The sequence below is a fragment of the Hevea brasiliensis genome, chromosome 16 (assembly GCF_030052815.1).
Source record: "Hevea brasiliensis isolate MT/VB/25A 57/8 chromosome 16, ASM3005281v1, whole genome shotgun sequence".
NCBI lineage: Eukaryota > Viridiplantae > Streptophyta > Magnoliopsida > Malpighiales > Euphorbiaceae > Hevea > Hevea brasiliensis.
The window spans coordinates 42092321-42236499 of NC_079508.1; the positions used below are offsets into that span (position 1 = coordinate 42092321).

Below are 144179 nucleotides of genomic sequence, written 5' to 3' on the forward strand. Positions count from 1 at the left end.
GACCCATATGTCATGTTATATGATAATTTTTATGGAAGGAAGCCGCTTTTTGATTAGCATATCTAAAGAGGTCAAGCTAAAGACCTTAAACAAGTGCTTCTTGGGAGGAAACCCAAGCGTATCCTTTCATAGTTTATTAATTTTCATTTTCATTTCATTTTAGTTTTTTACTCTCATTAAACTTAAAAGTGATATTTGTTTATCTTTTATAGGTCATTTATGAAGATTGGGCAAATTGAGATTTGTAGCAAAAAGGAATAATTGAAGGGCAGCAAGTATAAGATAGATTTTCCGCATTTTATTTTTGCCTGTGAATAGTAACACTCTTTAGCTTGTGTTAATTTGCTGATATTGAAAATCTACTTGATAGCACATGTTTGATTTTGTGTTTTGTGAAATTTTGTGAAATGCAACTTGAATGAGGATTAATTTTGATATTTAGAACTGATGTGAGCTTTATTGAAGTGCAAAAATTATGTTTATTATAGTTTATTTTTTAGTGTGTATATGGTTTTTATTGTTTGTTAGAATTTGTATGTTTTTGTTTAAATTACTGTTCATACTGTTCATATAGCTTTAGAAGTCAATTTTCATATCTTTTATGTAGATTTTGAGTGCTTAGCATATGCTTTAGATGCTGCTGATAACTTGAATATAAGCTTAGGAATAAGTTTATTTCATTGAGGTTGCAAGGGTAATCTACAAATTGTGCCTAATTTGAGCTGCTTATTTTTTAATTTTTACATGTCTATCGGATGTTGGATAAAATTTTGAGAGTTAATGGGTTAAATTCTTCAATTTTCTGGAGTTAGTATGTATTTGGTTATTGTTGAGGGTCAGGATAGCATTTTATAGCATTTGGATTTTTTTTGATAAGTGAAATCACAATTTTTTCTAAAACTTGTTGAAACTTGCTAATGATATTGCTTATCCTAAGTCATACCCTATGCAAATCCTGCTTAACCCTAAGCAAAATTGTGCAGACCCTAAGCCATTACACAGAATCTTCAGTTCAACAACTGTTGCATGCTTAACCTAAGCAGCTACCCTATGCAAGTCATGCTTAACCTTAAGCGATTTTGTGCTTACCCTAAGCATTACCCTAAGCCACCAGTTGTTTGCCCTAATCTTAAAATCTTAAGTTTTCACCCTCTACCCTGCATTTTCTCACCCGCATAACTAGAGCTAACTTCCACTCTGTCCACCATCTCTTTAAGCAGTTTCTAAGGAAGTTTAGGGAAGATTTCTCCTATTTAATGGTAAAAACCAAATAGTGGTCCACCCATAAACCCCGAAAATTCAATTTTTTTTTCAAATAAAAAATGGTAGAACCATCTTCACCTTGCTCACCCTCTACCAACCCTAACCCAAACCCACCTTTGCCTCACTCTTTACCACCACATACACCACCATTACCCCAAGACCAAACACCTTCCCTCATTCCACCAATAACTCTCACACCATAATAGGAAACACCTACTGTCGAAACCCCTGTTCCCATTTCTGCCATTGACATTCCCTTAGAAAATGCTACTGTCAAAGCCCCAGCACAAGAAGCCACAAAACCTGTGCCTGACCCTGTGCCAATTCAAGCACAACCCTAAACCAAAACTAGAATGGCTATGGGTGGGACCAAGAAAGATTCTATTGTGAAAAGGAAAGGGTCATCCCCTGTTCCTATGGACTTAGGGTCATCACCTAAGGTTTCCTCAGAGCCATTTAGTAAGAGAACAAGGTCAACTTCATCATTTTCATCACCAGCAGCTCCAGTCCCTATTTTTTAGTCACCATTAACATCTTCTCATCTCGCTAGTACTTCAGTTGCACCATCAGCATTTGTAGATCACATAGAGGAGGTAACTTCTCCATTACCTTGGGCTTTTAAGAATGTAGATATGAAAAATGCATATAAGAGTTTATTTTCCAAACCAATTTCAGTAACTAAGTATATGGATCAGCAAATTTTAAGAGAATTGGGTATACATGATGTTGTGTTTGCTTGTTTAGATGCTGTTAATTGGACCAAGTTTGCTAGGATTAAGGAACTAGTGTATAAAGACCTAACCTTGGAGTTTTTGAGTTCCTTAAGGCTAAATTTCAAACATGGTGTTCCTGAACATAAATATGTATTTTACTTTAGATGTACTGGTGTGGATAGAGAGCTAGACATGGGCTCTATGAGTGCAATCTTTGGTTTTAAAAATGATAGATACAAGCAGATTGAGTGGCAGGGTATTATCTACAATCTTGTGCAGTTTTGGAAAGAAATAGCCCCTTATAGAGGCTATTATAGGTAGAGGATAGCAAAGGCAACTAGGATTATGGATCCTGTGTTAAAATATCTTCATAGATTCATATCTTATATTGTCTTAGGCAGAGGGCACAACAATAGTATTGTGGGTGTTGGAGACTTATTTTTCTTATGGTACTTGAAGGAGAGAAAACCAGTTAGCATAGCTTACTTTTTAGCCACTCACTGGCACCAAACGGTTACTAGGCACACTACAGGCAATATAGTTTTTGGGGGATATATAACTGCCATAACAAATTCATTTAGCTTTGATGCCAACTTGTACAAGCTTGAACCTGTTTCTAGTGAATCATACTTAGATAGCACAATGCTGCTCCATATGGATTTGTGTGAGAAGAAAGGGCACACTTATGTGTTATTGCAGCAGCACAGTGAAGCTAGTGGTTCAGTAGCATCAGGCGTTTATGCACTAGCAGACCCTATGCAGGTACCTCAAGTAGCTATTGAACAGCAGCCTTCACCAGAAATTTTATCAATTTTAAAGTCATTTGAAACTAAAGTAGCTAGCTTAACTGCTCAACCCTCAGTTTTCCACTATTGAAACCACTGAGATCCTTACTGTTTTAAAGGGTTTAGAAACCAAGATTGATGTTTTGGGCAAGTAGCAAGTTAAGCATTAGAAATAGCAGGATAAAAGGCTTAAAAAGAGGTTTCTGTCTCTCAAAAAGCAGCAGAAGAAGCAAGAAAATCAAATGTTGGAGCTTTACAACAAGTTAGCTCAATCCTATAACAATCTATACTATTGGGGCCAATATATGTTCCAGTAGATGAAAGATCTCACAGAGAACCTTGAAACTGCCTCTGAAGCCTCAGATTACCAGGAAGCCCCTATTGAACCTAAAGCAGACCCTGATGCAGTAACCCTTATGCCACCTACAGACCCATCAGTAGCAGCAAAGCCTTGACAGTAGTAGTAGTAGCAGCAGTAGCAGTAGTTTCTTTAGTTTAACAGTAGTTTAGTTCTTAATTTAAGTTTTAATTTCTGTCTTAGGATTTGTTTCTGTAATCCATTTATTTAATTTTCAAACTTTGGTAATAGTTGCTTTTTGTTTTGTAATCGACTTTTATGATTGTGTTTGCATTTTAAACATTTCCTTTAGCTTATTTTATTGCATTTTATCTTTTGATATGCTTTTGCAGTTGTGAATATGGTCATTTTATTAATGCTTTCTGGTTTGCTTTTTGAGTTAATTGTTTAGTTATATTTCATTGCATTTTTAATTTTCTTACACATTAGTTTTGTACTTTATACTTTATTCAGTCTTAATTTTGTTGATATTGATGAGTTGCACGGTTTACTTTGAGCTGAATATGTTTAACATCATCAAGAGGTAACAGCTTACCCTTCTGCTATTTATGCTTATGGTGTGTTGCCAATGCTTATGCTTTTACTTACCCTAAGCAACAAGTTAAGTAACATCTTAAACAACTTCTTAAGTAGTGTAAATTCATGCATTTGTGATACTTTTTCACATTTTTCCTTCTAAAACTTCACTGTTAATATCTTTTTGAGCTTAATTTTGGAATCCTTGAGCTTATATTAATTTAATTCCCAATTGTATATATCTTATGAATTAATTAATTCACATAATTTTTCCTATCTTTGCATTCATTATAGACATTGAAGACAATATCTCATTTGAGTTTGGGAGTGAGGGCAAAATTTTTGCAAAATTTTTTTAAAATTTTTGAGCATTTTCATACACTTTATTGCATTTCATTCATTCATACATAGTTAATCCATACACTTATACTTATACCACACATATGTCTATACTTATACACATACACTTGCATATAATTTTCATATAGATTACACTTAGTTTTAATTTCATTTATGCATTCATTTTAGGATCGTGCATATCATAAAAATAAATTTTTACCTTATCCGCAGAGGATTGAGAATTACTTTAAAGAGCAGCTGAGCTTACTTTTAGAAGGGTTTAATGGATTGTAAGTTCTGGATAGGTGCAAGGTTATTAGATTGTTGCCTTAGTTTATATCTTCTTAGCCAAGGGCCACCCAATCAATTGCATTGAGTTTGAGTGCCTAGAGAAAACTCTAGGGTAAGAAGTAGCTAATTGATGTCTTACCAATCCTAGAACAATTTTTTCTGAACCTTTCAAGGTGAAATCATAGCATGCACTTGAGAAATAAATGATCTAGACATTCTTTGGATTTTAAACCCATGTTTTAGCCTTAGCCAACCTCACTTTAAAATTTCCCTTTAGAACCAATTTGAGCCTACATTTATCCCTTTTATTTCTTTGGAACCCATATTACTACCTAACCATAAACCCAAACACTTACCTACCCTTTATGAAAATAATTTTTTAAGTGATAGATACACTATAAAAAATAATAAAATAAAATAAAAGAAAAAAAAGAAAAAAATAAAAAAAAAGAAAAAAAAAGTGAGAAAAGAAAGAAATATAATAATTAGATGGGAGAAGTAACTAAAGTAAAAAGCTAGCAAATTCAATCATGGTATGTAAAGTAATTCACCACCTAAGTACACAAAGAATGGAGATGAATTAAAAGGGACAATTATAATTTAAAGTCAATGTTATTTATGTAGTCCCTCTAAAAGCTTCAAAGTTATATGCTAGCATTGGTAAATAGTTATAAAGTTCCTTCTTCCATTTGATTTTAAAAAAAAACGTGTATCTTGATCTTTTAATAATTAGATTGTTCTCATACTTTGTTTCCTTTATCCTTCTCTTGCTAGCTACATTATCACCCCCTTAGCCCCATTACAACCCTTGAAAGTTCTTTTGATCTTTTGATAGTGTTTTGCTACATTAGTGGAGATTAAAATAGGAGAATTGTTTGTGGGATTGGGATATCGTTCATCCATTCATTTATTTTCATCATTATTTGAGATACTTTAGTTTATGGATTGCTCTAGAGTCTATTTATGCATGATTATTCTGTGTAATTGATTGGTTTGGGCTTGATGATATGAATAATTGATCCAAGGCTAAGCAGTGATAACTTTGATAAGGATTGAATTCTTTGTACCTTGAAAGCGGGTATATGATTTGTTGGTGGCTAAAGGTAAGCTGGAGAGCTTGGATATATAGTTTTCATGAATTTAAGAGAAGGTACTCCAATTGCATTAATTATTTTTAATTTGCTTGAGGACAAGCAAACATTTGAGTTTAGGGGAATTTGTTGCACTCATTTCACATAGGCAATTTAGAGTAGTTTTGTATTCATTTTGCCCATATATTTTAGTATATTTTATGTTTTTAGCTTTGTTTTAACTTATTTATTAACTTTAGTTACTTTATATTTGATTTTTATAATTTTGTTATTTTTAATAGGTTTTGTGATAAATTAAAGGTCAATGAATGCATTAGGAGGTGATTTGAAGAAATTTGGAGCCCTTTAAGCATGGAGAAAATTTGAAGAAATCAAGCCTCAGAAAATTAAGTTGATCGAAATTTGCTTGAGGTCTTGCTTATAATATTGTTTAGGGTATGTTATACTGCTTGACCTAAAGCCTGGGGCAATTTGCAGGTTAAGCGCCGCTTAATTCCAACATATTTAGAGTTTTATTCTCCAAACCTGCCAAGATTTAGTTGGAGTCTTGCTTGAGATCCTGCTTAGGATAAGCGATAGTGCTTAAGGTGCAACTCAGGTCAAGCTGGAAGTTAAGCATGAGTAGAATAACTCATTTTAACACAAACCTGCTGAGATTTGCTGAGGGTCTGCTTAATCTTAAGTAGACAGGGCATACAGAGGCCAAAATTTACTGAAGATGTTGTTTAGCGTAAGTAATACCCTAAGCAAATTGCCCAAAATGTGGAAAACTCTATTGACCTGAACATGTTTACACCTCATTTTCTATCCACTCCTTGGCTCTTATCCATTTTTAGGGCAACTTTTGGGATGATATAAAAGCATTATTTTCTAGTTTTTGCCACAAGGAGGAACAAAGAGAAAAAGAGAAAAAGAAAAATAAAAAAAATAGAAGAGAGGAGGGCACCATCAATTCTGAAGAAAAAAAAACTGCTGCCGCCATTTCTAGAAGCTCCAGAACTTAGAGTTTTGGGTTCTTTTACAAGGGTTTTTCCATTTTTAATCCCTTAGCATGTTTTTCTTTGATTTTTCATTAATTTCTCTTGTAAACACCGACATGAGTGAGTAGACTCTTTGGATTTCAGAGTTGGGAAACATGTTTTAGATTAATTTGTAGATTTGAATTGGTTATTTCCATATTTTATATAAATATGAGTTTTGATTCTTTCCTTGTGTGCCTAATTTACTTGCTTAATGTTGGTACCTATTAGTTATTATGTTAATCTTTGATTGAAAGACTGAAAAGTGAAGATCATTGATAGATAACCAAGGATTAGAACTTAAAATCACCTATATTTAGAAATAAACTAGGGTTTTAAGAGAATTTGCTAATTGGTCATAACACTTAAAGAGTTTTAAGTTAATCAACTATCGTACGAAAGTGATGCATGCATTTTATATCATCATTTAGGTATAATTTTTGTACATAATTTACCCTTGTTTATAGCAATTACTGTAGATATTAGCATATATTTAGTTAATTTTGTCTTTTTATACTTCTTAGTTTAATTTTTGGGATTTGTTTGTTTTTTAAGTTAAATTTGGAGAATTTTGGTGTATTTTGATCAGAGCAGCCATTTGGAAGAAATTAGAGTTGAATTGTAAAATTTTGAAGTTGAGTTAAAGAAATAGAAAGTTACACAACCTGTGACACAGCTTGTGTCACAGGTTGTGCCGTTGTCAGATATGAAGTTTTTCTTGGGTAGAAAGTTACACAACTTGCAACATAAGGCGCAACACAACCGACTCAGCTTGTGACATTTTAATGAAAATTGCTGACGAGGCACTTTCGTCCCTCTGATTTAATACATCATTTTCTCCAAAATCTTTTGTCTTTTTAACCCATTCTAGGGCAGACCTTTGCACCATATATAAACACCTTTTTTTTTTTATCTCTTTCCATAAGGAGAAAAAGAAGGAGATTTTTGCAAGAGAGAGAGAGGAGGAGGAGCACGTGAGATCGGTTTTTGCAGCAGCAGAGGACGCCTTCTACAATACTCCAGCAGCAGATTCTTCATCATTTTACTGGGTTTTTCTTTCCCTTGGCTTAGATTTTCATTATTTCTTCAATTTTATACTTGGGTTTGTCTTGAAATCATGATTTGTGAGTAGATCCTTGAGATTCTAGAGATGGGTCTGTAAATATTGCTTTGTATTGTGATTTTTAAACTGATTTAGTCATTTAAATGAGATTTGCTGCATTTTGATTTACTGCTTGTGAGCTTGTTGCCTTGCTTGATGATGGGCCCTCATTAAGTTAAGTTTTAATCCTTAACAGATGGACTGAAAAGTGAATGTTTGGGATAGATAATCTTTCAATAAATTTAGTTTTCTTGGTGTTAGAGATAAGCTAAGAGGATTAAGGGGACTTTCAAAATCAATTAGAGCTTTAATTGGGTTTTTATCAGGTTTGAAATACCGTGAAAACATGTTTTGATTTGATGAATATCAATTTTGAAATGCTTGAAAAAGGTTTCAAAGAACTAAGAATTGATTTCTCTCAAAATTGCAATTCACATGTATTTGGCTAAATTGGGGATAAACCACATGCAAATAATATTGAAAACTCTATCTCTAGAATCACTTTAATTTTTATTGAAGTTAGATTTAATTCCTCCCAATTTGATAATAAGTAATTTTAATTCAAATTTTAGTCATCTAGTTTAATCAGTTTAATTGATTGTTTGATTTGGTTTAAATTCCTCAAATACCAATTTTAATTTTAAATTTCATTTTTCATATCTTTAAATTTTATCATTCTAATTAGCTTATTCCTTTAATTCTAATTTAAGCACAATTCCCTGTGGGAACGATATTTTTAAAACTATACTATTGTGACCCATGCACTTGTGGAAGCTATTTCACAACTAACATCAAGTTTTTGGCGCCGTTGCTGGGGAATTGTTTGTTTTTAAGTTGAATTTTAATTGTTTTAAGCTGATTAGAATTTTTATTTTCTTTTATTTTCACTGTTGTTGCTTGTGTTTTTTCAGGTACTTTTCTTGTTTATGAGATGATCGAAAAGCACAAGTGATACTCAATTATTGTTCAACCCTGAAATTGAGAAATTCTGTTGAGCCAACAAAAAGGAATCTAAGAGGAGAAAGGAAGCAGAAAAAGAAGAACAACAAAGGTTTGAGCAAGAGGAGAAAATTGAAAATATGGAGAATCAAAATAGAGCTATTGATGGAAACAATGGAGGAAATGAGAAAAATACGCAGAATGAAGTTGTTAACCAAAATGATCCTCAGAGAAGATCCATGTTCGATTATGCTTTTCCTAGATGTGCAAAAGTGAGAGATAATAGACCTATCATTGGAGCTAATTAATTTGAGTTAAAGACTGGTCTCATTCAAATGGTCCAGAATTCACAATTTGAAGGTAGTCCACTTGAGAATCCCCATTCTCATTTGAAGAAATTTTTGATGATATGTGGCACACAAAGACAGCCTGGAGTTTCAGATGAAGTGATTCGGCTCACCTTATTTCCATTCTCTTTTCGGGATTCAGCATTAGAGTGGTATGACTCACTTTCACAAGCTACTATAGCTACTTGGGAGCAGCAATCTCAAGCTTTTCTATCTCAGTTTTTCCCACTTGGGAAGACCACTCATTTGATGAATTTGATGGTAGCTTTCAAAGCAAGGGATGATGAAACTTTGTATGAATCTTGGATGAGATTTAAGGAGCTTGAAAGGCAATATCTTCATCATGAAATACCCAAATGGATGATTGTTCAGAATTTCTACACCAGAGTTACTCCAGCCATAAGAAATACAATTGATTCACAAGCAGGAGGAGATTTCATGAGAATGACAAGTGAAGAATGCTATGATCTATTAGAAAAAATTGCTCATAATACCCATTTGTGGGGAAATCCAAGAGAAATTGAGCCAAAGAAGGCTGGGATCCATGAACTTGACTCAGTTAGCTACATGAATGCAAGATTTGATCAATTGACTTAGCTTCTTAGTGATTTTTGCACAAAGGCAATAGCCTCAACTCCTATAACTATGCAACAAGTTGCCTATGTAGATGGAACCCAAAGTTGTGGAGTTGATTACTCTTCTTATGGTGATGATTACTTACAAGAACAAGCTACTTATGTAGGAAGTTATCAACAGATACCTATGGGAAATTCTTATTCTAATGTGAACAACTCAACATGGAGACCACAAGCAACTTTTGGTTAACAAGGTTAAAGCTCAAACTATGCTCATAACCAGCAATATATGCAGCAGAATAGGCCTCAGTTTCAGCCTTAATTTCAGCCCATAAGGTAGCCACACCCTGGATATCAAGCAAGAACACAACAACCCCTTCCACCTCATGAACCAAAGCCAACCTTGGAAACCATGATGGAGAAATTTTTTGCTAAACAAAGCAAGATGAATAGCAAATTAGAGGAAGAAATGCAACACATGAGACAAACCATGGATCAATTACAAGCCCACAACCGTATGTTAGAGACTCAATTGGCTCAACAAGCAAGCTCATCAAGACGTAAATCCTATGGCAAACTACCTAGCCAACCATAGAACCCTCATGAATAATGTAAGGTTGTGACCTTGAGAACTGGTAAGAAAGATGGTTAAGAGAGTGAAAACCAGAGAGAAGAAAAAGAGAGCACAAAAAAAGAAAAATTAGTTGAGAGCAAGAAAAATGAAAAAGAAGAAGAAAGCAAAAGTGAGCAAGATGAGGGAGAGAAACCATACATCCCACCTGAATCTTATAAGCCCACCCTTCCCTACCCTCAAAGATTCATCAAGCATAAACTAGACAAACAATTTGGCAAATTCCTTGAAGTGTTAAAGAAGTTGTATATCAATGTGCCATTCACTGTGGCACTATCCCAAATGCTAAGTTATGCCAAGTTTTTGAAGGAGATTCTTACCAACAAGAGAAGGCTAGAAGATTATGACACCATCAACTTGGGAGAGCAATGCAGTGCTATAATTCAGAAGAAGTTACCTCCCAAACTCAAAGATCCGGGTGTGTTTTCCCTTCATTGTCATATAGGTGATAACTGTGTGGCAAATGCCTTATGTGACCTTGGAGCTAGTGTCAGCCTAATGCCACTTTCAATATATGAGAAGTTGAATATGGGAGAGTTGAAGCCCACAAACATGTATCTTTCATTGGCTGACCGTTCAATTAAGTATCCAGAAGGCATTCTAGAAAATGTGCCTATCAAGGTTGGGAAATTCTACATTCCGGTGGACTTTGTCATTTTAGATATGGAAGAAGACATAAAAATTCCTATCTTGTTGGGAAGATCCTTTTTGGCAACAGCTAGTGCTTTAATTGATGTAAATGGTGAGAAATTGACACTTAGAGTGGGAGATAATCAAATGATATTCAACATCATTCCAGCCATGAAGAGAAAACATGAAGAAGTTGAGTCTTGTTTGCGGGTAGACATTATTGATGAGATTGTTCAAGAGCATTTCAGAAAAAGCTATCCACAAGACCCTCTTGAAAATTGCTTAGTCCATGGTGGGAGCATTGATGATGACAACCCACACATAGCTGCTTTTACACAACACTTAGAGAGCTCTCCACCACATCCTAAAGCTACAATTTTTCAGCTTGAAGAAGTACAGAAATTGGAGATTAAATCACCATCATTAAAGGTAGAGGATGCCCTAAAGGTAGATCTTAAACCTCTCCCTTCCAACCTCAGGTATGATTTTCTTGGACCCAATGAAACATATCCTATTATAATTAATGCATCTTTAACTGATATTGAGATTGACAAATTTTTGAAAGTTTTGAGAGAATATAGGAGAGTTTTGAGATTTACAATTGATGATATAAAGGGAATTAGCCCAACACTTTGTATGCATAAGATTTTCCTTGAGCCAAAACCACCACCACCACCACCACCTCCTCCAGCTGATGGCAAGCGCAAAGGAGTTGTTATTCTTAGCTAGACAGTTTTACTTGCAGCATTTATATTTCATGTTTTTATTTAGGTGTTTATTTAGTTCTTTTAGTTACTTGTTTAGTTAGCTTTATCCTCTCATAGCTTGTTAGCTTATTTAGTTAATATTTTGTTTGTGTTTTTATTTGAGATAGTTGCTTATTTAGTATTTTTAGTTATTTGCAAGTACATTTTTCTTGTTATTTTGACTCTTTAATGCTTTGCTTATTTTTAATATGCTCATTTGGAATTTTTCTTGTTGAATGGCTATATCTTGATTACATTCTTACTTCCATATTTTATTTTGTGCTTAATTGATTTCATGGGCCCTGTTTTTCTTTTTGCAAAGTATAGTAGCAGCTCAAAAAATTTCTTTAATTAAATTGGATGCATCTTTAATGAGGTAACAATTTGCCACTACTTATGCAATAGGGTAACATCTATCCACTTTCTTTTAAGTTCATTAGGCTTACTTATCTATTCTTTATGCACATATTTTTGAGTATCTGAATAAACCTTTAAGGAAGAAAATGGTTATTGTTGTCTCACCATTCCTCGAACAAACGTCTTAGATCTTTTAAACGAAAATTTTAACTTGCATTTGATAAGAATATGATTTAGGCATTCCTTCATATTTTAAACCTCATATTTAGCCTTAACCTACATTAATTTCATTTCAACCCTTGCAAACCCCCTTGAACCTTAATTCCCTAATTTCTTTGGAACCTAAATCATTTACCTAACCATAAAACCTAAACACTATCACCTATTTATGAGAATAATATTTTAGTAATTAAGTGCACATAAAAAAAAATTAGAGGATTGAAACATCTTGAAAAGTGCTAGAGTAATTGTGAAAAATTGATAAAAAAAGGGGGAATATTGGATGCACTTTGAGTTTCATGATTAATATTATTCTCATATTTTGTTTTCCTTATTCCCTTTCTTTGTTAACCACAATTTTACCTTATTTGACCCCATTACAACCCTTAAAAGACCTAATGATTCTTTAAAAAATACTTATTACATTAGTGGAGTTAGATCTTTTATGCTTATATATGGGTTTGGCAATACAATCCTCTATACATTACTCACCATCTATTTGAGACACATTGGCTATCTATTTCATTTAGGTTTTTTTAGGCACAATTGACTCTTGTAGCTGGTTGGTATTTGTTGCTTAGGTTGATTGGTTAATTCTTAGCTATTCTGTAATTGTTGAGAGTGATTGCTTCACTCTTTGTGCTTTGCTGGTGGGAATTTGCAATGTTGGTGGCTAGAAGTAAGTTGGTGGTTTGAATTAGTGATTTTTGTGTTTTCAAAGACTGATTCTATTTCCTTCCAAATGAGTTTTAATGAAATTTTGCTTGAGGACAAGTAAGAGTTTGAGTATGGGAGAATTTGATGCATGCATTTTATATCATCATTTAGGTATAATTTTTGCACATAATTTACCCTTGTTTATGGCAATTACTGTAGATGTTAGCATATATTTAGTTAATTTTGCCTTTTTACACTTCTTAGTTTAATTTTTAGGATTTGTTTGTTTTGTAGTTAAATTTGGAGAATTTTGGTGTATTTTGATCAGAGCAGCCATTTGGAAAAAATTAGAGTTGAATTGTAAAATTTTGAAGTTGAGTTAAAGAAACAGAAAGTTACACAATCTATGACACAGCTTGTGTCATAGGTTGTGTTGTTGTAAGATATGAAGTTTTTCTCGGGCAGAAAGTTACACAACTTGCAATACAAGGTGCAACACAAACGACTCAGCTTGTGACATTTTAATGAAAATTGCTGACGTGGCACTTTCGTCCCTTTGATTTAATACATCATTTTCTCTAGAATCTTCTGTATTTTTAACCCATTCTAGGGTAGACCTTTGCACCATATATAAACACCTTTTTTTTTTTTTATCTCTTTCCATAAGGAGAAAAAGAAGGAGATTTTTGCAAGAGAGAGAGAGAGAGGAGGAGGAGCACGTGAGATCGGTTTTTGCAGCAGCAGAGGACGCCTTCTGCAACACTCCAGCAGTAGATTCTTCATCATTTTACTGGGTTTTTCTTTCCCTTAGCTTAGATTTTCATTATTTCTTCATTTTTATACTTGGGTTTGTCTTGAAATCATGATTTGTGAGTAGATCCTTGAGATTCTAGAGATAGATCTGTAAATATTGCTTTGTATTGTGATTTTTGAACTGATTTAGTCATTTAAATGAGATTTGTTGTATTTTGATTTATTGCTTGTGAACTTGTTGCTTTCCTTGATGAATGGGCCCTCATTAAGTTAAGTTTTAATCCTTGACAGATGGACTGAAAAGTGAATGTTTGGGATAAATAATCTTGCAATAAATTTAATTTTCTTGGTGTTAGAGATAAGCTAAGAGGATTAAGAGGACTTTCAAAATCAATTAGAGCTTTAATTGGGTTTTTATCAGGTTTGCAATACCGTGAAAACTAGGTTTGATTTGATGAATACCAACTTTGAAATGCTTGAAAAAAGTTTCAAAGAACTAAGAATTAATTTCCCTCAAAATTGCAATTCTCATGTGTTTGTCTAAATTGGAGATAAATCACATGCAAATAATATTGAAAACTCTATCTCTAGAATCACTTTAATTTTTATTGAAGTTAGATTTAATTCCTCCCAATTTGATAATTAGTAATTTTAATTCAAATTTTAGTCATCTAGTTTAATCAGTTTAATTGATTGTTTGATTTGCCTTAAATTCCTCAAATATCAATTTTAATTTTAAATTTCATTTTTCATATCTTTAAATTTTAGCATTCTAATTAGCTTATTCATTTAATTCCAATTTAAGCACAATTCTCTGTGGAAACGATATTTTTAAAACTATACTACTGTGACCTGTGCACTTGCGGAAGCTATTTCACAACTAACATTAGAAAGCAGGTTTGGTTTTCTTAAAATATACTTTCATTTGCTTGAAAAAGATATCAAAAGAATCTAGGATCAATCACCTTCAAACTCTACTTTTCTTTAAAATTGGAAAGCCAAAACAAATTTCAATTAATTTATGCATCAACCCTTAACTCTGGAGTCATTTTACTATTAATTAGCATTTAATTTCAATTACCCATTACTAATTTAGTTTAATTGTATCAAGATTTAGAATTTATTCGCTCACTCTTTACTTATTTTGTTTAGATTTATTAATTTTGCCTTATTCATTTATATTTACATCTTACTTTCATTGATTATTAGCCCAAATAATCGCTTCATTTATAGTTCGGTACTCAAACGGTAAATCCTCGTTGGAACAATACTTGATTTATCAATTTATTACTTGATACAACTCGTATATTTGCGGACTCACTCATCACATACTATGGGTATTTTTGGTCTTTTAGACCTAATTTAAAAGCAGAAAAAATTGATTATAGATGGAATGTCTAATTTATTAAATCATACAGTTTTTGAAATAGCAAGTTGAAATTATATATTTTGCTTAACTTCAAGGACTTATTTGTGAAATACCCAACAAATGAAGATGTTCTATGTTTTTAATTTCCCAACGGCCACGCACAACTAACACAATCATTCAAATTGTCCGAGGTTGAAATTACGCACTGCAGCTTACGTTATATGGCTGCTAATTTGGCCTCCACTTCTGAATTTTATTTTACTTACATAATACGCTATTTCCTTTCCTTGGAGTGGCCGGCACCCTCCATTTTTTTTTATTATTATTTTTTTTTTAGAAATGACTTGGAATTTAGAAGACTGGAGAAGAAGAAGAAAGTTGTTATAATATTGTAAATTTCAAAATTTAGAAACTTGAATTCATGGTCTTTTCCCCTCTTAAGTCATAATCACCATTGATAGACTGAAGACCTTTCTCTTTCACACACCTACAATTTAATTCCTCACCAGCTTGCATGACTAAAGGCTATAAGTTGTTGAAAGTCTTGGATCCAACACGGTTTTGTTGAAGAAGAAAAATTCTAGAATTTTGATAAAATTTACGTACATATATAATTATGATGAATATATATATATTGAAAAATCAAAATAAGGGAGAATTTGTCAATGATAATTTTTGACTGAGTGATCACATTAATTAGTATAAAGCGTGAAAGATGGTTGATGAAGCGATCTTATTATTATAATATTATATACAAAAGTAGGTAGAAATCATTGTTGTTTATCATGTTGTAGATTTCAAAATAATTTTAAGTTAATTTTAAATCAATTATATCAAATTTTAATAAATATTTTTGATAAGAATATAAAATTTTCTCATAATTTTTTTTTTATTTTTTATTCTCATAATAGGTAAAATTTTCTCTTTTTATATTTTGATTTTTATTGTGTAAGCAAGCATTGCTTATTATTATTATTATTATTATTATTATTATTATTATTATTATTATTATTATTATTATTGAAAAAGAAAATAAATAATTAACCAAAATTTATTACTTGACAATATTATCCTTGAATTGAATGAGTCAAATTCCTTTCTTATTCTATTTTCTTTTCTTTCAAAAGTGTTTTTGCTTACTTACACAATGTTGGGAAGGGAGTTTTTTTTTTTTTTTAAAAAAAAGAACAAGGAATAGGTTTTTAAAATAATAGTTTTTTTTTTTTCTAAGAAACTAAGAAATATTACTGCAAATCAATAGATAAAGCATCCACAATAAACAAAGGAAAAATATAACCTAACTCCTAGAATCTGCCATAAATGGGTGTACATTGCAAGCAAATGGGCAACTATATATATTTTCAGATTGATGAACAAAATGGAAAAAAATATATGGAATTTCAGAAGCTAGACTAAGACAATATACAATAACAACATCATAGGATGAGGACCAAGAAGAACCTTGTTGCAAAGCAGAAATAACAGATAGAGAATGAGATTCAACTGTAATGTTACCCCCAACCACAAAATTTAATGTAGCTCAATGCCTTCCGCACCCACAGCCTTGGCAATCTTGGGAGAGAATACACTAGAAACTCTGAAGGAATGAGCTGCAATCATTCCTTTGGCCCTGCAAAGTCATGCCAATATCAGTGGAGTTTTACCATTGACATTTGTACCAATATTAACATTAAGCTTAAAAGATCTTACCGGAGGACAAGACCAACGAGAGACATCAGACTGCAGAATCCAAAAAAACAAATAATTCAAATCTTTTTCATATTTTGGCAATTTAATTCAAACGTTTAAATCTTGATATAATTATCTAGATTTTCAAAATTTGGGAAAATTTTATCTAAATTTTTTAAATTTGCAGAAGATTGTTGTAATTTTCTACAATTTTTCCAGCCCATTCTTTCATTTTCATTTTTTTTGGTTGATTCAACATTACTAGCACTGTCAACTATTTCCAAACTTTATTTTAATATTATGATGCATCAAAACACTTAACCATTGGATCAAATTCGGTAGTTTTAGTCACCCACTCTCTCTCTTTACTACTACTAAATTTTATCACTATTTGATACTCAGTGGTATTAAAATGAAATTATGAAAGAGTTGGTAATTGTGGTAATGTTGATTTTCAATAATAGCTATAGATAAGTTGAAAAATTAATTTTAAAATTCGATTAATCAAAATTAGATAAAATCTTAATAACTTTTAAAAATTTAGCTGATCATGCTATTTAAATATTTAGAAATTAAATCGCCAAAATGTTTGAATTATTTTTATAATTAGACCTTTGTAAATATTGCTTCTTGTTATTATTATTTTTTTAAATTGTTGCTTGTAGTTATTGTTATATGCTAAATGGGTTAGAGTGTATTTTTAAACATATTTTAATATATTTTATTTTATAAAAATAAATTATAAAAAGATCAAAAAATTATATATATTTTTAATAAATAAAATCTTTTACCTATTACTATATTTATTTTAATCATTATTTATTATTTATAAAGATTAAAACTAATTTCGGATAATTATCATTTTATTATTAATAAATTTTAATATGAGTATTTCAATTAAAATAAAAATAAAATTAAAATAACCACTAACTGATGAGAATTTTTTTTTTTTTCTAAATGGAAGTTTTTAAAAGTAATAACTATTGGGTGCTTAAACAATACTTTAATGGTAAATTTCGCCCGTCCTCTTTCAATTGTGATAATATGGTGTCTAAATTTCAATTTATGATATAAAACTCTTTCATATTAATTTAATGAACATAAAAACACATATTATTGTATTATATAATAAAAGTGAATTACGTAGGAACAGTAAAATGTACAGTAAATTTGCAATTGATTTGGTGGAATGCAATTACAAATTTGCCTAATGAAGTTGAATGTATATAATTGTACAAATTTATTTTTATCTTTTTATAAGGAGAAATATTATTAATATTTTTTATTTTTCTACATTTCAATCTTTAAAAAAAGAACTAAATATTAGTAAAAGAAAATTATTTTCATTTTTAATGCTTTTAATATGTGAAACGCATAATATCAATAGATTAAAAAGAAAAAAAAACTAAGAACGTGACCAAGGAAGTCTTCCATCGCATGTTATATTCTATCACATTTACACTATAAAAAAAAAAAATATTAGCAACCGACCGAATTGATTGTTAATCCATTAAAATCGGTTGCTAATCTATTAAAATCGGTTGCTAATTGATTTAGCTACCGATTTAGTTGGTTGCAATGAGTCTGGTTGCAAATAGCAATCAATAATCAAATCAGTTATAAATAGCAACCAACAACCAAATTGGTTGTTAAATTAATTAAATTTAAAAAATAAAACTTTTGGTAAAAAAACTATCTATTGCTAGTAGCAATTGAAATCAATTGCTAATAGCAATCAAAACATAATCAATTATAAAAAAATTAGTGTCTTTAATTTTATGATTTTGTAACTATTTTGTAAACCGATTGCTATTTGCATCTAATTTAGTAATAGAAAAGTTAGTTGCTAATTTTAAAAAAATTATAAAAAAATAAATTTCTAAATAAGAAATAAAAAATTTAAATAAATAAATTGTTAAAAATTAATAAAATAATAAATTATTAATAAAAATTAGTACTAAAATTGGTATAAAAATATTATAAAAAATTACTAATAATAACTATTATCTAAAATATTAACAAAAAAATTAAATATAAAAACATATTTATAAGACAAATTACTACAAAAAATTACCAATATATATATTATAATAAAAAAATTACTAAAAATTAATACTACAAATAATTTACTAATAAAAAATATATTTGTCCAAAAATTTTATTTTATGCCAAAGAAAAATAAATTAAAAGATGAGAAAGAAAAAGAAGATGAAGAAAATAGATGAGAAAGAAAAAGATTATGAAGAAAATAGATGATAAAGAAAAAGATGATAAAAAAAAATAGATAAGAAAGAAAAAGATAATGAAGACGAAAATGTATAACAAAGAAAAAGATGAAGAAGAAAATAGATAAGAAAAAAATGATGAAAAAAATAGATGAGAAGGAAAAAATAATTAAGAAAATATGTTAGAAAAGAAAAGATTATGAATAAAATAGATGAGAATGAAAAAGATGATGAATAAAATAGATGAGAATGAAAAAGATGATGAAGAAAATGAGATAAAAAAAAACAGAAAGAGAGAAAAAATGAGTAATGGGGAAAGAAAATGAGTAGTAGTTTATATAAGCGAATTAGCAAATGATTGTCGATTGTTAATTTCTTTTAAAAATTGGATGAGAATTTTTAAGGAGAAAATTTTACAACTGATTTGTAATTAGTTGTAAAATCGGTTACTAATAGCAACCGATTTCAATCGGTTATAAAAATCGATTGCTAACAATAACCGATTTGCGAGTCGATTGTAAATCAAAATAAAAAAAAATGAACAAGAATTTTTTGGGGGAAAAATCAGCTACAAAATCAATTGCTAATGGAAACTGATTTTAATCGGTTTCAAAAATCGATTGCTATTAGCAATCAATTTATAAATTTGTTACAAATGAAAAAAGAAAAAAAATTAGGAGTGAATTTTTGGAGGAAAAAAAATCATTTGCAAAATCGATTGCCATTAGCAATAGATTTTAGCAACCAATTTTAAAATCAGTTGCTAATTGTATATTTAAGATTTTTCTAATATTAATTAGCAATCGATTTAACAACTAATTATAAATCGATTGCTAATAGCAATTGATTTTAGCAACCAATTATATATCAGTTACTATTAGCAATTGATTTTATCAACTAATTATAAATTAGTGGCTAATAACAACTTATTTAGCAATTAATTCTCAAATCTGTTGTTAATTTTTTTTAAATTAATTATTTTATTAAAAAAAATTAAAATTACAAATCAGTTATAAAATTAATTGCTGATAGTAATTAATTTAAATCAATTATAATAATTTATTACAAAATTGATTGTTTTTTTTTTAGTGGAAAATAATTCGCATTTTAGCCTCTATTTATTTTGATGTATTACAAGGGAAGATAAATAGAAAAAAAAAAATTAAACAAAATATACTTTAAATGTTTTTAAGAGTAATGAAAGTGCTTCTTTTTTCTATATTAGTATAATGATAGTTACAAATGTAATTAAGTTATTAATTTTATTATTTTATCAGCGATGATAAATTTGACAATAACTTGATTTTTCTATTTCTATTACATATATTATCAAATATCAGTAATTATTGATAATTTTCTTTCAATTGAATATATATTTAGTAATTAAATTTTTCTTTAAAGTAAAAGAATAAAATAAATATTAAAATTTTGATTTTATTATAGAATTTAATTTTTTTTAAATATTTCTTATGTACAATGTATTTATATCAATTTTGAAATTAAAATTTAGATGGGTTCAATTGTTTGTTTGATTCAAATTCAATGATATGCATTTCATAATAACAATAGCTTTTTGAATATTAATTTTATTACTTGAATCCAATTTATAAATTGAACGTAGTTCTATGAAAATGGGTCAATGCATCTTAATATAGTGCTTAATAACTGATGTATTTTATAAAAGGGCTTAAATTAAAGATATTAGGGTATGTTTGATAGAGTGTAATGTAATATAATATAATCAATAATATAATGTAATCAAAATTATAATGTAATGTAATGTAATTGTCCTTTATTTAGTTACAAAATAAAAATATAAATAGTGAAATGTAATGATAATTTTTATTTTAATATTTAATTTATTTATAATGTTAATAATAAGTGGTAATAGTTGCAATGATTGGTAGTTGAGTGGTAGTAATGGCTAAGTGGTAGTGATGATAATGACAATGTTAGTTGGATGATGGTGATGGTGGTAAGGTGAGACAGTGGTGGTGATAGTAATGGCCAAGTAAATGTGACAATAGCTAAATAGTGATAATGATAGTCAAGTGATAGTGATAGCAATAATCGTAATAAAATGGTAATGATAATGGTGATAGTGGTTGTGGTGGTGACAGAGTAGGAATAGTGACAATAGTAGCAATGGTAGCCCGGTAACAGTGATGATAATAATATTGACAAAAAATTAAAAAATCAAAATAAGTTATGATAATTACATTTATTTTTATATGTAATGATTATTTTAAATTTAATTAATTAGTTATGTAATTGCCATCCTATTACGTTAATTTTTTTGATATTATCAAATAACATAATTAAATATGTAATATAATTACAGTTATATTATAATTTTAATTACGCCAAATTAAATATGGTGTTAATTCACTTTACATTAAATAGACAATAATCACTGTGCTTATAACAAATTACGATTTATAGATAACATAAAAGGAGAAAATAGTTTTAATTAAATTAACAAAATAAAAATTACCTTTATATAAAACGAAGTGTGGTTATTAAAAATCTATATTTTTTTATAAATAATTAATAAAAAATGATAAATGTATTAAAAATAAATGTATATTTTAAAAAATTTATATATAATATTTTTTATGAAAAAAAAATTCATATTAGTCATTAAAAAAAACTTTAATTGTGGCATTCATTACAAAAGTACATTAAATGTTATTTACCTACAAATAAAAGATAATTTTTATTAAAATGTCAATTATACTCATTCCTCACTTGCGTACGGCGAAGTGTTGATGATGCTTTGAGAAATAAAAGAAAAAGATTTCAGACCTGTTTGATATTATTATTATTAAAATTATTATTAAAAAAATTATTTTTTTAAATATATTAAGAGTATTAAAAAATAATTTTAAATTAAATTTGATAAGTTTTACTTATAAAAATATTAAAATAGTAAAACAGTTTTTTCCAAATAGCTTTTTTCAACGATATGTAAAATGATACTTTTATTCAAAAAAGTAGTTTGGACTCTCCAAATTCAATGCCAACAGGTACTTTATTTCTTTTTCACTCAACATTTAAGGATGTGTTTGATAAAAAAAAAATAAATATTATTTTTGTAAATTTTAAATTTTTAAAAGGAATTATTATTAACATAAATCTTAATGTTAACATTTAATCTTTGAAGAAGAGGATTATTATTAACTTAAATCCTAATCTTAACATTTAATCTTTGAAGAAAGTATATATATATTGAAAAGTTAATTTAGTCCCTTTAAATATCTACATAATATTAATAAAAAAATTAAAAATTCTAAAAAAAATAATTATTTTTGGTTAATTTCTTATCAAACACCCTTAAGAAACATTAACGTGAATTTATGTTTTTAGTTGATGAAGCAAAATCATTAAATATAAAAAATTATTAATTGAGTAATGTTAGGCGGATCACACTAATCTTGATCAAATGAGGGTATAACGGAAATTCTATAAATTGCAATTTTCAAGCCTTCATTAATACATTAAACATAGGTCAAAATTACAATTATGACCTTAATGAAAATAATTTGCATTCTGAATTTGAGCTCTATCCATAAGGCTGCTAATGAATCAATGCAAAAAACCAAAATTCAAATTTCATTTAAAATTAAAATTCAACCAAATCATATACATAAACCATCAAATTATTGTTAACTTCCAGACCCCTGCATTCTCTCTCTTCATCGAGTTAACTTTCGAACCGAGTTTAATAACATTGTCACACATATTATTGTTATTAATTATATAATATAAATTTAATTTTTATTGAATACCATTCAAGAGTATACCGATTGGATTGCTTAGACTCCAATTGATTATTAATTATATAATATAAAAATCATGCCTTCTACGCAATTTCTTTTAGGCATAAACATTTAAGAAAGAACAGTAAACGTTTACTAGAATCAAGTGAAAGTATTGGAAAAAGGAGGGTGGCACAGTAACGAATAAAAGAGTTTTTATTTGCTGCAATCATTCCCTGATTTAATTATAATTATTAATTATGATGAGATTAACCATAAAATTCATTACAATTAATAATTATAATAAAATTATTATTCATACATCAAAATTGTATAATTTTTTAAAATAATGACCACGTTGGTCTGCGTCCATTCACTACCCACACTCTCTGCTGTGCGTCTATAAGTTAAAACCCTCTTTCGCTTCCCCGTGTCTTGTCACCTCACTTCACACTTGGACACTCTCCTCCTTTTCTCCAACAACCATGACATTCTCGTCTTCTTAAAGCCATCCATCTGTTCAACAATACCATCGATTAATGGAGAAAAAATTCCTTGATTACACGTTGGTTCCACTGGGACTGGCTATAATGGTGGCATATCACATATGGCTTCTCTATCGAATCATCAACCACCCTTCTAAGACTGTTATAGGCGTCAATACTATCAACCGCCGCTTCTGGGTTCAGGCCATGATGGAAGACTCGGCCAAGAATGGAGTTCTTGCTGTGCAGACTCTACGAAACAATATAATGGCATCAACCCTTCTGGCATCCACGGCCATCATGCTCAGCTCTGTTATTGCAGTGCTCATGACCAGTGTCACCAAGGGTGATCGATCTGCTTGGAATTTTGAGTATGGGGATACAAGTGAGTTGGGATTGTCCGTCAAGTTCTTCTCTATATTGGTATGTTTCTTGGTGGCTTTCTTGCTGAACGTGCAATCCATTAGGTATTATAGCCATGCAAGCATCCTTATTAACGTACCCTTCAAGAATTTGTTAGCTGATCACAACCACCACCATCTCACGGCGGAGTATGTGGCTAGGTCTGTTAATAGGGGTAGCTATTTTTGGTCTTTAGGACTACGTGCCTTCTACTTATCTTTCCCTCTGTTTTTGTGGATCTTTGGGCCTATTCCTATGTTTTTGTGTTGTTTTGTCCTGGTTTTCATGCTTTATTTTCTGGATGTTACTTTTGAATGTAGCTGGGCTGTTTGTGATCGCCATGACGAGAAATTTAGGACCCAAAATAAAATTTGATTTTTCTCACTGGATATATGACTAGATACTAGGGAGAAAAAGTGTATTGGTGAGGTACTAACATTTAAATTAAAAATTATATTTTCTCTTTATTAATTTGATACTTATCAATAAAAATTTAATTCTATTTTCTATTACCCACGATCCTCTGTTTACCCATAACAGTCCTCTATTTACCCATAATCTTAATGATTAAATTTAATAAATTAATAAATTAATGCTTTAGTAATTCAAAATTTATTTATCCGAAGCTATATGAAAATAACATTATTGAAGGTCATAAGAGTGTTTGGATTGACTACTAATTTTTAACTTTTTAACTTAAAATTTATTTTTTAATTTGTAAGTTAATTTAAAAATAAGTAATTAATTATTTAGCAAAACTCTTTAAAATTAAGTTTCAATTAGTTTAAGTATTTAGTTAAAAAATATTTAAAAGTAATTTAATTTATCAAAATAACAAAAAGATTGTGGTTATTAAAATGAGGATAATATTAATACTTTAAAAGATTATTAGGATAATATATTATTTTATTTGGTCAAAATATAATTTTAAAATAAATAAATATGGTCAAAATATAATTTTAAAATAAATAAATATGTGATTAATAAGAATACTTTAGTTATAATTTATTATTTTAAGTAATTTTTTAATTTATAAATCAAATCAAATACTAATTTATTTATAATTTTTTTACTTATAAGTAGATTTAACTGATATATAAATTAAATTAAACACTATTAAATTAATATATGATATTGTATATATAATTTATCCTTAAATGCACCACATCTAACACTATTGAGGAACATCATAAAAATTAAAGTGCAATCTGTTGTCCCAAAATAGTCCAAGAGGGGGGTGAATTGGACTTTAACAATTTTTCGGCCCTTGCTTATAGCCTAATGAAAAATTGTGGCTTTGTTCAACTATGTGATTCTTCTATATAAAGAGAAAGTAATATGTGTTTCAACAATGTGTTTCTAAGTTGCAATTCAATTCTCAATCAATGTATATGGCAATCTCTAACAAAGCATTCATCAACTAATTTTCTCAAGTCACTCAATATGTCCACAAATTTATCAACTCAATCTATTTAACCAACATTCACTATCATGTATATGAGAAAAGAAATTTAAATTGCATAAAAGTAAAGAGGTAAAGGTTAGAGAAATCAAACACAAGGATTTTATAGTGGTTCGGCTTAACTAGCCTACATCCACTCTCTCAAAGAACCCTCTTTGAGTCTTTTCTCCACTATTTGCTCTTTTGAAGGCAAGAGACCAAAAGCCCTTTACAATTTCTCAACACCAAGCTTTTACACCAAGGTAGCTTGAAACCTCCACAAGTGCTATCACAAGCACTTACACTTCCAAGCTTCAATAGGTGCTTGTACAACCTCTCTTAAATGCAATTCAATATTTCAACACTCACTCTTACTCAATACAAATCAAACTATAAAGAAGAGATGAGTTGATTTGCCAATGGATGCTCAAAATCTTTAAAGCTCTTGAATGAAAGCAATAAATGAAAAATCAATGTTGGAGATCAAATGTAAGCTTTCATTAAATTGTAAATGAAGTAAAGAAGGTGTATTTATAGTCCTAAATTATTCTAGACCGTTTGAAACCCTTTTGGAACGTTATACACACTGCCCAAGACAAAATGGCCGTTATTTTGTCCTTTTGTGCGAAGTTGAGCAGCTCTGGACAGTTAGCAAACTAATAAAATTTTAGGAGCAGTCAGCAAACTGGTTAGCAAACTAATTTTTTTAGCAAACATATTAGCAAACCGAAAATTTTAGCAAACCAGTTAGGAAACTAAGTCAACAGCTGCATGTCTCAACTTGCAATGTAAAATGATTTAGACCTTTGAAAAATGTTTCAATGGTTGTGTTCAAGGTCATGATGAGAAAAAGTAATCAGAAAATAAATTTTCATTTTTGAGCTCCATATGACTAAATTCTCATCCATTCTTTTTCACAAAAAGGCCTAAGACTCTAACACTATACTTTTCATACCTTTTCTTTGAGTCTTGGCTTCCATAGTCTTTTTCTCATTTTGGATTTGTCTTGGAATGCCTTTGAGTATCTTTTCTTCTTAGATGCAACTTCAAAGGTTATTTATGCATAAGACAAAGAATCTACACATCACTTAAAGGTTAGGTTAGATAGATTCTCTTTGAGTTTTGTTATCATCAAAATCAATGCTCATTTTGAGCTACACGGGGTCAACAATCTCCCCCTTTTTGATGATGACAAAACTCAACTGAATCAGTCAGTCAAAAATAAAAGTGTGTGAGAATATGTGTGAGTATGTAAATCCAAGTATAGTATACCGAAAATGCTCCCCCTAAATACATGCACATAATTTCCAAGAAATTCATTTTCTGTACATAAGCTCCCCCTGAAATTATGCTATAAAGCATATTCACAATTCACAAGTATTAACACAAGTATAAACATATATCCACAAGTATCACCACACTTCTCAAGTATATCAACACATTTCCATATTTCCATGTTTCATCAACACAAGTATAAACACATATTCACATATCCATATCCATTCTCCCCCTTTTTGTCATCAATCAAAAAGGAAACAGGAGAAAATACCCAAAAAGAATCATGTTAGCCAAAGTGTAAATGCAGTAAGGTAGACAGTAGCAAACTAAAAACCAATATCAGCAAACAGACTAGTAAACTAAATATGCAATCAGTAAACTAAAAATCCAGATGAGATGCTATTTAAGTCGTTTACTCCTGCGAGTGGATTTTGTAGGCACCATTTTCTTCCTAGGCAGTTTAATAACAGGGGCCGGAGGTGGTTGGTCAGCAACTTGATCATCTGGCTCGGCCTCATCATCCTCAGAAGGTGGTTCAAGAGCAGCTGCCAAGGTCTGATAGGGATTGGACATGGTGGACTTGTACCTTTTCTTACCTTTCTTGGCTGCAGGGACAGCAGCTGCAGATAGCTGAGTTTGAGCACTGGCTTGGTGGTCTTTAAGGGAAGGTTCCTGGTGCTGTGTAGGAACAGCAGCAGGCTCAACTAGTGGAGCAGGAAGAGGTTCAACTAGTGGAGCAGCAGGCTCAATGGGTTCAGATTCTGGAACCTTTTCACCTTCCTTGGGTAACTCACTTTCAGCTTCTACAACCTTGGGATCATCAAGTGCAGTGGGTACAGCAGCTGTAGGATCAATCTCAGGTGCATCATGGTCAGGAACATGCTCATCATGGGCATCTACCACAGGTTGAAGTTCAGCTTCAGCAACTTGACCACTTTCAGGAGGCTCTTCAACCTTGCTGCTTTCTCCCTTATCAGTAGAAACCTGAGTGGCAGCCTCAACTTTAGTTGGAGCTGCAATTTCCTTGGTCTGCTGAAGGTCCATTATCAACTTCTTTAACTCCTCATTTTGAGTGAGTAGGTGACTCACTTTATAGTCAACAACATCTACAAATTTTCTGAGAATATCAAGAGATTGAGTCGTTGAGCTAAAATGTTCATTAACAGTAGCTCTTAGCCCTTGAATTTCAGTCAAAACTTCATTAGCAGAACCAGAATCAACTCTAGCAGAGGAGGAACCACCCTTTTCAAATCTGGTCTTTCTCCCATCAGTGTCTGAATGTATTTCTCTAAGCACTATCAAGTCAGCCCTAGAGCTTTCCTTAGTGACATTCACCTCTAGCTCTTTAAACACAGCAGTCAACAAGTGTGCATAAGGCAGTTTGCCAATTCCATAGGCTTTGCACATGTTTTTGAAAATTAAGTAGGCCAAATTCAACCTAACTTTACTCACAATGTGCCACATAATACACATGTCCAAGTGACTCAGATAGCCATAACTGCCAGATTTCGGACAGAACACATAGTTTACCATACTGTGAATAATTTTGATATGCTGGAGGGCTTTGGTACTGGTGGATTTCTCATTTTTGGCAGTGCTAGCAGGAAATACCTCATTCTCAAACTCAACCAGATTAAAACCTGCTACTCTAGCAACATCCTTATGTGTGGAAATTCTATTTCCATCATTGGGCAAATTTAGAGCCGTGGCTATCAATTCAACAGAGACACTATATGTATTTGCATTCAAAATGACTTCAAAACGATCCTCATCATCAACAGTGCGCAAGGTTCTATAAAATTCTTGTACAAGCCTAGGGTAATATTCATTTGCGCATTCACAGACACCCAACCAACCTTGAAATTCAAAAAGCTCTTTAAAGTGAAAGTTTACCTGATTAAAGTTCTCCCATTTGATGAATTTGCAATCCAACAGTGCTTTATCCACTGAACCCGAAAGCTTTGCGATACCCATTTTCTTTTGAGCATCCGTCCCTTGCTTCTGTACCGCCTTGCTCTTTTCTGGTGTGGATTTAGGTGTTTCGACACCTTTGGACGAGTGAGAAGACTCACTAACCGATTTAGATTTCGGCATATTTTGCTTACGTTTCATTTTCTTCCGTAATGCCGCGACAGGAGCATTATCGGATGCAGACGAGGAAGATGAAGCAGCTGCAATGGCAGGGGATTTTCGTTTGGTGCGAGCCATGGAAACCAAAATGAAATTGGGTAATGGTGGTTCGGTGAGGTAAGGGAGGAAGAGGAAAGGAAACTCGAGATTTTTTGGGTGAGTTAGGGTTTGTTTCGCCGGATAGAGGTATTGGGTATGGTTTGGGATGTGTCGGAAATCAAAAACAGAGGAGAGAGAGAGAAAATGTGAGGTTTCGTGTGGCAGAGGATTTAAGTCCTCTTGAGTCCCGCGCTTTTCAGTGTCACTGTACTTTCAACTGAACCAGTTTTTCCCTTTTCTTTCCCCCTCTTTTTTTTTTTATTTTATTTTGCATTTCAAACAAGTCTACCTATACCTATATACACAAAAAAAAATTCTACATGTCTGACACATTACTGAGAGTATGATATCAAATGTGGAAAGATAAATGCATTGGTGAACACGTAGAAAACTTCAAGAACAATCACCTTTTGGTTTGAAATTTGAACAGTGCTTAATATAGCAAACTAATTTTAGCCACGCAATATTAGTATACATCTTAGTAAACTAATTTCACGAGTACACAAACAGGTTAGCTAATATTCTTTAAAGATTTTTCAGCAAACTAATATCTCAGCAAATCAGTTACACTTTCAATAAAATGCAAATGACTTAGATTTCAAGCCAGTGATTCACACATACCAATTTCCCTTCTAATTCTACAAAAGGTTTCTTCATTAAGAGGCTTTGTAAAAATGTCAGCAAGTTGATTTTCAGAGGCAACAAACTCTATTTTGATATTTCCATTTTGAACATGATCTCTAATAAAATGATGTCTAATCTCAATATGTTTAGTTCTTGAATGTTGGACTGGATTTTTGACCAAGTTTATGGCACTTGTGTTGTCACACTTAATTGGAACAAGATTATATTTTAAACCAAAATCTTCCAATTGTTGTTTCATCCATAAAATTTGAGCAACACAACTACCAGCAGCTATATATTCTGCCTCAGCTGTAGATAAAGCTACTGAAGTTTGTTTCTTACTGTGCCAAGAAACTAGTGCATGACCAAGAAATTGACAAGTACCTGAGGTACTTTTTCTGTCCAGTCTACTTCCAGCAAAATCAGAGTCACTATAGCCAACAAGATTGAATGATTCGCACTTTGGATACCATAAACCAATTGATTGTGACCCTATGAGATATCTAAAAATTCTTTTAACTGCACTTAGATGAGATTCTTTTGGACATGATTGAAATCTTGCACACAAGCAAACACTAAAGTGTATATCTGGCCTAGATGCAGTAAGATACAAAAGAGAGCCAATCATACCTCTATAAAGCTTGGTATCTACTTCTTTACCTTTTTCATCACTGTCCATTTTAATTGTTGAACTCATAGGAGTGCCCATGCTCTTCAAATTTTCCATCTTAAATTTCTTTAGCATATCCTTGATGTACTTTGATTGATTTATGAAGATGCCATCTTTCATTTGTTTAATTTGAAGTCCAAGGAAGAATGTGAGCTCACCCATCATGCTCATTTCAAATTCATTCTGCATAATCTTAGAAAATTTCTTGCAAAGAGATTCGTTAGTAGCACCAAAAATTATATCATCAACATAAATTTGCACAATGAGCATATCATTATGATGCTTCTTAACAAAAAGTGTTGTATCCACTTTGCCTCTTTGAAAATCATTTTGTAAAAGAAATTTACTAAGCCTTTCATACCATGCTCTAGGAGCTTGCTTTAAACCATATAAGGCTTTAGTAAGTTTATAAACATGATTTGGATGCTCATGATTTTCAAAGCCTGGAGTTTGTGCAACATACACTTCCTCATCAATATAACCATTTAAAAATGCACTCTTGACATTCATTTGATAAAGCATAAAATCCTTGAAACATGCAAAGGCACACAACATCCTAATAGCTTCAATTCTAGCAACCGGAGCAAAGGTTTCATCAAAATCAATCCCTTCCTCTTGGTTGTAGCCTTGAGCCACTAGTCTAGCTTTGTTTCTAACAACATTGCCTTTTTCATCCATTTTGTTTCTAAAAACCCATTTAGTACCAATAATTGAATGATCTTTTGGTTTAGGCACTAAATTCCAAACTTTATTTCTCTCAAATTGATTTAGTTCTTCTTGCATAGCAAGAATCCAACTTTCATCATTTTGAGCATCTTCAAAACATTTAGGTTCAATTTGTGAAACAAAAGCAACATTACCAAAATATCTTCTCAATTGTGCTCTAGTCATCATCCTCTGAGATGGATCATCAATAATGTCTTCTTGAGGATGGTTTCTATGGAATCTCCAATCTTTAGGTAAATCTTCATGTTGGGGCTCATTTACTTGTAATTCTTCCAAATTTGGCATTTCTTCATTAATTTGATCTTCATTGGCATCATGGACATCTATTGTAGTTTCTTCTTGAGTTTCCTCATCTTTGTCATCAACTTGTTCCATTTCTTGACTTGATATTATATTTTCTTTTCCAAAAACCTGCTCATTATTATCATCACAAGCATTTTTCCTTCTAATAGAAGGGTTAGTCTCATCAACCAGAACATGAATAGTTTCCTCAATAACCAAAGTTCTTCTATTGAACACTCTATAGGCTTTACTCTTTGTTGAATACCCAAGAAAGATTCCTTCATCGGATTTAGCATCAAATTTCTTTAAGTTATCCTTCTTGTTATTTAAAACATAGCACTTACAACCAAATGCTTTGAAATATGAGATATTTGGTTTTCTTCCTTTCCAAAGCTCATAAGGGGTCTTTTTCAAAATTGGTCTAATCAAAACTCTATTCAACACATAACAAGATGTATTAACAGCTTCAGCCCAAAAGTACTTTGGCAAATTATTTTCACTCAACATAGTTCTAGTCATTTCTTGCAAAGTCCTATTTTTCCTTTCTACTACCCCATTTTGTTGTGGTGTTCTAGGAGCTGAAAAATTATGATTGATTCCATATTTATCACAATATTTCTCAAACAAATGATTTTCAAATTCAGTTCCATGGTCACTTCTTATAGATGAGATGCAAAAGCCTTTTTCATTTTGAACCATTTTACCAAAAGAGGTGAATTTTTCAAAAGTTTCATCTTTGTGAGCAAGGAAAAATGTCCATGTATATCTTGAATAGTCATCAACAATAACTAAAGCATATGACTTTCCACCAAGACTAGTAGGAGTTACGGGTCCGAATAAATCAAGATGAAGCAATTCTAATGGCCTAGTGGTAGACACAATATTCTTAGACTTAAAAGATGCTCTAGTATGCTTTCCTAGTGCACATGCTCTACATTGAAATTCATTTTCATACTTAATCTTAGGAAGACCATTAACAAGTTCTTTCTTAGACAGTTTTGAGAGTGTATGCATGCTTGCATGACCCAGTCTTCTATGCCATAAATAACTAGAGTTATCAAGAGATACTAGACATGTACCATGATTAGTTTCAAAATTATTCATGTCAAGCAAGTAAACATTATTTGATCTATTGGCAATGAACAATGTGTCATTATCTAAACTATTGATTGTACATAGAGACGAAGTAAACTTTACCTCAAAGCCTTTATCACACAGTTGGCTTACACTTAGCAAGTTGTATTTCAAACCTTCAACAAGCGATACATCTTCAATACAAGGTTTGGTGCCAATTGTGCCATTTCCAATTATTTTTCCTTTCCCTTTGTCTCCAAATTTTACATATCCTCCATCTTTCATTGCAATTTTTGAAAACTTGTCTTTTTCACCAGTCATGTGCTTTGAACAACCACTATCTATATACCATTTATCACTTTCCTTCATTCCTTTGCAACAAACCTGAAATTTAATCATTTAGCTTTAGGTACCCAAGCAACTTTGGGTCCTTGGGGGTTAGTGACCTTAGGTAAGGTTCCCTTTGGTACCCATACCTTCTTTATCTTAAGATGACCTTTCCTAAATGCACAAGAGCTAATCATATGACCTCTTTTATTGCAATAATAACATGTAACATTAGGCAAGGAAGATGTAGACGCTTTAATGAAATGATTCTTATATTTGTCATAGTTCATGAAACCATCAAAACCAATTCCATATTTTTCACTCGGAATTCTTTGGTTTCCAAGAAGTACATCTAGAGTTTCTTTTCCTTTTGTGAATTTTGCCAAATCATTTGTCAAAGACTCTACCTTAGTTTCAAGAGCTTTATTTTTCTCAATGAGCATCTCACATGTTTCTTTTGAGATTTTCAACTCTAAGTCTAATTCTTTAAACAAAGCAATTTGTCCTTTGTAAAATTCATTTTCTTTATACACATTGGACATGGCAATATTTTGTGATCTCAATGATTCAATCTCTAAATTCATTTTAGTGCACTTTCTCTTGTAATTTCTATACTCATCATATACTCTAGCAAATGCAAGTTCAAGTTCTTCTACATTAGGAGATTCATAAGAATTTACCTCATTGTCGCTTTCTTCATCTTTTTGTGAGCTCTCAACTTTCTCCTCACATGCCATCAAACAAAGAAGAGCAGCCTCTTTGTCACTTGATTCATCATTTGAAGACTCTTCACTGTTGCTCCATACTACTTTCATAGCTTTCTTGCTCCTATCTTCTTTTCCTTTCTTCTTTTTGAGCAATGGACATTTGGGCTTGATATGTCCAGGTTTGTGACACTCATAACATACAATTTCTTCTTTTGAATCTTTGAAGTACTTATCCTTGGGAGTATGCTTTTTCAAGAATTTCTTGTAATTGCTTCCTCCTTTCTTGAAAGCTCTTTTAAATTTTCTTGCAAGCACAGCCATTTCATCTTCATCATCACTTGAAACACTTGAGTTGTCACTTGAGTCAATTTTGAATGCAACTCCTTTCTTCTTATCTTCATCTTTGTTTGATTTGAGAGCAATGCTTTTCTTCTTCTTTTGCTCATTTTCAACTTCATCCTTCTTGTATACCATCTCATGTGCAATGAGAGAACCAATGAGTTCATCATAGGTGAACGTTTTGAAAACTTTGGTATCTTGGATAACTGTTGTTTTTGCTTCCCAAGACTTTGGAAGTGATCTAAGAATTTTCTTCACAAGTTCAGCTTCCTCAAATTTTTTACCAAGTGCTTTGAGAAGATTTACAAGATCAGTAAACCTTGTACTCATATCTACAATTGATTCTCCTGGCCTCATATCAAACAACTCATAATCTCGAATCAGAAGGTTTGCTCTGGACTCTTTAACAACATCAGTTCCTTCATAAGTCACTTCAAGCTTATCCCAAATTTGCTTAGCAGATTGACATCCTGAAACACGATTGTATTCATTAAGGTCAAGTGAGCAATGCAAAATATTAATAGCTTTAGCATTTATAGAGATTTTCTTCCAATCATTGTCATCATATTCATCTTCATGTTTTGGAACTTTTGTAGTTCCAGTACCATTCTTTTGAGGAACATGTGGACCATTTTTAATAATTCTCCATGCATCAATATCTACAGATTGTATGAAATTTCTCATTCTTACTTTCCAAAATGAATAATTAGTGCCATTGAAAAGCGGTGGTCTAGTGATTGAGTAGCCTTCAACTAAAGGTGCAGGTATACCGGCAGTATTACTAGATGAACTAGCCATTATGGATCACTCTAAGGTTGTAATACCCTAAGCAAGAGAGTCAAGCTCTGATACCAATTTGTTGTCCCAAAATAGTCCAAGAGGGGGGTGAATTGGACTTTAACAATTTTTCGGCCCTTGCTTATAGCCTAATGAAAAATTGTGGCTTTGTTCAACTATGTGATTCTTCTATATAAAGAGAAAGTAATATGTGTTTCAACAATGTGTTTCTAAGTTGCAATTCAATTCTCAATCAATGTATATGGCAATCTCTAACAAAGCATTCATCAACTAATTTTCTCAAGTCACTCAATATGTCCACAAATTTATCAACTCAATCTATTTAACCAACATTCACTATCATGTATATGAGAAAAGAAATTTAAATTGCATAAAAGTAAAGAGGTAAAGGTTAGAGAAATCAAACACAAGGATTTTATAGTGGTTCGGCTTAACTAGCCTACATCCACTCTCTCAAAGAACCCTCTTTGAGTCTTTTCTCCACTATTTGCTCTTTTGAAGGCAAGAGACCAAAAGCCCTTTACAATTTCTCAACACCAAGCTTTTACACCAAGGTAGCTTGAAACCTCCACAAGTGCTATCACAAGCACTTACACTTCCAAGCTTCAATAGGTGCTTGTACAACCTCTCTTAAATGCAATTCAATATTTCAACACTCACTCTTACTCAATACAAATCAAACTATAAAGAAGAGATGAGTTGATTTGCCAATGGAAGCTCAAAATCTTTAAAGCTCTTGAATGAAAGCAATAAATGAAAAATCAATGTTGGAGATCAAATGTAAGCTTTCATTAAATTGTAAATGAAGTAAAGAAGGTGTATTTATAGTCCCAAATTATTCTAGACCGTTTGAAACCCTTTTGGAACGTTATACACACTGCCCAAGACAAAATGGCCGTTATTTTGTCCTTTTGTGCGAAGTTGAGCAGCTCTGGACAGTTAGCAAACTAATAAAATTTTAGGAGCAGTCAGCAAACTGGTTAGCAAACTAATGTTTTTAGCAAACATATTAGCAAACCGAAAATTTTAGCAAACCAGTTAGGAAACTAAGTCAACAGCTGCATGTCTCAACTTGCAATGTAAAATGATTTAGACCTTTGAAAAATGTTTCAATGGTTGTGTTCAAGGTCATGATGAGAAAAAGTAATCAGAAAATAAATTTTCATTTTTGAGCTCCATATGACTAAATTCTCATCCATTCTTTTTCACAAAAAGGCCTAAGACTCTAACACTATACTTTTCATACCTTTTCTTTGAGTCTTGGCTTCCATAGTCTTTTTCTCATTTTGGATTTGTCTTGGAATGCCTTTGAGTATCTTTTCTTCTTAGATGCAACTTCAAAGGTTATTTATGCATAAGACAAAGAATCTACACATCACTTAAAGGTTAGGTTAGATAGATTCTCTTTGAGTTTTGTTATCATCAAAATCAATGCTCATTTTGAGCTACACGGGGTCAACACAATCCAACCGGGTTAGTTGACTCTGTAAGCTCTTCTTTCTTTAATTAGAATTTGATTATTGAAAGCACTTAAAGATTATTTATTTTAAGGCTTTATTTAGCAATAATTTTTAAGGTAGCTTTTAGTGTTTTGATCAGAGTTAAAATATCATTTTTTTTATTTATATTGTTTCGGTGATATAATGTTTATATTAGTTTTTGGAGGTGAGGAAGTGGTTCATTAAAAGCTATCCCTATTAGTTTTTCGAGGTTGAGGGAGTATTTTGATTATGATCAATAAGATTTTATCACTATTTTTACATTTAACCGTTAATCCAATAACTATTTTTTACCGAACATTTATACTTTAATAGTTATATAAACAGTTAACTACTAACAGTTAATATTTAACAGCAAACAGGTAGTAAACAGTTGACAGCTAGTAAACAGTTGATAGCTAGTAAAATATCTAACAGTTATTAGAAAAATTAATATTACTGAACAGGATGTAAATATATAAAATCAGATTAATGTGTAGTGTGCTAAAAAAAATTAATTTTAATAAATAAATTGATTAAAAAACACTCCTATAATTAAGTAAAATAAAAAATGCAATGGACATGATAATGTTGCTTTCTTTGTGCTGATAAGTAGTCAACTAACATAACGTTAGAATTTTGCCACACCAAGACAACGTGTTGGTTACATCCTTAAAACAAGTTGAACAAGACAAAACCCAATGGGTTTCAGGCGGCTTCTAGTGCGGAATATCTATAGTGACCTCGCTGTTTTCTACTTGTTCTTGATGACCATTGGCAGTTACATATGATTAGTCTAAAGCGTGGGGAAATCTGCATAATTGTCAATTTGTGGTGGCTGTGACAGTGCCTTCCACTTGCTCCCCAGTTTCTTCAATGTACAAGGAGCAAAGTCAAGACAAATCTCCGCATGGATGCACCCAAAAGCACTCTCCGCTTAATTAGACAACGGGCTGGATTTTTTTTTCCCCTTCTACATGTGATAATTGGCTAATTAAATATATCGATTGTATTAAAAAATAATATATTTTTTTCACATAAAAATAATTTTTTTTTATAATATTAATAGCAAGCCTGGTATAATTATAATAAATAATATATATGCATTGAATACATTTAATAATTTCTCGTGGTAGTGAGAAATGGCAATAATTAGATAATTACGGATGTTTGATCTAATCAAATTTTAATATGATAGATTTAAATATTATATAATCAAATTTGAAATGAATTAGAGTTTAAAGAATAATATTATTAAGAGATTTAAGTTTTATATATTGAGTATCTATTATTTAAATTATTTAAATAAATAATTATATTAATTATAAAATATATTTTTTTATCATAATAATATTTATAGACTTTATATATTATATTTTTAATAGATAAAAATCAATTATATAATTTTTATTTTAAAATTTTAAAAATAAATATTATTAATAAAAAATATTTTTATATAAATTATTAATTAAAATATATAAAATTAAATAGATTCAGATTTTTCGAATAATAATAATTAAATTTAAAATAAATTTAAATAATTAAAAATAAATTTTAATTAAATTTAAAATAAATTTAACTATTAAAAAGATTAAATGAGTTCAAATTTAATAAAGTGATTTTCATGAGTATCTTATTCTCTGTACGCCGCTGCGGCGGGGATGAGTGCGGTTCAAATAAATTCGGGCCTCGAGTCTTTAGATATGGCCTCCACAAACTTAACAGAAATTGGACTTCACTCCAAGAAACGAGCCTTCAGAAATTGTCTTCAAATGGGCTTTAATATTGGGCTGCAGCTCAGACTCCACTACCGTCAAAATATTTAAGTCATCTGACACTACGAGATAGTTTGTATATGAAATACAAAATTGATCGTATTTTAATAAAATTATTATAATATTATTAAAGAGTCTATATTTTTATTGTCTTGTGTGTATATATTCTTAATCAATTAGAAAAAAGAAAAAAAGCTCATTTCAGTCTTATATCGCTTATTCTTTTTATTTCAAAGCAATATTTAGAGATATTTGTAATATTAATTTTATTATAATTATTAATTATAATGAGTATTATATGAGTTATATAACAATCAGTGATTAAAATTTATTTATTATATATTCAATAATTGTATGCAATAATTTTTCTTTTCTACATGCATATGAAATTTATTTTATACATTTTTAAGCATAACTGGAGTTGTAAGCATGAAGTTTATTTTTTTAATGCACTTATAATATTTCATAAATTTTCAATTTATTTCACTTTTTATATTTCAACAGCTTCATGTCATAAATTCTAATAAAAGCAAGAGAATTATAATAATTTAATTTATTTTCTAAAAAGATATATAAATATTTTAATTATCAAATAATTAATATGAAGCTCAATTATTTTTATAATATTTTGGTTTCTTTGTAATGAAAATATGAATGTACAATAATTTATATAATTGATAATAATTTTTATAATTTTTTCTTTTATTTATAAATTTGTATACCTTTTTTATCTTTATAACTAAATCAAATTTATAAGAATTTTTATAATTGATAATATATATATATATATATATATATATATATTTCATTTATTCTATTATTTTTTAAGAAAATAAATAAAAAAAATACACAATAAAATTTATATAAAATGCACAATTTATAAAATAATTAAAAATCCAAAATCAGAAAAGTTGGGAAACTAAACCATGATTTTGCAACTATTTTGTAAATCGATTGCTATTTGTATCTAATTTAGTAATAGAAAAGTTAGTTGCTAATTTTAAAAAAATTATAAAAAAATAAATTTCCAAATAAGAAATAAAAAATTTAAATAAATAAATTTTTAAAAATTACTAAAATAATAAATTATTTATAAAAATTAGTACTAAAATTGATATAAAAATATTATAAAAAATTACTAATAATAACTATTATCTAAAATATTAACAAAAAAATTAAATATAAATGCACATTTATAAGACAAATTACTAAAAAAAATTACCAATATATATATTATAACAAAAAAATTACTAAAAATTAATACTACAAATAATTTACTAATAGAAAATATATTTGTATAAAAATTTTATTTTATGCCAAAGAAAAATAAATTAAAAGATGAGAAAGAAAAAGAAGATGAAGAAAATAGATGAGAAAGAAAAAGATTACGAAGAAAATAGATGATAAAAAAAAAGATGATAAAAAAAATAGATGAGAAAGAGAAAGATAATGAAGAAGAAAATGTGTAACAAAGAAAAAGATGAAGAAGAAAATAGATAAGAAAAAAATGATGAAAAAAATAGATGAGAAGGAAAAAATAATGAAGAAAATATGTTAGTATATAAAAGATTATGAAAAAAATAGATGAGAATAAAAAAGATGATGAATAAAATAGATGATAATGAAAAAGATGATGAAGAAAATGAGATAAAAAAAAACGGAAAGAGAGAAAAAATGAGTAATGGGGAAATAAAATGAGTAGTAATTTATATAAGTTAATTAGCAAATGATTATCAATTGCTAATTTCTTTTAAAAATTGGGTGAGAATTTTTCAGGAGAAAATTTTGCAACTGTAGACCCTTATTTTGTGATGAGTATGTGCATTGAGGCCGTGGGAAACCCGATGATGAAAAATTATATGACTGTAAGATGTAATTGGAGGCATAGAGCTGAATTATTAATTCCGTGGCATGATCTTGAAAAAAATAAAAATAATAATAAAATTTTGGGGAAATTAATTTAATTAAATTTAAATAAAATTTTATTTTGTTTAAATTTAATATGGGTAGTTCTTAAATGGATCTAATTAAGTTTAATTGGGCTCTATGGGCCTAAGAAAGCCTAGTTAGGAATTTTAAATGGGACCCATTTAATTATTTTCTAAAAATTAAAATAACAAAATATCTCTCTCCTCCTTGACCCCACTCTCTTCCTCACTCCCTATTGGTGCCTTCCATTTTTTCCTGTCTTCCTATTGGTTGAAACACCTCACCCATATCCCAGTCTTATTCGACTTCTCAATCGCAGATTGTTTAAGTCATCTAAACTTTATCACCCTAAGACTCCAAATCCTACCACACCTCTTCCTCATTCCCTATTGGTGCCTTCCATTTTTTCCTGTCTTCCTATTGGTTGAAACACCTCACCCATATCCCAGTCTTATTCGAACTCTGCAATTGTAGTTGTTTAAGTCATCTAAACTTTATCATCCTAAGACTCCAAACCCTATCACACCTCTCTCCCAAAACCCTATAAATACCCTACTAGAGAAGAGAAGAGGGATGATGGGAGGAAAGAGGAAGAGAAAATTCAGAGCTATAGGAAATTTAGAGATATTCAAGACTCTTTGAGTTCTTCCTTATTTTTTCTTTTCTTTAAGAAGATTTTCATACAAGATTTCTGGAAGGTCAGTTTTTATTATTTTTTTTTTCAAGATCTATGCCACACAATATTTTAATTCTATGCTCTTTGTCTTCAATTTATTTTATATGTTCATATAGATCATGTAATCATGTTTAATTTGAGGGGATACACAACTCTGCACATGTTTAGTTTCTGTCTCTCGTATTTTTATTATTTTTCTTTATTTTCTGAATCTGTAAAAAATTTGTAAAAATTATATTCATATTCTACACGAAATTCCATTAATTTTAGGCTCAAGAATCACTAAAAAAGCTTTAATATTTTGTAAGTTATGGCTGTTTGAAGTTAGGGTTCCTGTAAAATCTAATTTGCAGGATATCCGAATTGTGGAACCCATATCTCCCTTGTTCCTTAATATTTTTGTGCAAATCTAGTGTCTAAAATTAACTTCAGAATCTTATGAATCTTTTCCAATTGGTTTTGCATTCATATCTTTTGTGGTTAATGAGTTATGAATTTTACAAAAAAGTAGTACGATTCTGTCACTTAGAAGAGTTACGATTTATGTAGAACATTCGGCTAGGGTTTTGTTTGATTTATAAATTTTACTTTATTGTATGATATGTAGGCTGTCTTCTGTAATTTTTTTATGATTTTTAGGCATGTTTAACTATTTTTAAAAAATCGAATTTCTTGCTACTGTTAATCTACCAGAATTTGAAAATTGTATATTTATGCATGTTCTTGTATTTTCTTAGGTTTTAATTGATATTTGATCTATTTTCTGTATTCTTTTAATTCAATAAGTGTTATAAAGTGTTTGGATCATGTTAGAAGACTTAGACCATTAGGTAGTTGTAACTAATTAGGAATCTTAACCCTTTAGGAGACTAGAGTTAGAATCCAATGTAAATTGTTATTAATATTTTCTTTATTTCTTTTATTTTCTTTAGTTTCTTTATTTTTTTTATTACAAACAAAATTTGTAAGTAGCCCTAAGGTAAGTACCAAAGAGGGCATTTGCGCGGAGCTTATATGGAGCTAAACGGGAGTAAGCCAGGGATATCATTGCCATACTAGAAGAGAAGACCCTTTTTTAAGGGTAACTTGCCCCAATGGCAACTGCATTTACCAACAGGTAAGTAACTCTAAACTTATCGAATAACCATTGGCATGAAATTGTAGTAATAATAGAACTTTTATTTGGTAAATTAAAATTAACTTTGTTTTTAATTTAACTGACTTTTGTATGTAATTAATTTAAATAAATACTTTGTAAATTAAAATTAATCTTGTTTGTAAATTAAACTAACATTGGCATGTAAATAAATTTAATTAAATACTTGGTAATTGTAAAATAAATTTGCATGTTAGAAATCTTTATTAGGTTGTGATTGTTTGGGCCTTATGTGATATTAGAATAAATTACACATGTACATAATTAACGTAGTTCAATTATCCTTAGGGTAATTTGGTGAAAATTAATTAATTAGGTTAAATAGAAACATAGGGTTATTTGAAATTGAATTTGTTTGTAAATTAAATTCCCAATAATAAATTAATTTTAGTCATCTGGTAAATATCATTTAAATAATTAGCAACCCCATAGATAGGAATTACTTGTGCATGAAAATTGTGTGTAAACAACAACCCTTTTTGTGAATTACTTGCGTGTGTAGGATTAGAATTGCATTTTTTAGGATAAAGTTTAATAAAGGAATAATAAACAAGACTTCTAGAAACATTAGTAGAGGACTGGCACTCGAATTAACGAGGTTAGACTAGGCGTAAAGGGTGCCTAACACCTTCCCCTTACGTACCCACTATCCCGAACCTAGACATTGGGCTATGGTAATGACGGTTGTGGAAACTTTGCAAGGAGTAAGTTGCCATCCATGACCCTCGAAAGAAACACTGAATATGTCCCGGTTATTACCCGGGTGGCGACTCCTGTCTATCTATGCCTTCGTGGCATAAATCCTTAGTACCGTGGTAGTGTTATGGGAAGACGGTACTTACCAGTGGTTTGATTCTATTAGGATTGTATGAAGTGCATGTCTAGGAAATGCTGTCTAAGGAGGTGGTACTTAAGTGAGACCATTGTGACTCCACCATCTTTCCTGGGCATTACCTGGTGCATTTTATATAATTCTAATGGATGATATTTCGCCTCACGCCCCCCCCCCCCTCCTCCTACAGCAACCGATTTGTAATTAGTTGCAAAATCGGTTATTAATAGCAACCGATTTCAATCGGTTGTAAAAATCGATTGCTAACAATAAGCGATTTGCAAGTCGGTTGTAAATCAAAATAAAAAAAAATAGACAGGAATTTTTTGGAGGAAAAATCAGTTATAAAATCAATTGCCAATAGAAACTGATTTTAATCTGCTTCAAAAATCGATTGCTATTAGCAATTAATTTATAAATTGGTTGCAAATAAATAAAGAAAAAAAAAATAGGCGAGAATTTTTAGAGGAAAAAAATCATTTGCAAAATTGATTGCTATTAGTAATAGATTTTAGCAACCAATTTTAAAATCAGTTGCTAATCGTATATTTAAGATTTTTCTAATATTAATTAGCAATCGATTTAACAACTAATTATAAATTGATTGCTAATAATAATCGATTTTAGCAATCAATTATATATTATTTACTATTAGCAATTGATTTTATCAATTAATTATAAATCAGTAGCTAATAACAACTGATTTAGCAATTAATTCTCAAATCTCTGTTGCTAATTTTTTTAAATTAATTATTTTATTAAAAAAAATTAAAATTACAATTTAATTATAAAATTAATTGCTGATAGTAATTAATTTAAATCAATTATAATAATTTATTGCAAAATTGACTGTTTTTTTTAGTGGAAAATAATACGCATTTTAGCCTCTTTTTATTTTGATGTAATACATTACAAGGGAAGATAAATAGAAAAAAAAAAAAAACAAAATATGCTTTAAATGTTTTTAAGAGTAATGAAAGTGCTTCTTTTTTCTATATTAGTATAATGATAGTTACAAATGTAATTAAGTTATTAATTTTATTATTTTATTAGCGATGATAAAATTGACAATAACTTGATTTTTCTATTTCTATTACATATATTATCAAATATCAATAATTATTGATAATTTTCTTTCAATTGAATATATATTTAATAATTAAATTTTTCTTTAAAGTAAAAGAATAAAATAAATATTAAAATTTTGATTTTATTATAGAATTTATTTATTTTTAAATAGTTCTTATATACAATGTATTTATATCAATTTTGAAATTAAAATTTAGATGGCTTCAATTGTTTGTTTGATTCAAATTCAATGATATGCATTTCATAATAACAATAGCTTTTTGAATATTAATTTTATTATTTGAATCGATTTTATAAATTTAACGTAGTTCTATGAAAATGGGTCAATGCATCTTAACAGAGTGCTTAATAACTGATGTATTTTATAAAAGGGCTTAAATTAAAGATATTAGGATATGTTTGATAGAGTGTAATGTAATATAATATAATCAATAATATAATATAATCAAAATTATAATGTAATGTAATGTAATTATCCTCTATTTAGTTACAAAATAAAAATATAAATAGTGAAATGTAATGATAATTTTTATTTTAATGTCTAATTTATTTATAATGTTAATAATAAGCAGTAATACTTACAATGATTGATAGTTGAATGGTAGTAGCTAAGTGTTAGTGATGATAATAACAACGTTAGTCGGATGATAGTGTTGGTGGCAAGGTGAGATAGTAGTGGTGGTAGTAATGGCCAAGTGATCAAGGTGACAATAGCTAAATAGTGATAACAGTAGTCAAATGATGGTGATAGCGATAATTATAATAAGATGGTAATGGCAATGGTGATAATGGTAGTGGTGGTGGTAACAGAATAGGAGTAGTGGTTATAGTAGTAATGGTAGCTGAGTGTGGTGATAATAATGTTGACAAAAAATAAAAAAATCAAAATAAGTTATTATGATTATATTCATTTTTATATAAAAATAATTAGTTTAAATTTAATTAATTACGTAATGTAATTATTATTCCGTATCATTAATTTTTTTTATTATTAATTAATATAATTAAATATATAATATAATTACAGTTACATTATAATTTTAATTACTCCATATTAAATATGGCCTTAATTCACTTTACATTAAATAGACAATAATCACTATGCTTAGAACAAATTACGATTTATAGATGATATAAAAGGAGAAAATAGTTTTAATTAAATTAACAAAATAAAAATTACCTTTGTATAAAACGAAGTGTGGTTATTAAAAATCTATATTTTTTTATAAATAATTAATAAAAAATGATAAATGTATTAAAAATAAATGTATATTTTAAAAAATTTATACATAATATTTTTTTATGAAAAAAAAAATTCATATTAGTCATTAAAAAAAACTTTAATTGTGGCATTCATTACAAAAGTACATTAAATGTTATTTACCTACAAATAAAAGATAATTTTTATTAAAATGTCAACTGTACTCAATACAAGAAAAAGATTATGCTTTGAGAAATAAAAGAAAAAGATTTCAGGACTGTTTAGTATTATTATTAAAATTATTGTTGAGAAAATTAAATTTTTAAATATATTAAATAGAGAGTATTAAAAAATAATTTTAAATTAAATTTGATAAGTTTTAGTTATAAAAAATATTTAAATAGTAAAATAGCTTTTTTTAAATAGTTTTTTTAACAACATATAAAATGACACTTTTATTTAAAAAAGTAGTTTGGACCCTCCAAACTCAATACCAAATAGATACTTTATTTTTTTTTTCACTCAATGTTTAAGGATGTGTTTGATAAAAAATAAAAAAAAAATTAAATATTATTTTTGTAAATATTAATTTTTTAAAAAGAATTATTATTAACCTAAATCTTAATGTTAACATTTAATCTTTGAAGAAGGGGATTATTATTAACTTAAATCCTAATGTTAACATTTGATCTTTGAAGAAAGTATATATATATTGAAAAGTTAATTTAGTCTCTTTAAATATCTACATAATATTAATAAAAAAATTAAAAATTTTAAAAATAATAATTATTTTTTGTTAATTTCTTATCAAAAACATTAACGTGAATTTATGTTTTTAGTTGATGAAGCAAAATCATTAAATATAAAAAATTATTAATTGAGTAATGTTAGGCGGATCACACTAATCTTGATCAAATGAAGGTATAACGGAAATTCTATAAATTGCAATTTTCCAGCTTTCATTAATACATTTAACATAGGTCAAAATTACAATTATGACCTTAATGAAAATAATTTGCATTCTGAATTTAAGCTCTATCCATAAGGCTGCTAATGAATCAATGCAAAAAATCAAAATTCAAATTTCATTTAAAATTAAAATTCAACCAAATCAAATACATAAATCATCAAATTATTGTTAACTTCCATACCCCTGCACTCTGTTTCTTCATCGAGTTAACTTTCAAACCGAGTTTAATAACATTGTCGCACATATTATTGTTATTAATTATATGATATAAATTTAATTTTTATTGAATACCATTCAAGAGTATACCGATTGTATTGCTTAGACTCCAATTGATTATTAATTATATAATATAAAAATCATGCCTTCTACGCAATTTCTTTTAGGCATAAACATTTAAGAAAGAACAGTAAACGTTTACTAGAATCAAGTGAAAGTATTGGAAAAAGGAGGGTGGCACAGTAACGAATAAAAGAGCTTTTATTTGCTGCAATCATTCCCTGATTTTATTATAATTATTGGTTATGCTGAGATTCACGTCAAATTCATCACAATCAATTTTTTTTAAATAATGACCACGTTGGTCTGCGTCCATTCACTACCCACACTCTCTGCTGTGCGTCTATAAGTTAAAACCCTCTTTCGCTTCCCCGTGTCTTGTCACCTCACTTTACATTTGGACACTCTCCTCCTTTTCTCCAACAACCATGACATTCTCGTCTTCTTAAAGCCATCCATCTGTTCAACAATACCATCGATTAATGGAGAAAAAATTCCTTGATTACACGTTGGTTCCATTGGGACTGGCTATAATGGTGGCATATCACATATGGCTTCTCTATCGAATCATCAACCACCCTTCTAAGACTTTTATAGGCGTCAATACTATCAACCGCCGCTTCTGGGTTCAGGCCATGATGGAAGACTCGGCCAAGAATGGAGTTCTCGCTGTGCAGACTCTACTAAACAATATAATGGCATCAACCCTTCTGGCATCCACAGGCATCATGCTCAGCTCCGTTATTGCAGTGCTCATGACCAGTGTCACCAAGGGTGATCGATCTGCTTGGAATTTTGAGTATGGGGATACAAGTGAGTTGGGATTGTCCATCAAGTTCTTCTCTATATTGGTATGTTTCTTGGTGGCTTTCTTGCTGAACGTGCAATCCATTAGGTATTATAGCCATGCAAGCATCCTTATTAACGTACCCTTCAAGAATTTGTTAGCTGATCACAACCACCACCATCTCACGGCGGAGTATGTGGCTAGGTCTGTTAATAGGGGTAGCTATTTTTGGTCTTTAGGACTACGTGCCTTCTACTTCTCTTTCCCTCTGTTTTTGTGGATCTTTGGGCCTATTCCTATGTTTTTGTGTTGTTTTGTCCTGGTTTTCATGCTTTATTTTCTGGATGTTACTTTTGAATGTAGCTGGGCTGTTTGTGATCGCCATGACGAGAAATTTAGGACCCAAAATCAAATTTGATTTTTCTCACTGGATATATGACTAGTTACTAGGGAGAAAAAGTGCATTGGTGAGGTACTAACATTTAAATTAAAAATTATATTTTCTGTTTATTAATTTGATACTTATCAATAAAAATTTAATTCTATTTTCTATTACCCACGATCCTCTATTTATTCGTAACAGTCCTCTATTTACCCATAATCTTAATAATTAAATTGAACAAATTAACAAATTTCCACTTTAGTAATTCAAAATTTCTTTATCCGAAGCTATATGAAAATAATATTATTGAAGGTCATAAGAGTGTTTGGATTGACTACTAATTTTTAACTTTTTAACTTAAAATGTATTTTTTAATTTGTAAATTAATTTAAAAATAAGTAATTAATTATCTGGCAAAACTATTTAAAATTAAGTTTCAATTAGTTTAAGTATTTGGTTAAAAAAATACTTAAAAGTAATTTAATCTATCAAAATAACAAAAAGATTGTGGTTATTAAAATGAGGATAATATTAATATTTTAAAAGATTATTAGAATAATATATTATTTTACTTGATCAAAATATAATTTTAAAATAAATAGATAAGTGATTAATAAGAGTACTTTAGTTATAATTTTTTATTATTTTAAGTAATTTTTTAATTTATAAATCAAATCACATACTAATTTATTTATAATTTTTTTACTTATAAGTAGATTTAACTTATATATAAATTAAATTAAATACTATTAAATTAATATATGATATTGTATATATAATTTACCCTTAAATGTACCACATCTAACACTATTGAGGAACATCATAAAAATTAAAGTGCAATCCAACCGGGTTAGTTGACTCTGTAAGCTCTTCTTTTTTTAATTAGAATTTGATTATTGAAAGCACTTAAAGATTATTTATCTTAAGGCTTTATTTAGCAATAATTTTTAAGGTAGCTTTTAGTGTTTTGATCAGAGTTAAAATATTACTTCTTTTATTTATGTTGTTCGGTGATATAGTGTTTATATTAGCTTTTGGAGGTAAGTGAATGGTTCATGAAAAACTATCCCTACTAACTTTTCGAGGTTGATGAAGTATTTTGATTATGATCAATAAGATTTTATCACTATTTTTATATTTAATAACTAATCCAATAACTATTTTTTACCGAACATTTCTACTTTAACAGCTATATAAAGCGATTAACTCATCGTGATTAATATCTAACAAAGCGATTAATAAACGATTGACTAGTAAAATATCTAACAGTTATTAAAATAACTAATATTACTGAACAGAATGTAAATATATAAAAATTAAATTAATGTGTAGTGCGCTAAAAAAAATTAATTTTAATAAATAAATTAATTCAAAAACAATCCTATAATTAAGTAAAATAAAAAATGCAATGGACATGATAATGTTGCTTTCTTTGTGCTGATATGTAGTCAACTAACATAACGTTAGAATTTTGCCACACCAAGACAACGTGTTGGTTACATCCTTAAAACATGTTGAACAAGACAAAACCCAATGGGTTTCAGGCGGCTTCTAGTGGGGAATAATGGGTTTCAGGCGGCTTCTAGTGGGGAATATCTATAGTGACCTCGCTGTTTTCTACTTGTTTTTCATGACCATTGGCAGTTACATATGATTAATAGTCTAAAGCGTGGGGAAATCTGCACAATTGTCAATTTGTGGAGGCTGTGACAGTGCCTTCCACTTGCTCCCCAGTTTCTTCAATGTACAAGGAGCAAAGTCAAGACAAATCTCCACATGGATGCACCCAAAAGCAATCTCCGCTTAATTAGACAACGGGCAGGATTTTTTTTTTCCCTTTTACATGTGATAATCGGCTAATTAAATATATTGATTGTATTAAAAAATAATATATTTTTTAAAAATAATATATTTTTTAATATAAAAGTAAATATATTTTTTTTTATAAGATAAAGAGTAAGTCTCATATAATTACAAGAGATGATATATGTGCACTGAATATATTTAATAATTTTTTGTGATAATGAGAGATGACAATAATTAGATAATTATGGATGTTTGACCTAATTAAATTTTAATATGATGGATTTAAATAGTATATAATCAGATTTGAAATGAATACGAGTTTAAAGAATAATATCATTGATAGGTTTAAGTTTTATATATTGAGTATCTATTATTTAAATTATTTAAATAAATAATTATATTAATTATAAAATATACTTTTTTATCATAATAATATTTATAGACTTTATATATTATATTTTTAATAGATAAAAATCAATTATATAATTTTTATTTTAAAATTTTAAAATTAAAATTAAAATAAAAATTATTAATAAGAAATATTTTTATATAAATTATTAATTAAAATATATAAAATTAGATGAATTCAGATTTTTTGAATAATAATAATTAAATTTAAGATAAATTTAAATAATTAAAAATAAATTTTAATTAAATTTAAAATAAATTTAAATATTAAAAAGATTAAATGAGTTCAAGTGGAATAAAGTGATTTCCACCGGTATCTTATTATTTGTACGCCACTACGGCGGCGATGAGTGCGGTTCAAATAAATTCAGGCCTCGAGTCTTTAGATATGGCCTCCACAAACTTAACAGAAATTGGACTTCACTCGGAGAAACGAGCCTTCAGAAATTGTCTTCAAATGGGCTTTAATATTGGGCTGTGGCTCAGACTCCACTACCATCAAAATATTCAAGTCATCTGACACTACGAGATAGTGTGTATATAAAATATAAGATTTATTGTATTTTAATAAAATTATTATAATAATATTAAAGAGTATATATTTTTATTATCCTATGTGTATATATTCTTAATCAATTAGAAAAAAGGAAAAATCTCATTTTAGTCTTATATCGTTTTTTCTTTTTGTTTTAAAGCAATATTTAGAGATATTTGTAATATTAATTTCATTATAATTAATTATATGAGTTATATAACAATTAAAATTTATTTATTATATATTCAATAATTGTATGCAATAATTTTTCTTTTCTACATGCATATGAAATTTATTTTATACATGTTTAAAGCATAACTGGAGTTGTAAGCATAAAGTTTATTTTTTTAATGCACTTGTAATTTTTCATAATTTTTCAATTTATTTCACTTTTTATATTTCAACAGCTTCATGTCATAAATTCTAATAAAAGCAAGAGAATTATAATAATTTAATTTATTTTCTAAAAAGATATATAAATATTTTAATTATCAAATAATTAATATGAAGCTCAATTATTTTTATAATATTTTCGTTTCTTTGTAAACGAAAATATGAATGTACAATAATTTATATAATTGATAATAATTTTTATAATTTTTTCTTTTATTTGTAAATTTGTATACCTTTTTTATCTTTATAACTAAATCAAATTTATAAGAATTTTTATAATTGATAATATATATATATATATATATATATATATATATATATATATATATATTTCATTTATTCTATTATTTTTTAAGAAAATAAATAAAAAATACACAATAAAATTTATATAAAATGCACAATTTATAAAATAATTAAAAATCCAAAATCAGAAAAGTTGGGAAACTAAACCATGATTTTGTAACTATTTTGTAAATCGATTGCTATTTGTATCTACTTTAGTAATAGAAAAGTTAGTTGCTAATTTTAAAAAAATTATAAAAAAATAAATTTCCAAATAAGAAATAAAAAATTTAAATAAATAAATTTTTAAAAATTACTAAAATAATAAATTATTTATAAAAATTAGTACTAAAATTGATATAAAAATATTATAAAAATTACTAATAATAACTATTATCTAAAATATTAACAAAAATTAAATATAAATACATATTTATAAGACAAATTACTAAAAAAAATTACCAATATATATATTATAACAAAAAAATTACTAAAAATTAATACTACAAATAATTTACTAATAGAAAATATATTTGTACAAAAATTTTATTTTATGCCAAAGAAAAATAAATTAAAAGATGAGAAAGAAAAAGAAGATGAAGAAAATATATGAGAAAGAAAAAGATTACGAAGAAAATAGATGATAAAAAAAAAGATGATAAAAAAAATAGATGAGAAAGAGAAAGATAATGAAGAAGAAAATGTGTAACAAAGAAAAAGATGAAGAAGAAAATAGATAAAAAAAAAATGATGAAAAAAATAGATGAGAAGGAAAAAATAATGAAGAAAATATGTTAGTATATAAAAGATTATGAATAAAATAGATGAGAATAAAAAAGATGATGAATAAAATAGATGAGAATGAAAAAGATGATGAAGAAAATGAGATAAAAAAATGGAAAGAGAGAAAAAATGAGTAATGGGGAAATAAAATGAGTAGTAATTTATATAAGTGAATTAGCAAATGATTGTCAATCGCTAATTTCTTTTAAAAATTGGGTGAAAATTTTTCAGGAGAAAATTTTACAACCGATTTGTAATTAGTTGCAAAATCGGTTACTAATAGCAACCAATTTCAATCGGTTGTAAAAATCGATTGCTAACAATAAGCGATTTACAAGTCAGTTGTAAATCAAAATAAAAAAAAATGGACAGGAATTTTTTGGAGGAAAAATCAGTTATAAAATCAATTGCCAATAGAAACTGATTTTAATCTGCTTCAAAAACCAATTGCTATTAGCAATTAATTTATAAATTGATTACAAATAAATAAAAAAAAATTAAGCGAGAATTTTTAGAGGAAAAAAATCATTTGCAAAATGGATTGCTATTAGTAATAGATTTTAGCAACCAATTTTAAAATCAGTTGCTAATCGTATATTTAAGATTTTTCTAATATTAATTAGCAATCGATTTAACAACTAATTATAAATTGATTGTTAATAATAATCGATTTTAGCAATCAATTATATATTATTTACTATTAGCAATTGATTTTATCAATTAATTATAAATCAGTAGCTAATAACAACTGATTTAGCAATTAATTCTCAAATCTGTTGCTAATTTTTTTAAATTAATTATTTTATTAAAAAAAATTAAAAGTACAATTTAATTATAAAATTAATTGCTGATGGTAATTAATTTAAATCAATTCTAATAATTTATTGCAAAATTGACTGTTTTTTTTAGTGGAAAATAATACGCATTTTAGCCTCTTTTTATTTTGATGTAATACATTACAAGGGAAGATAAATAGAAAAAAAAAAAAAACAAAATATGCTTTAAATGTTTTTAAGAGTAATGAAAGTGCTTCTTTTTTCTATATTAGTATAATGATAGTTACAAATGTAATTAAGTTATTAATTTTATTATTTTATTAGCGATGATAAAATTGACAATAACTTGATTTTTCTATTTCTATTACATATATTATCAAATATCAATAATTATTGATAATTTTCTTTCAATTGAATATATATTTAATAATTAAATTTTTCTTTAAAGTAAAAGAATAAAATAAATATTAAAATTTTGATTTTATTATAGAATTTATTTTTTTTTAATATTTCTTATATACAATGTATTTATATCAATTTTGAAGTTAAAATTTAGATGGGTTCAATTGTTTGTTTGATTCAAATTCAATGATATGCAATTCATAATAACAATAGCTTTTTGAATATTAATTTTATTACTTGACTCGATTTTATAAATTGAACGTAGTTCTAAGAAAATGGGTCAATGCATCTTAATATAGTGCTTAATAACTGATGTATCTTATAAAAGAGCTTAAATTAAAGATATTAGGGTATGTTTGATAGAGTGCAATGTAATATAATATAATCAATAGTATAATGTAATCAAAATTATAATGTAATGTAATATAATTGTCTTCTATTTAGTTGTAAAATAAAAATATAAATAGTGAAATGTAATGATAATTTTTATTTTAATATTTAATTTATTTATAATATTAATAATAAGTGGTAATAGTTGTAATGATTGGTAATTGAGTGGTAGTAATGGCTAAGTGGTAGTGATGATAACGACAACGTTAGTTGGATGATGGTGATGGTGGTAAGCTGAGACAGTGATGATGATAGTAATAGCCAAGTAAATGTTACAATAGCTAAATAGTGATAATGATAGTTAAGTGATAGTGGTAGCAATAATGATAATGGTGATAGTGGTGGTGGTGGTAGTGACAGAGTAAGGATAGTGACTATAGTAGCAATGGTAGCCGGGTAACAGTGGTGATAATAATATTGACAAAAAATTAAAAAATTAAAATAAGTTATTATAATTACATTTATTTTTATATGTAATGATTATTTTAAATTTAATTAATTACGTTATGTAATTACCATTCTATTACATTAAATTTTTTTGTATTATCAAATAACATAATTAAATATGTAATATAATTACAGTTACATTATAATTTTAATTATGCCATATTAAATATGGTGTTAATTCACTTTACATTAAATAGACAATAATCACTGTGCTTATAACAAATTACGATTTATAGATAATATAAAAGGAGAAAATAGTTTTAATTAAATTAACAAAATAAAAATTACCTTTATATAAAACGAAGTGTGGTTATTAAAAATCTATATTTTTTTATAAATAATTAATAAAAAATGATAAATGTATTAAAAATAAATGTATATTTTAAAAAATTTATATATAATATTTTTTTATGAAAAAAAATCATATTAGTCATTAAAAAAAACTTTAATTGTGGCATTCATTACAAAACCACATTAAATGTTATTTACCTACAAATAAAAGATAATTTTTATTAAAATGTCAACTATTCTCATTCATCATGATGAATAGACTTGCGTATGGCCAAATGTTGATGATGCTTTGAGAAATAAAAGAAAAAGATTTCAGGCCTGTTTAGTATTATTATTAAAATAATTATGAAAAAAATTATTGTTTTAAATATATTAATAAGAGAGTATTAAAAAATAATTTTAAATTAAATTTAATAAATTTTAGTTATAAAAATATTAAAATAATAAAATAATTTTTTTCAAAAAATTTTTTTTAACAATATCTAAAATGATACTTTTATTTAAAAAAGTAGTTTGACCTCTTCAAACTCAATATCAAATAGACACTTTATTTCTTTTTCACTCAACGTTTAAGGATGTGTTTGATAAAAAATAAAAAAAAAATAAATATTATTTTTATAAATATTAATTTTTTAAAAAGAAATATTATTAACATAAATCTTAATGTTAACATTTAATATTTGAAGAAGAGGATTATTATTAACTTAAATCCTAATGTTAACATTTAATCTTTGAAGAAAGTATATATATATTGAAAAGTTAATTTAATCTCTTTAAATATCTACATAATTTTAATAAAAAAATTAAAAATTCTAAAAATAATAATTATTTTTTGTTAATTTCTTATCAAACACCCTTAAGAACATTAACGTGAATTTATGTTTTTAGTTGATGAAGCAAAATCATTAAATATAAAAAATTATTAATTGAGTAATGTTAGGCGGATCACACTAATCTTGATCAAATGAAGGTATAACGGAAATTCTATAAATTGCAATTTTCAAGCCTTCATTAATACATTAAACATAGGTGAAATTACAATTATGACCTTAATGAAAATAATTTGCATTCTGAATTTGAGCTCTATCCATAAGGCTGCTATTGAATCAATGCAAAAAACCAAAATTCAAATTTCATTTAAAATTAAAATTCAACCAAATCATATACATAAACCTTCAAATTATTGTTAACTTCCAGACCCCTGTACTCTGTTTTTTCATCGAGTTAACTTTCGAATCGAGTTTAATAACATTGTCGCATATATTATTGTTATTAATTATATAATATAAATTTAATTTTTATTGAATACCATTTAAGAGTATACCGATTGGATTGCAATTAATTATTAATTATATAATATAAAAATCATACCTTCTACGCAATTTCTTTTAGGCATAAACATTTAAGAAAGAACAGTAAACGTTTACTAGAATCAAGTGAAAGTATTGGAAAAAGGAGGGTGGCACAGTAACGAATAAAAGAGTTTTTATTTGCTGCAATCAATAGTTGTAATAAAATTATTATTCATACATTAACTTTATTGTATAATTTTTTTAAATAATGACCACGATTGGTCTGCGTCCATTCACTACCCACACTCTCTGCTGTGCGTCTATAAGTTAAAGCCCTCTTTCGCTTCCCCGAGTCTTGTCACCTCACTTTACACTTGGACACTCTCCTCCTTTTCTCCAACAACCATAACATTCTCGTCTTTCTTAAAGCCATCCATCTGTTCAACAATACCATCGATTAATGGAGAAAAAATTCCTTGATTACACGTTGGTTCCATTGGGACTGGCTATAATGGTGGCATATCACATATGGCTTCTCTATCGAATCATCAACCACCCTTCTAAGACTGTTATAGGCGTCAATACTATCAACCGCCGCTTCTGGGTTCAGGCCATGATGGAAGACTCGGCCAAGAATGGAGTTCTTTCTGTGCAGACTCTACGAAACAATATAATGGCATCAACCCTTCTGGCATCCACGGCCATCATGCTCAGCTCCGTTATTGCAGTGCTCATGACCAGTGTCACCAAGGGTGATCGATCTGCTTGGAATTTTGAGTATGGGGATACAAGTGAGTTGGGATTGTCCATCAAGTTCTTCTCTATATTGATATGTTTCTTGGTGGCTTTCTTGCTGAACGTGCAATCCATTAGGTATTATAGCCATGCAAGCATCCTTGTTAACGTACCCTTCAAGAATTTGTTAGCTGATCACAACCACCACCATCTCACGGCGGAGTATGTGGCTAGGTCTGTTAATAGGGGTAGCTATTTTTGGTCTTTAGGACCACGTGCCTTCTACTTCTCTTTCCCTCTGTTTTTGTGGATCTTTGGGCCTATTCCTATGTTTTTGTGTTGTTTTGTCCTGGTTTTCATGCTTTATTTTCTGGATGTTACTTTTGAATGTAGCTGGGCTGTTTGTGATCGCCATGACGAGAAATTTAGGACCCAAAATCAAATTTGATTTTTCTCATCGGATATATGACTATATACTAGGGAGAAAAAGTGCATTGGTGAGGTACTAACATTTAAATTAAAAATTATATTTTCTTTTTATTAATTTCATGCTTAGCCGACCCCAAATTTTTTTTGGATAAAAACTTAGTTAAGTTGAGTTTAATTTCATACTTATTAATAAAAATTTAATTCTTTTTTCTATTACCCACGGTCCTCTATTTACCCATAACAGTCTTCTATTTACCCATAATCTTAATGATTAAATTGAATAAATTAATAAATGAACGCTTTAGTAATTCAAAATTTATTTATCCGAAACCATATGAAAATAATACTATTGAAGGTCATAAAAAGTATTTGGATTGACTATTAATTTTTAACTTTTTAACTTAAAATGTATTTTTTAATTTGTAAGTTAATTTAAAAATAAGTAATTAATTATCTAGCAAAACTATTTAAAATTAAGTTTCAATTAGTTTAAGTATTTGGTTAAAAAGTGTTTAAAAGTAATTTAATTTATCAAAATAACAAAAAGATTGTGGTTATTAAAATGAGGATAATATTAATATTTTAAAAGATTATTAGGATAATATATTATTTTACTTGGTCAAAATATAATTTTAAAATAAATAGATAAGTGATTAATAAGAGTACTTTAGTTATAATTTCTGATTATTTTAAGTAATTTTTTAATTTATAAATCAAATCAAACACTAATCTATTTATAATTTTTTTACTTATAAGTAGATTTAACTGATATATAAATTAAATTAAATACTATTAAATTAATATATGATATTATATATATAATTTACCCTTAAATGCACCACATCTAACACTATTGAGGAACATCATAAAAATTAAAGTGCAATCCAACCGGGTTAGTTGACTCTGTAAGCTCTTCTTTTTTTAATTAGAATTTGATTATTGAAAGCACTTAAAGATTATTTATCTTAAGGCTTTATTTACCAATAATTTTTAAGGTAGCTTTTAGTGTTTTGATCAGAGTTAAAATATTATTTCTTTTATTTATATTGTTTCGGTGATATAATGTTTATATTAGCTTTTGGAGGTGAGGAAGTGGTTCATTAAAAGCTATCCTTACTAACTTTTCGAGGTTGAGAGAGTATTTTGATTAGAATCAATAAGATTTTATCACTATTTTTACATTTAACAGCTAATCTAATAATTATTTTTTATCGAACATTTCTACTTTAACAGCTATATAAACAGTTAACTATTAACAGTTAATATCTAACAGCAAACAGTTAGTAAATAATTCATAGCTAGTAAAACATCTAACAGTTATTAGAATAATTAATATTACTGAACATGATATAAATATATAAAAATCAGATTAATGTGGAGTGCGCAAAAAAATTAATTTTAATAAATAAATTGATTCAAAAACACTCCTATAATTAAGTAAAATAAAAAATGCAATGGACATGATAATGTTGCTTTCTTTGGGCTGATATGTAGTCAACTAACATAACGTTAGAATTTTGCCACACCAAGACAACATGTTGGCCACATCCTTAAAACATGTTGAACAAGACAAAACCCAATGGGTTTCAGGCGGCTTCTAGTGGGGAATATCTATAGTGACCTCGTTGTTTTCTACTTGTTCTTGATGACCATTGGCAGTCATGGTCTAAAGCGTGGGGAAATCTGCATAATTGTCAATTTGTGGAGGCTGTGACAGTGCCTTCCACTTGCTCCCCAGTTTCTTCAATGCACAAGGAGCAAAGTCAAGACAAATCTCCACATGGATGCACCCAAAAGCAATCTCCGCTTAATTAGACAACGGGCTGCATTTTTTTTCCCTTTTACATGTGATAATTGGCTAATTAAATATATTGATTCTATTAAAAAATAATATATTTTTTTAACATAAGAGTAATTTTTTTTATAATATAAAATATAAGTATATATATATACTGAATATATTTAATAATTTTTCATGATAGTGAGAGATAGCAATAATTAGATAATTATAGATGTTTGATCAAATCAAATTTTAATATTATGTATTTAAAAAGTACATAATCAGATTTGAAATGAATTTAAATTTAAAGAATAATATCATTGACAAGTTTAAGTTTTATATATTGAACATCTATTACTTAAATCATTTATATAAATAATTATATTAATTATAAAATATACTTTTTTTATCATAATAATATTTATATACTTTATATATTATATTTTTAATAGATAAAAATCAATTGTATAATTTTTATTTTAAAATTTTAAAATAAAAATTATTAATAAGAAATATTTTTATGTAAATTATTAATTAAAATATATAAAATTAAATGAATTCAGATTTTTCGAATAGTAATAATTAAATTTAAGATAAATTTAAATAATTAAAAATAAATTTTAAGTAAATTTAAAATAAATTTAAATATTAAAATATTAAATAAATACAAATTAAATAAAGTGATTTTTACGAGTACCTTATTTAGGGGAGAGCAGTTTTCGGTTTAAACCGAAAAATCGAACCGAACTGATTAATTCGGTTCAATCGGTTTGGTTTTAAAATTTAATCGGTTCGGTTCGGTTTATAATTTTGATAATTTTGGGTTAATCGATTCGGTTCGGTTATTTTCATAAAAAATCAAAAAAACCGAACCGAACCGAAATTATTAATATATACAGGAAATAAAAAAAATCAAACCAAATTGAATCGAACCGAACCGAAATCAAAGAAAACCGAACCGAACCTTAAGATTTTTAAGTTTTGATTTCTAATTTTTTTTGTTTTATGTTTTTATTATTTAGATTTAATGTTAAAAATATGAAATTTTATAAATTTCAGTTTGATCGGTTTAAAACCGAACTAATATTTATCGGTTCGATTCGATTTGATTTTCTCTTATCAATCAGTTCGGTTCGGTTTTTAAAATTTTTAATTTTTAATTTTCGATTTTATCGGTTCGGTTCGGTTCGAAACCGAACCGACCGTTTGCACAGCCCTAATGATTATGATAATAAGGTCCTTATTATCTGTATACCACTACGGCGGGGATGATTGCGGTTCAAATAAATTCAGGCCTCGAGTCTTTAGATATGGCCTCCACAAACTTAACAGAAATTGGACTTCACTCCAAGAAACGAGCCTTCAGAAATTGTCTTCAAATGGGCTTTAATATTGGGCTGCAGCTCAGACTCCACTACCATCAAAATATTCAAGTCATCTGACACTACGAGATAGTGTGTATATGAAATATAAAATTGATCGTATTTTAATAAAATTATTATAATATTATTAAAGAGTATATATTTTTATTGTCTTGTGTGTATATATTCTTAATCAATTAGAAAAAAGAAAAAAAGCTCATTTCAGTCTTATATCGCTTATTCTTTTTGTTTCAAAGCAATATTTAGAGATTTCTGTAATATTAATTTCATTATAATTATTAATTATAATGAGTATTATATGAGTTTTATAACAATCAGTGATTAAAATTTATTTATTATATATTCAATAATTGTATGCAATAATTTTTCTTCTCTACATGCATATGAAATTTGTTTTACACATTTTTAAGCATAATTGGAGTTGTAAGCATAAAGTTTATTTTTTTAATGCACTTATAATATTTCATAAATTTTCAATTTATTTCACTTTTTATATTTCAATAGCTTCATGTTATAAATTTTAATAAAAGTAAGAGAATTATAATAATTTAATTTATTTTCTAAAAAGATATATACATATTTTAATTATCAAATAATTAATATGAAGCTCAATTATTTTTATAATATTTTGGTTTATTTGTAATGAAAATATGAATGTACAATAATTTATATAATTGCTAATAATTTATATAATTTTTTCTTTTATTTATAAATTTGTATACCTTTTTATCTTTATAACTAAATCAATTTTATAAGAATTTTTTATAATTGATAATATATATATATATATATTTCATTTATTCTATTATTTTTTAAGAAAATAAATAAAAAATTACACAATAAATCTCATATAAAATACACAATTTATAAAATAATTAAAAACCCAAAATCAGAAAAGTTGGGAAACTAAACCATGCAGTTGGATTCAAGTACTTTCATAGCGTGGAATTAGAGGTGTGATTTTGGTTAGATTCAGCATCTGTCGAGAAATTAGAATTGAATTAAAATTTTGATATAGTTTTAATTTGATTTTTCGTTGTTTTAGTTATAATTCAGTATAATTATCAATTTTTTGATTCTAATTTGATTCGGTATGGTTTTGATTTAATTTTTATTTTTAAAATAATTTTTTATAATTAATTTTTTAAAAAATCACACTTAATTAATATTTAAATTTTGAATTGAGTAATTAATACATTATATACTCTTTAATTATTTTTAAATTATATAATTTTATATATATATAATTTATGATTAAATATATTATATAATATAGTAATATAAATATAATTTAATATAATAATATATTTATAATTAAAAATTATAAAATAATTTAATATATTTATAATTAAAAAATTATTTAAAAAATATAAAAAATAAAATATAATATTAAGTTATATATATATATATATATTACTATGATTTAAAAAAAATTAAAATTAAATTAAAGTATTAAAATAATTCGCTAGAGTTTGACCCGACAATCGAGCACAAACCTATGTAGAGCCACAACAGCCGGCACCGACTCAGACCGAAACGGGCCGGTGGCGGGGCGAGCGGAAAGAAGAATAACGTTCTTTAAAAAAAAAAAAAATTAACGCAAAAACTAGCCTAGTAGGCAGTAGCCTAGGTGTTGACTTGCCTCAGGTCTTCAGCTCTTCACCGTTTCCTCTCTCCTTCCATCTGTCTGGAATTTTTTCTCTCGATTCCTTTTCTTCCCTTTTCCACCGTCCCACGGTTGCGTTCTCAATTCCCTACCTAAATATCTCCAAAATCACAGCTTTGCCAATCATCCTCTGCTGCCACTCTCTCTATTTCACATTTACGATTCTTTATTTTATTCGAAATTTTCACCTTTGATCGATTTTGTCATAGGGTCCATTCTCATTCTTTGTTTGGTTGCTAAGAAACCAGAGGGAACAAGCAAAATTAAGCAATTTTTTTTTATTGAGAACGATTTTGTACAGAATGGCTTCCTCTTCTTCTGCAGCTCCTGAATGGAAATATGATGTGTTCATTAGTTTCAGGGGTAGAGATACCCGTGATAATTTTACCCATTTTCTTTATAAAGCATTATATCAGAAGGGAATTGAGACTTTCATAGATAATAAGTTGAATAGAGGAGAGGAGATCTCCCCAGAGCTATTGAGAGCGATTGAAGAATCGATGGTTGCTGTAATTATTTTCTCACAGAACTACGCGGATTCACCATGGTGCTTGGAGGAGCTCGTGCATATCATGAAATGCAAGAAGGCCCATGGGCAGAGTGTTCTACCGGTTTTTTACCGCGTAGATCCTTCCGATGTGGAGAACCAAATTGGGGATTTTGGGAAGGGATTTGATAGAGCTAAAGAACAATCACAAGCTAATGGAGATATGCGCATTGTGAAGAAGTGGAGAGCTGCTTTGAGGGACGCAGCCAATCTATCAGGGTATGATTCAGCTGTTTCCAGGTAAATGTAACCTTTCTCTTGTAATTTGGTTTGGGAATTCTTAACTGCTTAAATTCATTTATGTGTCTTGTATGATACAACTTAGAATATCAGAGTTCAATTTAATTCCATATGGTATAATTTTTTTTTTCGGTGGACTCCATATAATATAATTTTATAATTGAAATTTATTTATCTTTATTTCTTAAAATATCCCCAATAAAAAAAAAATCTTACCTCCTAAATATTATATTAGATAAAGCTTATTCTTATACTCCTAATACAATAAGTTTTTTATTGCAAGGAATAAATTTATTTTAATTATGCATACAATATGTTTAATATTCAATTTTAAATTGTTTTTTAAAAATATTGTGTGTGTGAAAGGTATGAGAGAGAGAGAGAGAGAGAGAGAGAGAGAGAGAGGGAGAAAAGAGAGAAAGGTAGGAGGGAGAGAGAGTGTGAGGAAGACATGGCGTTTTGGTTAAAAAATATTATTATCTTAATTTTGTGAAATTCATTTGAAATTCCATTTATTTTGATAGAATTTGGTTTTACCTATGTTGATTTTCATAAAATTGAATTCATGGAATTGAAATCTATATTTTTTAAAATTAAACATGCAAAATATGAAAATTTAATTGAATTTCACCAAATTTTGTGAAATTCAATTGAGTCAAAAATGCCCTGAATCTGGATTAGGAGAAAAAATATGAAACTTTCTTTTTATGTATCATTAACTCAGCCCTTCTGGAGGACTAATGTACGTTTCTTTATTCCACTGGTATATAACACTTAATTTCGGTGTACATAACTATGTATTTACGTGATAAAATTGAACCTAGAAAGCTTTCCCTTAGTTTATCATCCATTCATCCCTGGGTTTCCCCCTTTTTTTTGGCTAAAAAGTGGCCCAAAGAAAAAAAAATCCTAGATATAGTTGTGTTTGCGGCTTTTTTTTTTTAAATTTTTCACACATGGGCCCAGAGAATGGACACACTCCTTAGTAAAACCATAGCAATTTTACTAAGGCGCGCTAACCCTTATAAGCCTATACACACTCCTATCCACATTCGATGTGGGATTCCAAAGGACCAACAGATGGGCCCACCCAGGTTCGCCAATTGGCATTTTACCTTTTTTTTTTTTTTTTTTTTTTATCAAAGATAAATACGCATACACACGAGTTTAGGGAAGGGATAGGATCCTTAGTGAAACTATGTCAATTGTACCAATGCGCGTTAACCCTTAGAAGCCCACATACATCCATTCACAACCGATGTGGGATCCCAAAAGTCCTATTTACTACTTTGTTATCTCCATTGTTTTAATGTTTTAATAATCTTATAACATGATGGAAAATTTTTGTTATATGGGTTGCAATAATTCATATTTCCTGTTTTGTTCTTTTCTGGTTGCCTTTTGGAGATATGATCGTACAAATCTTATTTTGGAATTCACATTGCTATCTGCATATATAGAGAGCTATAATTCTTCTAGCTATGAAATAATACGACAGCATGCACAACAAATGAACAATGATGACAATAATGATGATGATAATAAATGAAATGTTTGATCTTTCTGGTGTTTATTATTGCTTAGAAGTCAGCGTTTTTCTGCATCTCCATCTGACAGTTGAAATTGGATTGAAATATATTCCAATTTGTTCTGAAGAAGAGAGAATTCACTATCCTAAAACAGAACATTTGAGCATTTGTTGTGAGAACTTTTTTTAGGCTTGAACCAAGTTAACTACATTGTTTTCTTTCTTTTTCAATATTTCCTTCTAATCACTATTTCTTCCTTAAATGTGGCAGACCTGACTCCACCCTTATCAATGAAATTGTAAATCATGTATTGAAGAAGTTGAATCAAACATCATCAAATGATACTGAGGGACTGATTGGAATAGAATCCTCCTTGGAACAAGTGGAAAAATTATTAAATATTGAATTTCCTGATGTTCGCATTATAGGAATTTGGGGCATGGGTGGTATAGGCAAAACGACCATTGCTGGTGTTATCTTTAACCGCATATCTGCTCTATTTGATAGTTGCTGCTTCCTTGCAAATGTTAGGGAAGAATCAGAGAAAATGGGACTCCCTCGTTTACAACAAGAACTTTTCTCAATGTTGTTAGATGACAATCTAAACATGCATATGCTTAGCACAGAACCTGCTTCTATAAAAACTAGGCTCAACAGGAAGAAGGTTTTTATTGTTCTTGATGACGTGAATAGTTCAAGACAGCTAGAACTTTTAGCAGGGGTTCATTGGTTTGGTCTTGGTAGTAGAATCATTGTAACAACTAGAGAAAGACAATTGCTAGTTAGCCATGGAGTGAATTTTATATATGAGGTCAGGGATCTAAATGAGGACCATGGACTTGAGCTCTTTAGTCGGTATGCCTTTAGGCAGAAACATCGCACAGAAGAATTTATGGAGCTTTCGATGCGTGCTATTGATTATTGCAAAGGGCTACCATTAGCGCTTAAAGTTTTGGGTTCTTCACTATATGGTAGGAGTGAGAGAGAATGGAATGCTTCCTTAAATAGACTGGAGAAACATTTTAACAAAGAAATTCAGCAAACCCTTAGAATAAGTTTTGATGCACTTGATGACTTAAACAAGTCATTATTTCTTGATATTGCATGTTATTTCAGAGGGCATGACAAAGATTATGTAACAAAAATTCTGACGAGCTTTGGGTTCCATCCTGACAGTGGAATAGGAGAACTTATTGATAATTCTCTAGTAACGGTATTTGACAACACATTGGGAATGCATGACTTACTACAGGACATGGGTCGGGAGATTGTGCGCCAACAATCCCTTAAAGATCCTGGCAAACGTAGTCGGCTGTGGGACCATGAAGATGTTGTGCAAGTGTTGCTGCTAGGGTTGGTGAGTAAGATATTTTCATGTAAACATAAGGCCGTATAGATTTTTGTTGCTTAAGAAAGTCTACATATTGACATCATATGTATGTAATTTTTATGAGATTTTATCCACTGAGAATTGGTTTCATCTTCTGGTTATTAGGGGACAGAACATGTTGAATGCATAGTCATAGACTTGTCTAAAACAGACGAGAGGCATTTCGAAGCTGATGCATTTATGAAGATGAAAAATCTACGATTGATTGATGTCCATGGTGCCTTTGGAGACCGCAAGGTGCACCTTTCTGGAAACTTCGAATTTTTATATCATGAATTAAAATGTCTCTGTTGGGAAGGGTACCCCCTGAAATATTTGCCATCAAACTTTAATCCAAAGAAGATCATTATGATTGAAATGCCTCGGAGCTCCATTAAACAACTCTGGAAAGGAGTCCTGGTATGAGAATTCCTTGTGTTTATTTATTCTTTCTGAAAAGATTTTAAAGGTTTTGGGACGTTAATTTGCTTTGCTAATTTCTGTTTCTGTTGATTTAACAGCATCTCGACAAGTTGCAATTTATAGATCTCAGTCATTCCCAAAGTCTAACTGAGACACCAGACTTCACGGGAGTCCCAAATCTTGAGAAATTGATTCTTGAAGGTTGTACAAGCCTCTCTAAGGTTCACCCATCTCTTGGAGTACTCAAAAAGCTTGCTTTGTTGAATTTGAAGGACTGCAGCTGCCTTCGGAGCCTTCCAACAGGCATTGAATTGGAAAATCTCAATACTCTTATTCTTTCTGGCTGCTCTAAACTTGGAAGGTTTCCAGAAATTGTGGGAAATATGGAACACTTATCAAAAGTTTCCCTAGATGGGATTGCCATATCTGAACTGCCTCTTTCAATTAAAAATCTCACTGGGCTAGTTTTCTTGAGTATGAGAAACTGTAAGAACTTTGGGAGTCTTCCAAGCAACATTAATCTTTTGAAATCACTGAAAAATCTTGATCTTTTTGGTTGCTCAAAGCTTGATAGTTTACCTGAGAGCTTGGGGTATCTAAAACGTTTGGAGAAGCTGGATGTAGGCGAAACTGCTGTAACAGAACCACCATCCTCCATTAGACTATTGGAAAATCTAAAAGTGTTATCTTTTCGTGGAAGTAAACCGATAGCATTTCATTGGCTCTACAATTGGATGCCCACATTTAGAAAAACACATGATTATGTGGGTCTATCATTGCCTTCTTTAAAAGGTTTACATTCTCTAACAGAACTAGACCTCAGTGACTGCAACCTTTCAGAGGAAATGATACCTGGAGACTTTTATTGTCTATCCTCACTGCAGGTATTAAATATAAGCAGAAATAATTTTGTAAATACACCTGCAAGCATCAGTCAACTTCCTCAGCTGCGATATCTCTATTTGGATGACTGCAAGAATCTTAAGGCTTTGCGAAAGCTTCCAGCAACCATACATGAAATATCTGCAAATAATTGCATCTCACTAGAAACATTATCAAGTCCAGATGCAATTGCAGGTAAATGGATGTGGCCAATTTTCTACTTCACTAATTGTTTCAAGCTTTCTGTGAATCAAGGTGGTGACAGTATGCCATTTAAATTTTTAAGAAGCCATTTGCAGTCTTTATCAATGAATCAGCTTCAGGTCCTTCTCTCTCCCTCTCTCTCTCTCTCTCTCTCTCTCTCTCTTCTCCTTTCTCTTAACATGGTGATTTTCATGTTGCAGGATGTCTCATTTCCAGGATGTAGATTTGATGTTATTGTTCCTGGAATTGAAGTTCCAAATTGGTTCATCCAACAACATATGGGCCCATCAGTTGTCATACCGTTACCTCCAAATTGGTACAATGAAAAGTTCAAGGGACTGGCTGTCTGTCCTGTATTTGCAATCCGTGAGAATCCAGATTTGCTTACTGATGGTCCAGCTTCAGATATAGCGATCTATTGCACGTTGGAAGCTATTGACTGTTCTCGGACTTCTATCTTTAAATTTCTCATCTATAGAATCCCATCTATTCAGTCAGATCACCTTTGGATGGGCTTTCATTCCCGAATAGGATTTGGTAAATCAAATCAGTTGAACAAGTGTCGCTATCTTAGAGCTTCATTTGAATCACCTTTCCCAGGCTTGGAAGTGAAAAAATGCGGAATCCGTTTAGTTTATGATCAAGATGAGAATGAGTACAATCCCGTGGCTGGGGAATCCAGCCATCCTTGTGACAATTTAGGTCTTGTCAATCAAGCTCTTCATGAGCCCATGGTGGTAGATGAACGTAGCAAGGTGAAGAGAAGCCATCATGACTATAATATGGCTGGACCCAGTAAAAGTGGAAGTTTTGATTTGGAAGAGGAGCCATTCCCTAAACGTCTAAAAAATTTCTAGACAAAATCAGGTTTTCCACAGGCACTTTTCTTCCTGGTCTTGCTTTTTTTTCAATTTGATGTTCCATGAGTTTTTTCTTGTCCCTTCTTTTCTTTTTCTGTTGACTTCAAAAATTTGTTTCTTGTCCCGCTGGAAGTTGATTGATTATAGTGCATACATATGCATGTTTGTGTTTATTCAATCCTTTAGCAACATAGTGCCTTTGGTTTCCTAATAAATAAAAATAAAAATAAAAATAAAAGAAAAAAGCAAAGTGCCTGTGGTAGTGACTCAGGCTTGATGCATTAATTTTCACTTACTTGTATGATCGGTGCATGTAGTTTGGAGAATATTGCAAGCTGTGGTCACAGCAACAACAATGAAAGGGCCAAAGAAGGGGTTGGATTGGGGGAGTAGGAAAAGCCTCAGAAAACAGAATTTTTATTAAATTTCATCTAATTCAATTAATTTTGTTGAGGCTAATTGTGCTTTTCCTCTTCTCATTTAAGTTAGTACATTTAGGGTTTCCACCTAAATGCAAAAATGCAACCAGATATTAGAAATTAATAGCATTTCCAATGACTTTTTGAATTTAATGGAGATCCAAATTTTGGAGAAGAGTGGAGTGACATTTTCAGAGCTTCCTTTGCATGCAAGTGAAGGTCCTAGCTTATTTTCTGTAAGTTAAGGTATTTTTCATTGATTTTAATTGAGTATATACATAGATATTTATATATAAAATTGTCCTACTATTAGGAATTCTACATATTAGGAATTCTACACTAATTAGGAAACCTATATTAATAGGAATCCTTATAAAATGAGGTAACCTCACTGTACAGGACTTTATCAGGATTATATTCATAACACTCCCCCTCAAGTTGGATTATAGATATTAATTATGCCAAACTTGTTACAAATGTAGTCAACTTGAGTTTCACTCAGAGCTTTTGTAAAAATATCTTATAATTGCTCTCCAGTTTTGACGTGTCTTGTTAAGATGATCTTTTGTTGAATTTTTTTGCGAATAAAGTGGCAATCGATTTCAATATGTTTAGTCCGTTCATGAAATACAGGATTAGATGCAATGTGGAATGCAGCTTGATTATCACACCATAGTCGTGCAGGTAGAGAGATCTTGAAGCTAATCTCATCTAATAACTGAAGTATTCACATTATCTCACACATTTGATTGAGCCATAACTCTATACTCTGATTCAGTACTAGATCGAGAAACTACACTCTGCTTTTTACTTCTCCATGATATTAAATTTTCTCCAACAAAGATACAATATCCGGTAATTGACCTTCTATTAGTCTTAGACCCTGCTTAGTCTGCATCTGAAAAATACTCTACATTCAAATGCCAATGATTACTATATAATATGCCTCTCCTTGGGGCTCCCTTCAAATAACACAAGATTTATCCCAAAACTTTTCAATGTGCAACAGTTGGGGAAGACATAAATTGACTCACCATACTGACAGAGTATGCAATGTCAGGGCTAGTTACTGTAAGGTAATTTAATATACCTACTAACCTCTTCTGGATCTTTAAACAACTTACCATCCTCTGCTACAAGTTGTGAATTTGGGGCTATTGGTGCATTGCAAGGCTTAGCGCTTAATTTCCTAGTTTCTCCTAAAGGATCAAGGATATATTTTCGCTAAGACAGGAAGATGCCTTTTTTACTTCTCATAGTTTCAATACCCAAGGAATACTTTAGTAGACCCAAGTCTTTTGTCGGAAATTGGGTCTGAAGGAAGTTTTTAAGGGATGAAATACCTGCAGAGTTGTTTTCAGTGATAACAATATCATCCACATATACTACTAACAAAATTAGGCCAACATTAGACTATCTATAGAATACTAAATGATTACTTACTCTTTTGTATGCCAAGCTCCTGTACTGCTTCTCTGAATTTCCCAAACCAAGCTCGAGGACTTTGTTTCGGGTCATAAAGAGACTTCCAAAGTCTGCAGACTTTACTCAACTTCCCCTAAGCAACAAACTCAGGTGGTTGTTCTATATACACCTTCTCCTGAAGGTCATCATAAAGAAAAGCATTTTTGATATCTAACCGGTACAAAGGCCAATCATATGTAGCTGCTAGAGAGATAAACAGCCGAACAGAAGCCAATTTAGCTACAGGAGAAAAGGTGTCATAGTAATCAACTCCATATGTCTGAGCATATCTTTTAGCAACAAGGCGGGTTTTTATTCTAGCCACATAATCAGGATTTACTTTCACTGTAAACACCTATTTGCAACCAATAGCTTTCTTCCCGGCGGGCAAAGGCACCAGTTCCCATGTACCATTAGTATCTAAAGCTTCCATTTCTTCTTTCATAGCAGCATACCAGCTAAGATGAGCTAATGCCTCAACAACAGTTTTAAGAATAGAGATAGAGTCTAAATGGCTAATAAAGCATTGAGAAGAAGAAGATTAATGATTATAAGAAACCAAAGAGGAAATAGGTAGGTGCATGTATGTTTACCTTTACAAAGAGCAATAGGAAGATCTAAGTCGGATTGAGGATCAATGGTGGGAATAGTATTCTTCAGACAAAGAAGATGGTAGAGGGTCTAAGTCAGTATTCTCCTTTCTTCTAGAATAAATATGAATAACAGGAAGTTTAACTGTTGTTGGTGCAGAAGGCACATGAGGAGACTGGGGAGAGATGGACGTTGATTGAATAGGGTATATTAACAGATCATCCTCCTCCCCTTGATCTTCATAAATAGAAGTTTGTGAGAAAAATGGAGTAGACTCAAAAAATGTAACATCTGCAGACACAACATAACAATTAAGAGTTGGAGAAAAACACCTGTACCCCTTTTAGAGTCGAGAGCATCCAAGAAAGATATACTTAAGAGATTTTGGATCCAATTTGGTTACCTGTATTCGGACATCACACACAAAATAAGTACAATAAAAAAATACGAGCTTCAATAGAAAACAAAGAGTTAGAGAGAAATAAAATAGTATGGAGAATGTTTCTATCAAGAACAGAAAATGGCATACGATTGATAAAAAAACATGCCGTAAAAATTGCATCAGCCTAAAATTATTTAGGAACCTTCGTTTGGAAAAAAAAGAGCTCGAGCTGTCTCAAGAAAATGCTAATTTTTTCTTTCGGCAACACTATTTTGAGATGGTGTATTCACACAAGAGGATTGATGGAGAATGCCGTTTTGAGTCATATAAGACTGAAAGCTTTTTGAAAAATACTCTTTAGCATTATGACTCCTCAACATACGTATAGAGACATTAAACTGGATTTTAATTTCAGTACCGAAAGCACAGAAAATAAAAAATAATTCAGAACGATTCTTCATAAAAAATAACCAAGTAACACGAGAGTAATCATTTACAAAAATGACAAAATACCTAAAACCAATTTTAGAAGTAATAGAACAAGGACTCCAGACATCAGAATGAACTAATTCAAAAAGGGAAAAAGCCTGAAATTGAGGACATAACTTCTTCAAGGTAGTCAGGGAGGGATGGCCCAAACGATAATGAATTTCGAGAGGAGTTAAGGCTTTGGAGCAAGTAAGAGATAGCAGTACATGTTTATTCAGGATGTAGAAACTACCAGACTCATATCTTCTATCAATAATCTGTTTTGTCGTGAGATCCTGAAACAAACAATAATTAGGAAAAAAGAAAACTGAACAATGTAAGGTTCGAGTTAGTTTACTAACCGAAGGCAAATTAAAAGAAAATTTAGGTGTACATAAAACAGAAGACAAAGAAATAAATGATGTTGGGTTTGCAGTACCAGAACCCATGACACAAGAAGTAGAATCATCAGCTAAAGTAACAGTAGAGTGAGATGAGAGCGAAAAGAAGATAAAAGACTCGAATTACTTGTTATATGATCTGTAGCACCAGAATCAATGACCCATTTTAATGAGGAAGACACAAGGCATTTAGTGGATTTACCTAACTCAGCGATAGCAGTGGCAGGGGAATTGAAGGGCTTTAAAGATGCTTGATATTGGGAAAATTGTGCATCTTCCTCTGCAGATATTAAGACAGTTTTCTCAGAGGATAGAGAAACTGTAGACTCATCTATTGCCATGTTTGCCATTTGAGACCGCTGATTCTGTCTCCGAAATTTTAGATAATTGTATTTTGTATGATCAGGCTCATGGCAATAATAACAAATGACTCACTTTGAGTCCAGATTAGAACTGGTTTCCCCATTATGCTGATTACTTCTATTGCTCGAATTTCCTTCTCTATTTCTCAGTTGTCCATTTGTATTTCGACTAACAAGAGCACCACTAGTAGTTTGTCGAAGTTGGGTACTTTCTGTACAAAGGACACGTGTGAATGTATCACGCAAAGAGGAAATTTCAGAGCTAGATAAGATTTGAGATTTAGTTGTCTCATATTTTGAAGGAAGACCTGCAAGAAAACTCATAATAGTTATCTGCTCACGTTGAGCCTGTTGGACTTTCACATCAAGGTTAAAAGGCAACAAAATATTAAGCTCTTCATATACTCTCTTAAACTCCATAAAATAAACCGTGAGAGACTTATCTTGTTTCTCAACACGATATAATGCTTTACACACATCATTAATATGAGAAATATTTCATTTACCAGAATACAGAAAATATAAGTAATCCATCAATTTCTTAACAAATTCACAATGATTAATTAAACTGATTACCTCACTATGAGTTGAATTCCGAAGTTGCAAAAATAACTGAGCATCCTCCCTGAGCCAAGCTTGCCTTGTCTCCTCAGTGGGTATATCATTAATTAGGTGATCATCCTTATCAATACTTCGCAAATAGTCCCTAACAATCTTACTCCACTTCAAGTAATTTGAACTATTAAGTTTGTATTCCGTGATTTTTGTCATCATTGAAATCACATAAAAAAAATGGCTTTATTATCAGCCATTTGAATGAATTTAATAAATTCACAAAATCAAATACCCACAATCTCTAAAACTCGATATCACTGCCCAACCTTTAGCAAGGCAAATCAACTCAATAAATACCCAGAGAGTTACAGAAACAAAACCTGAACTTGTTCATTGTCCAGAGAAGCAGTGCTTCAAAACTCTAGAGCACCTTGAAGAATACCCCAAACTAAACAGCAAACTCCTTGGCTGAACCGAGGAGGTCAAGGCAATGCTGGAAGAAGAAGCTGGAAAGGCAAAATCGGCGGACGTGTTGCTATGCGCTGGTGTGTGAGATAACGACGAAAGACAAAATTGGCGCGTGTGAGTCATGCGCTTTAGATCCGGTCATCATACTTTGTGGGTAGGGTTGCCGGCAGTTTGTTGTCCTTCTTGGGTGGGCGGTGAGATCCAATGTTACCTTAACTATGTAACCTCACGCCACAGGGGCTTCCAAGAAAAGGGGACAAAAAACCTCTCTCTAATCTGGAACTAATAGCCCACTGCTCTCATACCATGTGAGTTAAGGTATTTTTCATTGATTTTAATTGAGTATATACATAGGTAATTTTATACAAAATTGTCCTCCACTAATTAGGAATTCTACATATTAGGAATTCTATACTAATTAGGAAACCTATATTAATGGGATTCCTTATGAGATGAGGTAACCTTACTATATAGGACTCTATCAGGATGATATTCATAACATTTTCCATGCAAAGTTTGTTTTGAGATGCCAGGTTTTGATAATATTTTTATTAATGAAGTGTAATTGAATCATACATTAGTTTGAACGCTTGGATTCCATACCATAGCGTTACTTTTGTAATGCTGCAAATGTTGGCTATTAGGGCCTGACAATATGGATATACATTTGCAGGATCCTATTGCACAGACTGCAATGAATTTCATATGCTGATGTCCTTTAATAGATGAGAAACAAAATTTAGTTGTATTTGTATTTTAGATTTTTCTTGGGTATGTTTAGATCATAGTAATTCTGGATCTTAAATAAGGAATTTCTAATTAAGTGTATGATGTGTCTTCGCAAGTATACAGCTTGTATCAAGTAATAAAGTGATAAGTAAAGTATCGTTCTTACGAGGAATTGTGTTTGAGTACTATGGTTGTTTCGATTATTTAGACTAATGGCAATTTGTAAGAACTAAATAAACTAAATACAGTAATTTAAATAGAAAATAAAGAAAATAGGCAATGGGTAATGTAAATAAAGTCTTAATCTAAGCAAAAATTAACTAAATTAATAATGGGCAAGCAAAAATAAAGACTATTTGATAGTAAAAATAATTCCAGAGTTGGGGTTTATGAATTAAATCTATTGGGATTTATTTTGGGTCATCCAATTTTAAAAGAAAATAGAGTTTGAAGGTGATTGATTCTAAAATCCTTTGATATCTTTTTCAAGTAAACCAAAGAGTATTTTAAGAAAACCAAATCTATTTTCGTACGATATTTGATTAACTTAAAACCAATTAAGTTTTGTAACCAATCATTGAATCCTCTTAAAACCCTAGTTTATTTCTAAATAGAGGTGATTTCAAGTTTTAATACTTGATTATCTATCAATGATTTTCACCTTTCGGTCCTTTAATCAAAGATTAAAAACTAGACTCAATGGGATCCAATATTAGGTAAGTCATAAAGCACACAAGGAAAAGAATCAAAACTCATATTTATATAAATCTAGATAAAACTCAATCTAAATCCTCAAATAGATTCAAAATATTACAACCCAATTTTGAAATCTTAGAAAAACTATTCTATCATGATAAAATTTATAAGAGGAAATGATAAAACTAACAAAAGAAACATAAAAATAGACTAAGAATAGAAAAACCCAGGGGAAGGGGAGCCCAAGATTCTAAAAATCTGCAAGTGGACATCACTTAGTAGCAGCTCTCCAGTAGAAATGGCGTGCTCCTTCTCCTTCTTATTCTTTTCTTGCGTTTCTTTTCGTTGTTCTCCCTTTCTCTTCACTTCTTCTTGTGGTAAAAATTAGAAAATAATGCTTTTATATGACCCCCAAAAGTTGCCCTAAAAATAGATAAGAGCCAAGGAGTGGATAGAAAATGAGGTGTAAAAAAATCCAAGTCAGCAGAGTTATTCACGTCCTGGGCAGTCTGCATAGGGTACTGCTTACCCTAAACATCTTTAGCAATTTTCGGCCTCTGCATGCACTGTCTGCTTAAGGTTAAGCAGACCCTCAGCAAATCTCGACAGGCTTAGGATAAAAGGAGTTTTTCTGCTCATGCTTGATGTTTAGCTTGACTTGAGTTGCACCTTAAGCACTGCCGCTCATGCTAAGCAGGATCTTAAGCAGGACTCTAAGCAAATCTCGGCAGGTTTTGGGAAGAAAGCTTGAATGTGTTGGATTTAAGCTATGCTTGACTTGCGGCTTGCCCAGGCTTAAGGTTAAGCAATATGACATACACTGAGCAATATCATAAGCAAAGTTTCAAGCAAATTTCGGCCAACTTGATCTTTCAAGGATTGATTTCTTCAATCTTCCTCCATGTTTAAGGGACTCCAAATTTCTTCAAATCACTTCCTAATGCACTTATTGACCCTTAATTTGTCACAAAACCTATTAAAAACAACAAAAGTACAAAAATCAAATATAAAGTAACTAAAGTTAACAAATAAGCTAAAACAAAGCTAAAAATATAAAATATACTAAAATATAAGGGCAAAATGCATGCAAAACTACCCTAAAATGCCTATGTGAAATGAGTGCAACAAATTTCCCCAAATTCAAACCTTTGCTTGTTCTCAAGCAAATTAAAAACAATTAATGCAATTGGGGTACCTTCCCTTAAATTCATGAAAACTACTTATCCAAGCTCTCAAGCTTACCTTTAGCCACCAACAAACTATATACCCACTTCTAAGTTGCAAAAAATTTAATCTTTACCAAAGTTATTATCGCTTAGCCTTGGGTCAATTATTCATATCATCAAGCCCAAACCAATCAATCACAAAGAATAATCATGCCTAAATAGACTCTAGAGCAATTCATAAACTAAAATGTCTCAAATAATGATGGAAGTAAATGAATGGATGAATGATATATCCCAATCTCATAGGCAATTCTCCTATTCCAATCTCCACTAATGTAGTAAAACACCATCAAAAGATCAAAAGGGCTTTCAAGGGTTGTAATAGAGTTAAGAGGGTGATAATGTGGCTAACAAGAAAATGATAAAAGTAACAAAACATGAAAATAATCAAATTGTTAAAAGATCAAGACACATAATTTTTTTTTTCTTTTTTAAGAATTAAATGGGACAAGGAACTTTACAATTATTCACAAATGCTAGCATATAATTTTAAAACTTTTGGAGGGACTACATAAATAATATTGATTTTGAATTGCAATTGTCCATTTTAATTCACCCTGGTGAATTACTTTACATACCATAATTGAATTTGCTAGCCTTTTTACTTTGGTCACTTCTCCCAACTAATTATTATATATTTTCTCTTCCTTTTTTTTATTTTTATTTTTTATTTTTAAATTTTTTTTTAAGTGTGTCTATCACTCAAAGAATTATTCTCATGGAAGGTAGGTAAGTGTTTGGGTTTATGGTTAGGGAGTAATGTGGGTTCCAAAGAAATAAAAGGGATAAATGTAGGCTCAAATTGATTTCAAAGGGAAATTTTAAAGTGAGGTTGGCTAAGGCTAAAATGTAGGTTTAAAATTCAAAGAATGTCTAGATCATTTCTTTCTTAAGTGCATGCTATGATTTTGCTTTGAAAGATTTAGAAGGATTGTTCTGGAATTGGTGAGACATCAATTAGCTACTTCTTACCCTAGAGTTTTCTCTAGGCACTCAAACTCAATGCAATTGAATGGGTGGCCCTTGGCTAAGAAGATATAAATTAAGGCAAGAATCTAATAATCTTTCACCTATCCATAACTTTCAATCCATCAAACCCTTCTAAAAGTAAGCTTAATTACTCTTCAAAGCAACTCTCAATCCTTTAAGGACAAGGTAAAAATTTATTTTTATGATATGCATGATCCTAAAATAAATGCATAAATTAAATTAAAACTAAGTGCAATCTATATGAAAGCTATATGCAAGTGTATGTGTATGAGTATAGACATATGTGTGGTATAACTATAAGTGTATGGATTAACCATATATGAATGAATGAAATGCAATAAATGAATGAATGAATGAAAATGCTATAAAAAAAAATTTAAAAGTTTTGCAAAAATTTTGCCCTAACCCCTAAACTCAAATGAGACATTGTCCTCAATGTCTAAAATGAATACAAAGATGGACAAAATTGTGTGAACTAATCAATTAATGAAATATATACAATTGGGAATTAAATCAATATAAGCTTAAGAATTTCAAAATTAAGCTCAAAATGATATTAACAATGAAGCTTTAGAGACAAAAATGTGAAAAAGTATCCAAAATGTATGAATTTACACTGCTTAAGAAATTGCTTAAGACATTGCTTAACCTGTTGCTTAGGGTTAAGTAGGATTTGCATAGGGTACAGCTTAGGGTAAGCAATACCTTCAGCAAATTTCGGTTGGTCTATTTAAAAACAGAGATTTTGCTCACTAAAAACATTCCAAATGCTACTAAAGGACTATCCTGATCTCCAGCATATACCCAATGCACACTTACACTGAAAACTAAAAACTCAACCCAAAAACTTCCAAAAACTAGTAAAACATATTCTGAAAATGCAAATTTAAGAGTTAAGCCGCTCAAATTTAAGCACATTCTGCAAGAAAATTATGCATACATGATATCCAAATTAAATTAAAACTGAAATTCAACAGCTATATCTGTAATATCAATAGTTCAAATTCACATCAAGCACCAAATATGCATTAACAACCATATCAGCAATAAGAAATATTAGCAACAAGAACAGCAACACCTAAAATAATATAAACAATAGCATGAAAATTTGCTATTAAACAAAAACACCATATATACCAGAAAGTCAAAATTGTAACAAACATAATTTGGCACTCTAATAAAGCTCAAACTAGTCCAAAATATCAAAATTAATCCTCACTCAAGTTGCATTCAACCAAATACAAAAAGGCATATATTTGAACATGTATCATCACTCAATTTTTCAATATTAGTAATGCGACACAAATTCAAGAAAGTTACAGTTCACAGGGAAACAAAAGTGCAGAATTTCTTCCCTTAATCAGCTGCATTGCATTTTTTGTCTTTTGCAACAAATTTCAATTTGCTTTCTTTAAACAGCTACATTGCATTCTTGTCTTTTGCAACAAATTTCAATTTGCCCAATTTTCATAAATAACATACAAAAGATAAACAAATGTCACTTTTGAGTTGAATGGGGTAAAACTCAAAAACTCAAAAAAGAGAACAAACAAACTATTAAAAGTAAATTTGGGTTGCCTCCCAAGAAGCGCTTGTTTAAGGTCATTAGCTTGATCCCTTCAGATATGCTAATAAAAAAACGGCTTTTTGCCATAATAATTATCATATAATATAACATATGGATCTTGATGTAAAGTGCCCTCAAGATTGGCTAGATTTGAAGCAAATTTGCATGTAGCATGAACAACATTTGGAGTTGAATCACATGCTTGGGTTGAAGAAAGCTTTAGCTCATGGAGGATATAAAATGATGAAGGAGGTATCCATGAGAGAAAAGAGTCTTCTGGTGGTGTAAGTGAAAGATCCATTAATGAGCTCAAGTTGATGGTTTTATCAATTTCCTCAACCACCAACTTCTTTTTTGACTCATTTCCGTATAAGCCCTCTTCCAATGACTCTCCAAGGATAAAAGAGTTGTTTTCTTTAAATTTAAGTTCTATTTCTTCTTCAAATAACTCATTTTTTTGTAGAAACTCTATTGGTAACTCATCTTCAAGGAATTTTGCTTTTTCTGATTGAGGCTTCACTTCTTCTGCAGATTCAAATTCTCATGAAGCATTGTCATAGCTTAACCTATTGTCCCCACCTTGAGTATTTTGTTCCTCCTCATAAACTCCATTCATCATCTTAATTGATAGCTCATTTTTTTTCACTGATGTTTCAAGATCATCCAATTTAGCTACCATCTCTTAAAGTTTCATTCCTTGGTCTTCTTGAATCTTCAATAATTGGTTAAAGAGATTTTCAAATTTATCTTCTGCCTTTTCATGTCCTACTCCCTTCTCTTCTTCAAACTCAAATGGTTTGTGTGAAATATTGGGTTGATTATCGTATGGGGGATATTGGTGACTCCAGCCCTGTAGTGAAGGGTCCAAATGCCAATGATAATCAAAATTTGCCATTCCATTCAACAAGTGAATGACATCTTCATGACCAATTTGAAGAACATGATCACCAGTTGTCCAAGCTCCATAATCTACCCAATTTCTTGTCGCTTCATCCAAACCATCATAGAAACAAAGAATTAGAGACTGATTTGAAAGATTGTGGTTGGAAAATCTCTCTACCACATCATTAAATCTTCCCCAAGCAACATAAAAGGGCTCCAAGTGCAGTTGAGTAAAACTTGTGAAGACTTGTACATGAAACATTTTGAAAATACCTCACAAGATAAGCAAATGGAAACAAAATTAGAAAGAAAAATTCAAAAAGAAAAACACAAAGTAAAGTAATAATAAAAGAAAATTAAAAAGAAAATGTCTAAATTGACCAAACAATCAAATCATCTAATATCAAACAACAATTAACCGGCAACGGCGCCAAAAATTTGATGGGTCTCCGCAAGTATACGGTCCGTATCAAGTAATAAAGTGATAAGTAAAATATCGTTCCCACGAGGAATTGTGTTTGAGTACTAGACTATGGTTGTTTCGATTATTTAGACTAATGGCGATTTGTAAGAACTAAATTAACTAAATACAACATTTTAAATAGAAAATAAAGAAAATAGGCAATGGGTAATGTAAATAAAGTCTTAATCTAAGCAAAAATTAACTAAATTAATAATGGGCAAGCAAAAACAAAGACTATTTGATAGTAAAAATAATTCTAGAGTTGGGGTTTATGAATTAAATCTATTGGGATTTATCTTGGGTCATCCAATTTTAAAAGAAAATAGAGTTTTAAGGTTAAAATCTTTTGATATTTTTTTCAAGCAAACCAAAGAGTATTTTAAGAAAACCAAACCTACTTTCATAGATATTTGATTAACTTAAAACCCATTAAGTTTTGTAACCAATCATTGAATCCTCTTAAAACCATAGTTTATTTATAAATCTAGGTGATTTCAAGTTCTAATCCTTGATTATCTATCAATGATTTTCACATTTTGGTCCTTCAATCAAAATTTAAAAACTAGACCCAATGGGATCCAACATTAGGTAAGTCATAAAGCACACAAGGAAAAGAATCAAAACTCATATTTATATAAATCTAGATAAAACCCAATCTAAATCCACAAATAGATTCAAAACATTACAACCCAACTTTGAAATCTTAGAAAAACTATTCTATCACGCTAAAATTTACAAGAGGAAATGATAAAACTAACAAAAGAAACATAAAAATAGACTAAGAATAGAAAAACTCAGGGGAAGAAAAGCCCAAAACTCTGAAAAACTGCAAGTGGACATCACTTGGCAGCAGCTCTCTAGTAGAAATGGCGTGCTCATTCTCCTTCTTATTCTTTTCTTGCGTTTCTTTTCGTTGTTCTCCCTTTCTCTTCACTTCTTCTTGTGCTAAAAATTAGAAAATGATGCTTTTATATGGCCCCTAAAAGTTGTCCTAAAAATAGATAAGAGCCAAGGAGTGGATAGAAAATGAGGTGTAAAAATATCCAGGTCAGCAGAGTTATTCACGCCCTGGGCAGTCTGCTTAGGGTACTGCTTACCCTAAGCAACATCTTCAGCAATATTCGGCCTCTGCATGCACTGTCTGCTTAAAGTTAAGCAGATTCTCAGCAAATCTCGGCAGGCATAGGATAAAAGGAGTTTTTCTGCTTACGCTTGATGTTTAGCTTGACCTGAGTTCCACTTAAAGCACTGCCGCTACCCTAAGCAGGATCTCAAGCAAGACCCTAAGCAAATCTCGGCAGGTTTTGGGAAGAAAGCTTGAATGTGTTGGATTTAAGCTATGCTTGACTTGCGGCTTGCCCAGGCTTAAGGTTAAGCAATATGACATACACTGAGCAATATCATAAGCAAAGTCTCAAACAAATTTTGGCCAAGTTGATCTTTCAAGGATTGATTTCTTTAACTTTCCTCCATGCTTAAAGGACTCCAAATTTCTTCAAATCACTTTCTATTGCATTTATTGATCCTCAATTTGCCACAAAAACCTATTATAAACAACAAAATTACAAAAATCAAATATAAAGTAACTAAACTTAATAAATAAACTAAAATAATGCTAAAAACATAAAATATACTAAAATATAAGGACAAAATGAATGCAAAATTATCCTAAAATGCCCATATGAAATGAGTGCAACAGTGTATGCATTTGCTTTCTTCATTATGTTTTTTAGATTAAGTTTTGTGTGTGGATGTGCATTTGTAAATTTCTTGTTGAGTAAATGATTTATTTGTTAATTAATGACATGGAATTAAATATTATATTATTGTTGGTATGCAGAAATTTTGGATCTTCTGATGATGAAACAGCTGAGGGAATCACTTAACCAGTAAATGTGATACTGTTGATATTTCATGGTAGGAGTAGAATTTCTTTCTACATATATCATGGTGGAGAAATATGCCTGTCTAGTGGGATATCTTTGCAGTCTCTTCACATTTGTTCTTTGCCTGAGAAGCAGCTTTTGATATGGAACGGCACTACAATGCGGTTTTACAAATGAATTGGAATGCCATTTTTTCTAAACACTTGCAGTATCATTTTTTATCTGAGTTGACAGAAATTTAAGAATCTTTGAGATGTAACTGTAGATGTAATTGGAATGGTACTGCAATGCGGTTCTACAAATGAACTGGAATGCCATTTTTTTAACACTTGCAGTATCATTATTTATCTGAGTTAAAAGAAACTTAAGAATCTTTAGATGTAATTGGAAGTGGTTGCAGCAGTGGTATATTGAATGGTCCTCCTGTATTTGTTGTTCTTCGGCTCTTGCTAAGGATTATGTGAACAGGGGTGCATCAATATTTAAGGTTGCAAACCTTGCATTTGGCATGGAATTTGTGACATTTGTCCATGAGCTTCTCTATTGATTTACCAGAATCTTTCAGGATGTAACTTTGAAAAAAGCTTTGCGGAAGAAGCCAATTGCATCCGCTGCATGTTTTTAGTCCTGGACTTGTTATTGATTTTGCAACATAGAAGAATGGTAATGCTTTGTTCCATTCTGATGTACATTGGCATAAATTCAATCTAACAAAGAGAGTATACGCACTTTACTCTCTTCATCTAATAAAAGAAAATGATTACTTTCTTAGTTTAGTCAAAGGTAGATCATTTATATTGGGTTTGGGAATTCTCAACAAGTCCATGTTGACAAACAAAAAAGTTCGAAGAAGATGTTTTGTCCAATGAAATTACGGACAGTTTTTGTGATGAGAAAAACTATTTGCCCATCAAAAGCAATTAGTGGAAGCTGACTGCAGCAAACAAATTATATATCCCACATTGAGTGTGGAATATGAAAGCCTGAGGCGCTGGTGAAGAACAAGTGCGGATTCACAGCGTTAGTCTTCGAGGCACTTTAATCCCTTAGGATATGATTCCTCTTCCTCGTTAGAATTGAAGGTTCTGCTGTATATGCTCTCACCAAGTAGCTGATGGACTACCTTGCAATTCTGCACTCGTTCAGAATCCGGACGGTATGCAAAAGAGGCCGCACTGTATTTACCAGTCCAATTTTCTTCATCAATTATACTAGCTTCAAAGCAAGGATCATCCCATGCAAACAAATGATCTGACTTAAAGGGTATCATTCTGCAATAATACTACTCTAATTCGAGTTGAAATTCAAATCACTGCTTCCACCTTGATGGGATTTGAAGAGGCATTTACAACTTACAATCAAACTGTGATCCACATAATCGTCTTCAAATTCGAGCACAACACATAAAGCAATTCCTCCTAGCTTACCGCAGCTTGTATAAAACTGCATACTCACTGAAGATCCCATTAATTGGTTCCACAACAACATTGGAATTTCACTGACAGGCAAATGAAATTTAACTGAACCCTGTTGTCCAACACTATTCTGAGTTTAGAAACAGAAACACACAGTAGGTATACGTGAACAGAGAAAAGGAGAGAGAAAGAGAGAGAGAGAGAGACACCCCTTCTTTATATAGTTGATTTGAGGCGGTTGCCACAACTTGAAATGGTGACTTTCATGCATATAATTTGTATCAGAGAAGTGTTTGCTGCACTTTCCAATGATTTTGCATTCAGGTGCGTACGGAAATTCTATACTCTAAGGAAGCTCTGCTAGAGAGCGAAGCCTTTTGCAATGGCCTTCGTCGAGGAAGTGCAACTGAGAAAGGTGTTCAATCCTTGCAGGTATGTTCTCGAAGTTGTTTCCGCATAGAACTAGCATCTTCAATGAGGATATTCTGGCTAGTGCATTGGGAATTTCTAATAAGCCTGCTTAATCTTGAACTCTAAACAATAAAATAAAAATTAATAATAAGATTAATGAATTTTATTTAATATATACGTACTAATTGTTATTAATAATAAATATGTAAATATTTATTTATTTTATTTTATTATTATATATTAATTATTATTAATGCTAAAAATATATAATTTTTTGGCAAATATAATTTATAAATATAGATATATATTAATTTCATAATAATGTATATTTAAACATTAAGAAACTAAAAGGTCACATGTTAATTAGTGACAATAATACAATTAATAAATTTTATTTAAAATATTATATCTATCTATTACTTAAAAATAATATAAATCGAATAAAAGTAAAAAATAAAAGTCAATTTTAATTTATTAAGTGATTATCTTATTGATAAAATTTATAAACTAATAAAGGTTGTATATAATTTAAATAAAAAGTCATTAGAAATTAATAAAAAGAACAATTTTAAAATTTTTTATTTGTAATGCTTGCCATGTTAGGTAACCTGCAAACCGACAATACACGATTATAAGCACTTTAACTTTGTTCAAATTGAAGTTGAAGAAGTTGTAAAAAAAAAAAATTATAGTTGAGTGTGGTACCCAAAAAAGCAGTAAAAATTAATAAATTGAGTGAAAATTAGCTGCCAATATTCTTCTAACTTTTGAGTGAATTTATTTTATAAATATTTGATGCCTCTTGGAACGGTGGAAAGTAATTAATTAATTAATAATTCCATGACTGATTGAATATTAATCTTATTGGTAATTTTTAATATTTATAATTAATTAAAATTTTCTAATTACTATTCAACTGAATTTGATGCTCTTTCTAGTCTTGTTGTGCCTTTTTCAGTTGTTGGATTGCTATTCAACTTTCCAAGCTTTATGTGCTATTTTGTTTGTAGGGTTTTTGCACTAGGAGAGAACAGATTTTAATTAAAACTGAAAAATCGAATCAAATTAAATTAATTTAGTTCAATTGGTTCAATTTTAAAATTCAATCGATTTTGTTCGATTTATAAATTTTAATAATTTTGATTAATCGGTTTGGTTTAGTTATTTTCATAAAAAATAAAAAAAAACCGAACTAAACCAAAATTATATATATATATATATATATATATCAATATATATATATATATATATATATATCAAGGAAATCCTAAGTTTTTTGAGTTTTAATTTCTAATTCTTTTTGTTTTTAAGTTTTTATTATTGAGATTTAATGTTGAAAATACGAAATTTTACAAAATTTGGTTTGATTGGTTTAAAACCGAATCGAACTAAAATTTATTAGTTTGGTTCAATTCAATTTTCTCTTAATAATCAATTTAATTCAATTTTTAAAATTTTTAATTTTCGATTTTATCGGTTCGGTTCAAAACCGAACCCACCGTTTGCACACCACTAATTTGCACCCAGAGTCTTATGATTATCAAGTGCAGCTCATTTTGTTTGTTTAACTCAGTAGCATCCATATAGTATTATCTTATTAATAATTGTAAGTGTATTTTCTTGGGTACAAATTCTTCTTACACAAGTTTCAAAATTTTTTTTTTCTTTTAATATTTGTCATTTGAAGAAACATGTGCAGGAATTTTACAATTTTGAATCATGATTGAATTGTTGCATTGGTTAAACTATTTCATTCTTAAATTGGTATGAAATATGATATCAACCTCTTTTTTTAGTTAGAGAATTATTAGCTTCTGTTTAATTATCAAATATTCTTCAACATTAATTACAAATCTTTGAAGAGAATAGCTCTAGCAAACTAGCCTTGGAAAGCTCTCTCTTGTTCTAAGAGATAGAAAGTTTCTCTCTTGGGAATTTTTTTTTTTTTTTTGGTTCTCTCAGGTCACCAAGCATATCTTCCGTTGGCCTCCCCTATTTAGTTCTCCAGCTTGGCTCTGAGAGATTGCCCTTCTCTAGCAATGTTTGGATGTATGTAGATCAATAGTTTTGTGCTTTGTGGGGTTTGCTTGTAGGCTAATCTTCAACGAAAAGGCTTCTATAGCAGTGCTTGTGTGCAGGGTTTGATTTTGAGTTATCAGACTGAAGCTGCAATGGTGATAGTCGAAAGCAACTTAGAAGCCCCTAGATGGTGTTTCGTCTTTTAGGTCTGTGGTTTGGTTATGCATGGCGAGAGGGTTCCCCTGCTTTTGGTTGTCTTGGCACCTCTGGAAACTACTTCTACACCACTGCTGGAAAAGACCTTCTTGATGGCTTATAGTGTCATAAGAACTCTACGGCTGCCCTCTTTTGTCGGTACAGAGCTGAGTTTTATTGTTTTGCTGAGATTCTAAAAGTTTGCTTTGTTGTGGTGGGGTAGTTGTGCTTGGATGAACGACTTTAACTGCTAAAGTGGCAAGCAATGAAGGAGGACAGTGACGGATACAGTGCAAACATATAAAAGAAGAAAATAAAGAGTTTGGTTGCTCATATTGATAGCTCTATGTGAGGGATACAGTGCAAGACCAATTTAGAGAGATTCCCTTTAGAACTCCATTGAACCTTAAAAAAGAACTCGGGGCTTGTTGCATGACAAATTCCATTTAATTAAATGATATTTGTGTTGGTGAGGAGGAGGAGCTGAGCAGGCGATGCTGCCACTTATTTTATTATTATTTTTTAATTTTTAATTATTAAAAAGTATCTCAAATATTATTATATTATTTCTCAATGCCACATCAATGTAATTAAACAGCGATTAGACATGATTTTGACACAGATTAAATCTCAGAACTTTCAGTCCTTTCCTCCCCCCTTTCTTGCTACCTCTCTGGAATTTTCTTTTCCGTTCTTTTTCAACCCTTTTCCATAATCCCCTGTTGCTTTCCCAATTCCCTACCTAAAGATCTTCAAAATCACAGTTTTACTAATCTTACTCTGCTTCCAATTTCTCCATTTCAATTTTGCTGCAATATTTGAGTTCATAATTAAACTCTTACGATTCTTTATTTTATTTGAATTTTGCACTTTTGATCGATTTATTATAGGTTCTAATCTCATTCTTTTTTGGTTGCCATGAAACCAGAGGCAATTCAAGCAAAATTAAGTAATTTTTGTTCTTGAGGATAATTTTTTACAGAATGGCTTCCTCTTCTTTCTACAGCCCCTGAATGGAAATACGATGTATTCATTAGTTTCAGGGGTAGAGATACCCGTGATAATTTTACCCATTTTCTTACTAAGGCATTACATCAGAAGGGAATTGATACTTTCAAAGATGATAAGGTGAATAGAGGAGAGTAGATCACTCCAGAGCTATTGAGAGCAATTGAAGAGTCGATGGTTGCTGTAATTGTTTTCTCACCGAACTACGCGGATTCACCATGTTGCTTGGAGGAGCTCTTGCATATCATGGAATGCAAGAAGGCTCACGAGCAGAATGTTTTACCGGTTTTCTACCACCTAGATCCTTCGGATGTGGAGGACCTAACTGGGGATTTTGGGAAAGGATTTGATAGAGCTAAAGAACACTCACAAGCTAATGGAGATATGCGCATTGTGGAGAAGTGGACAACTGCTTTGAAGAAAGCAGCCAATCTAGCAGGATGGGATTCAGCTGCTTCCAGGTAATTGTACGTAGTGTTTGGCTTAATTCTAACACAAATTATGGAATTCATTTGAAATCAATTCTATTTGAAATGAATTCCATTATTTGGTAGTACACATGTTAACGTGCAGAATTCAATTGAATTGAATTATATTTAGTATAATTTCAGAAATGAGATTTATTTGTCCTTCTTTACTAAAATTAAAAAATCATGATTTTCTACAGAATTCAAAACAAAAAATCTATAAATTTACAAACATATAAACCAAAAATAATATTGTAATAAGTGTAAAATAAATTCACATATTTATATAACAACCTTCTTTAGTAATGATATATTTTTTTTCTCCCTTGAAGATTTTGACTACTTTTATTTATTTTAGTTAATTATGATACTTATTGAGTGTACTAAATTCTATTAGTGATCAACATTTCATAGTGAATAATTTTAGTATATGAGTATATAAAAAGAAAGGTAGACCTAAACTGACTCGGAGGAGATAAATACAATATGCTCTAAAAGCATTAAATATTTTTTTTTCGAGGATTTAATTCAAAATCTTTTAGAGTACATAAAGAAGATCCACGTAGCTGACCCTAATCAATTTTTGGGATAAAGGTTTAGTTGAGTTGAGATGAGTTGAGTTGAGTATATAAAAAGATGAATGATTGAGAGAAAATTTTTTTATAAAAGCCTTTTAGTAAAAAAAATTTTGTTATGTAAGTTTTGTGGAAGTCATTTCAAATTCCATCAAATTTTATAGGAATTGGTTTTAGTTATAACTAATTCATAGAATTGAATTCATGGAATTGATTTTTTTTTTTTAAGAACCAAATAAACAAAACATGGAATTCAGTTGAATTCCACAAAATGTTGCAGAATGGAATTGAACCAACCAAGTTGGTAGCCTTTCTCTTGTAATTTGGTTTGGGAACTCTTAACAGGTTCAATTAATTTATGTGTTTGGTATGATACAACTTAGAATATTAGAATTCAATTGAATTCCACATAGTTGATTTTTAATATAATTTTACCATTGAAATTTATTTATCTTTATTTCCTAAAATATTTTCAATAACCAAAAAAGTTAATTCTTGCCTTTAAATATTATATTAGATAAAGTTTATTCTTATTATATAATTTAGAATTAAGTTATTTTTATTTTGAAAATACTTTTAATATAATAAGTTTTTTTTTATAAGGAATAAATTTATTTTAATCATGCATAAATTATTTTTAATATTTAATTTTAAAATATTTATTTCAAATATTGTGTGTGTGAGAGAAAGGGAGGAGGGAGAGAGTGTATGTGAGGAAGACATGAGCATTTTGGTCCAAAAAATATTATTGCCTTAATTTTGTTTAATTCATTTGAATTCCATTTATTTTGATAGAATTTGATTTTAGTTATGTTTAAGTCCAAAAAATTTGAATGAGTGGAATTGAAATCTATATTTTTTCAAACCAAACATGCAAAACATAAAATTCAATTGAATTCCACCAAATTTTGTGAGATTCATTTGAACCAAATGTGTATTAGGGGAAAAAAAAAGAAAGAAAAAGAAATTTTCTTTTTATTTATCATTAACTTAGCCCTTCTGGAGGACTGACTATCGTTTCTTTACTCCACTGGTACATAACACTTAATTTTGGTGCACAGAACTATGTATTTATGTGATAAAATGAACCCAAAAAGCTTTCCTTTTGTTTATCATCCCTGACCTTACCCCTTCTTTCTGGTCAAAAAAGGGCCAAAAGAAAAAAAATTATTCCTAGACATAGTGTTTTTTTTTTTTTTTTTTTGAGATGAAAGAAGAAACTGCATTAATTAGAAAAAGAAGCATACATCAGATCAGAACTAACAATATAAGCAAGATGGGATGGGACATCTTCCATCCAGAAACGTTCATGAACTTGCAGAGAGAAAACTTCTTTGGCTAAGAATGAGCCAGCTTATTTGCTGACCTATAAACAAAAACAAAAGACACAAACTGCAAAGCTTGGGAGAGATGAAGGACATCCTGGACTATGAGATCATGAAGAGGATGAACAGAGGTTCTACTGCAGAGGGCTATGTTTACTACTTTGTTATCCGTGATGTTTTGAAGTTTTAAAAATCTTATAATATGATAGAAGATTTTTGTTTTATGAGTTGCAATAATCTATATTTCCTGTTTTATTCTATTCTGGTTGCCTGTTGGAGATATGATAATGCCAATCCAATTTTGGAATTCATATTGCTATCTGCATATATAGAGAGAACTATAATGCTTTTAGCTACTAAAATAATATGACAGCATGAACGACAAATAAATAATGACAACAATAATGATGGCAATAATAAATGAAATTGTTGATCTTTCTAGTGTTTATTATTGCATAGAAGGCAGCAGTTTTTCTGCATCTGCATCTGAGAGTTGAAGTATTATTGAAATATATTCCAATTTGTTGAGAAGAAGAGAGAATTCACTATCCTAAAACAGAACATTTGAACATTTGTTGTCAGAACTTTTTTTAGGCTTGAAACAAGTTAACTACATTGTTTTCATTCCAACTTATCATTTTTTGTTCCTTCTATGTGGCAGACCTGACTCCACCCTTATCAATGGAATTGTAAATCATATATTGAAGAAGTTGAATCGTACACCATCAAGTGATACTGAGGGACAGATTGGAATAGAATCCTCCTTGGAGCAAGTGGAAAAATTATTAGTTATTAAATTTCCTGACGTCTGTATTATAGGAATTTGGGGCATGGGTGGTATAGGCAAAACGACCATTGCTGCTGTTATCTTTAACCGCATATCTGCTCTATTTGATCGCTGCTGCTTCCTTGCAAATGTTAGGGAAGAATCAAAGAAAATGGGACTCCCTCGTTTACAAAAAGAACTTTTCTCAATGTTGTTAGTGGATGACAATCTAAACATGCATACAGCAGAGTCAGTACCTGCTTTTATAAAAACCAGACTCCACAGAAAGAAGGTTTTTATTGTTCTTGATGATGTGAATAGTCCAAGACAGCTAGAACTTTTAGCAAGGGTTCATTGGTTTGGTTGTGGGAGTAGAATCATTGTAACAACTAGACAAAGACAATTGCTAGTTAGCCATGGAGTGGATTCTATATATGATGTCAGGGATCTAAATGAGGACCATGCACTTGAGCTCTTTAGTCAGTATGTCTTTAGGAAGCAACTTTGTCCAGAAGAATTTACTGAGCTTTCGATGCGTGCTATTGATTATTGCAAAGGGCTACCATCAGCACTTAAAAATTTGGGTTCTTCACTACATGGTAGGAATGAAAGAGAATGGGATGCATACTTAAATACACTGGAGGAGAATCATTCTATCATGGATATTTAGCAAACTCTTAGAAGAAGCTTTTATGCACTTGATCACTTAAACAAGTCAACATTTCTTGCTATTCGAAGGGCATGACTTAGATTATTTAGCAAAAATTCTAAAAAGCTTTGGCTTCCATCCTGAAAGTGGAATAAAAGACCTTATTAGTCATTGTCTATTAACTGTATTGGACAACACATTGTCAATGCATGATTTACTACAGCACCTGGGTCGGGAGATTGTGCGTTGTCAATCCCCTAATGATCCTGGCAAACGTAGCCGGCTGTGGGACCATGAGGATGTTGTCCATGTGTTGATGCAAGCGTTGGTGAGTGAGATATTTTCAGGTAAACATAAGGCCTTGTAGATTTTTGTTGCTTAAGAAATTATACATAATGACATTGTAGTTATGTAATTTTTATGAGATTTTATCCATTGACAATTGGTTTCATCTTCTGGTTAGTAGGGGACAAAACGTGTTGAATGCATGGTCATAGACTTGTCTAAAACAGATGAGAGGCATTTCAGAGCTGAGGCATTCATGAAGATGATAAATCTAAGATTGATTGATGTCCATGGTGCCTGTGGAGACAGCAAGGTGCACCTTTCTGGGAACTTCAAATGTTTATATTACAAACTAAAATGTCTCGTTTGGGAAGGGTACCCGCTGAAATATTTGCCGTCAAACTTTAACCCAAAGAATATCTTTGTGATTGAAATGCCTCGGAGCTCCACCAAACATCTCTGGAAAGGAATCCTGGTATGAGAATTCATTGTGTGTTTTTTTTTTTTTTTTCCTTTTTTTTCTGAAAGATTTTTGAGGGTTTGGGAAGTTAATTTGCTCTGGTAATTTCTGTTTCTGTTGATCTAACAGCACCTCAACAAGTTGCAAATTATAGATCTTAGTCATTCCCAATACCTGACTGAGACCCTAGACTTCACAGGAGTGCCAAATCTTGAGAAATTGATTCTTGAAGGTTGTACAAGCCTCTCTAAGGTTCACCCATCCCTTGGAGTACTCAAAAAGCTTGCTTTGTTGAATTTGAAGGACTGCTGCTACCTTCAGATTCTTCCAACAGGCATTGAATTGGAAAATCTCGACACTCTTATTCTTTCTGGCTGCTCTAAACTTGGAAGGTTTCCAGATATTGTGGGAAATAGGGACCACTTATCAACAGCTGCCTTAGATGGGATTGCCATATCTGAACTGCCACTTTCAATAATAAATCTGACTGGGCTAGTTTTGTAGAGTATGAGAAATTGTAAGAACCTTGGGAGTCTTCCAAGCAGCATCAGTTTTTTGAAATCTCTGACAAATCTTGATCTATTTGGCTGCTCAAAGCTTTATAGCTTACCTGAGAGCTTTGGGTATCTAAAACTTTTGGAGAAGCTGGATGTAGGTGAAACTGCTGTAGGAGAACCACCATCCTCCATCGGACTATTGGAAAATCTGTCTTTTTGTGGAAGTAAGCCAATAGCATTTTGTTGGCTCTATAAGTGGTTGTGCATATTTGGAATAGCACATGATCGTGTGGGTTTATCATTGCCTTCTTTAAAAGGTTTACATTCTCTAACAGAACTAGACCTTAGTGACTGCAACCTTTCAGAGGAAATGATCCCTGGAGACTTTTACCGTCTATCCTCACTGGTGGTATTAAATATAAGCAGAAATTATTTTGTAAATACACCTTTGAGCATCAGTCGACTTCCTCAGCTGCGATATCTCTGTTTGGATGACTGCAGGGATCTTAAAGCTTTGCAAAAGCTTCCAGCAACCATGCATGAAATATCTGCAAATAATTGCTTCTCACTAGAAACATTATCAAGTCAAGATGCAATTGCAGGTAAATGGATGTGGCCAATTTTCTACTTCACTAATTGTTTCAAGCTTGCTGTGAATCAAGGTAGTGACAGTGTAGCATTTAAATTTTTAAGAAGCCATTGGCAATCTTTATCAATGAATCATCTGCAGGTCTCTCTCTCTCTCTCTCTCTCTCTCTCTCTCTCTCTCTCTCTCTCACTCTCTTAACATGTTGATTTTCATGATGCAGGATGTCTCATTTTTAGGATGTAGATTTGATGTTATTGTTCCTGGAATTCATGTGCCAAATTTGTTCATCCAACAAAATATTGGCCCATCAATTATCATACAGTTACCTCCAAATTGGTACAATGAAAAGTTAAAGGGACTGGCTGGCTGTCGTGTTTTTGCAATCCGTGAGAATCCACATTTGCTTACTGATGATCCAGCTTCAGATATTGCCATCTGTTGCAGGTTGGAAGCTTTTGATTATACTGTGACCTCTAGCTTTCAATTTTTCGTCTATAGAATCCCATCTCTTCAGTCAGATCACCTTTGGATAGGCTTTCATTCCTGAATAGGATTTGGTAAATCAAATCAGTTGAATAAGTGTCGCTATCTTAGAGCTTCATTTGAATCATCTGACTAAGGCATGGAACTGAAAAAATGCGGAATCCGTTTGGTTTATGATCAAGATGAGAATGAGTACAATCTCATGGCTGGGGAATCCAGCCATCCTTGTGACAATTTAGGTCTTGTCAATCAAGTTCTTGATGAGCCCATCATGGTGGATGAACATAGCAAGTTGGAGAGAAGCCATCATGACTGTAATATGGCTGGACCCAGCAAAGGTGGAAGGTTTGATTTGGAAGAGGAGCCATTCCGTAAACGTTTGAAAATTTTCTAGAGAAAAATAAGGTTTCCCACGGGCACATTTCTACATCAACTTGCTTTATTTTCAATTTGAATTTCCATGAGTTTTTTCTTTCTTTTTCTTTTTTTTTTGTGCCATCTTTTTTCAGTTGACTTCAAAAGTTTGTTTCTTGTCCCACTCGAAGTTGATTGATCATAGTAGATATATATGCTCATGCTTGTGTTTATTCAATCTTTTAGCAGCATAATGCTTGTGGTTTCCTCAAAATGAATAAATAAACATAGTGCCTGTGGCAGTGCCTCATGGGCTTGATGCATTAAATTTCACTCACTTGTGCTACCAGTGCATGTAATTTGGGTAACATTGCAAGCATGGTCACTGCAACAACAATGAAAAGGTCAAAGAAGAGGTTGGATTGGTGGACTAGGAAAAGCCTGAGAAAACAGAATTTTTATTAAATTCCATCTAATTCAATTAATTTTCTTGAGGCTAATTGTGGTTTCCTCTTCTTCTCATCTATATTAGTAAATTTTAGGGTTTTCACCTAAATGCAACCATGTATTTGACATTACCAATAACTTTTGGAATTTAATGGAGTGTCAAATTTTGGAGAAGAGTGGAGTGACACTTTCAGAGCTTTGGCATGCAAGTGAAAGTCCTAGATTATTTTCCATGCAAAGTTTGTTTTGAGATGCCCGATTTTGGTAATATTTTTTTATTAATGAAGTGTAATTGAATCATACATCAGTTTGCAGGCTTGGATTCCATACCATAGCATTACTTTCGTAATGCTGCAAATGTTGGTTATTAAGGCCTGACAATATGGATATACATTTTCAGGATCCTGTTGCACAGACTGCAATGAATGTCATGTGCTGATGTCCTTTAATGGATGAGAACATCCAAATTGCTTTGGGCATAAGACAAAATTTTTACCAAGTGTCTTACAGTCAGTTTAGTTGTATTTGTATTTTAGATTTTTCTTGGGTATGTTTAGATCATAGTAATTCTGGATCTTAAATCAGGGATTTCTAATTAAGTGTATGCATTTGCTTTCTTTGTTATGTTTTTAGATTAAGTTTTGTGTGTGGATTTGCATTTGTAAATTTCTTGTTGAGTAAATAATTTATCTGTTAATTAATGACATGCAATTAAATATTATATTATTGTTGGTGTGCAGAAATTTTGGATCTTCTGATGATGAAACAGATGAGGGAATCACTCAACCAGTAAATCTGATACTGTTGATTTTTCATGGCAGGAGTAGAATTTCTTTCTACATATATAATGATGGAGAAATAGGCCTGTTTAGTGGGATACTTTTGCAGTCTTTTCACATTTGTTCTTTGCCCGAGAAGCAGCTCTTGATATGTATGTACACTGGCTTTACAAATGAACTGGAATGCCATTTTTTACACTTGCAGTATCATTATTTATCTAAGTTTGAAAGAAATTTAAGAATCTTTGAGATGTAACTGTAGATTTAATTGGAAGTGGTTGCTGAAGTGGTATATCGAATGGTCCTCCTGTGTTTGTTGTTCTTCGGCTCTTGCTGAAGATTATATAAACAGGGGTGCATCAATATTTAAGGTTGCAAACCTTGCATTTGGTATGGAATTTGTGACATTAGTCCATGAGCTTCTCTATTGATTTATCAGAATCTCTCAGGATGTAACTTTGAAAGGCTTTACGCAAGGGGCCAATTGCATCCGCCTCTTGTTTTTAGTCCTGGAGTTGTGATTGATTTGGCAAATTAGAAGAATGGAAGCTGTTTGTCCATCTAAACTTGATGAAATTACAGAATATTCATGAGATTAGACTGCTTGATGTGAGAAACAAATTATTTGCCTATCAAAAGCAATAAGTGGAAGCTCACTAACAGCTGGCATAGGTCACACTTGGAATGTGTAATCAGAGTCTGGACTTTGGAAAATGAAAGCCTGAGAAGCTGGTAAATAACAAGTGTAGGTTCACATTGTTAGGCTTTGAGGCATTTTTACCTCTTAGGATGTTATTCCTCTTCCTCATCAGAATTGAAGGTCCTGCTGTCTATGCTCTCACCAAGTAGCTCATGGACTCTGCACTTCTTCTTGCAATTCTGTAAGAGGTTACATTCATAATCTAGAGGACGGAATTCAAAAGATGCCCAATTTTTATCATCAATTACAATAGCTTCAGAGCAAGGGTCATCCCATACAAACAAATGATGATCCGACTTAAAGGGTATCAATCTGCAATAAATACCACTCTAATTCGAGTTGAAATTCAAATCACTGCATCCACCTTGATTGGTTTTGAAATGGCATTTACATCGTACAATCAAACCGTGATCCACATAATCGTCCTCAAATTCGAGCATGACACAAAAGCAATTCCCCCTAGATTACTGCAGCTTGAATAAAACTGCTTACTTAATGAAGACCCCATAATTTGGTTGCAGAACCACATTGGAATTTCATTTACAGGCAAATGAAATTTAACTGAACCCTGTTGTCCAACAAGTATTTTGAGTTTAGAAACAGAAACAGAGTGTGTAAGTGTACGTGTAAGGAGGGGAGAGAGAGAGATGGAGACACCCCTTTTTAATATAGATGATTTGAGGCAGTTGCCGCAACTTGAAATCGCTGCTGAACATTCTGCAAGGATGCCCGTGTATATTTCGATCAATTATGGTGTAATTGGTAAATGCAAAATCCTTGCAATTTCGCGACTTTCATGCATATAATTTGTTTAAGAAAAGTGTTTGCTGCACTTTCCAATGATTTGCATTCAGGTGTGTACAGAAATTCTAGACTCTTAAGGAAGATCTGGTAGAGAGCGAAGCCTTTTGCAATGGCCTACATCGAGCGAGGGCAACTGAGAAAGGTGTTCAATCCTTGCATGTATGCTCTCAAAGTTGTTTCTGCTTAGAACTAGCATCTTCAATGAGGTTCTAAGTAACACGGAAACAAAAACGGAGAAATGTAGACATAGAGAAACGCATAAATATAAAAATATAGGATATATATCCAAATGATGAAAGATATCCAATAATAAATAAAATCCGAATCAACATTTAAATTTAACCATATCATAAAGACAAAATAACAATAATAATAATAATAATAATAATAATACATGTTTAGAAGTTTCACTTGTAAAAAAACAATGAAATTGATAACATTTCTTGTATTTCATTGTCCTTCTCATTCTCCATGTTTACAGTTGCATTTTCATAAAAAATATAGACTCTAACTCTGATTCATCTAATGAAAGATTGGCAGGTTCAAGAACTCCCATATTTTCCATGCTCCTCATTTCATTGCCACCAACATCCCAAAATTTTGTTTTCTCATTATAATATTGATAGTAAAGATAAATATTATTATAGATAAAAATCAAATCATTTGTACGTTTTGGAGTTAATTTATTTCTTTAATATGAATGAATGAAAGAATAAATACTCGAATTCCTTTCACAACAAGAGGAAGAAGTAGATTATTCTAGTACTTTAAAAAGCCAACCTTTGAAGTAAAGGTGCACTAGAACCAAAGTATGCGCACTTATATCTACTTCCAATAGAATCTTGATCTACAAATGGCCCACACTTTTTAGGGAAAATTTTGCAAATTTATCATTTGCTTTACTTCACGCATCTTCATTAGAAAAAAAAAAAATCCTCCTAAAGTATTTCATTTTTTCAGTTAATACTTTTCCACCCATATTAGGAGGCACTCTACCTTCTCCCTCTTAAAGTAATTTCTCACTATAAAATCTTCAAAAACAGGAAAATAAATTCAGGAAACAAAAAGCTATAAATTATAGGAAAAGATGAGTATTAATTTAGAAATTTACCTTAGATTTAATGAATAAACCAAACAATAAAGGGGAGTGTCGCTCTTTACCCAACGATCAACAAAAATTCGATAAAACATATAATAAAAAAGAGAAAACTCATCTGCTTGCTTTCCTTCATGATAAAAAATAACCTTTTTCACCTTTTCAATTATAGAATCTCACAACCCATAAACCAAATGAAGGCATGGCTTGTCTGTGTCACAAACTCTAATTATCTCATAAATGGGTGTAGTAAAAGCAAGAATGTAATCAATATTTTCACACCAATCTTCATCCACCACTTTTTCACGAACGAATCTAGCTTTGCTTTGGCCATCTTCTCGGTATTGTGTCCATTGATTACTCATAACCATTGCTTCTAAAGCATACCTAATGAGTTTACATCTTTTAAGCATCACAATAATAGAAGTAAAATGACTATCAGCAATTGAAAGCAACTTCAAAGGCCTAAACCAATTGTACATTGCAAGCCTCATGGTGATTCATTATTAAATTCTTGATTTGCAAAGCATATCCATGAATTTTAGTGATCTAATGACACACATCACAAGTTTCTTGATTAGTTTCCATATTTTTAGCTGCATATATATTCTTCAAAGTAAGATTAAGAATATGCACAACCTAAGGATTTCAATAAATATGTGAAAACATTCCCTCAATGATTTTTCTAGCACCCTTACAATTCTTGGCATTATCAGTAATGACTTGTACCACTTTTTGGTGGCCAACCTCATCAATTACTTTCTTTAGCAAATTTGCAATAAATTACTTATCTTTTACTTCACCAAAACAATTGAACGATTTGATAAATATAGGGTTAGATTCAGAAACAACCATAAAATTAATCAAAGGCCTCCTCTGGAAGTCACTCCATCTATCAGTTACAATACTAACACTCTTTTCTAATCAAATGCTTTTAATAGGTTCAAGCAACCTCTCCACATTTGTCTTTTCTTGCTGATGAAATATGGTTCTCAATTTGTTATAAGCAAGTGACACGTAACCACCCAAAGCATAGACCACAGTGTAGAACATTCTAGCAATCCTTGCATCTAATTGAGCTCTAGTTTGCAAGTCAAAAGCTCTAGTTGGAGAAGAATCATTAACCCTTCTTCTCTTTAAAGCTCCTCAAACACTTAGTTCAATTATATGCAAGGAAGGAATTCAGTTATATGCAAGGAAGGAATAAAAGTTATACGAGTAGGCAAAGGAATTCGTCTAGATTGTGTATTGGCAATTTTATTTGTTGCCTTATTCTCTTGTTTTCTCATTTTAGAAATAATATCATTCCCCACTTTTTTACACACACCAATCCTTTTACGAGTGATTTTCAATAAATGATCACTCACTCTAGTGCAAGTCTCTTGCTTTTCTTGTCCATAAAAATTACATATCCACTTACAATTACTCCTTCCTTCTCCTGTTTTCTCAAGTTTAGTTACATATCTCCACTAAATATTAAATTATTCCTCCGTAATTCTTGAAGAAGTAACACTATTAGTGTTGTTTACTTTAGTAGAATTAGAATTCGAACAATCCATTCAAATATTATCCTATCAAAAAAGAAAAAAAAAATGCAACTTCATACAATTAATTCAATTTTTCAAACAAATTAATTAATAATTAATACATGCATAAATTAATTAACCCAAAATAATTGATACATAGCTTATACCTAAATTAATTAATACAAAATAATAAATTGCTCTTGAATCTATCTCAATATAAAATAATTAATACATATCTAAATTAATTATTTGATTAATTATTCAGACTATTTATATACTTATAATTATAAACAATTAAAATGATAAATATGTAGAATAATAAATTAATTAAATATATAGGATAAATTAAAATTAATCAAACTGATTTTATCACTATTTTTCTTTGCAATATATTACATATTGAATACCTAAGATTAAGATGCATGGAATTGTACCAGAGGGCCAAAGCAGAGCATAGGTTCCAAAAATATAATGTAAAATTGAATAAATAAAATTAATAACTATTTTTCCTTAAAAAAAAAAAAAGTCTTCAAATAGCATGGGTATCAGATCGTACATCACGGGATTGGTATGGGAAGGCATTAGTAGAGCATGGCATGGGAGAAGGGAGGCAGAGCATCATTGAAACATAACTGACCCGAGTCACCGTTTGTTGTCGCTGCCAGTCACCGCCCCACCAAGTATTCTTCTTCTTCTTCTTCTTATTTCTTGTAGCGTGATTTGGTTTTAACCTAGATGTGTCCCAGATTGTATGATCCATTTTTAAGTTTTGATTTTAGGTTTTTTTTATATATATATATATATATATATATATATATATATATTTTTTTTTTTTTTTTTTTTTTTTTTAAAGAAACATGTCTTTACGTATTCGACAGGGAAACATTTTAGGAACAGGGAAACGCTGCCCCCTCTTATTTCCGTGCATCGCAGATGAGGATATTCTGGCTAATGCATGAATTTGTAATAAAACTGTTGAATCTTGAACTCTAAACAATAACCTGCCTAGATTTTTCACATTTATGATAAAGAATGGTGGATCGAGGTAGTTGCTTTGCTTCAGGTGCACTAAAAAATAATGTCTTATACTTTCAAAATTTCTGTTACTCCTTAAAATATCGGGATGGTTTCAGTCATTGCCCTTTTTACAAGGGCTGATTTTCTTTTTCTTTTTTGTTCATGTTAAATAAAACTGAATTAGATGCTCTTTCTATCTTGTTATGCGTTTTTCAGTTGTTTGATTACTATTCAACTTTCCAAGCTTTATGTGCGACTTTATTCGTTGCGTTTTTGCACCCAAAGTTATATGATTATCTGTGGCTCATTTTGTTTGTTTAGCTCAGTAACATCTTTATAGTATTATCTTATTAATAATTGGAAGTGTATTTTTCTAGGTAAAAATTCTTTTGACAAAGGTTCACAATTTTTTTCCTTTTAATATTTGTTATTTGATGAAACATGTGTAGGAATTTTATAATTTTGAATCATGATTGAATTGTTGTATTGGTTTTCTATCAAAAGGAAAAAAAAAAAGGAATTGTTGCATTGGTTAAACTGTTGTATTCTTTATTTGGTATGAGATTCATCGACCTCTTTTTTAAGTTAAAGAATCATTAGCTTCTGTTTAATAATCAAATATTCTGGAACATTAATAGCAAATCTTTGAAGAGAATAGCTCTAGCAAACCACCAGCCTTGGAAAGCTCTCTTGTTTTAGGAGAGAGAGAGTTTCTCTCTTGAGGAATTTTTTTTTTCTTTCTAGTTCTCTCGGGTCATCGAGCGTCTCTCTCGTTGACTTTCGCTGCCTCTGGCAGGCAAATGCTTTGATTTTGGTTCTTCAGCTGGCATTGAGGGATCGCCCTTCCCTGGCAAGGTTTGGATGTATATAGATTGATGGTTTTGTGGGTTCTGCATGCAGGGTAATCTTCAACGAAAGGGCTTCTATAGCAGTGCTTGTGTGTAGGGTTTGGTTTTGAGGTTTCGGCCTGGAGCTGCAATGATGATAGCCGAACGCAATTTGGAGGCCTCTAGTTGGTGTTTCGCCTCTTCGGTCTACGATTTGGTTTTGCATTACAAGAGGGTTCCCTTGCGTTTGGTTGTCTTCGCCCCTCCAGAAATTGTTTCTACACCACAGCTGGAAAGGCCTTCCTGATGGCTTAGAATGCCATAAGAACTGCGGCAGCCCCATTTTGCCTGTGTAGAACTGGGTTTTATTATTCTGCTAAGATTTTGGAAGTTTGATTAGTTGTAGCAGGGCTTGGATGGGCAACTTTGGTTGTTCCTTAGCTCTATTAATGGGTCCTAATTATAGTCCTAGGATTTCTAGGATGGGAGTGGTTTGATTTGGGATTTGGCTTATGGTTTGCCTCTTCGGCTAGTTCAGTTTAATTTGGGTAGATGGGCTTGTAGTTAGCCCCATAATTGGTGGTTTTTTTCCCCAATTTTTTTTTTTTTTTAATATTTGTCCAAACCCAAATTGTAACTTTGCCCTTTTTCTTTTAAATGCAAGATATGCAACAAACTTTGTGAAGGAGGTATGCTTTCATAATATATTTTGTCAACCATCTTGTGCTCTTACAGTGGGTAGCTAGCTATCAAATTAGGAGAGGCCAAAATACAAAATTATAAATATAATATATCTATTTATATGAGCACACATATTTATGTGAAAATATATTAATTATAAAATATATAAATTTTATTAATTTAATTGATTAAAATTAAAAAGTAGTATAACTATCTATTACTTAAAAATATTATAAATCATATGAAAGTAATGAATAAAACTCAATTTTAATTTATTGAGTGATTATCTTACGGATAAAATCAATAAACCAGTAAAGATCTATAATAAAAATTAAAATTGAGTGATATCATAGAAAAAATACACAAAATTGAGAACCGAGTGAAATTAGTTGTGAATATTCTTCTAACTTTCGACTGAATTTATTTTAGAAATATTTGATGCTTTTCTTTCCTAGAATTCTTTCATGTTGATTTTGGACGGACATTGATAACAATACAATACATATCGGTGGAAATTAGCTAATTAATTAATTATTGGTTTTAATTATTTATTCTAGTGGAAATTAAATGGAAATTAGCGAGAAAACCTCAAAGAATGACAGACATGAGATACAGGTATTTTCTAGATTGGAATTTTTCTTAAAATTTCTCAGGTCAAATTAATAATGTATTATATTTTTTACCGGAATATAATATGATTGTTGATGAGTAGGGAGGCTTAAGAAAAAATGAGTTGTATCAGCCTAATACCCTTATCTATTCTTGTTACTGAAACATCTTCTCCATCTTGTTAATTTCACTTCCTCCCTTTCACTTTCGCCATTTGATATTGTTTGCTTTTCTTGCTTCATCCCCGAGAGTTGATGGAAGTTTTTGCACTAATAAAGACATGACTGATTGACTATTTATCTTATTGCTAATTTTTAATATTTATAATTAATTAAATTCTTTTAATATTTATTTTCACACTAAATTAATTTGATTCAATTTGAGTATGTCAAAAGCAGATATGACATTTTTCTTACGAATGTGTTAGATTGTGGGCATGTCAGGGATACTAAGATTTCGAATGTATAATGTTAATGCACTGGTCTGACGTATAATATGAACGATGGCGGGGAGTAAACGATCAAATTTTTCTTTATGTACATTGATTTCATTAGAATGCTTTGTCAAGATATCTACCTGAATCAACTTTAAGCTTGAGAAAACTAGAATTTGAATGCTTGTAATTGAAAGATTGCTTGTACATGAAAGAGTAAAGGCTATGCTTGAAACGTAAATGTTGTTCATGGCTTATTGCTTTGAAAATAAATCCGTGCAGAGAAAGTAAAATTTGCTCTTGATTGAAAGAGTAAATTGATTGCTGAGAAAGTATAAATATGTCTAAGAAATATAAATAAAAATTTTGACAAATTAAATGATTGATTTGCCTGAAAAAGTAGACGTTTGCAAAAGAATGGTAATCTGAGCTTGCAAAAAAAAAAAATTAAGAGGCTTATTGTTGAAAAGTAAATCTTAAAATCAGAAGTTCTAATACCATAAAAAAAAAAAAAACTCACTATAAGAATATAAATTTGTAAACAAGGCCTAAAAAAATTTTAATATTAATTAAAAATTTTACATCCATATTGTTTCCACTATAATTTAATTTTATTATTTTAAATTTAAATTAATTAAATAAATTTTAGATATAAAATTAAATTATCCAATTAAAATAGGATAGCTCATTGTTCAAACTGATAGAATACCAATAATCAGATTGTAATAATTATCTAAAGCAGGAAGCAATTAAAGTGATCAGTTGAATTAAGAAAAACAATTATAGAGATAGTGAGCAAGTAAACAAACACAATCAACAAGCCAACATACAGTTTTTTTTTTTTTTTTTTTTTTTTTCTTTTTTTACATTTCAACAGCTTTTCTTTTTTTTTTTTTTTCATTTCAGTCTTATTATTTTCATTTCAAGCAAGTAATTTACAATTCTTCTACAAACATTTCAATTCTTGTAATCAAAATCTTTAGCTTTCAATGCAATTTTTCAGTTCTTCTACACATATTTCAGTTCTGACAAATCAGCTTTTAATTTTCAATTTTATAATTGCTTGCACTTATTTACTTTTCAGGAGATTAAAGAAAGTAATTTTTAGAAAAATATCATTTTAGGAATGTCAAATAATTTATAATTACATATGTGAATATTAAATATTAAATTTATTCATAATATATATATATATATATATATATATATATATATAGTATGATTGTTTAATTAATAAAAATAAAAAATAGACCGTGACAAACGGAGTGGTCTTCACTGTGGTTTGAATGGAAGATGGCCCACCATCTTTTATCGGTTAAGAAGATGCTTCACTTGTTGTCAAAAATGCTGGCGGAAAAATGTTCAGGATAGAAGTATTTAGTATGTGTTATAATTATTAATAACTTGAAAGTATAGATTTTTTTTTATATTTTTCCTTTATATTTTTTAAAACTAATATATAATAATTACAGAAACGTGTAAAATAATAATAATAATATATGAATTCACATTAATTTGATTAAAACAATGAATTATCATAAAAATATTATTAAAATTTTTAAATTTATATTTTAAAAAATAATTCCATTAATTTAATATCTTTTCATAGCCCATATGTTGCAGGTTCATATTTTCCACACGGCTTGCCGATAATATGGAAGTCTACCAAAAAAAAAGGGCATGGAGTCTACAAATCTTGCCAAAGACTTGACTTATGCTGAATGATAAATCTAGAAAGGCAAGTGAAAAGTCTCACATCGCTTAAATATTTGATGTCTATTAAATTTATACATCTTTGAAAATCTTATAATTTATAAGTTAATTTTTGAATTAGACCTAAAGATTAACTGTAGTATCAAATCCTTGATTGTGGGAGAGGATGAAACGCATGTGAAAAGTCCAATATTGCTCGAATATCTGATGCCCATTAAACTTTTATGCCCCTTAAAAACTTTTAATTCAAAATTAGCTTTTGAGTTGTACTCCTGTCGTATCATATTTGTTAAGTTCTAAAAAAGAGAATTGCATATTTTATTATATATAAATATTAAGATAAAAAATATTTTAAAATTATTTATGATATAAAAAATTTTTAATACCATAAAAAATATAATTAAAATAGAATTGTTAGCTTAAATACATTTTTAGAATTAAAATTAATCATTAGAAAATTATATCAATATTTTGCACTATTAATTTCTTTTCAGATTTTAATCTCATGGCTAATCAGCCTATGAAATAAATTATAATAAATAAATAAATAAATTATAAATATTAATTTTAATTATTTTAATTTAAATCTTAATTGATATAAATTCATATAAATTTAGAAATATATATTAAGCACAATAAATATAAATTTAGAAATATATTAAGGATAGTCATATTTCATTTTTTTAGTAATATAAATTTATATTTATTTAGAATATATAAAAGATTATTAGTCTACATTTTTTAAAAAAAATAAAAAATATAATTCCATAAATTTATTTTATTTAAAATTATTTCTTCCTAATTAAAAAAGCTAACAAATTTAAGTTTTTTAAAGTTAAAAAGATAAGACTTATAATAGAGAAAGAATTTATTTTTCTTTGTTTTTCTTATAATAAATAATTAAATTTTAGAAAAAATAAAACTGTTTCTCCCAGTCCTTGTAGGTATAGAATTTGGTGATCGGTAACTTCTTAGAAACTCTTTACTTTCAACCAAAGCACATCCAGTCTTCTATATCTATGACTTTTAAACTTCTTACTTCTTTTTAGCGTATAATTGATTTTTTTAAATAATATTTTAATTTAATTATATTTTTAACATAATATATAAAGCTTATACTACGTCATTTAAATGACGTGATGGCGTATACACAACGAAAGGGCACACAAGTCAAGTCTCGTTAATGTATACACAGTGAGCTAAAGGCTATATACATGTGTGTGTACATTGGAGTTTTGAAAATGCAGAGAGAAAAACCTATGGCAACATTCACTTTGGAGAGTCTACCCTTCCTCGTTTCCCTTGTTCTTTTCTTTCTGTTGCATATTTTGTTGCACGTTGCTTCTGACTCTGCTGAAGAGGCAAATTCTCTCATCAAATGGGCAGCCACTCTTCAAAACCAACAGCGCAACCTATCTTCATGGCCGCTACTTCCTGCAAATGCCACCAATTCCAAGCCAAAAACAAGCCCATGCACTTGGCTTGGAATTTATTGTAACCGTGGAGGAAGGGTTGTTGGATTAAACCTGACCAATGCAGGTTTAAATGGTAAGCTCCATGACCTCTCTTTCTCATCCTTTCCTTCTGTTGAATTTATTGATTTCAGTGTGAATGGTCTTTTTGGTACCATCCCACTTGAAATCACTCAGCTTTCCAAACTCAAGTATCTTGATTTATCGCATAATCAGTTGTCAGGGGTACTCCCACCTGGGATTGGCCTCCTAACAAAGCTTGAAATCCTGCACATTGCTGAAAATCAATTAAATGGTTCAATTCCTGAAGAAATAGGACAGTTAAGTTCCCTTACTGAACTTTTCTTGTATACCAACTATCTAGACGGTCATATTCCTATTTCACTATGTAATTTGACCAAGATGGTTGCATTACACCTCTATGATAATCAATTTTCTGGTACTATTCCATCAGAAATGGGAAACCTCGCCAATTTAATTGAACTTTTCATGGATACCAACAACATAGAAGGTTCTATCCCTTTCACTCTTGGGAACTTGACAAAGCTAACTAGCTTGTTCATTTACCAAAATCAACTTTCTGGTTCTATTCCTCCCGAAATTGGAAACTTGAAGTCCCTCAACTGGCTAAGCCTTTTTGGAAACTATCTTTCTGGCCCAATTCCAAGGTCATTAGGTGGTCTGACAAGCCTCACCCTACTTCATCTTTACGAAAATCAACTCTCCGGCTCCATTCCTAAAGAGTTGGGAAACTTGACGTCCATTGTTGATCTAGAGTTGGGTGTAAATCAACTTAATGGTTTTGTTCCTTTTTCCTTTGGTAATTTAGGCGAGTTAAAAATTTTAAATCTCCGTGATAATGGACTTTCTGGTCGAATTCCTGAGCAGATATCAAATCTCACAAAGTTGTCCTTTCTTCAACTACAGAACAATCAGTTGACTGGTTTGTTGCCCCAAAACATTTGTCAAAATAAAATGCTTGAAAACATTAGTGTCAGTGACAACCATCTTGAAGGCCCAATCCCCAAAAGTTTCAAAGACTGTAAAAGTTTAATGAGAGTTCGCCTTGATGGAAATCATTTAACTGGAAATATATCTGAAGATTTTGGTGTCTATCCAAACCTTCAATTTATGGATCTAAGCCACAATAAATTTTATGGTGAAATATCAACCAACTGGGGAAGGTGTCCCAATTTGACCGCACTATGGATCGCAAACAGCAATATTACCGGTACCATCCCACGGGAGATCGGAAATGCTGCTCAGCTAAAATCACTTGATCTTTCTTCCAACCAACTGTTTGGGAGGATTCCTAAGGAATTGGGAAAGTTGACTTCTATGTTAAAGGTGAATTTAAGTGACAATCATCTCTCAGGTGGTATACCTTCCGAATTTGGATTGTTAACGGATCTTGAGTATCTAGACCTGTCTGCAAATGGACTAAACCAATCGATTCCAGAAACCATTGGAAACTTAGCTAAACTGATCTACTTGAATTTGAGCAATAATGAGTTTAGCCAAGAAATTCCAATTCAATTGGGGAAGTTGTTTCAGCTGTCAGAGTTGGATTTAAGTTGGAACTTTCTCAAAGGAGAGATTCCGTCACAATTGAGCGGTTTAGAAAGCTTAGAAACATTGAATCTCTCCCATAATAATTTGTATGGTTCTATTCCAGATAGTTTCAAAGAGATGCATGGTTTGTTATCAATCGATATGTCCTACAACAAATTGGAAGGTCCCATTCCTTCCAACAAAGCATTTCAGAATGCTTCCATAGAAGCATTTCAGGGGAACAAAGGGTTGTGTGGGAATGTCCCAGGACTGCAACCATGCAATTTTTGGTCCAACAAACGTACATCTAAAAGGAGCCATAAGATGTTGTTTCTAATAATTTTCCTCCCTCTTTGCGGAGTGTTTTTCGGTTGCTTGGGAGTTTTCTTCTTTTTACAAAAAAGAAAAGATCCAAAAGCAGAACAAAGCGATCAAGAGGATGACGAATCATTTTTGATATCAAGCTCTTTTGGAAGAATCATGCATGATGAAATCATAAAAGCTACCGATGGTTTTGATGCTTCATACTGCATTGGGAAGGGAGGATATGGTAGTGTCTACAAAACAAGTTTGCCATCAGGAAGCGTAGTAGCCGTGAAGAAGCTCCACTCATTTCATGACAGTGAGAGAACAGGTCAAGAAGAGTACATGAACGAGATAAGGGCATCAACTGAGATAAGACATCTGAACATCGTAAAACTTTATGGCGTTTTTCTGTCTGCTATATACTCATTTCTGGTTTATGAGTACCTGAATGGTGTTAACTTGGCCACAATCTTGAAAAATGACAAAGAAGCAAAAGAACTGGATTGGAGTAAGAGAGTAAATATTATTAAAGGTGTTGCCAATGCCCTGTTTTACATGCACCACAACTGCTCACCGCCAATTGTTCATGGAGACATAACAAGCAAAAACATTTTGCTTGATTCTGAATATGAGGCTCACGTAACAGATATTGGGACTGCAAAGCTTCTAAATAACGATTCATCCCATTGGACTGCTCCATCAGGCACACACAACCATCTTGCACCAGGTAATACACTTTAATGGTCTTTCTTAATATAGAAAATAGCAACAGAAGCCATTGGCTCAATTTATATTATTTTTTTGTTGGGTTAGACTCAAATTATTTGCACTCAACCATCCATGTGTAGACTAGGGTGCAAGGCTTTTCTTTAAGCTAGCTTTGTCTTGCAGTAGTTTAACCACATTTTATTTGTCCTTTATATAATTTGTAGTTAGGAATATTGCACCTCTTATTTAACAAATTTTGATTTATTCATTTAATTTTTTTGTGGCAGAGCTTTCTTACACAACGAAGGTGAGTGAAAAATGTGATGTTTATAGTTTTGGATTGGTAGTACTAGAAGTGGTCAAAGGAAAACATCCGGGTGAAATCTTCTTCTCTATGTCATCCCCTTCATCTCAGATGCCACTCTTGGAAGATATTCTAGACCAACGCCTTCCAACTCCTTCTCCTCAAGTTCAAGAAGAACTAATGACAATTGTGAAGGTTGCAACTACATGTTTACACAGCAATCCACAATTTCGTCCGACTATGCATATGATTTCTGAGATTTTAGAAGCTTAAACTTCACTTTTCTAAATCTAGTAGATTAATAATACTATAATCAAAGTACTTTTCTTGTATTATAAAGGTTTATAGTAATTCAATAACCTGGCAACAGCTTCTTAATAGACTTGAAGAATTTGTGGCATTCTTCTAATTTTCATTGTGCAAGTTGTGATTTGGGCTGTCGAATTTGTTTTGTTAGGGGCTGCCTTTTTGTTGTTCTGTAATTGTGCTTTGTAATGCAGAATGCATTTTGGCGATCTTATCAAGCTGGCAGGATTTCTTGGCTTCTTAGTGTTGCTTTGCATATGGATTTGCTGATCATTAAGCTCCTTCATTGTTTCAGCAGGGACTCATTGCTAGCGGATGTAATTCTATTATTTTGGGTCCTATTCTACAGTGTTTTGTCTACTTCTTTGTTATTGTACTCTGCTGATTTCTTGTTTTGTGTTTTTGCCTGCAATGGACCGTCTTGACTCTTGAGTTGTGTTTCCCTCTAGTTGGTTTTTTTTTTTCTTTTTTTTCATTTATCCTTTATTTGGATTGAGAGAAATGGAGAGAAAAGAAAAGAAATTTTCTCTTTAATTTCTCTTGTTTTAGACATCAAATAAAAGAGAAAAAGGAAGAGAAAGAAGGAGAAATGAGGATAAATTCCATTTCTTTTCCCATCATTTCCCATCAAATTGGAGGAAAATGGAGAAAAATGTGTTATTTATATTAAACTATATAAATATACTTCTACTTTACAATATAGTAGATGTAAGAAAAAATGAAAGTATAATAATTATTTCCTTTTTTTTTTTTTGGAAGGGAGAAATTGTATTTCTCTTCCATTTTAAAAATTTATCAAAAAAAGAATTTCTTTTCTTTTTTCTCTCTTAATTTCTTTTGTTTAATTTCTCTTTATTTCCTTAACATAATTAAGGATTCAAACACAAGATTAGTTTGCTTTGTCTTAGGTTGAGTATTTTGGAGAGATCTGTTGACCTGATTTTAATTGGATAATGTAGGACAAGTTTTTCTTAACATTAATAAAATTATTTGCTTTTGCAAAAAAAATTGATGGAAGTATGAATCATCCTAAACCTAAAACTTTGATTAGATAGACCAACCCAAGCACCCAACCCGAGAAAAGTATTCCCGTTCTCTTTGTTTGGACTCTATAAATTTACGAGAATTCAATTTAGTTGATTTCTTTTTAGTAGATTCTCTTATTTGAATTGAAAATTTTCAATTATTTTTAATTTTAAAGAAATTTTTATTTTAAATAAATAAAAATAAAGCATAATCTTGTGAAAATTCAACTGAATTCTTTTTTTATAAATGATTTATGCTTTTTTGGAAGATTCAAAGTCCAGAGATGATCACTCGTGGGTGTTAGTACAACTCTTTTAGAACCAAGCGAAGGGCTTTGCAAGCAGACTGGAAATAGGGTAGAAATAAGATTAGGGATGGAGGAGGAATGGTCCGATATAGGGCACGACTGGAGGCCATGGCGAGGAAGAGGATAAGGTTGAGACTTAGGCAGAGGAGGGAAGGCGGAAGGGCAAAGAGGATTCATGGTTTGTCTAAAGTAGCTCAAAATAGTTGCTTGTGACGTTGCTAAGCTTTGGGGGTTCTAAGAGTGATTAGGACTTGAATTATATTGGTTCTCTCATCAATTTTATTCGGTTAATGTTGGCGGGAGATTGGCAGGTTACGATTACTTATGTATACTGGAAGGCCAAGTTCAAGGGACTGGCTGTCTGTCCTGTTCTTGCAATCCTTGAGAATCCAGATTTGCTTACTGATGGTCCAGCTTCAGATATAGCCATCTATTGCACGTTGGAAGCTATTGACTGTACTGGGACCTCTATCTTTAAATTTCTCATCTATAGAATCCCATCTATTCAGTCAGATCACCTTTGGATGGGCTTTCATTCCCAAATAGGTTTTGGTGAATCAAATCAGTTGAACAAGTGTTGCTGTCTTAGAGCTTCATCTGAATCACCTGTCCCCGGCATGGAAGTGAAAAAATGGAGAATCCGTTTGGTTTATGATCAGGATAAGACTGAGTACAATCTTATGGCTAGGGAATCTTGCCATCCTTGTGACAATTTAGGTCTTGTCAATCAAGTTCTTGATAAGCCCATGGTGATGGATGAAGTTAGCAAGTTGGAGAGAAGGCATCATGACTCTAATATGGCTGGACCCAGTAAAAGTGGAAGTTTTGATTTGGAAGAGGAGCCATTCCCTAAACGTTTGAAAATTTTCTAGAAAAAATCAATTGATTCCATCAAATTCAATTAATTTTTATCAACAGTTAAAGTGCACTTCACAGAAATCTTCGAAGTCAGAATCATGAAACTTAAGCAATCTAAGATTATAGATCTTGAAAGTTTTGGTGGTCAAGCGTAACTCTCTCATTTTAGACAGGTCTAAAGTTATGCCTTCAACTGCTCCAGTCCCCTAATAAACTAAATCAGAGTAACTGGGCATGGAAACAGATGAGGGAATCACTTAGCCAGTAAATATGACACTGTTGATATTTCATGGTAGGAGTAGAATTTCTTTCTACACATATCATGGTGGAGAAATAGGCCTGTCTGGTGGGATATGTTTGCACAGAAAAGTAGGTCATTCCTTTAATACAGAGAGTAGGTCTCACATGACTGATTGTGAGAGATAACACATGTGCACCGGGTACACTTAATAATTTCTGGAGCAGTTCTTGATATGGAACGGTACTACAACGTGGTTTTACAAATGAACTGGAATGCCATTTTTTTACACTTGCAGTATCATTATTTATCTGAGTTGAAAGAAATTTAAGAATCTTTGAGATGCAACTGTAGATGTAATTGGAAGTGATTGCTGCAGTGGTATATCGAATGGTCCTCCCGTATTTGTTGTTCTTCGGCTCTTGCTAAAGATTATATGAACAGGGGTGCGTCAATATTTAAGGTTGCAAACCTTGCGTTTGGTATGGAATCTGTGACATTCGTCCATGAGCTTCTCTATTGATTTACCAGAATCGTTCGTGATGAACTTTTGAAAAGCTTTACGCAAGGAGCAAATCGCATCAGCCGCTTGTTTTTAGTCCTGGAGTTGTGATTGATTTGGCAACACAGAAGAATGGTAATGCTTTGTTCCATGCTGATGTACATTGGAATGGTGTTTGTTTTAATTTATAAGCTAATTCTGATGTACTTAGTTTAGTTAAAGGTAGATCATATATTGGGATGAGGAATTCTCAACAAACCCATGTTGACCAACAAAAAACGTTTGAAGAAGTTGTTTGTCCATCTAAACTTGATGAAATTACAGACAATTCTTGTGATGAGATTACTTGACAATGAGAAACAAACTATTTGCCTATCAAAAGCAATTAGTGGAAGCTGACTAACAGCAAACAAATTATATATCATACATGGACTTTGGAATATGAAAGCCTGAGGCACTGGTGAAGAACAAGTGCACATTCACGGGGTTAGTCTTTGGGGCGCTTTAATCCCTTGTGACATAATTCCTCTTCCTCATCAGAATTGAAGGTTCTGCTGTCTATGCTCTCACCAAGTAGCTGATGGACTCTCCACTTCTTCACCTTGCAATTCTGTAGGAGGTTTTGTTCATAATCTAGAGGACGGAATTCAAAAGAGGCCTCACCGTATTTACCAGTCCGATTTTCATCATCAATTACACTAGCTTCAGAGCAAGGATCATCCCATACAAACAAATAATCTGACTTGAACTGTATCGATATGCAATATATACCACTCTAATTTGAGTTGAAATCCAAATCACTGCATCCATCTTGATTGGATTTGAAGTGGCATTTACATATTACAATCAAACCATGATCCACATTATCGTCCTCAAATTCGAGCACAGCGCATAAAAGCAATCCCCCCTAGCTTACTGCAGCTTGAATAAAACTGCATACTCACTGAAGATCCCATGATTTGGTTGCAGAACCACATTGGAATTTCACTGACAGGTAAATGAAATTTAACTGATCCCCGTTGTCCAACACCATTCTGAATTTAGAAACAGAAACACACAGTAACTACACGTGTACAGAGAGAGAGAGAGAGAGAGAGAGAGAGAGATCGAGACACCCCTTCTTTATATAGTTGATTTGAGGCAGTTGCCACAACTTGAAATCGCTGCTGAGCATCTGCAAGAATGCTTCTGTGTGTCTTTCGATCAATTATGGTGTCATTGGTAAATGCCAAATCCTTGAAATTTCGCGACGTTCATGCGTATAATTTGTATCAGACAAGTGTTTGCTGCACTTTCCAATGATTTTGCATTCAGGTGCGTACAGAAATTCTAGACTCCTAGGAAGCTCTAGCAGAGAGCGAAGCCTTTTGCAATCGCCTACGTGAAGCGAGTGCAACTGAGAAAGGTGTTCAATCCTTGCATGTATGTTCTCAAAGCTGTTTCCGCATAGAAACTAGCATCTTCAACGAGGATATTCTGGCTAATGCATTGGGAATTTGTAATAAACCTGCTGAATCTTGAACTTTCACATGTATGATAGAGGATGTAGATTGGTAGTTGCTTTACTGCAATAAAAATTAATGCGCCTTGTCCTCTCAAAATTCCAGTTACTCCGTAAAATATGGGGTATGTATTCTACATGCATGCTGGTGAAGGAGCATACGCTCCCAGTGCCTGGAGTAATTTCTTGTTGCTTTTCCGCTTATGAGCATTTCCAATTTATGGAAGGCCATGCACATCGTTGAGGTATGCTTTTCATAATATATTTTGTCTACCAACAAGGATTTGATATGAGTTGTTCCACACTCGTATCCCTTAAATATGGTTGAGTGCTTATGCGACATATTACTCCTTAATGAGTCGGATTCCATACAAGCAAAATTAATCTTGATCCATATATCAAAAAATAATATATTTGATCAACCATCTTGTGCTCCTATCAAATTAATTTTGAGGGGCTGTACAAATCTAAAGGAAAACTGAAATTGAAACAGAGATCTTTGGAGAGGAAAATTTAATTCATCAATATAAAAAAAAAAAACTGAATTATAGTATATATCTAAGGCCTATACAGGTATAGTTATATATGTGAAAACTACATCTAGAAGCATCTATGACAGCTGTGACAATTTGATAACAAACTCTCCCGCCATTTTCTTCATTCTTCATTCTTCATTCTTCATTCTTCATTACTAAACACAACGTTTTGAGTATCTTTTGTAAATAATTTAGAGCTGACTATTACACACCGCTTTGTATCTTTCTCATCCCCCCCCCTCAAGCTGGAATTTGGGAAGAGAGACCAATCCTAGCTTGGAAATGAAATCAGAAAACAATGGACTCCCCAAGCATTTTGTGAAAATGTCTGCAAACTGAAGCTTGGAAGAAAGATGTATCGGTTTAACAAAACCATTGAGCAATTGATTACGAACAATGTGGCAGTCAATATCTAAGTGTTTGGCCCTTTCATGGAAGATAGGATTTGCTGCAATGTGAAGAGCAGCCTTGTTGTCGCAATGAAGAGGAATAGGAGTGGGGAAAGAGATACGAAAATCTCGGAGAACATAAGATAACCATTGAAGCTCGCACACTGTAGATGCCATGTTGCGATACTTTGCTTCAGCACAAGACCGACTCACTGTTGCCTGTTTTTTTGATTTCCATGAAATTAAGGAATTTCCAAGGAAAATGCAGAAACCAGTGACAGATTTGCGAGTGTTAGTGCAGGCAGCCCAATCAGCATCACAATAGGCATGAAGATGAAAAGAATTATCAGCTGGAAAAAATAAACCTTTATCAGGACAACCTTTTAAGTAATGAAGGACATGAATAACGGCATCCCAGTGTGGTTGTCGAAGGGCCTGCATAAATTGGCTCAGCTGTTGAACTAAGAAAGTGATATCTGGCCTTGACAAATTGAAATATAAAAGATGTCCCACAAGTCTACGATATTGAGCAGGATCAGATAATAAACGACCATCATTAGCTGTGAGTTTGAAACCTCGAGGAAGAGAGACTTGAGCAAATTTAGCCCCTTGAAGACCAGTATCAGTAAGTATGTCTTGGACGTATTTATGTTGATTAATATACATCCCAAAAGTGGAACGAGCTATCTCCAGTCCAAGAAAAAATTTAGCATACCCCAAGTCTTTAATTGTGAACTTGTGATGCAAGTACTGTTTGGTGGAAACAATGTCAGACTCGCAGTTACCAGTGATAAGTACATCAACATATACAATAAGCACTAGAAAAGAAGTAGAAGTGCTTTTGGTAAACAAACAGTGGTCATGAGCTGATTGAATAAACCCAAACTCTACCAATTTTGAGGTAAGTTCCTTGCTCCATTGTCGACCAGCTTGTTTAAGGCCATATAAGGACTTCCTAAGTCGACATACTTGATTAGATTGAGCCTTTGCATACCCTTGAGGGGGTAGCATGTAAAGTTCCTCATCAATAAATCCATATAAATAGGCATTATTGATGTCCAATTGGTGAATGGGCCAATTCTTGGCTGATGCAATAGCTAAAAATAATCTCACAGTGACTAATTTTGCCACCGGGGCGAAACTTTTAGTGTAGTCAACACCTTCTAACTGATTGAACCCCTTTGCAACTAACCTGGCTTTATATTGATCCACAAACCCATCTGGTTTGTGCTTTATCTTATATACCCACTTAGATGCAATAGGTTTCTTGTGAGTAGGAAAGGGAACTAAATCCCATGTGTGATTTTTTTTCCAAAGCATCAAGTTCCAATTGCATTACTGCTACCCATTTATCATCAGTTCTAGTGTGCTCATATGAACTAGGTTCATGAACCATAGAAATTCAAGCTACAAAACTCATATGCGAGGGATGAAAAGATATGTTTGAAAATGAATAAGGGGTAGGTAAGATACCTGAATGTGCCTTTGGACTAATAGAGTCAGTGGAAACAGTTGAAAATGAATTATCAACCTGCACATTTGCCACAAAGTCATTTAGCCAAGAAAGCTTATGAATAGTTCTAGAACTTCTCCTTACTGTAGGAGTAGAATGAATATGAGAAATAAAAGTAGGAGACATGGATTGGGAGGTAGTTATTGATGGATCAGAAAAGTGAGTTACTAAGGGAAAATCATCTTCTGGTATAGGTAAAGGAATTGTAGGTTGAATAGAGTGCGGATGAGTTTGTGAAAATGGGAATTGGAACTCATGAAAAATAACATCACGTGAGACACAAATAGTTTTAGCTACTAGATCATACAACTTGTACGCTTTATATCCAGAAGCAAATCCTAGGAAAACACATTTAATGGCTCTTACATCAAATTTGGCTTTGTGAGGTCTAACATTTGTGGCAAAGCAAAGACATCCGAAATTTCTTAAAAGATTATAATCAGGAGGCTTGTTGTGTAACATTTCATATGGGGATTTCCAATGAAGGATAGAACTGGGAAGTCTATTAACCAAATATGTAGCATGTAGAATGGATTCCCCCCAAAAATTAGAAGGTAACCCTAATTGAAACATGAGCGCTCTAGCTACTTGGAGTAAGTGTTTATGCTTCCTCTCCACCACCCCATTTTGTTGGGGAGTGTAAGTTATGGCTTTTTGGTGTATAATACCATTTTCTTGGAATAGCTTATTGGTGTCTAAACTCAAAAATTCTGACCCATTGTCTGTTCTAACATATTTAACTGAGGTATGAAAATGGTTATGAATCATTTTAAGAAATACAGAAATGGTATGACAAATTTAGTGTTTGTTTTGAAGAAGATAAGTCCATGTTGTTCGGCTAAAATCATCAACTATGGTTAAAAAATAGGAAGCTCCAGTAAAAGTTTGAAATGAGTATGGTCCCCATATGTCTAGGTGAATGAGATGAAAAATACAAGGACTGGATATGATGCTTTTAGGGAAAGGTAATCTGTGTTGCTTGGCTAGTGGACAAATTTCATATACTGTGGTAGGTTCAGTATAATGGAGTTGTGAAATATGTTTGACTTTGGAAGTTGAAGCATGTCCCAATCTTGTATGCCACAGAGAAGTACTGATTTTATTACTATTTACAGAATCATCAGCATTACACAAATTGGAGTTTGAAAGATTCATAAGAGGAATTTCATGCCTATGCTTCAATTTCAGTGCAAAAAAAGAACTAGAACTAAGTCTATATAATCCTTTTTCCAACTGTCCCATAGCAATCAACTCCTTAGTCCAAAGGTCCTGCAAGATGCAATGGTCAGGGTAAAAAATAACCATGATATGTGAATCTTTGGCTAATTGATGTACAGATAAAATATTGTGTTTAAATCTAGGTATTTAGAGCACATTATGTAAAGTGAGTGAAGAATGCAGAATAACATTTCCTACGGACTTAAGAAATTTGATAGTTCCATCAGGTAAAAAAACTGGAGTTATGGATTTGATAGATTTAGGTTCATGTATAATGGTTTTAGGTGAACACATATGAGATGTAGCTCCACTGTCTATAATCCAATCTACCTTGTCACAAGAGTAATTAGAAACTGATAAATTAGTTGAGATGTTACCTGCAAAACTAGTATACTCAACACACCCTGCCTCCTGGATATTCTTGCCTTTCATCATTTTAAACAACTCCTGTTGAACTATAGAAGTGATAGTAGCAGCCAAGTCTTCCTTATTAGTGGAAGAGTTAGGTGAATCAGATTTGACGGATCCATCAGTAGATTGAATAGTCAGATTTGTTGCTTGATAACTCCTCTTCGGTTTATACCAATCTGGATAGCCAGTTAATTTGAAACACGAATCCTTAACATGTCCTGTGGCCTTACAATATTCACAGTACCTATCATCTTTCCTGCCACCATCCTTCTTCTTATACTGTGATTTATTCACAGGATTCACATTCTCCTTCTTGAGATACTGAGTTTTAGCCACCATAGCCATAGAGTTCTCAGGTACTTCTGTCACAAAAGTATTTATTTCTTTTTGCTTCTCTATTTGAAGTACCATTGAGTAAGCTTTAGCAATAGATGGAAAAGGATCTGTGAGTAACAATTGATTTCTCACATGTTCAAATGAACTATTTAATCTAGACAAAAACTGCATCAGTTTATCAATATCAATAATATCACTCATTTCCTTAGAGGCACCACACGTACATGTAGGCAAAGGTTTCAAACATGCTAATTCATCCCATACCTTCTTCAATTTAGTAAAATAAACTGTAACTGACTGATTACCTTGCTGAAAAGATCCAATTTCATGCTTGATCTTATAGATTTGAGGACCATTGCTTTGCCCAAACCTTTGAGACAAATCATCCCAAAGTTCCTTAGCTGACACGGTATAGATGAAGGCTTCAACAATTTCTTTCGAAATTGAATTAAGAATCCAAGAAATAACCATGCTATCAGCCTTGATCCACTTCTCAAAGTCAGGAGAATTTTCTTCTGGTTTTTCACATTTTCCTGTTATACAACTCAGCTTATCCTTGGCCCTAAGAGCAATCATCATTGATCTGCTCCACATCAAGTAATTTTCTCCGATCAGTGGAGAACTCACGAGAATCATGCTTGGAGAATCAGAATTCTGCAAGGCGAGATGAACTTTTTGGCATTGATCTACACCAGATTCTCTAACATCAGCCATAGTAGTTATTTTTCAGAAAACAAAATCGCAAAAACTCATATTAAATCACAGGTTGTGATCGTTTGCTTTGATACCATATACAAATCTAAAGGAAAACTGAAATTGAAACAGAGATCTTTGGAGAGGAAAATTTAATTCATCAATATAAAAAAAAAAAAAAAAACTGAATTATAGTATATATCTAAGGCCTATACAGGTATAGTTATATATGTGAAAACTACATCTAGAAGCATCTATGACAGCTGTGACAATTTGATAACAAACTCTCCCGCCATTTTCTTTTTTCTTCATTCTTCATTACTAAACACAACGTTTTGAGTATCTTTTGTAAATAACTTAGAGCTTACTATTACACACCGTTTTGTATCTTTTTCAGGGGCTAAAATATAAAATAATAAATAAAATAGCACACATATTTATGTGAAAATATATTAATCATATATATGATATATAATTCATATTAAATTAATTGATTAAAATTAAAAAGTAGTATAACTATCTATTAATTACTTAAAAATATTATAAATCATATAAAAATAATTTTAATTTATTGAGTGATTATCTTATTGTTAAAATCTATAAATTAATAAAATTGCATAATTTAAATAAAAAATAATTTAAAATTTTTTTATTTGTATTACTTGCTATGTTGGTAGGGTAATAACCTGCCAACGTACAATAATCAATTATAAAGGACTCTAACTTAACTTTGTTTAAATTAAAATTTGAAGAGTTTTAAAATAAAAATTAAAGTTGAGTAATGATAATAAAAACACAAAAAAATTAGCTGCCAATTTTCTTCTAACTTTCGACTGAACTTATTTTAGGAAATCTTTGACGTTGATTTTGAGCTGGCATTGACAACAATACAAATAAATAAGTGGAAATTACATAATTAATTAATTAATCATTATTTTTAATTATTTATTCTGGTGGAAATTAAAGGGAAACTAGCTAGGAAACCTCAAAGAATAACAGAATATGGGTCATAAGTATTTTCCGGATTGAAATTTTTAATGTATTCTCTTTTTGACCATTTGATTGATTAGTTTTGTTGCTTCATCCTCGACTTTTAGTGGAAGTTTCAGCACTAATAATTCCATTACCTATTGAATATATATATATATATATATATATATATATATATATATGATTTTTCTATTAGTTAAATATATTTTTAATGGTTTGATTTCATAAATTTCAAAAGAAAAGTGTTAAGTTACAAGCACAAATTCATAACATTAATAATAAAATATTATTTTTGTATTTTTTTTTTTTGCTTTAGTATTTTTTTATATCAAATTAATTAACGCTAACTTGTTTAAAATTGAAATATAAATTTAAATAATTTTTTTAAAAATAAAAAAGAGTAAATTATTTTTTTATCTCTCAATTATGTTATAATTATTTTTTTTTCCTGTATTTTTAAAAGTCAACTTTTATACTCCTTTGCTTTAATTTCGTCCAAAAGCGGGTCCTTCCATCTATTTAATTCAAAAATTGCTGTTAGAGAGAATAAAGTGTCCATATTGCCCTTCATTAAATTAGGATCGTTCAATTAAAATTAAATTCCTAAAAAAGTGCCTCTTGCTTCATCTCTCACTAGTCACCATGGGTCTTTCACCATTACAGGCTTGAGTTTTATATCATTCACTGTCACCTGATGCCACTTTATCGTTTATGTGCTTTAGTAGGTGCTCCGAGAGTCAATGTGCATTTTGGGTGTTAACAGTCAGCCATTGAAGAGATCAGTGAGCACGGGTTCTGGTATGCTTGTGTCCACGGTACTTTTATTATAAAAAGCTTGTATGTTAAATAATAAAAAGAGAAAAAATTCTCATATTATTAAAATACAAAAAGGAAAAGAAGTGAAAAAAAAAATTATATATATATGTGTGTGTGTGTGTGTGAGATGGCATTTGGCATGTCTGTATATAAAATAATTATTTTATTTTATTTTTCATATATATATTATGAATAGTTATATTTATTAATAAGTAAATGTATTAGTTAATAAACAGATATGTCTATTACACACAAACAATTATAACTGTTAGAAGAAGTGCCAATTTAAAATAAACAGTCATATCTATTGAAAATAAACGGATGTGTCTACTTAGAAAAGATATCATGGCTTTTCATTATCTATAAGTATAGATGAGCTTTTCAATTTAGATATATACTATTTCTATTTCTTTTTCTTCTTTTTTAGTCTCTCTAAATTCTATTCGTACAAAAAGTTCTTAAAAGAAATCTTCAGAAGTTGTTTTCTATAAATTTCAGGCTTTATTGTATCGTGGATGTATATTGTCATAACCTTGCAGCTGTAACACCCTCATAATAAGTAGTCTGTACATTCTACTGTTCTGATGACCAGTGTCTGATCGGACAGTGAGAATATCTAGAACCATATTTAAAACACATAGAAAAGCTATAAATGAAATTGATAAATATCAATTGAAGTAGGGATAAAATAAGAGAACAAAGCATAATGGGTTAAATGAGTCGAGGTTTCGGCGATGGGTGACTGACCTGAGAAGCGACTGTGAGCTCAATTGCTACCCTAAATTCGTGTAGAACCCCATGACATCCCAGGTTAAAGGACAATTGCAAAGTTATTAGGAATGTGAAAACCATAGAAAAGAAAAGAGAACAAGCTCAAATAAGGGAATCAAAGCTTAAGGACTCATCGAGCATTATTTAAAAGATGGATTGTAACCAATGAGGGGCATTTTGGTCAATTCACCCTTAGAGGTGACTTTTGACCTAAATGTCCATTAAAATGTGTGAAATTAAAATATTAAAAAAGATATAAAAAAATAAAGAGGTGTAGGGAAAGAAAAGAAAAAGAAAAGAGAATTTTTATTTTTAATGTTTTATAACATAAGCATGATGTAACTATGACACAATTAAAAACTTTAATTTTAAATTATAATTGTGGGAATAATTATCAAAATAAAAGACCAAAATTCAAGTCAAATAACTTGTCTTCTTCCCTAAAGGCAGCCGGCTCACCTATTCCCTCCCTCTCTCTCTCTCTCTCACCATTTCCACCATTGTTAAGCTATTTGAGCTTGATATACCCACCTTTTCCCCCATAATTTTCATAGTTTATCACTTGAAAACCTCTAATTAGACTTTGATAAGAAGATTGGGAGCAAAAGATTGGGAGAAAACTTGAAGAAAGTGAAGATTGGAAATGCATCACAAGAGGTAAGTCATCTCTCTAGTTTAATTAAGTATGTAGGCATGGAATTAAGGGTGATTAAGTAGAAAATAATTTGAAAATGAAAAAAATCATGCTTGTATGGGGGGAAGGGAAATTCGGCCAACATAAGGACTTTAGGGTTTTTGTGTGTTGAATTAAATTGAACATGGATTCTTGCTTGAATGATGATGTGTACATGAATTGAGTAGTGATTCCTATGAAATTTACATGAATTGTGAAGATGGAGAAAAATAGGGTTTATGGAAATTAGGGTTTTTGTGATAGGTTACTCAATTGATGTTGTGATGGTAAATTGTGGTCACATGAGGTGTAATTGATGTAAATTGATGTTGAATTGGTGAATGAAATTGATGGATTGATAGTGTATTAATTGCTGAATTATGGATAGCTTGAGTCCAGTCCACTTAGATGGTTATAAGCTGAGTTATATAGCTCCAATTAGTGTGAGGCTAATTGGAGATAAAACTAAAGATAAAATGCCACAAATTTCATGAAGAGACCTTGCCTAGAAACTGGCCATAAGTGACCTTAAAATTTGCTTGAATCCGAATTACAATTCTAGACCTGACAAAAAAAACTATATGAACAGTAAATATTCAAATAGATATAACTTACTCTAGGAAGCTTCACATGATCTGATTCTTGAACCTATGAAAAGCTTAGACATAGAAGAACATTTTTCATGAAGATCAGGAACCCTAATTCTGACCCTAATGCAATCAAATTGCTAGGTAAAGTTAGTTCAACAAATCTGCCTGGACCAAACCTAACCTGAAAATTCTGGACAATAGGCTACCCGACCAGTTGTGGCAAAAATATCATAACTTGAGCTACAAAACTGTAAATATAGTGATTTAAAAACCAAATTCTTCATAAGACCTAAAACTACAACTTTGATGTTTTGACCAGAACCCAGAACCAAATGCAACTTAGGGAAATTGGTAGGAGAAATCATGAGTTTCCAATCTGGAAATTCTTGCACCTGGATAGATTGACCATTTGACACCCAGATAATAAATGAATCATATATTTCAGTAGAAAATTTCAAATGGGATGAGCCAAACTGATCTAAAAACTTAAAAAATAGAGCTACAATTTTGGTTAAGAAACCTAAATTAAATTCTGAGTGTAAGGACCTCAAATGTGAATTGCAAAACTGACCTAAAACCTAAAATTTTGGAGTTATAGAGTTTATGAGTCTAGGTTGATTAAATGGTCATAACTTACCCTATATAGCCTCAAATTTAAAAATTCTTAAACCTATATAATCATGAGACATAGGGGAACAACTCATATGAAGAACACCAAGCCAAATTATGGTTGTAACTTGATCAAATGGCTTGATAAAGTTGAGTTCCAGAATCTGCCCTGTTCGGGAACAGTATTGGTCACTGGACCAATACTTGGTTAATTGACCATAACTAGAGTTACAAAACTCCAAATTAAGTGATTCAAATTGGAAACTAAAAATAACACATAAAGGAACAACTTTCATCAAGATCATATTATTAAATGAGGACTGAAAGTAGGTTGAATTTGGGTTCAAAAGTCAGGGCATAAAACTGTCCAGAACCCAAACTCCTTGAAATTGCATAAGTAACTTAGGCATTCATTAGGCATTTAATTAATTAACTATTAGTGGTAGTTAAATTGAGTATTGAGACATTTCCATTGTATATTTTCAGTGGAAAAAGGAGCCTCTTAAAGAGGGGAAAAGTTGAACTAAGAAAGAGGAATATAAAGAGGTTTGTGCACAACTAATCCTTTGTTTTATTTTTCAATTTGAATTTGAATTAGATGAGCTATTATGAATGAGTTGAATTTTTCCTCCTTACATTGAGAACTTTAAAATTATTGTATGAAATGAAATTTTGATTTTTGGAAAGGTGGACATTGGCCCCTTTATAATATTGTAGTATGGGGGTGGGCTGGTTTTGAATGGCTTTAGAAGTGTATTGAGAAATTTCGTGTTGCCAACCCTTTTTGGGTAATTGTTTGAATGAAATGTGTTTATGTGAATTGTAATACAATCCTTTGGATAAAAAGTTTTTGAAATTGTTTTGAAACCACAGTTAGCATGGCAATTATAATTGTGCTCCCCATTTAATATGATTAATGTGGTGAGATTGATTATGTTGTCCCCCATTTTTAACAATCAATGGGGTGAGATTGATTATGTCCCTCTCTGGCCTATCAGTTGAGGTAAGATTGAATGAGACTCATATAGCTAGCTAGCCCTTGTGTCCCCCTTTAGCCTTGGTTATTGAGGTGAGATTGCTTTGTCATGGTGTACAATACAACATTGATTGGAAATTTTGTGTCATGTTTCTAACTGTGTGAATTATTGGCAACACCTTTAAATTGTGAATTTTTTGGATAAATGTGATTGAAATGAATAATTTACAATTATTGAAATTGTGATTTTGGTTTCATGGATTGTATTGAATTCACAAATATATCAAAATTCATTGCTATGTTTTGTTAGAATAGTTCTCATGTGGTATTTTAAAAATTATAGTTGTGCACCACTGTGTGTATTACTCAGTGATAGCTTGTTTATGCTGTCGCAGGTAAGAAGATAGACAAAGCAGTAAAGTGAGTTGCTTGTAGCGGTGATTAGACTTGCATTTGGACTACTCTCGGGTATATTAGTTGTACCTATTATAAATTTCGTTTGATGTAAATTAAATCTGTATGTACATTAAGACAAGTGAACAGTTGTAAAATGAAATTGTAATAATATTTTGATATTTTGGATTGTAAATTTGTATAAAACAATCATCTTGAATTGTATATGAATGAAGCATATTTTCTTTGGTATGATGGTATAAAATGAGATGATTTGAATTGATTGACTTCAAATTGTGAATGTTATGATTTTATAAATTGATTTTCTATGGGTTTGAAAATTTGTTTTATTGTATTTTTAACCGTAACTATGCGAATTTTTTGCAAAATTTTAAAAATGCCAAATTATTACGAAACAAATTTTTATAGCATATATCTAACCTAAAGGCATTTAAATATATCATCACTCTAAACTTTAAAATGAAATGAAATTGTTTAAAATCCCTTATAATATATGTAATTGATTATCGGTAGGCAAAGTTCGGTAATTCATTAGGTATACTACGGGATCATGTTATGCCTTATAGAAAAGTAAAGTGTGACAGCAGCAATCAAGTAGAAGCAATTAATATCTTAAAGATAGTAATTCATTACGCTTCAAAGCCCATTTTATACCCACTGACTTAATAATTTTAAGGTATTAATCACAATGGAGTCCAAGGATATTTCTGTGATGAATCAAAAGTTTGTGAAATTGATCATTTTGAAGAAATAAATTATATTCATTGAAAAGGTGGAAGAAGAAGATGAATTATTGTGCAAGGTCATATTCTCAACAACTTATCCGATGGGCTGTATGATCTATTTACTTTTGCCAAGTTTTCAAAGGAAATCTAGAATTTGCTAGAGTTTAAACATGACATAGAAAACAAGGTGAGGATAAATTTCTCATCCTGAAATATTTTGGATTCCAAATGGTTAATAATGTGGCTATTATGGATCAAGTCCATGAGTTACATATCCTGGTTTCAAAGCTTAGGGATTTGAAAGTGATAGTTCCTGAATTACTGCAAGTAGAAGGGATAATAGCAAAACTTACTCCTAGTTTGAATGTTTATAGGAAGAAATTATTGCATACCACATAAGACTTTTCTCTCAAACAAATTCATAAGCACTTGCACATTAAAGAAAATTTTGATGTGATAATTTGTCTTTATATTTATGACATGCTTATAATTGGAACAAATACAAGGCTATAATTTGGTGCTAAAGCTCACAGTGAATGCTTTAAAGATGTTGATAAGATTTATGTGTATAAGTCGAAAGACACCTTTTATATGCATAAATCTTAATTCATGTTGATTATGTCTATCACTGACAAAGGAGGGGATATTGTTAGAAATAGTTAGTGATAGAAAAAATTGTCTCATATTGAAATAGTTATGTCTATTCATTAAAAGATATCAAAATGAACCGTTGTATATGTTTGAAAAGGTGTAAATAAACAAATGTAATTTTTCTAGGCAATACAAAGTAAATTGTTGTATCTATTCTAAAAGATGTAAGTGAACTATTGTATATATTTGAAAATGTGCAAATGCTTTATAAATAGCAGTTTGGAATAGGAATCTATTAAGTTTTCTCTTTTATCTCTTCTCTTCATTTCTACCTACAATCAACATTAGTATTCTTTAATTCATTCTTAGAAGAATTCTAAAATTATTGTTTAGAATTCTGTTTTGGCTGTTATCTTGGAGGGATCTACCTAAACTACCTAGTAGAAATATAATGAGGGTTTTACTTTTTGTTAATCTCATTATATTGAGGGAAATAAATACTCCATATGATGTTTATTGCAAATTGATTAAAAATTTTAGTAGAACTCCCAGGTTTGGCTTCTCACTCACAAGGCTCCAAGGATAGATGAAATGCCTTTGAATAGGACACCTTGCATTAACTTTGGAGTGCATAATCCAGAGTCTTTGAAATCTGAATCATATGATAATGATGGGACAGCACACCTATGTGCAAGTTTGTTTATGCATAATTACGATTACTTACAAAATCCTCATTCACTGCCCATTAATTATTTTATGTTTTTTAACTTTCGAGTTTTTCCGAAACCTTTGATTCTATGAAAATGGTTCCCTTACAACTGTCCAAGTCACTACAACCTTAATTCACCTTTCTAAAAGCATTTGTACATTCCCTTGCGCCCACTACAATATATTCTTAAGCTTGACTAGGTTAATTATAGAAACATAACTCATTCTTTTGACCATTTTGGCTTTAGTCAAGAATAAGCTTCTATTAATGCAGATAAAAAGAGCACCAAACTGCAAAAGCAAATTAGTAAATCCTAAGATCGTACAACATGTGAATGCAGGTCACTCACAGGCATTAAGTGACCACACCCAACCCATCAAGAATTCAAAATTCAATCAAAAAGTAGATAACAAAGTAGGGACCCAAGTTAAAGTAATTGCTCAAATTAAGTATGCTAGTGCTATTGGCAGCTTAATAAATGCTATGCATTGTACTAGACCTAATATTGCTTTTGCAGTATGTAAATTATCAAGATATACTAGCAACCCTAGTATTGAACTTTGGAAAGCAATTTTAAGGGTTTTAGATATTTAAAAAGAACTATAAACTATAGATTGTTCTGCTATAAATTTTTATTTGTGCTAAAACCATATAAAAAGTTGTATTCATACAAAGAGTTGTGTCCATTGGCCAAAAGATATAACTAAATGAAGAGATGCAATTTTTTTTAATATTTACATACATAAAGAGATGAATTTGTTGGCCAAAATGTTGGTACACTTTGAGTAGTAAACATAAGAGCTTTACAAGTCATTTATAAGGAGTGAAAAAAGGACAAATAAGTGTGCATTTATATGTTTGCAAGTTTGGCTTGGTTCTTAATTTTTGGAGGCTCTCATTTTAAACAAGTTATGGAGTAATTTGTTTCTGCAAATAAGGTACACATCTAGACTGTGAATTATCTATGTAGTTTATGTTATAAACATGTGACTACATGGTAGACTAGTGAAACAAATATGGTGGGGATCCTAGAGTTATACAGATGTTAGTTGGATAATTAGTGCTAAAGATAATAAGTCAACCTTCGGTTGGGTGTCCACCTTAGGTGGAGGTGTTATTTCGTAGGCATCAAAGAAACAAACTTATATAACTCAATCTACAATGGAATTCAAGTTTATAGCTTTGGCAGCTGCAGGTAAAGAAGTAGATGGTTGAGAAACTTATAACCGAATATTAAATTGTGATCACAATCGATGCCATCTATTTCTTTACATTGTGATAGTCAAATCACGATGTCTAAAGCTTATAGTAAAATATACAATGCAAGGTCTATACATATAAGCTTAAGACATGAGAATGTGAGGTAATTAGTCTTTAATGGTGATATTACCATGTTCATGTTAAATCTTATAATAATCTAGTAGATCTTTTAATAAAAGATGTCACGCCTTACCCCTCTCTTGGCCGTATCATGCCTCCCGTAATATGTTCAACAGATCCCTAGATCGAATCATCGGAACCCAGTGAACACATTACTAGGGATTGGGTGCAAATTTAAAATCATTTTTTTTAAAACAAAATATAGTAAGAAACATTTAACTACTAAACTTTATACTGTAAAAAAATTATCAAAACAGTTGTAAATCAAAAATTCGTAAAAAAATTCGTTGTTTTAAAATCAGTTACAGCACACCTTCCTGAGAAAATGAGATAGTTTCAAAATATAGTTTCCCTATAGAAAAGCTTTAAGTCAGACAACTTTAAATTTTAAACTACTGTATTTCAGCTAAAATAATTTAAATAATACTTTAAAATAACACCTGTGGAAACCTATGGCAAGTCCATAACTCAATAGTCTCATGGGTATCAGAATTGCATGCTAGTTTTCTTTGCTCAGATAACTTATAAATCATTTCATTAAGTTTAGATTTATACACAAATAACAAAATATTATCAAGCTCTGCTCAGATATTTAAATCAAAATATCCTGTTACAAAAGGTTAACATCATATATATACGCAAAAATCAAGGAGTCAAGTCTCCTACATCAAGTTGGCTCCTGATCACTATAGTAACGGGTGCTGCTCCTACTTGCCTGAAACCTTTTACTTTCCTTTATTTGTGTTAGTTAGAAAACAACTAACGCTGAGTACAAATGTACGTAGTAGTGATCAATAAATATTAATCTACCAAATAAATTCATCAAAGTGGCTGCCTAAAAAGTACTTTTTCTTCATTTTTCCACACATTTTCTACACTTTAACTCATAAGAAATTCAATTCAACATCCAAACAAGTGTTCTATTGCCATAATTCATGCTTAGGATGCTTAATTAGCTCATTTAACTTTTTTATTGGAATCAAAATCTATTTTCCCCAAACTCCCCCACCTTGGTCAAACCATGGCACTTGGAACCCTATAACGCAAATTCTATCTAAGGCAAATTTCTATCCCAACTACCTTCGAGCTCTATAATGCAAGCTCTAAGCATGTCTTCCAATACCTATATAATCCTTTCTGATTGGCCATCAGTCTGTGGGTGAAATGCATTGCTGAAGTTCACTTTAGTTCCTAGAGCTTTCTGTAGGCTACTCCAGAATCTGAAAGTGAACCTTGAATCTCTATCTGATACAATAGATACTGATACTCCATGCAGTCTCAACACTTTATTAATATATAACTCGGCCAACCGATCCAGGCTGTAATCCATTCTTATTAGTAGAAAGTGAGCTGATTTAGTCAATCTATCCACAATCACCCAAATAACATCATGATTCCTTTGAGTGCGCGAAAGTCCTGTTACAAAATCCATTGAGATCCTCTCCCATTTCCATTGGGGATTAGGCAATGGGTGTAGTAGGCCTACTGGAACCTGATGTTCTGCCTTAACTTGTTAACAAGTTAGACATTTTGCAACAAATTCAGCAATGTCTCTTTTTATACCTCACCACCAGAAGAACTCCTTCAAATCCCTATACATCTTTGTTTCACCAGGATGCATGGCAAATGGAGAATCATGTGCTTCTTTTGGAATAAATTATTTCAACTCATCATTGTCTGATACACACATTTGACCTTGAAACAGTAACATCCCATCCTGGCCAATAGCAAATCCAGGTTTCTCACCCTGCCTAACTTCTTTAACCAGCTTTGCATATTCCCTATCACTCTGTGCTGCGTCCTTTATCTGCTCGGTCAACAATGGTTTAACTTGCAGATTTTCCTGGATACACCCATTAATGCCAAACAAAAGTTGGGCATGCGTTGTTCTCAAATCATGTACTATTTCTAGTGGAGTAAGTTTCAATCTAACTATAGATTTGTGGCTCAACGCGTCAGCCACCGCATTAGCTTTCCCAGGGCGGTAGTCAATCACACAATCATAATCTTTAATCAACTCCAACAACCTCCTCTACCTTAAATTCAACTCCTTTTTGGTAGGTAAATATTTCAGGCTTTTATGATCTGTGAAGATATAACACTTCTCTCCATATAAATAATGTCTCCAAATCTTTAGTGCACAAACAATGGCAGCAAATTTCAGATCATGAATAGGATAATTCCTCTCATGTGGCTTAAGATGGCGTGAAGCATATGCAATAATATTCCTGTCCTGCATCAATACACTGCCAAGCTCATTGTGAGAAGCATCACTGTATATGATTTAGTCTTTACCTGGGATAGGTAAGGTCAAGACTGGAGCTTCTGTTAAACAAGTTTTCAATTTACCAAACTCTCCTGACATTTATCCGTCCATTTAAACTTTACATCCTTCCTTAACAATCGTGTCAAGGGTGATGCTATTATGGAAAACCCCTTCACAAAGCAGCGATAATATCCAGCCAACCCTAAGAAACTACAAACTTCTGAAACATTCTTAGGTGGTTTCCAATTAAGGATGGCTTCTATCTTGCTGGGATCTACTTTAATTTCTGTTGCAGACATTATATGTCCTAAGAAAACAACTTTTTCTAGCCAAAATTCACATTTGGATAATTTAGCATACAACTGCTTCTCTTGGAGTGTCTGTAGAACTATTCTCAAATGCTTGTCATGCTCTTCTGCGTTCTTGGAATAAACCAAGATATCATCAATGAATATCACCACAAACTGATCCAGGTATGATTAGAAAATTGTATTCATCTGATTCATGAAAGCCGCAGGTGCATTAGTTAACCCAAATGGCATCACCAAAAATTTATAGTGACCATATCGAGTTCTGAAAGTTGTCTTCGGTATACTCTTCTTCTTTACTCTCAACTAATAATACCCAATCTTAAGTCTATTTTAGAGAATACTACCGCACCCTTCAATTGATTAAATAAATCTTTAATTCTAGGTAATGGATACCTATTTTTCATTGTCACTTTATTCAGCTGTCTGTAGTCTATACACAGATGAAGAGTGCCATCCTTCTTCTTCACAAATAACACTGGTGCTCACCGTGAAATGCTAGGGGGTATAAACCCCTTATCTAATAATTCCTACAGTTGTACCTTTAACTCTTTCAATTCAAAAGGTGACATTCTATAGGGAGTAATAGATATTGGTTCAACTCTAAGCAAAGTCTCAATTTCAAATTCCACTTCTCTCTCTAGTGGTAATCCCTGTAGATCATCTAGAAACACATCCGAGAAGTCACACACTATATGAATATCTTTGATATTAGGATTCCCTATACATGTGTTAACTATATGCGCCAAGTATGCCTCACACCCTCGATGAATCATCTTCCTGGCTAGTGTTGCTGTGATTACATTAGATGACAGCATTTGTCTCTCCCCCTGCACTACCACATTAGCATGCTCTGAATCTTGAAAGTGACTGCCTTTAGTCTACAGTCAACAATAGCATGTTGTCTAGCTAACCAATCCATACCTAAAATAACATCAAAATCTCTAAAAGGCATCTCAATCAAATCAGACAAGAAGGTGTTGCCTTGTATATTTAGAGGGAAATCCTGATATAATCTATTCACTATCACCTCTTCACCCGAAGGACTCGATACTAACATATCATAAGTCATCTTCACACAATCCACATTAGCATAACAAGCAAGTGCAGAGCTAATGTAGGAATGAGTAGAACCAGGATCAAACAATACTAATGCATCATGATCAAAGCGTGAGAATTTACCAATAACCGCATATGTTGTTTCTGCACCCTCTCTCTATCTCATAGCATATACTCTGGCTAGTGCACTTGATTACTCTGGCTAGTTTACAGTACTCTGGCTGCCAATTGTACCACCTCTAACTCTACCTCAGCCTCTACTAGCTGTCTAGGATATATTAGGTGTAAACCTTGGGGTAGATCCTTCTGATGCAGTATGGGTAGTTTCCCTCCTTGGACTAATGCAATCTCTAGAAAAACTGTCCAATACCTCCACAATTATAACAAACCCCTAATGCCATCCTACATACACCTCCATGCATCTTATCACAGGTATTACAAGGGCGACCATATGTAGGAGCTTGAGTCACAATTACTACCGATCTGGATTACTTGGATACTGGTGGTCAGGACTACCTGTCTTTTGTGAAAATGAATCACCAAATTTTCTCCTTTTGCTGAAGGAGCTACCCGTACCAGGAAAAGTCTTCTTAGCCGTGCTCTACTATTTTTCTCCTTCTCTCTCCATAGATTCTTCATTATCGATTCTCTCCTATTCTAGTGTAATAGAAATCAAGGTTGAAAAATCCTCATACTTGAATCTTGTGACTTGCCTCCTGGTGCTGGGTTTAAGGCCCTACTCAAATCTCCTACATCTTTCTCTATTGGAAGTAAGAATACCCTCAGCATAGTAGCTCAGTCTAGTGAACTCTTATTCATATTCAGCCACAGATCTGTTTTCCTGTTTAAGTCTCAGGAATTCCTGCAATTTAGCATCTACATAAGCTGCTAGAACATATTTTTGCTTGAACTCTCTGAGAAAATTTGGCAAAGTCAGTCTAAAAGGCTTCGCTAGGCTACTAGAAATAGTCTTCCATCATTCATAAGCATCATCATATAACATAGAAACTGCATAATTAACCTTCTGTGCATATACCCACTCCATCCTTTCCAGCCATTGCTCTGCAACCCAGGGATCTGTAGTGCATTTGAATTCCATAACACCATATTTACCTAGTTTCTCATATTGCTTATAGGGTTGCTGTTGCTGCTGCTGCTAATGCTGTTGCTATTAGCTAGTCATGGCACTGATAATGGTAACTACTTGTTCTGGTGTTAACCCGGTACGACTATTAGTGGGGCTAATGGTGCTTGTTCTCTAGGTACTTGAGGACCTTGATCATTAAAACCTTGAGGAGCCTGAATATTTTCCCTATGGTCCTACCTCGGCTGATTTCCTACCTCTGACTCTTTTCCTTGGAGGCTAAAGTTATCACCTCCTTCCCCTCCAGCCTTAATGATAGCACGATGAGACATCATGTCTCTAATACCTCAATAAGAAGGAAAAGAAAATTTCACTTGTTAGGTTGAATAATATGATGTAAATATGCCATATGCAATAATTTCAAACATTTGAGCAGTTATACAAATCATACATTTAGTATGGGAAATCCTTCTAATATGCAATTTAAACCTAGCTCTGATACCAACAATAACATGTCACGCCTCACCCCTCTCTTAGACATAACATGTCTCCCGTAATATGTTCAACAGATGCCGAGATCGAATCATCGGAACCTAGTGAGCACATTATTAGGGATTGGGTGCAAATTTTAAATCAGTTTTTTAAAATATAATATAATAAGAAACGTTTAACTACTGAACTTCAGACTATAAAAAGATTATCAAAATAGCTGTAAATCAAAAATTCACCGTCACTCATTTTAATCTATTTTCAAAGTACTTTACAATTTTATATTTTGCTTTAGAATCAGTTGCAGCACACCTTCCTCAGAAAATGAGATAGTTTCAAAATATAAGTTTCCCTACAGAAAAGCTTCAAGTTATATAACTTTAAATTTTAAAATTGTTGTATTTTAGTTAAACCATTTCAAATAATACTTTAAAATAACACCTGTGGAATCCTGTGGCAAGTCCATAACTCAACAGTCTCATGGGTATCAGAATTGCATACTAGTTTTCTTTGCTCAAATAACTTATAAATTATTTCATTAATTTTATATTTATATACAGATAACAAAATATTATCAAGCTCTACTCAGATATTTAAATCAAAATATCCTGTTGCAAAAAGTTAACATCATATATATACGCAAAAATCAAGGAGTCAATTCTCCTACATCAAGTTGGCTTCTGATCACTGTAGTAATGGGTGTTGCTCCTACTTGCCTAAAACCTTTTCCTTTCCTTTATTTACATTAGTTAGAAAACAACAACCGCTGAGTACAAATGTATGCAATGGTGCATAACAAATATCAATCCATAAACCAAATAAATCATCAAGTAATATGTCATGAAAACAATATTCAAAACAAGTCATGAAAATAGATATTCAATTATACTCACAAGGTGAACATAAAAGCATGGGTCACATATGGAAATCGGTTTCTTATAAATCATTTGCTCACAAGGTACTATCTTTAAAACATATTTGCACATTTCCAATTTCATTTTTAATCTCACCAGCCTAATGCAAGACCAATCCGAAAGGGCCATCTTCAAATCTCATCTCACCTTATGCATAAGGGAGACCATATCATAACAATGTACACATGCCATCCATAACACCATATTTATGTATATAATCCGAAAGGGCTATCTTCAAATCTCATCTCACCTCTTACATAAGGGAGACCATATTATAACAATGTACACATACCATGGTATCTATATCACATCCACCCGGACACCAATGTGTCACCTCAACAAATGAGGGATGGGTAAAAACCATCTCAGCATTAGCTATGAGATATGAAAACAATATCATAAATTCATTCCCCTTTTTGCATGAGTATGAAATTAACATGTGGATCCATTTCCTGTAAATCTCAACATCATATACTTTTTATGTAAAACACAATATAAATCATAATTTCAAATAAAATTCATCATAACCATAATGAACTTAATCAGGTGTTGTAGAAAAATCCTATCATGGAGAATATAAAACATGTAACAATAAAACCATTTTTATCAACATAAATATATAAAAACATTTAATAGTTTAATACTAGTTGTGCACAAACATGTTTATCTCCAATTTAGGTGGATTTGGTTCCTAAGTTAGCACTTTCACCTTTCTCCATATGAACTGTTGTCATATAGAAAAATTACAGACAGATCAGAATAAATTCCTCAACTATTCTAAATAAGCACTTCTAGCAAGTTAATTTTGTTGTTCATTCAAGAATTTTCCTACCCGATAAACCATGAAAATTTTCTTTAACATATTGGTCATTCTTCCCACAATATATCAAATTCATTTAGGCATTTTATCAAACACTTGGTGTGCAAGATTCACATGCCAAAAAGAACTAGCTTCCTTTTTTTTTTCAGACCCCCGGAAAATACCTTGGTATTCTACGTCAAAAGCTCTTTAAACCTGCTATTCATCATCATCCAACCAACATCCACACAATATCAAATAAATTCATCAAAATAGCTGCCCAAAAAGTACTTTTTCTTCATTTTCCCATACATTTTCTACACTTTAACTCATAAGAAATTCAATCCAACATCTAAACAAGTGTTCTAATGTCATAATTCATGCTTAGAATGCTTAATTAGCTCATTTAACTTGCTTATTGGAATCAAAATCCATTTTTCCCAAACTCCCCCATCTTGGCCTAACCATGGCACTTGGAACCCTTGGTGAATTTTGTTGATTCATGCAAAATTCTTGTTAGCTTTGTGTTTAGAATGTTAAAACCATGCTAAAAATCAAATTAAACCTAATTAAATCAAGTTACTTTCATGAATTCCCAAATTCCATCAACTTTCATATTCCAACCCATATGAACCCTAACTTTTCTCTCTCCCAAGTCATGAAATTAACTAAGAAGAAGTGAAAATAAATTGTATAAAATTGATTTGGAGTCAATTTACCTTGATTAGAAGTGAGAAATCAAGTTGAAAGATGGAATTTCTTCTTTCCCTTTCTCTTCTCCCTTGTTCGGCCACTCTCTCCCTTTTTCCTTTCTTTTATTTTCTCCACTCTAATATGGTTTAAGGGATGTTTTATGGCTATATGGGTCATGTGCAAGTCACATGACTAATTCTAGTTCTTAATTGTTACCTAAATCTTCCTTAATTATGCCAAATGTGTCCTTTTCCTATTCTAATTTAACTTAATTGCTTCTTTTCATTACTTTGGCATATTAATTCATAATTATACCTTCATTAAGTCTTAAATAATAGTCTTACAAAGTCCTACACTGATTAAAATAACAACATAATCAAATTACCGATTTTTAACTATTTTTCAGGGGAGTTACTCATCGCCAGGACTTGAGCACATTTAATTGTTTCTAATCCGTTTCTTTTGATTTCTTTCACCCTTAATTGACCAATTTAAGATTAAATTATGTTTCCTCACTTTAATTTAAAGATAATTCTAGACATCCAAACAAATGTTAATTGCCAGAATAGTGGAATATACAGAACTACCCAAAGTGAGGGCATTACAAAAGAGCTCTCGAGAGATATGATCAAAAGTACATATGCTAGATTAAGATTAAGAATATTCCATTAAATTTACTAGTGATGGAACCCCTACTTTATAGTATTAATACTAAATAAAGTTTAAAGTGTAACAATAACTCATTAGTAAATGTTGTAATTAAGTTCTTACTGTACCAAGTTAATGGAATGAGAATGAATATTTATACTCTTAATGAAGTTTAATATTATTATAAATAAAACTTCACCTATATAAACATAAGAAGTGGTGCTGCTTCAATAAAAAGTTTGAATAACTTTGGTAAATGTTCATGAAAACAGGAGATAGTATAAGGCCATATTCATGCTCAAATTTTGGTGAACTTTTAATTCAAACTAATTGGTTCATATATATAGTATTTTTGCTTCTATTTAATAAAAATATAGGTTTAAGCTATGACCATCATGATTTCTTTAGAACTATAAAATACTTATACTAACGAAAAGTTTAAATCGAAAGAAATTTTTCATTATGCATGAAACAATGGGATCTAACATTATAAGCTAAGTGGGGGGATTATTATAAATAGCTTGTATGTTAGATAATAGAAAGAGAAAGAATTCCCACATTATTAAAATACAAGAAAGGGAACAAGTGAAAAGAAAATGAAATATATAGAATTAAATATATTTAAATAAATATATATAATTCTATGAGGGTACTTGGCACATATATGTGTGAAATAAAATAACTATTTTATTTTATTTTTCATATATATATTATGAACAGATGTGTTTGTTAGCAAGTTGGTGTGTTTGTTAATAAACAGACATGTTCATTACACACAAATAGTTACAACTATTGGAAGAGGTGGCGATTTAAAATAAACAGTTGTATTTGTTGGAAATAGACAGATATGTCTATTTAGAAAAAATGCCATGAATTTTCATTATTTATAAATATGGATGAGTTTTTCAATTTAGATACATACTACTTCTATTTCTTCTTCTTCTCTTCTAGTCTCTCTAAATTATGTTCATATCAAAAGTTCTTAAAGGAAATTTTCAGAAGTTGCTATCCGCAGATTTCATACTTTGTTGTACCTTAGAAGTATATTGTCATAACTTTATAGTAATCTAGTGAGGGCAAGTAATACATTAAAGATAGTAATTCATTAAGCCTCAAAGCCTATTTCATACCCACTACCTCAATAGTTTTATATAAATCCAAAGAGCCCATTTGGTGCAATTTTCTACAAATCTACTTTTCCATCATTTTCTTTTTTTAAAAAAAAAAATACTATTTGCTATCATGGATTATGTATTCTAAGGAAAAACTATTTTGTTGAAGTGATATGCCTATTCTTATTAGTTGCCTCATAATTTCTATTGATCGAATTTTAGTGAGAAGATTATGATTTTTTGAAGACATTTTTTCATCAACATTTTACTTGGATATAGAGTTTTGGGTTATGGGTTTTGATATGTGTTTATGTTGGCTGAATTTTAATGGATTATGACTTGAAGATAAAGAAAATTTCTGGTTTCGCAATTTCTTGTAAACAAGGTCTTTAAATCCAACCTGATCAATAAATAGGTGAAGGCAAAGAATTAAGTGTTTAAGGTTAAGCCGGGGTTTACTCGTCATAACATTAAATATATTACAAAATATTATTTACTTTAAAAATACTAATTAATAAAAATAGTGTATTATTATAATTAGTAGTTTGATATATTTTAGAAATAGTAATTAAAATCATTTTACTTAAATTTAAAAATAATTTAAAATTTTTATATTTAACATTTAATGAAATAATATTGAAAAAATATTTAAGGCAATGAAGGATATATCTATATAATTTTTGAGGAAGTAAATTGGCAAATTCAGAATGCAGCTGAAGTGGTTTGATGTGTCTAGCTTTAAGTGAGGGACCCTGAGTTCGAATCCCAACCTCTCCATTTATTGAGTAATCAAACCTATTGGTTTGACCCAACTGACTGACTTAAAATCAACCAAGTTCACCAATTCATCTGGTTACTCAGCCAGTTCAATTCTTTTCAAGGCGGGTTATACAAAGTCAAGGTTTTTAAGGGAATAAAATTAGACTGGTGGCTAGTTCCCAGTTAACTTATTTGATCTGGCTCTAATAACAATGCTTGCAGATATTGGTGTTTCATCTGTAATTGCTACAATTTTTATAATTTCTTTCAATTTCATCAGCTATTATGGACCATATCAAGTTATATTGCACCAATGCATGTAGCTATAGTTGTATCTGTACCAGGGGTTACTATTGATGTTACTATTACTGTTGGCTTTTGGGCAAGTTGGATCATGAAGAAGTGAGGGATAAGAGGAAATTCAATATGGGTGTTTATAGGTAGTGAGGGATGAGAGGAAATTGGCATTCGACAAGCTAAGTTGTGAGGAAGACGGTGGAGCTACACTTGATGTGTCATATGGCCGAGAAGGAGAGGATTGTTTAACCATTTCTTAAGCAATTTTCGATAATATGAAAAACAAAAATAATGTTGCTTGGAATTCATTAATAATAGGCTATGCATATAATGGTCATTTTTTTGATGTTATAAGACAGATGAATAATATCTAAAAGGAAGGGATCACACCAAATTTAGTTACAAGGAATCCTTAGAGTATTTGGTTTACTGTTGATGGAGAAAAGAATAAAGAAGGAGAAGGATGTTAGGCATTTAGGGATTAAAGGGCTAATGGGATTTAATTCTGGTTACTTGAGGGTATTGCAGAGAATAAAAAGTATTCTCTCACTTTTGCTATCTTTTTCCACCGACTAGACAGAATTAATGGATGGAAGGATGTTTTGTCTGATAGAATTAAAACACAGGGATACAACCATTAATTTTTAAAAATAGCGAGACAAGTGTTAATGATGACATAATTAAGGGACTAAAAAGTAATTTATCATAAAAAATATTTTTTTTCCAAAGATATAATTCATTGAAACTCTTAATGTGGTAAAGAGAATATTACAAAGTTGAATTGGGTTAAGGGACTACAATAAAAAGAATCATCTAGCAGGCATTCTCTAGCTAAGCAATGTGCAACTATGTTCTTCATCCTATTGACATGAAAGAAAGATAGAATTAAATATGCTAGAAAAGTATCGAATCAAACACCAGCCTCGAATGGAACTAAACACAACAAACCCTTTAATAGCATTCATCATAGATAAAGAATCCCCTTCGATTATATCTTAATTAAAGTTCTTTGATTTTGCTAAACACATAGCTTCCCTACAAGCTAAAGCTTCAAGGACAATGGGATCAGTAATTCTGTATAACCTTTTAGAAGTCCAGCTTAACAGTCTACTTACTGAGTCTCTCATTATCACCGCTATAGAGCCACAATTCTTTGCTTGATTCACAGCCCATTGAAGTTAATTTTCACCAAACTTTGTGGAGGGGTAGACTGCACTGTGGGAAGATGATGGGGATCCATTTGAAGTTATCGAGGAGAAGTAGAGTTCATAATATGATCCTCAAAGTCAATCAACATTGCTGAAATAATATTTCTATACTCCAGTTATTAATTTTGAAACACCAGATGTTTTCTATTTTTCCATATATGCCACAAAGGAACACCATCATCACTACTTGATTTGGGTCTTGATCTTGCTCATGTGAAGCTGATGAAATGATTAACCAGCATTATGCACTTGATGAACCATTGATGAGAGAAGAGCAAACCATAAAATGAGAAAGAAGACAAATATGAACAGCCCTCAGGCATTTAAAAAACAAATGGCTAATGGTTTCAATTTCCCCATAACATTTACACTCCTTCAAAAACATCGATATTATCTTATGAATTCCACAATTAAGCATTAAACATATTTGTCGAAGGACTTGATGCTGTTCAGTTTGTTGTACTCTATATATGCTAAATTTTAGTTGTTAGGAAGTACCCGACTTCACTATATATAGCCTTGAAGAAGAAAAATGCCATATCACCTTATCCTCTCCCCTAAACACGCTTATAAGGATGGACAAGATATTATTAACTTCCTTTTCTTCAAAAACAACCTTTAATTTCTAGACATTTTGGGAGCATGTTTGTCACGACCCAACCTATGGGCCGGACTGGCACTAGGACCTGGGCCAGCTTAAAGCCCCCGAGGCCCGTAGTAAGCCTAACTATTCCTCAAATCCATAACCAAGCCCACAATTTAGGCCCAATATGCATATAAAATAATTTAAATCAAATCGTTATAATTTCATTTCCAACTTAGCCAATTTTAACTAAAATCCTCACTTACAAACTGTTTAAATACCATACAAATCTTCATTTATTAATCTTAAAAATTTAAATTAACACAACCTCTACCAAGGTCCACACTATTTCTAACACATGCGGAGTTCTAGATTTTAAATTTAGAAAAAGATAGTAAAACAATTAAATAATTGACGTTAAACCTGCGAGGAAGAAAACAGGTTGTTCTGTAAAATAACTCCTCAAAATATTGAACAGAGAGAGTAAAATATCAATTTTAACCATAATCCCTATAACTATATAAAACTAATGCACCCTGTAGAGTGAAATGCAACATCAACAACATTTTCACATCATAACATCAAAAAGGTAATTTGGAGCACTCACGCACCCTGTAGCATCAATCATAACATATTGGGAGCTGATCCCCTATACAGCTCTCTTAAATCCAACAGAACTCGACTTTCGCTTAATAAACCAAATCGAGGGTCCCAGAACTCAAGCCGTGACTACCCCTTGAAGGATCGGGTTCAGAACTCAGCGTGACTATCCATAGTCCACACCACATCACACGCCAAATTACCACAACAACATCATGGCACTTTAACATTATCAATGCATCATAATTCGTGCCTAGAGTTTAACTACATAAATATATGCATATAAGTGATGCATGGGCATAACATATAATAATATCGAAATTACAATTAAAATTAACATTTTACTCACAAGACGATGACTATTGTAAAATAGGATCTCGATCACCTAATAATTAAATTATAAATTTATTAGTACTAAGTTAGAATAAAACTCTAAAGAGGCAATAATTCATGAGTTTGACCTACCCAACAAAGGTTCACATAACACTTCTAAATTCTCAATTCCCACAATCACATCTCATCAACATCACATGGCCCCTCCTGGCCCTCCAAATCAGACAATACTCAAAATCTTAAAATTACGTTTTAGTCCCTATAATTGACATTTTACAAAAATCCACTCAAACAAGCTCTAAAAATTCTAAAATTTTGCTTTAATAATATTATAAGGCTATTGCAAAATGAATTGTAATTTTCTAATCACCCATGAATATTTTATTCAAGAATTTTACTCGATTCCATAAGTTTTCAACATATTCCTAATTCAACCCAATGATATATTCACATATTTAAACCTCCATCCTCAAGCTTCAACCAATTATATAAAATTTAATTATCTTAATTTCAATTAATCTTATATGCCCATATGCTAAAAATATAACTAAAATCCATCCATATTTCTCAAAAATATTCTACGATCACCCAAAAATTCAACTAACACCATAGAATATCTCCAAATAATTTTACTTTCATCATATATTTTTCTTAGAATTTTTCTCCAATTTTTCCTATTTAATAAACAATTTATGCTCCAAGAAATAATAAAAATTATCTTACCCGGTTTATCTGTGTCTCAAAATTCCAAAAATTTATGAGGAAGCCTCGAAGTTGAACCATCTCCATAGCTGACATTTTCCGAATCTGATCATACCCCCATGCTCCTCTCCTCTTCCTCAGTCCATATGTGGTCTCGGATCGTCGATCCGACCAAAAAGCTTGAAAAACCCGAAACTTCTCTCCTCCATATCTCACTCATCCGACCTCCATTTGCTTCAAAATTGGTATCAAAAGAAAGCTCTCGGAACAAGCTTTCCAACGCCACCGAATCGCCTCGATCGGACGTCTCCTCTTCCTCTCTGGTCGTGGGGAGCTGCTTGAGACGCCGCGAGAAAGGAAGAAGAAGAAGAAAGGGAAGGAGAGGGAAAGACGAGACATGGGGGTTTCCTCCTTTGAAATTTTTTTTTATATATATGAAACCCATTTTTCAAAATATATATTTTTTTTATTTTTATTTTTTTGGGTTGTTACAATGTTTGATCATCTAAAAGCTAGGATGTCCACAAAATAGATGGATCTGCATCAACCTTAGCCTGAGAGAAATTTGGATAAGATGTTGGAATCCATTTATCTTCTTTACAGGGGATAGATTGCCCATTGTTAAAACTCCATCTAACCACCTTTTCAAGCAATTGCCTTCCCCAAAGGATACTTTGCCGTCCCTGGGAAGGAGCATATCCTTGTTTACCATTTAAGAAGGAGGAGAAAGGAAAATATTTCCCTTGGAAAACATAAGCCAAAAGGAATTGGGGATTAGACAGTATTCTCCACCCCTATTTTACCAATAAAGGCATATTAAACAATTCTAAATCTTTAAAGCCCAAACCACCATGCAATTTTAGTTGACAAGTTTTTTCCTAAGAAATCTAGTGAATTCTCCTTTCGTGCTCTTTCTAGCCCTACCAAAAATTTGATACCATACTATTGATAGTTTTACAGGATGAAGGGAGTTTGAAACAACTCATAGCAAACATCGGGATGGCAGTAGTCACTGCTTTTATCAACACTTCTTGTCCCCCTTGAGATAACAATTTCTCTTTCCAACCTGTAAGCTTACTTTGAATCTTCATCTTAATGTCCTCAAAAGCTTAAGATTTAGATTTTGATATGATTACTAGGAGACCTAAAAACTTATCTTGCCCACCAATATTAAGAACTCCCAACATAGAAGAAATTTGCCTCTTAAGGTTCCTTGGCATATTTAGACTGAAGAAGAGGGCTGATTTGCTTAGATTGATCTTTTGACCACTCACCAATGAGTATATGTGGAGCAAGTGATGAATAGTGGAATCATCAGTAAAAGGTGTTTTACTTAAGGGCCCTGTCAAGATACAAAGATTCCATGAACAAAAGAACTCTTTAACTAATGGGATAACCACTCCGCCCACATTAGAAAAAGATGTGAGGAGAAAAGATCTCCTTGTCACAAGCCTATAGAAGGTTTAATCAACTCTTTTTTGTGTCCATCCATTTGCAACGAATAGGAGACTATAGAAATGCACTTCGTAATTCAGTTAGTCCATACATTATGAATCTCAAAGCATTTAAGTGTGTGTTTAAGGAAGAACCATTCAACACATTTATAAGCCTTACTAATGTCTAACTTTAAGGCCATCCCATACTTTTTACCCATCCTTCTAATATTAAGATTGTGCCTTATCTCATGACTGATCAAAATGTTATCCAAAATGAGCCTTCCTTTAGTGAATGCATTTTGCTTCTCACTAACAATAGTACTCATGATAAGTTGGAGTCTATAAGTAAGGACCTTAGATATGCTTTCATAGAAAATATCACAAAGGCCAATTAGTCTAAGGTCTTTCATTGAGCTCACTTTTTTTACTTTTGAAATAAGAGAAATAATGGTATGATTCATGCTTTTCAACATTTTGCCTTCCCTAAAAAAAACTGAAAATAGCATCACTGACCTCATCTTCAATAATGCTCCTATAGTTTTGGAAGAAATAACCCTTTAGGCCATCCTTACCCACTGCTTTGGAGGGTTTTTTTTTTTTTTTTTGAGGAAGCGACATTTTTAATTTCCTCCCTTGGAAGAAATAGCCCTTTAGGCCATCCTTACCCACTAGATGAATAAGGTCTTCATTCATTCTGTCTGTCACCCTTGGAAGAAACCCTATTATATAGATATCAAAATTTGACGGATGAGATGAAATATAAATATTTTTGAAATAATTGATAGCCACCATTGAGATGCTCCCAAAGGAATGATGCCATATGCCATTATCATCCTTCAAATTAAGAATATTGTTCCTTCTCTACCTTTGTAACACCTTTGCATGAAAAAACAAACTGTGTTTTTGTCACCTTACTTCAACTAGTTTTGTCTAGCCTTTTACGCCTAAAACCTTTCTTCCTTACAAATCTCCTATTTTAGCTCTTATTCAATATCCCAAATTTCTACATCATCCCATTGAGGTTGGTGTTTGTCTAGTAAAAGTTGATTTTCAAGAAACTGTATAAGAGCTCTTGAATTTTGGTTCGACTATTTTCTCCAATCAACCAAATTATGATGATATAATTTGAATTTTGAAAAAACTCAACATTTGAGACTTCACCACCTAGTTCTACCACGAGAAAGAAATAATCTACTCCACGTCACTGTTCCCAACCCATCGTGCATTAAAAACAAACCTCCCTTTAGGTTTTGAACAATGATTGATTGTAGTTAATAGGATTGGTTTATGGTTAAATCTTGTATCCTCTAAATGGTAAATAATAGGATTTGGATAGTAATGTAGCAAGTTGGGCAAGCTCATTTCTCTATTTACCAGTTCTTGAATATTGTCTAGATGACCTCTTTTGTTGTTCCATGTAAATCTTGATCCATCAAAGCCAAAATCCATCACTCCTATAGCATTTACAAAAGTTTTGAAATTGTGGATTTTATTTTGAAAGTGATGGTCTTCCCTTTTTTTGTCATGTTGGTCCAGAAAATAATTAAAGTCCCCCATGAAGGTAACTTCAACTTCCAAGTTCTGTTTATATCTAACCATAGCATGAAATTGAGCCAGTTTTATCTCATTATTCGAGTGAAAATGAAATAACAATAAGTCCCATTCATAGTCAAACTGTAAATCCACAATATGCACATGAATGTAATAGAAATCATGGCTAATAACATTAACATCACAACTGTCTTTCCAAGAAATACATAAAACCCCAACAATACCTCTTGGGTCTACAAAATAAAAATTAGAAAAGCCGCAACTTTGAACTAGTTTCCTTACTAATAAAATCTTCATTTGGGAGCTTAGGGCCATTTAGAGCTTGCTTCCTCCACTGTTTCAAATTGTGATTTCAAAATAAAAACTCATTGTAGTTTCCATTCGTCATCTGCTATTACTTTCCTCTTATCAGTGATGGGTTCCCCCTCTTATAAAGGTACATCAAAATGATACTTTTCCTCATTCAATAGTTCTTTAATTATAATCCATGAACTAGGATTAGTATAGACTCTAGTCATTCCTTACTTGCTCAATTCCTATTGACTCTAGTGGAAATCTTGTTATTTCTCCTTCCCTTTCACTTTAAATAGTTCTACAGCTAGGCGTGAGCACTACAACAGTTAAGATCGAAAAATTGAATTGAATTGTTTTAGTTTAATTTTTTGGTTTGGTTTTTTGGGTTTACGGTTTGATTTTGGTTTAGGATTTTCCATAAGTTCGGTTATCAGTTTGGTTTTTTAATAAAAAATCAATGAAAAACTAAACCGATAGAAAAAGAATGGGCTTTAGTATTTTGATCTCCGTTGTCCTATATGCTCCATAATTTAGCCCAACTCACTTATTGTTAATACTTAATTTTCTAACCCAACCCAACATATCTGTTGAAACTTGACTTGAAGAATCCCTAACCCTAATCTTCACATTTGTCTCAATCATATAAATTCTTATATTCTCTCACTCTCTCACTTTGCGATGCCCACCCTTTATCCCTCTCCCACCATCTCACCTCAGTTCATCTCTAATTTCTCTATAATCTTCTCCTCATTCATTAGATTTGTGAGTTTCTTGTTGGTTTGATTGCTTAGTCCTCTGTTTCCTACTCGAGTAAGGTCTCTCTCGTTAGTCTCCTTCTCCCTGCGTAGTTGCATTGTTGCTACTAATCTTTTGATCTTCTCCTATTAATTCAACCTCCAAGGTGATGATGGTTTTCTCCTTTTTTTTTTCTCCATCTATTATTACTGTTGCGGTCTATGAAAATTCCTTATGGGTATGGACCTACAAAATAAAAAATAAATGGGTTAGAGGTCCATCAATATGGACCCGATGAAGACCCTCTGATACTAAAGTTAGAATTGATATGAGAGAATAGTATTTTAAATTGATTAGGGAGAAAGAACATACCTCCATTGATGATTTGATCTCTTTATATAGAATATAGACAATGAATGGTTATGGTAAGTCAACTATGTAATTATGTAAATATTGTTAGTTAACATAATTATAGAAATTTATTTCTATTTATAATGCATAATTATAGGGATTGTTATATTTGGCAATCCTACCAATATTGCTTATCTTTAATGAAAATTCTTTTCTTTTATTGAGTGGGTTCTACAGTGGTTGAACTGACTGAACAAATCTCATGGTTGAACCATTAAATATCATTAGGCTCGTGAACCATCCAAAAACCTGAGCTACTGAATTAATTATATTTATTTTAAGGAGTTATATCATTAGTGCCCCCCCCCCCCCCCCTTCAAGTACGAATCTTTAGGTTCATTTACATGTTAAAGCTTTGGTCATCCCCCTAATTTTTTTTTAATGCAGACTATCATCTTGATAAACTTGATAATGGTAGAAAATTTTCCTTAGGTGAATTTGCACCTTCGATTTGCTTATTTTGGTAAACTATTCCTTAGCTAGACTTACACATTTAATTTGCTTACTTGGTGGGATATCATTTTAGATGGGGTAAGTACCTTTATTTTAGTCTGATGAACTATCGTCATAGATGGACTAAGTACATTTGTTTTAGCCTGGTGGATTATCATCATAGATAGGCTAAGCACCATTTATTTTAGTCT

General features: G+C 31.3%; 7 protein-coding genes and 1 pseudogene across 9 annotated transcripts; 6 read left to right on the plus strand and 2 right to left on the minus strand.

Moving 5' to 3' along the window:
* The first annotated feature begins 22776 nt into the window (after window positions 1–22776).
* Window positions 22777–23666, plus strand: LOC131174528 (uncharacterized). Its single transcript, XM_058138145.1, has one exon. The coding sequence runs from the start codon at window positions 22912–22914 to the stop codon at window positions 23632–23634; it is 723 nt and encodes a 240-aa protein (XP_057994128.1). The 5' UTR covers window positions 22777–22911; the 3' UTR covers window positions 23635–23666.
* Window positions 23667–26377: 2711 nt separating this feature from the next.
* On the minus strand, window positions 26378–28186 carry LOC131174619 (uncharacterized). The gene has a single exon (XM_058138373.1). It carries the CDS (start codon window positions 28184–28186, stop codon window positions 26378–26380), a length of 1809 nt encoding a protein of 602 aa, XP_057994356.1.
* Window positions 28187–33014: 4828 nt separating this feature from the next.
* On the minus strand, window positions 33015–35214 carry LOC131174620 (uncharacterized). Its single transcript, XM_058138374.1, has 3 exons — window positions 35001–35214; window positions 33176–33426; window positions 33015–33041 (listed from the first exon to the last, which is right to left on the minus strand). Exons 1-3 carry the CDS (start codon window positions 35023–35025, stop codon window positions 33015–33017), a joined length of 303 nt encoding a protein of 100 aa, XP_057994357.1. The 5' UTR covers window positions 35026–35214.
* A 10277-nt stretch (window positions 35215–45491) lies between these two features.
* On the plus strand, window positions 45492–46350 carry LOC110670751 (uncharacterized). Its single transcript, XM_021832913.2, has one exon. It carries the CDS (start codon window positions 45619–45621, stop codon window positions 46339–46341), a length of 723 nt encoding a protein of 240 aa, XP_021688605.2. The 5' UTR covers window positions 45492–45618; the 3' UTR covers window positions 46342–46350.
* An 8195-nt stretch (window positions 46351–54545) lies between these two features.
* LOC131174549 (uncharacterized) lies at window positions 54546–55298 on the plus strand. Its single transcript, XM_058138229.1, has one exon. It carries the CDS (start codon window positions 54571–54573, stop codon window positions 55291–55293), a length of 723 nt encoding a protein of 240 aa, XP_057994212.1. The 5' UTR covers window positions 54546–54570; the 3' UTR covers window positions 55294–55298.
* A 4654-nt stretch (window positions 55299–59952) lies between these two features.
* LOC110670743 (disease resistance-like protein DSC1) lies at window positions 59953–80031 on the plus strand. 3 transcript variants are annotated; one of them, XM_058138658.1, is made up of 6 exons: window positions 59953–60889; window positions 62689–63775; window positions 63914–64207; window positions 64309–65415; window positions 65497–66174; window positions 79660–80031. In XM_058138658.1, the coding sequence occupies exons 1-5, from the start codon at window positions 60405–60407 to the stop codon at window positions 66151–66153; spliced, it is 3630 nt and encodes a 1209-aa protein (XP_057994641.1). In that variant the 5' UTR covers window positions 59953–60404; the 3' UTR covers window positions 66154–66174; window positions 79660–80031. The 3 variants fall into 3 exon arrangements, with proteins under 3 accessions (XP_057994641.1, XP_057994642.1, XP_057994640.1); XM_058138659.1 differs by having other exon boundaries at window positions 65497–66163; window positions 79736–80031; XM_058138657.1 differs by having other exon boundaries at window positions 59955–60889; window positions 65497–66163.
* Window positions 80032–84389: 4358 nt separating this feature from the next.
* Window positions 84390–92808, plus strand: LOC110670737 (disease resistance-like protein DSC1; annotated as a pseudogene).
* Window positions 92809–102985: 10177 nt separating this feature from the next.
* On the plus strand, window positions 102986–106924 carry LOC110670748 (MDIS1-interacting receptor like kinase 2). The gene is made up of 2 exons (XM_058138087.1): window positions 102986–105891; window positions 106160–106924. Exons 1-2 carry the CDS (start codon window positions 103050–103052, stop codon window positions 106447–106449), a joined length of 3132 nt encoding a protein of 1043 aa, XP_057994070.1. The 5' UTR covers window positions 102986–103049; the 3' UTR covers window positions 106450–106924.
* Window positions 106925–144179: the final 37255 nt, after the last annotated feature.

Excerpts from the sequence above, each read along its gene's own strand:
- LOC110670743 (XM_058138658.1), top strand. The coding sequence starts at position 60,405 with ATGGCTTCCTCTTCTTCTGCAGCTCCTGAATGGAAATATGATGTGTTC. Across the intron at positions 60,890-62,688 it reads TATGATTCAGCTGTTTCCAG|ACCTGACTCCACCCTTATCA; the intron begins GTAAATGTAACC and ends TAAATGTGGCAG. Across the intron at positions 65,416-65,496 it reads TATCAATGAATCAGCTTCAG|GATGTCTCATTTCCAGGATG; the intron begins GTCCTTCTCTCT and ends TTCATGTTGCAG.
- LOC131174549 (XM_058138229.1), top strand. The coding sequence starts at position 54,571 with ATGGAGAAAAAATTCCTTGATTACACGTTGGTTCCATTGGGACTGGCT.
- LOC110670748 (XM_058138087.1), top strand. The coding sequence starts at position 103,050 with ATGTGTGTGTACATTGGAGTTTTGAAAATGCAGAGAGAAAAACCTATG. Across the intron at positions 105,892-106,159 it reads ACACAACCATCTTGCACCAG|AGCTTTCTTACACAACGAAG; the intron begins GTAATACACTTT and ends TTTTTGTGGCAG.
- LOC131174619 (XM_058138373.1), bottom strand. The coding sequence starts at position 28,186 with ATGGCTCGCACCAAACGAAAATCCCCTGCCATTGCAGCTGCTTCATCT.
- LOC131174528 (XM_058138145.1), top strand. The coding sequence starts at position 22,912 with ATGGAGAAAAAATTCCTTGATTACACGTTGGTTCCACTGGGACTGGCT.
- LOC110670751 (XM_021832913.2), top strand. The coding sequence starts at position 45,619 with ATGGAGAAAAAATTCCTTGATTACACGTTGGTTCCATTGGGACTGGCT.
- LOC131174620 (XM_058138374.1), bottom strand. The coding sequence starts at position 35,025 with ATGGAAGCCAAGACTCAAAGAAAAG. Across the intron at positions 33,427-35,000 it reads AGCCAAGACTCAAAGAAAAG|GATGTCAATCTGCTAAGCAA; the intron begins GTATGAAAAGTA and ends ATCGTGTTTCAG. Across the intron at positions 33,042-33,175 it reads CACTTCCAAAGTCTTGGGAA|CATTGCTCTCAAATCAAACA; the intron begins GCAAAAACAACA and ends GAAGAAGAAAAG.